General features: G+C 49.1%; 5 protein-coding genes across 17 annotated transcripts in view; 2 read left to right on the top strand and 3 right to left on the bottom strand.

The window, feature by feature from the left end:
• Nucleotides 1–3,074, bottom strand: part of LOC137427789 (angiopoietin-4-like) — a 47,530-nt gene extending 44,456 nt beyond the window's left edge. Inside the window, exons 1-2 of one of the 3 annotated variants that reach the window (XM_078777751.1) lie at nt 2,915–3,074; nt 914–1,103 (exon numbers count right to left, since the gene is read on the bottom strand). Coding sequence is in view for 1 of the 3 variants with exons in the window: in XM_068117530.2 (XP_067973631.1) it covers nt 2,915–2,924 (10 nt within the window). In the remaining 2 variants the exon portion in view is untranslated. Of the gene's footprint in view, nt 1–913; nt 1,171–2,914 lie in introns of those variants that run through there. The other 2 variants (XM_068117530.2, XM_068117531.2) reach the window with 2 other exon arrangements.
• A 13,460-nt stretch (nt 3,075–16,534) lies between these two features.
• AAR2 (AAR2 splicing factor) lies at nt 16,535–24,404 on the top strand. Of its 8 annotated transcripts, none has more exons than XM_068098281.2 (8): nt 16,635–16,699; nt 17,021–17,074; nt 17,582–17,760; nt 20,902–21,129; nt 21,289–21,507; nt 21,600–21,789; nt 23,289–23,518; nt 23,749–24,404. In XM_068098281.2, exons 3-8 carry the CDS (start codon nt 17,614–17,616, stop codon nt 23,908–23,910), a joined length of 1,176 nt encoding a protein of 391 aa, XP_067954382.2. In that variant the 5' UTR covers nt 16,635–16,699; nt 17,021–17,074; nt 17,582–17,613; the 3' UTR covers nt 23,911–24,404. The 8 variants fall into 8 exon arrangements, with proteins under 8 accessions (XP_067954380.2, XP_067954382.2, XP_078633875.1 ...); XM_078777749.1 differs by having other exon boundaries at nt 16,668–16,740; XM_068098283.2 differs by having other exon boundaries at nt 16,671–16,820.
• A 1,061-nt stretch (nt 24,405–25,465) lies between these two features.
• On the bottom strand, nt 25,466–26,987 carry RPS20 (ribosomal protein S20). Its single transcript, XM_068098288.2, has 4 exons — nt 26,825–26,987; nt 26,144–26,243; nt 25,963–26,036; nt 25,466–25,769 (listed from the first exon to the last, which is right to left on the bottom strand). Exons 1-4 carry the CDS (start codon nt 26,825–26,827, stop codon nt 25,587–25,589), a joined length of 360 nt encoding a protein of 119 aa, XP_067954389.1. The 5' UTR covers nt 26,828–26,987; the 3' UTR covers nt 25,466–25,586.
• ATP6V1H (ATPase H+ transporting V1 subunit H) lies at nt 26,888–104,670 on the top strand. 4 transcript variants are annotated; one of them, XM_078777757.1, is made up of 15 exons: nt 26,888–26,988; nt 49,700–49,833; nt 78,671–78,777; nt 81,361–81,460; nt 83,240–83,329; nt 83,591–83,704; nt 90,376–90,480; nt 91,059–91,106; nt 91,629–91,726; nt 91,873–92,065; nt 92,224–92,402; nt 92,523–92,648; nt 93,790–93,891; nt 100,393–100,506; nt 103,419–104,670. In XM_078777757.1, the coding sequence occupies exons 3-15, from the start codon at nt 78,677–78,679 to the stop codon at nt 103,474–103,476; spliced, it is 1,428 nt and encodes a 475-aa protein (XP_078633883.1). In that variant the 5' UTR covers nt 26,888–26,988; nt 49,700–49,833; nt 78,671–78,676; the 3' UTR covers nt 103,477–104,670. The 4 variants fall into 4 exon arrangements, with proteins under 4 accessions (XP_078633883.1, XP_078633882.1, XP_078633884.1 ...); XM_078777756.1 differs by lacking the exon at nt 26,888–26,988 and adding an exon at nt 48,917–49,119; XM_078777758.1 differs by lacking the exon at nt 26,888–26,988 and adding an exon at nt 48,921–49,450.
• Nucleotides 34,632–48,948, bottom strand: LOC137412939 (regulator of G-protein signaling 17-like). The gene is made up of 5 exons (XM_068098286.2): nt 48,819–48,948; nt 48,389–48,531; nt 48,021–48,107; nt 35,215–35,446; nt 34,632–35,001 (listed from the first exon to the last, which is right to left on the bottom strand). The coding sequence occupies exons 1-5, from the start codon at nt 48,870–48,872 to the stop codon at nt 34,780–34,782; spliced, it is 738 nt and encodes a 245-aa protein (XP_067954387.1). The 5' UTR covers nt 48,873–48,948; the 3' UTR covers nt 34,632–34,779.
• Nucleotides 104,671–133,333: the final 28,663 nt, after the last annotated feature.

Genomic DNA, 133,333 nt, shown 5'->3' with positions numbered 1-133,333 from the left:
CACATATAAACATGGAGGCAATACCCCTGGTGCTCACCTGGTAGAATAAACAGTATAATGTACCGACTAAAGGTATTTTAAACCAATTCCAATGGTTTCTAGAAGACAGGGCAGCATGTAGAATCATATTAAAATAATCATAAGACTTTAAACAAACAAAGAAAAAAATACCTATTTTGGGGGGCAACCCCCCCACCCCCAACCCCATATACCTCCTAAGACCCCAATATTTATAATGCCGTGAACAAACATTAGTACATTACAGGTGATTAAGGTTGTGGTGAAGTTTCATCGAAATTGCGTGGGTAGTTTCTGAAAAGAAAGCAAATACTTATTTTGGGGGGCAACTCCCCATAGACCCCCAAAGGGGCAGATTTTTTTAAAATGCCATGAACAAACTGTGGTACATCATGGGTGGTGAAGGTTGTGATGAAGTTTCATCAAAATAGTGTGTGTAGTTTCTGAAAAGAAAGCAAATACCTATTTTGGGGGGTCAAACCTGGACCCACTTTGACCCCCGGTAGACCCCTTCACTTAGACCCCGTTTTTTTTTAATGCCGTGAACAAACTTTAGTCACAACACGACAAATATTATTTGTGCCAAATTTGGTCATAATCCCATCAGCGGTTTCGGTGAACTTCGCTGAACTTCGTCCCAGGTGAGCCAATAATCATAAATAATTAAATAAATAATATTATCTTGAATGTTCCTCGGACTGTTGTGAGTATCCCGTTGGTAGAATATTTCGAACACCACATACATACTTATCATAGATAGGACAATATGTGTGTACGTGTACGTACATATGGTGTGTGTTTTCAAGGTGTGTATAAATGTGTAATGGTTACACAACAGTGAGGGATCTCTGCAAAGCAGAACCAGGTGTTGAAGAGGAAGAAGAACCTTACCAACCTTTGACTTGAAATTAGAGGTTTTATAGTTCGGCCAATGGTGGATCCTCTGTAGATGAGGTGCTCCTTTACTCTCTCCGGTCCCGCCAAACACCCCTCAACTCCAAACACGTGACTTCGCTCCGACCAACCCAGTCCCGACTCGAATTGTTATTCTCTGCTCCAAACTGCAGGGTCTTGTCCACTTGGATCTACCCAAGGTATCAAGGTATTTATTTATCAAGTGACCCGGTCTCATCGGGTCTTCTCTCACGACTCAACTTCACTTTTTCTATCGTCTCGTTTTGTCCTTCTCCACGAACGCCCAACTCGGACTTCCTCCCTGTGGACCATGTGGCCACCCATCCCCACATGTGTCCTTTTGCCCCTGGGAACCGTTCTTATCACTTCGGGCCAGCGTCGCCACATTCGTCACTCGCGTTAATTAAATAAACGTAAACCGAATAAACTCGCAAAGATTATTTATTTATTTAATTGGAATATATTTATTATTTATTTATTACTTGGCAATTTTTTATTTTTTTTTGCAAGTATGTTGATCATTCCGGTTTGTGTGTTTGTGTGTCTGTGTGTATGTCTGTCCGCTCACATACTTGGCAAAAAAAGAAACGCAACCCTACCCTAACCCTAAACCTAATCGTAACCCTAACCCTAACCCTAACAACTAAACACTCAGGTTGGGTTAGGGTTAGGGTTAGGGTTAGGTTTAGGGTTAGGGTTGTTAGGGTTGTTAGGGTTAGGGTTGTTAGGGTTAGGGTTGTTAGGGTTAGGGTTGTTAGGGTTAGGGTTAGGGTTGTTAGGGTTAGGGTTGTTAGGGTTAGGGTTGTTAGGGTTATGGTTGTTAGGGTTAGGGTTGTTAGGGTTACGGTTAGGGTTACGATTAGGTTTAGGGTTAGGGTTGTTAGGGTTAGGGTTAGGATTAGGTTTAGGGTTAGGGTTGTTAGGGTTATGGTTGTTAGGGTTAGGGTTGTTAGGGTTAGGGTTAGGGTTGTTAGGGTTAGGGTTAGGATTAGGTTTAGGGTTAGGGTTGTTAGGGTTAAGGTTGTTAGGGTTGTTAGGGTTAGGGTTGTTAAGGTTAGGGCTGTTAGGGTTAGGGTCGTGTCGGGTTTGATATAAAAACTTTCGTTTCTTTTTTTGCCAATTATACTTGCCTGCAGGTTGTAGTTTTTAACCGATTTTCACGAAACTTCACCAAACGGTAGAGTTCGTTGTCCGACAAATTCCTATATATTTTTGAGGTCAAAAGGTCAACAAAGGCCAAAGGTCAACCACTTTTTTCAAATTTCTAAAATCCTCAATTTTCATCCAATTGACTTGAAATTTGAATAGGATTTACATATCAGCTAACTGAATTCAACCACCAACTATTTTGGAAATCAACATAGGCCAAAGGCCCACCACTCTTTTTCAAATTTCTAAAATCCTCAATTTTCATCCGATTGACTTGAAATTTGAATAGGATTTTCAAATCAGCAAAGTGAATTCAACCACCAGCTATTTTTGAGATCAGCATAGTCCAAGAGGTCAACATAGGCCAAAGGTCAACCACTTTTTTCAAATTTCTAAAATCCTCAATTTTTATCCGATTGACTTGAAATCTGAATATGATTTGCATATCGATTTACTGAAACCAACCACCAACTATTTTTGAAGTCAACATAGGCCAAATTTCTAAAATTGTCAATTTTCAATAGATCAACTTAAACTTTGAAGGCGATTTGCATATCAGGTCACTGAATTCAACCACTAATTATTTTTGAGGTCAAAAGGATGCTCTACTGAGTACCTTTCTACTTTGTTCTGTTTGCCATGTGTCGCTCTGAGTGATTTTTCATATATTTATTTATTTATTTATTTATTTATTGCTCAAGTACGTTTCCTGAGGTTCTTGAGCCAAAGTTGCATTGTCTGAATTTCCAATGTGTTTTCTTCATTCCTTAATCCATGCACATCCTCCCACATCCCACCCGTCATACATGAACGCGTCTCATTCTTTTCCCACCTTTTCTCATCTTTCTGATCGTCTCCCGTGTCCTCCATTTGTTCCCACCGACATGTTTTCTGCGCTCTCCATTTTCACTTGCTCGATCTCCCTCCCAGATAGCTAGGCCTCTGGTCTAATCACGTCGCACCCAGTGTAGGGTTGAACCCTGCCTGTTCCTGGGCAGATAACCACACCAAGGTCATGCAAGGTCATTCAAAGTTCAGCTTCATGAGGCAGGAAGAGATAATGACAATGGAAATGGCTTTAATTACAACTCTATAAACAGTATAAACTAGAACGTAACTCGGTAGAGCACCTACCTCCACCAGACTGAAGAGTTTGTTTATACATACATACATATATACATATGGTCGAGGCTCATGAAAGAGCGAGGATAATGAACGGATCGGGACGTAACAGACAAAACCAGGAAACAAAACATGCCAAACATGAGGAAAAAGGAACAGGAGAGGCGCACACAAAAGGAGTAGTAGATATAGGGAGAGGGAGAGAGAGGGGGAGAAAGAGAGGGGAGAGAGAGAGAGAGGGGGAGAGATAGAGAGGTAGAGGGAGAGAAAGAGAGAGAGAGATAAGAGATATAAAGGGAGAGAGCGGAGAGGGAGAGAGAGAGAGTGGGACGGAGAGAGAGAGGAGGGAGAGAGAGAGGGGTGAGAGAGAGAGGGGTGAGAGGAGGAGGGAGAGGAGTGAGAGAGGGAGGGAGAGAGAGAGGGGAGGAGGAGAGAGAGGGGAGAGAGAGAGGAGGAGAGAGGGGGAGAGAGAGATAGGGGGAGTGAGAGAGGGAGGGAGAGAGATAGGGGGGGAGAGAGAGAGAGAGATAGGGGGGGAGAGAGAGAGAGATCGATAGAGAGAGAGAGAGAGAGAGAGAGAGAGGGAGAGAGAGAGAGAGAGAGAGAGAGAGAGAGAGAGACAGAGAGAGAGAGAGAGATAGAGAGACAAGAAGTGAGAGGGGAGGAAGAGTTAGGGTGAGAGAGGGGAGTGAGAGTAAGAGAGAGGAGGTGAGAGGGGAGGGAGAGGGGAGGGAGAGACAGAGAGGGGTGAGAGGGAGATAGAAAGGTAAAGGGAGAGAGAGAGGGAGAGTGGGAGGATGAGAGGAGGAGGGAGAGGAGTGAGAGAGGGAGGGAGAGAGCTAGGGGAGGGGGAGAGAGAGGAGAGGGAGAGGAGGGGAGAGGGGAGAGATAGAGAGAGAGGGAGAGAGTAAGAGAGAAAGTCTCTCACTCCCCTCTCTCTCTCTCCATTTTCCTCCCAGAGAGAAAGATGGAGGACAACACCAACAGCCGAGTTGAAGGCAAAGATAGAGGGAGACTTGGAAAATACAATGAGTGTAGGGAGGAATGGGGCGCAGGAGAGGATGCATGGAGTGTACAAGATGGATGCAGAAGGAAACTGCAAGGAAGGAAAACTGGAAGGAGGAGAGATTCGGGTAGGCTTAACGAGGTTTGAGAAAAATAATGGTTTTGGATGTGGGATGACCTGAGATGGTTGTGAACAGCTGTCTTGAAGACCTGGAGAGAAGAAATGAGATTGAAGATGACGTGGAAGTTGATTGCACCGGCAGGGAAAAGATTAACGAATGAGTGGATGTGAGCAGGGATCCTGGATATAGGTAGTTTCACCAGAACGGTGTTGATGGTAGACCGTGTATGTCCTGGAGAAACTTGGGGGACAAAGCACTGAAAGAGCACAGAGTTTAAGACCAGAAGGGAGGATGTAGAATAGAGAGACTACCAACCTGCCTGTCATGCAAAAAAACAGGCCTCGACACTCAGCTATCTGCTTATTCACGTCTTACATAGAGACGCAGTCCTCTATTACCTTTCTTTTGTCGTCTATATTGTTGGATGACCATGGAGATAGGCTACAACATTATATGTCCATCTCAAGTTGTTAATTTGTTAGTTATATATCAAATATTACATAGGTCATGAGGAAGTAGCGAGTACAGGTGGTGGTGAGGGGTAGTGAGTGCAGGCGGTGGTGAGGAGGTAGCAAGTGCAGGCATTGGTGAGGAGGTAGCGAGTGCAGGCATTGGTGAGGGTGTAGTGATTACAGGCAGTGGTGAGGGTGTAGTGAGTGCAGGCAGTGGTGAGGGTGCAGTGAGTGCAGGCAGTGGTGAGAGGATAGTGACTGCAAGCAGTGGTGAGGGGTTAGTGAGTGCAGGCAGTGGTGAGGAGGGTAGTGAGTGCAGGCAGTGGTGAGGGGGTAGTGAGTGCAGGCAGTGGTCAGGGGGTAGTGAGTGCAGGCAGTGGTGAGAGGGTATTGAGTGCAGGCAGTGGTGAGGGGGTCACGAGTACAGGCCATGGTGAGGGGGTAGGGAGGGGTAGTCCTGTATCACTTAAACCATGGATGGGGCTATCTAAGTACAAATATTAATGAGATAACTGACTCAAGAACATACGTGCTTTGATGTGTGCTTACCCGGGGGGCCAGTTCCCAGTACCGTCACAATATGTTTAAGATAATGAAAGGTGTAGATAAATTAAGACAATAACAATTATTCAGCAGAATTGAGAGTGACAGGACCAGGTGAGAAACCGTTAAGGAATGTGCCAAAATTAACGAGCATCATTGAGTACAACAAAAATAATTAAGACATGCCTTGCGTTGAAAACACTATCTACTCTCACAAACTAATTCAAGTATATTGTTGCGGATATGGGATTTGCATCCATCCATATCCGCTTGTAAATATTCCCCTATTTCCTCAATACTTCCCAACTATCCCCAATCCCCCATTTCCTAGTCCCATTTTCTGTAAACAACACTCTGTAGACCCGACCTCCCCCTATTTCCCCCATTAAATGTCGTGCCCAGGTTCACCGCATCTCATGTAAGACAACTATAGGACATCTTGCTAGTTATTCTTAGTCTATGTCAGTTAAGGACTCGTTTCCATTAATTCTGACCCTTCGTTGCACCAGAATGTGATTGTATGGCACCGTTAGGAAGTTTAGGACCTCCCAATACCTCCCTGCAGCTCTTCCTCACGGTTCAGCAACAACAACAACAACAACAACAGCAACGGCAGCGGCGGGCGCGGGAAGTGCGCGTCCTCACTCCGGCTTGGTTGGTAGGGGGTGTTGGGAGGGCATCAGGCCTTCCCAACGAGCCGCCATCGAACATGTGCTCGACGGGGTTACCAAATAGGGGCTCCCTGTCAGCTCCTCGTCAAGGGCGGAGCCCGGTAACCCCCGCACCCAATGGAAGCGGCAGACCGGCCCCAGTGGGGCGGAGCCAACCAGCCGAGGGCGTGTCACTCCCCGCTGAGCATGCGCAGGGAGAGGGAGGTGACGTCAGATGCGCGCTGAGCTTGGAGCAAGCAAGACCACCTCCGAGCGCTGTGAGGCCTCCCCGCATCTTCTGGACTGGACCGTGCTTTATCCTGTCCCCGAGCCAAGGTGCACCTTGTGCCATCGAACTACCTGTCCCTCCCTGCCATCAATCCCTGTGTAAGTCAGCCTTGTTCCGTTTGTCTGTGGTCTGTCCGGGAATAGATAAGATTGTATTTAAGTGCCCATCTCTTCTGTGTCTTTTACCTCACTCTGCCGTGTAATCTACCCCCTTTTCTCCACCACTGTAATTATACCCTCCTCCGGAGGTCTTGAGAACTGTACCCCTTGCGTCGTTTCCTCTTTCCCAGTCGTCGTGTCCTTTCCATCATTGATTTGGCATAGCGCGATTTGGTCAACGTCTGGGTGGAATCGGGGTCTAGTCGGGGCATAACTGTTCGGTCGCGGCAATACCACCGCTCGGTAAATAACATCTAAACCGCGTCCGTAACAATTGGTGTCAGGAGTTGGGATTCGAACCTGGGACTAAATTTATTTAGCCCAAATTTTGGACACCAATTGTGTTATTACAGTAACAATTGGTGTCTGGGAGTGAGATACGGACCCGAAGCGCGCTTAACGCGCTCAAAATTACAAGTCACCGAAATTTGATTTTGTTTTACAAAAAACCCGAATTTTGAAAGTCGCGCTATGGGAGATCAAGACGGCTGGGTTCCGGTAGAGGAGAGTGAGGCAGGGTCGATCCAGGACCAAATTGAGGGACATGAGGAGAGCGAAGCAGTGAGGGCGGCAGGTTCGCAAAATGGCGTCCTCGCGCACGAGGTTACGGGCGCGCAAAATGGCGCCTCGCAGATGGCTACGGCGACCGCGCCCGCGACCGTAGCAGCGCCGCTGGTGGATTTGAACCTTTTTTTTATACAAATGAAGGCCCTTATGGCCCAGAATAGCGAACGGTTAGAACAAAGGATGGGGTCCAATAGCGAGAAATTGAGGGAGGACATGGGGGCCAATAGCCAACGGTTAGAACAAAGGATGGGGGCCAATAGCCAACGGTTAGAACAAAGGATGGGGTCCAATCGCGAGAAATTGAGGGAGGACAGGAGTGTACACCTGTGGTGAGTGTTACGGAGGAAGTAACGAAAGAGTGTGCGCAAGAGTGTGCGCAAGAAAGGTGTGTAATGGACGGGTGTATGAGGAAAGAGTGCGCTGTCGAGAGTAAGGGTGAGTGCGCTGTCAAGAATGGAGGTGAAAGTAGTGAGAGTGACACGGAGCGTGAGTTGGTTGTGACAGGTGAGCGAGGATGTACACCTGGAATGGAAGTGTGCACACCTGGAATGGTAGAGCGTGTGTGGGAATGCACACTTGAGTTGGTCGTGAGGCACGTGGTTGGGTGTGAGAGTGAGAGCACACCTGTGATTGTCACAGAGGAGGTGACCGAGGAGGGGGCGCGAAGAGGTGTGTTGGTGAGGTGTGCGAGCGACGAATGTGTGCCAAGGTGTTCGGTGGTCAGGTGTGTGACCAAGTCTGTGAGCGGAATGAGTGTACCTGGGTGTGTAAGAGAAGGTACGACCAAGAGCAGGGAGACGGCTGGATGTATGAGCAAGAAAGGGGTAGCGTATGCGTGTAAGCATGCAGGTGAGGCATCGACGGTAACCGGGTTAGCGGTTAGAGCGACTTTTAGCCGAATCGGGCCCTCGGTGCGCGCCGGGCAGCTTCGCGTGCCGCGAGAACCAGCGGGGATCCGAGCCACGGCGGGTTCGAAAGGACCGCCGTACGCGATCCACGCTGGGCCTCGCTTGGAACGGCCGCGTCCGTGCTCCACTAGGCGGAACGGGCAGCCCGATCGGAAGGGTCGTCATGGCGACCACTTTTTGTTGAGGCATTCCGGCAGGTCGAGATCGGGCCATGGGATGGCTCCGTGGCGAGATGGTGCGTGGGACCTCGGCCCGGGTAAACCTCCTTCCCTGCACCGAATGCGGGACGTATCCAGCCGCTGGCACCAAACAACCCGCATTCATGGCTTGGCTGTACGAAGCCGAGCTTTAGAAGTGAATTGGCGCACCGAGAGGCATTAGTAAGTAGACTGTAATGACGAGGATAGTGTTTTGGCCCCGAAATTAGAAAAACAAAATTTGAGGATTGGCAGTAATGATTGGCAGATGATGGGTAGTGATTGGCAAATTTTTGATTTGTTGAAATTTGATGTGCACAATTGGTAGTGGGAGATGCCCCATGTGATGGGATGGCCAATCCACCATCCCTCACAGAGTGGGGCAAAGGAGCACTAGCTTATGGGGTGTATGGCAGTGAAAACTAGCCCGGGTGGGTTAGGATATCGTGTGTAAGGACCTAGAAGATGACATTAGGTAACGTTAAGGTTAGTTAGTGACAATGACACCTGTAGTGGGGACGCAGGTAGATTAGTGTGGATGATAATGACGTGGTATGTGCTTAGTTTAAAGGGAAGACGGGGAGCACTAAGTTAGCAGGGTAACAGGTAGTTCAGATGATGCAGTGTGAATGGAAGTGCTGGTGAGCAGCTTCAAATGAGGCATCGGTGAGGCAATGCTCTGAGGTGTGTGCGAGTGTACAAGTGATGAATGAGAGAGCATTGCGGATGAGTGTCATGGTGAGTAGTGAGTGTTGTGGATCAGCGCGAATGCGCTTGGGGGAGAGAAGGGTGCAGGCGGCACCAAGTATGAGAGCACAGGTGTGCAAGTACAGGTGTGTGGAATATATGGAGCAGAGAATGAGTGGTGTGGAGAGAGTTGGAGTAAGTGGTACGGAGTGGTGTGCGTGGTGCGAAGGTGTGGATGGGGGAAGAGTGGACCCCCATCACGGATACCCGGGGCGGGTAGTGTAAGTGTTAGGTAGAGGGTATAGGTAAATTGTGGTTGGATATTGGCATCTGTGGTGCGGGTGGAAGAATGATGATTGAATGGGTGCATTGGTGTTGTGGAAATGGCTGGGCGTGTAGCCTGTTGGTGTGTGTGGTTGGTTTGGGCACTCCACCACTGTGAGGATGTCGGCCAGGTGAGGCCGCAGGTGGGCCCTGGGAGCCGGTAGTAGTTGTTGTGGATGGGGCCCGAGGATCCGGAGGACGGACCTGGGTAGCCCAGTGCCAGAGGGCACCGAGGGGTGACAGAGCCAGGAGGGGCCTTCCCCAGTTAGTTAGGTTAGGGTGAGGAGCTAGGTAAGCTCGGGTGGCAACTGCAGTGGTGGAGGTGTGCAGGTGGGTAGACCTGCTGGGAGAGCTACACGTCGCAGCCCAGGAATTGTGCAAGGGCACCGGGGGATGGGTCGGGGGAGTGAGACCCCAAATTGAGAAGCACCACAGTTTGGTCAATGGGAATTGGTTTTTAGAACCCATAGTGTAAGTTGGCCAATGGATTGGCAGGGAAAGACCCCGGGTAATGTAAAGTTGTTAAAGTCATTTAGGAAATAGTTAGGATTGATGAACCTGTCGCACCATACGCAGCCACTTACCTGAGGTGATGATGATGACTCCACACCTGTGTTTTCTTTGTTTTGTGTTGCAGGAAATGAGAATTGCTGTTTGGATTTGTGAGACGCATCACGACGTGGATAAGACATTGGGGTGATTCCATCTCTCCCTCCTTAGGAGGGACTGATGATGAATTGGTGATGGCAGATTTTGATGTTGAGTTGGAGATGGCAGATTTTGATGAGAGTTGGAAATGGCAAATTTGATTGGTTAGGAGGGAGAGAAGACGAATTTGGTTTATGGGAGGAACGGGGAAGACAGTAGGGACGTTTGTTGATGTGTAAAGTAGATGTTTATGGGTAGTGTTGTGTTTTGTGGATACAGTAAGGGGTAATGGAGGGGCAATGTAGGTTACCTGGTGGGGGGGGGGGGGGCGTACGGTAGGAACGTACCTGTCTCACCTGGTTCCCATGTGCCCCCAGTGTGCATTACCTTGTATTGCGTGCACTTTTGCGCCCTTACCACCTTACTCACTTGTCTTCTTTTGTCTCCCACCTCCGAGGATCTGGCTTTGGGGCAGAGAGAGAGGAGAGAGAGGTGCTGGCTCTGCAGTTGTGGGCCTGTACTTCCGCTGCTTGCTGCCTGGATCGATACACCATATGGACCGCAATTTTTGTGGCCGCCCACAATGGACCGCAGTTCTTTTGCGGTCAAGCACCACCCGTGGATGGACCTCTGGGTCAACGTGGCACCTATGCCATACAGGTGAACCACTTTTAGTTGGCCCCCCTGACGGCCACAATTCAGAAATGGACACGGTTGGCACCTTTCTTTATTTCTAAAGAAGCCAGAAGGTCAAGTGCACTCCACGAAGGCAAGACCAGCGGCAGAACATTGGCCGGCTGTGACACCACCGGTGACCATGGACACTTAATTGTGCATTTTTATGAACACTTTATTGGTGCACCGGATGGTGCTGACTGTGCGTAATGGGGTGGTGCTTTTGGTGCTTGGACGGGGTGCTCTGCACATTATTAAAGGCCGTAGGGCCACAGGGCACTCGTGGGTTGGTGTATCGATGCTGGCATGCGTGCTCTCCCTATGCATAACATCTGCATGTGTTCCTCAAAGAACAGGTCCTGGATCGTAGTGTAAATATCAGTGTTGTATAAATAATGCTCCCTACCGGCTGTATGTTTAGTTTGAGGATGCTTTCCGTGATTCGGTTATCCTGTGGGTGTGTTTCTGTTAGGAGAAGGGTGCAACGTCGCAGGGGGACATATTTACTCATTTGTGAACATCTGTAAAACTGTCGCACTCAGGGTTGAGTTAATAGTAGAGGGAACTACATCTGAGTGCCACACTAAAGTAGGTAAAAATTTATCGGGTCGGGTCGCCCCGAGGTAGAGAAGGGTGCAATGTTGCGGATATGGGATTTGCATCCATCCATATCCGCTTGTAAATATTCCCCTATTTCCTCAATACTTCCCAACTATCCCCAATCCCCCATTCCCTAGTCCCATTTTCTGTAAACAACACTCTGTAGACCCGACCTCCCCCTATTTCCCCCATTAAATGTCGTGCCCAGGTTCACCGCATCTCATGTAAGACAACTATAGGACATCTTGCTAGTTATTCTTAGTCTATGTCAGTTAAGGACTCGTTTCCATTAATTCTGACCCTTCGTTGCACCAGAATGTGATTGTATGGCACCGTTAGGAAGTTTAGGACCTCCCAATACCTCCCCGCAGCTCTTCCTCATGGTTCAGCAACAACAACAACAACAACAACAGCAACGGCAGCGGCGGGCACGGGTAGTGCGCGTCCTCACTCCGGCTTGGTTGGTAGGGGGTGTTGGGAGGGCATCAGGCCTTCCCAACGAGCCGCCATCGAACATGTGCTCGACGGGGTTACCAAATAGGGGCTCCCTGTCAGCTCCTCGTCAAGGGCGGAGCCCGGTAACCCCCGCACCCACTGGAAGCGGCGGACCGGCCCCAGTGGGGCGGAGCCAACCAGCCGAGGGCGTGTCACTCCCCGCTGAGCATGCGCAGGGAGAGGGAGGTGACGTCAGATGCGCGCTGAGCTTGGAGCAAGCAAGACCACCTCCGAGCGCTGTGAGGCCTCCCCGCATCTTCTGGACTGGACCGTGCTTTATCCTGTCCCCGAGCCAAGGTGCACCTTGTGCCATCGAACTACCTGTCCCTCCCTGCCATCAATCCCTGTGTAAGTCAGCCTTGTTCCGTTTGTCTGTGGTCTGTCCGGGAATAGATAAGATTGTATTTAAGTGCCCATCTCTTCTGTGTCTTTTACCTCACTCTGCCGTGTAATCTACCCCCATTTCTCCACCACTGTAATTATACCCTCCTCCGGAGGTCTTGAGAACTGTACCCCTTGCGTCATTTCCTCTTTCCCAGTCGTCGTGTCCTTTCCATCATTGATTTGGCATAGCGCGATTTGGTCAACGTCTGGGTGGAATCGGGGTCTAGTCGGGGAATAACTGTTCGGTCGCGGCAATACCACCGCTCGGTAAATAACATCTAAACCGTGTCCGTAACAATATAATGAAAGTTCTAATATTTTAAAAAGAGAGCGGGAAATCTCTATAGCATTGCGGATCACATAAAGGTTCCTTCAACCACCGCTGTTATGTCTGTCCACGTGGCATATATAGAGACTTGTGAAATAATGCCATAAAAGCTGGCTATTCCTTATCAAATGATGCTTGTAATCCATGGCAATACAGTCACAAGCGGTGCAGTTGACTTTTTGTCAGAGCGGACGTCGTTTTGGAAATTTAAATGATGAATGTTAAGGACAATGTCAAGGTGATAAAATAAACGTGTTATTAGTCCCCTACCGGTGTACACCGGAGGGGACTATAGGTTTGCACGCCGTCCCTCCGTCCGTCAGTCCGTCCGTCAGTCTGTCACGCAAAGAACAGTTTTCCGGACTTTTTTTCTAAACGCTTAATGATAATGATTTCAAACTTGGCACATCGTTTCCGCATGATAAGTTTCAGATCAAGTTCGAACTTCACGACGTTTCGATCATTTTTGACAAAGTTATGGCACTTTGAACTTTGGGAATTCTGATAATTCTGATGATCCTTAACTCAGTGCCATTTTAAGTTTTAATTTACTTTAAAAAAGATTTTCTCTGCAATAATAGGACCGATTGAGATCAAATTTTCAACATAGGAGGGACTCGGTCTGTAGAATATTGTAATGGTAATTATGACGTCACAGGTCACGTGGTTCGGGCGCCATATTGTTTTTCGTGAAAACACGAAAACCCCTTTTTCTCTGCAACGGCTGAACAGATCGAGGCCAAACTTTGCAGGCGGAATCGCATACCCATGACGAACAAAAACGTCAGCGAGAATAACGTCATGCGTCACATGGTTTCAGAGTTATGACGTTTTAAAGCATGAACCTTTAAAACCGAGCCCCTCCCTCATTTATGATCCAATCGAGGGGAAACTTCACAGATCTGTTCCGCATGTCAGTCTACTAAAATGTCCTTTTGAAATTTGCGATAGCTCACGTGGTTTGGCAGATATCGTTAATTAAACGAAAATATTTTAAAAATGGATATCTCTTGAATCGCTTTATTGATCGACGTGAAACTTCATACTATAGTAGAAGTCATGAAGAGTAACAAGTGTGCAAAATTTCAAGATGATTGGATGTACGATCTGGAAGCTAGAAGTTGTTATTGCGTGAAGAAGAAGAGGCGTCAAGTGTGTGGATTTAATTATTTATCACATGTACAGACTGAAAGCATCGTTGGACACGACCTGTCGCGGTAATTTTAACCTCAAATAAAATTCTAATTTAAGATTTGTCAATAGCTGAGGTATATTAACAAACAAATAAAACAGATTTGGTCAAATTCTGACTTTTTTAACTCGATCGCATTTGACAGAGTTGTGACAAGCTGAGGAAGAAGAAACCTCGCATTGGCTTCTCCAATGTGCCATAAAAAAATGGATATCTCTTGAATCGCTAGTACCTCAGACCGTGAGTTGGTAATAATTTATATAATTCACACAGTGCAATACGTGCAGGCCACTTCACGGAGCGACCTTGCGGGCTTATCAACGAGGCGAGGCGTGACACACGTGTCTCAGCATACCTCAGATCAAGTTTGAAAACCAGCATCAACCGTGCATAAATTTGCATATTCGATCATTTTTGACAAAGTTATGGCACTTTGAACTTTGGTAGGGGACATGTATTGCAGCGCAATACTCAGAATGCTTGTTCTTCAACCGTTTCGATGGAATGCTTGCTTGAGTGCTGAAGCCACTTGGCTTCCATGGTGATCCGGAGGCTTGGTACTCCCGGGAGTTAGGATCCCAGGAGTCATTTTACCTTCCAAACTCCCAAACATCCTAGGAGTTAGAAAGGCAAAATAAATTAGTTGATTAAAAGCAACGGGGCAAACACGATGTCCGAGAGGTATGCACACTCACTCAAAGCCATCAAGCCAGGGTTTGAATGCCGACCCTCTCACTCTCCTCCTCTCCCTCCAGACCCCAACTGAAATCCCTCTCTCTCCCTCTCTCCCCACCTCTTTCCCTTATTCTATGTGTCCCCACTACTCTCTTCCTCACTCTTTCTCTCTCCCCAACCCAACCCCTCTCTGTCTGTCCCCCACACCTCTCTCTTCCCTCTCTCCTCATTTACCCTTCCTTCCTCACCATTCTCCTCTCCTCCTCTTTCCCTCCCTTCACAACCGCCTCCCTCCCTTCTCTCCTTCCCTCCTCTCCCGCCTCTTCTCCCTCCTCCCTCTCCCTCCCCTGCATCCACTCTCTTTCTGCTCCTCCTCCTCCACTCTCCCCTCCTCTCTGTTCCCCTCCTCTTCATATTCTTGTCACGAAGTGACACTGCATTGCCCGGATATCTTTACTAGTGTATATAAAAACAAAAAAAAACAAGTACAGATACATTCAAAGTACACCGCCCCCATGCCAAATACATAAATATCCTCCAGCGCAGTATTGCCGGGGCACCTCGGGCGCTCGGCGATACCGCATTGCAGTACACAGAGACGGCATTGGGAAGGAGAGATGTACAATAATTAATTGATTAATTGAGTAATTAAAATCAATAAACAATGATTGTAAAATAATTTCTCAATCAATTGGCTTATAGCATTCCTAAACCACCAGTGCTTCATCCGAAGCTGTATCTTTTTGGAACATTAATTAAATGAGTCATTAATCGGAAAAATTAGATAATTAATTTATTAATCAATAAATAATTAATCGATTAATTGATTAATCAATACATCAAAAATATTCTTTATAGCCACATCACTTGGTCACTGTCGTGTCCAAATATCGGCTTCCTCGCTCAAATGGTGCCTCGGATATTGCCCAGATGAGAAAGAAAATAAACAAGCATTCTGAGTATTGCGCTGCAATACATGTTCCCGACCGGCAGTCTGTCGTCAGGAAAACTGTTGGAGAAATTACCAAAGTTCAAAGTGCCATATCTTTGTCAAAAATGATCGAAACGTCGTGAAGTTCGAACTTGATCTGTAACTTATCATGAGGAAACCGTGTACCAAGTTTGAAATCATTAGCATTAAGAGTTTAGAAAAAAAGTCCGGAAAACTGTTCTTTGCGTGACGGACTGACAGACGGACAGACTGACAGACGGAGGGACGGAGTGCAAACCTATAGTCCCCTCCGGTGGACACAGGTAGGGGACTAATAAATGACTAATAATGAAAATAAATAAATAATAATCATAAAAAACATTAAATAATTAATCAATTGGCCAATGGAATACATAAACCACCACCATTTCATCCGAATCTGTAACTTAATTTTTTAAAAATTAATTAGGTCATTAATCAAAAAATTAAATAATGAATCGATTAATTGATGAATCAATAAAGCAAAAATAGCCTTTGCAGCCAAATCACTTGGTCATTGGCATGTCCAAATATCAGCTTCCTAACTCAAAAGGTGCCTGAGATAATGCCCAGAAGAGAAAGGAAATATATAAGTACTTAATTTATCGATAATAATTAAGTAACTAATCAATTAATTGATTAATCAAAACACAAAAACTACTGTTTTTGAAAAGGCACTTGCTCACTATTGTGCCCAGATTTCAGCTTCCTAGCTCAAATGATGGCTTAGATATCACCCGGACAAACAAGAAAACAAACAAACAATAAAACAAGAAAACAAGAAAGCAAACAAACAATAAAACAAGAAAACAAGAAAGCAAACAAACAATAAAACAAGAAAACAAGAAAGCAAACAAACAAACAACCAAAGTAAAAACTGAGTACTCCCTTTCAGCGTGCGTCATTGCCGAGCCCCCTTCGGTGCCCGGCAATGACGTCATGCAGCACCTGGAGATGGCATAGGGAAAGAGCGGTGTACAAAATTTTAAAAACGAATAAAAATTCCTACGTTCAACACGTATATCAGTCACGGATAATTCCTTCCAAGGGATTTTGTAGGCTACTGTACACACCGACACACAATAGCCTCCTCTTTTTTCTTTTTTTTGAACATATACAGTTGGATTGGGATATTCTCTTCCCCCACAACCTCAATGCAAGGTGCTCCTGGCTGCTGCAGATGCATTTGTGGGTGATGACGTCACTTCTCACGCAGGACCCATTTTCTATTCAAGGATGCTTGAAGGTCACGTGGGATTAACAGCGGACGGAGGGCAACTCGGAGGGAAAATTTAATTTGGGAAGCGTCGTAACGGTAACGTATTTTTATCCTCAAGTGATCGCTGCTTAATTGAGTTATTTTAAAGTTCAAACACAAGCACCGGTAATGATCTTTCTTTTCCCCCGTCGAAATGGGTGTAAATTATGATCACGTGATTGATTAAGTTTATTAAATTAATTGATTAACATCGGGCTTTGATGTCGCAGACTGCATTTCGCGCGGTGTATGAGTGAAGCGCGTTGGTGGCAAGGCTAATGACGTCTCGGATATTTTTTTTTCACTTCCCAGTTCTGCGACAGGAAGCTGATGCTCCTCGCTGTGTTGATGTTGTATTAACACGATTGGTAAATGCAAATTGATTTTTTGGGTTGATACCCAACCCAAGGTATTGTAGAACCATTCATTGTTCCTGAGCCTGACCGACATTGTGCCTTCTCCGTCGCGTGCTTTGTTGGGATGTACTGTGTGAGCGTTCGTTGTGCTGTTTGCAACCCCAATATTATCCCGGCACTCGGCAGGTTGTACAAGTATATATGTAAACGTTTTGCCGAAAGGGTTTAATCAATTATTGTCTGACATGCTCTAATAACTAATTTAATATGAAAGACAGCAAAGCATATTCATGGCCAATTACATGAATATGTGTGTGTATGTATCGTATGTAGGCCTATGCAGAATATACTCCGAGAGGATTTGACCGCGGAAACTGAAACTTTCAGGTATTCATTAGGGCACCCTGAAGTTGTGCATGTACAAGTTTCTTTTGATTCCATCAGGTTTTGAAAAAAAATAAATTCAGAGCGATCGACGCAGCGGTCTGTTGCTTATACGCCGCCTAAATAAAGGGATGTTTTTCTTTTAGAAGAGCATGCTACATGCTGATTTCATAAATTAGTTACTCCGATTGCTATACTCAATTGGAAGATGAATCATCATTCCCACCAAAGCAATTTCATGACAGGAAATACATTAGGCCGTTTGCCATTGCCTCCCTAGCAGTGGCCAGGACAGTAATGTGAAAAGTGGCCGTGGTACCAGCTTGCAGATTGTCTTCAGATGTATTTGAAGTGGCAACCCCTGGGGTACCAGGCAGTGTTCTCATCAATAAGTCACCCTTGTTGTCGTGTGCATTGTCTGTCTACGTTATTTTAGCAACCAATTGTTGACATGCGTTTAAGGATAATTTTTAAATTGACCGTTTTTATCCTTGTACATTATTTTTACAGATATCTGTTGCTGCTGAGAAGAGCTGATAAACATGATTTCAAGAAGGTCAAGTCTTTCAGAAGCGGAAGCAGAAATGGATCCCGCTTTGGCGAGGCGGCTGTTCGAGGAGGGAGCATTTCTCGTAATCTTTGGCATGCCGCAACATACAGAATTTGGGATTGACAACAACATCTGGCAGGTTAATAAATATTGCCTTTTCTATCATCTGCATCTTGAGGCTGGCTTTCCAGCGTGTTTTACAGGCAGGACATTCATCAATGTGTGTGCCATTCCTCAGATGGACGTTAAACGGGCGTCCCGTCTGCCAGCATTCGTTGGTGGATGTCAAAGATCCCACGGTGTCCTTCATGTGGAGTAGCTAAGCTATCGCCGACATCCTCAACAAATTCCAAATTTCTGCTCTGACTTCCTGTGTTGGAGTGGCGACCTGGCCAGGATTGTACGTTGTAACCATTGTCATAGAAACTGCTTCGGCAGCACCGACACTCTGTATAGAACATGGTTCATGATCTTTTCTGATCTGACTTGGGGTGAAGCGGGACCCTCTTTGTAATGGAGAAGAACAACTAATGACCACATTAAGGCCTCTACTAGAATTGCCAACCAATGGTTGTTTGTCCGTACTCTATCCTTTGAAAATGCTTAGTGTCATGCAAGGAAGCAACATATACAATTTTCATGCCTCTGCCAACAAAGTCACGGAGGCATTATATTTTTGGGTTGTCAAATGGGCTGTCCGTCCGTTTGTCCGTGATAGGTTTTCGTTACTGTGATAACTTGAGAATGGCTGAAGGGATTTAAATCAAACTTGGATTAAGTACATACCATGATGTAAAGATGAAATGATTAGAGTTTGGGGTCAAGAGGTCAAAGGTCAGAGATCATGTGTTTAAAAAAAATAAATCCTGTTACTGCGATAACTTGTGAACCAGCAATGGGATTTTGACCAAAGTTGGTACAAGTATGTATCATGATGCAAAGATGAACTGATTTAATTTATGGGGTCAAGAGGTCAAAGGTCAGTGTCTGTAATAGGTTTTTGTTACTGCGACAACTTGATAACGGCGGAAGGGAACCAAGTCAAACTTGGTACAAGTATGTATAATGACATAAATATAAACAGATTAGATGATGGGGTCAAGTAGTCAAAGGTCAGAGGTCCCGTTAGGTAAAAATTCTGTTACTGCTCTAACTTGTGAACCAGTGATGCGATTTTGACCAAACTTGGAATATGTATATATTATGATGCAAAGACGAACTGATTAGATTTTGGTGTCAAAGGTCAGAGGCCATGTCAGGTAAAAATGATGTGATACTTGAGAACAGCTAAAAGGATTTAGATCAAACTTGGTACAAGTATTATAATGACGTAATAATGTGGGTGGAGGCATATCGGTCAACGTCGTTATGGTGACGAGTGCCGTTCTAGTTCATCTTTGGCATGAACCAGCTGCGGTTGGGTTCGAACTGCCGACCTTCCATACTCAGAGTAGATGCTTTAACCACTACACCACTGAGGCTTGTATAGTATTTGGGATTTAAAACTGGGATCCCAGGATCATGAGCCATACAATTGGATTTTTTGAGTTTGCCTCAGATGACATGCATGATCAAGTCATGAAGTTGGCATGTATTTTCAACGTGTCAATGGAAAATGCGAATCTCTGCCTGTGAAGCACCAGGATGACAGTTTATGGTGATGTTGGGAGTCAAACGCAGGTTTAACTGCTCGAATGAGAGCACGCTACCTCAATGCTATCACCTTGGTGAATAATGACAATGAAAAGGTGTTGCCTGTTTATTCATTTTATTATTATCAACTTTGTACGAGCGAGAGTTGAGTGAATTTAAAGTACTAGCAACGGTACCCACCCTATGGGCGGGGCTTCAATTGGGAGGCCCAAATGAAAAGGCTAAATATCAGAAATTGAAGGCTTTTTTTCTTTTAAACGATTTATATAAACATCCGTTAAATCTCGATCGGTGCAGCCGTTTCTGCGGCACCCAGGAAAATAACGTCACGCGGGAGCAAGTATCAGCAGGATGTGGTAGTGTGGGAGTCCACGTTTCTGATCATCCTTCATGCCGAAGTAGCCCACCACTTCTCCAAGCATTCCGCTCTTCAGATCCGCCATGACAGATTTAAGCTTGATACTGAAGATAAGCCCTGGTGTTGGGCTAGCGGCTAGGGTGCCGGCTTAGGATCCTAGGATCCTGGGTTCGAATCCCGGTCGATCGCTGAATTAACGCCAGGGGGGTTGACTCAGCCTGTCATCCTTCCGAGGTCAGCTAATTGAGTACCAGTTCGCTGGTAATTCCCTGCTTGACGTTAAAGGCGGCAAAAAGGGTTGGCGTCAGGAAAGGCATCCGGCCGTAAAACATTGCTTCAAAAAGGGGACCAAAAAACAACAACAACCACGGTGCCCGAAAAAGGCCAACCCCCGCTTTGCGGGGAAAAATGGCCTCTAAAGATGGTTATTTTTTTTATTACTGAAGACACGTGCAGTTAGTCCTCCCGATGTCGTATGTACTCCCGATACGTGTTTCCTTCATTGTAAAAACTACCAAATCAACAGTTAAAAGGATTTTGAGCCGATGGGTGTTACGGCCTTGGCAAGATCGATGGAGACAGTGATCTGTTAGCGTATACACCACCCAAATAGCTATGTGGAGTTCTCTCATGTAGAGGTTAAACGTCCTTTGAACTTTGGCCGAGGTCATTATTGACTTTTAATGATGTTTGTATACGAGTGATGTTTAATGATGTTTATATTGGTTTTGGGTCGTCCTTTCCGCATATCTCGTGGGATTGTGAGTTGGAGAGATAGCCGTGATGGCGGGGAGGGGGATGGAATTCTCTCAAGCAGGGATTCAACCCGTGTCCTTATAAAAGGTCTTTGTCTGATGTCACCGTGTCCGATCGGTGCAGCCGTTTGTGCGGCACCCGGGAAAACAACATCGTCACAATGAAAACATCGTCACAATGAACGTTATGCGAACGCGAATGTTATGCGGGAGTCCAAACCTGAGAATGCTGGAGACCAAAGCTGAAATTGGAAAAACGAAATAGCCTCTTTTACCCCTGGGGATCCCAGAATTACCCACCCAAAATATCGTTGTGATCGGTTCAGCAGTTTTTACGGTACCTTCGAACGGACGGACAGACAGACAGACGGACGGACATTTGGCGAATTACAGTAAGATTTTTGTTGTTGTCTGATCAATAATAAATATTTTGTTCAGCGCAAGAGATGGATTTATAATCTGAAGCTGGTTGAAATTTAATTCTGCATATTCGTCGCATTTCCTCTTTGCACAGGTTGGGCCGCGGTTTCGTGGAGTGAAACTGATCCCTCCAGGCCTACACTTCGTGCATTACAGCGCTGTGTGTGCCGGGCCACCTCGACGCATCGCTCCTCGTCTCGGCTTTTTCCATAACTTTGCCAGGCGAGAGGTCCTCGTGCGCAAATGGGACCGCACTCTCGAAGAGCTTTCCGAGCAGCCGGTGCCCACGGAGGAAATAGAGAGTATTCGAGCCAAAATAAAGGTAGGCGTGGTGAGACAGATAGCAGATGGCTTCACAACTATTTTACTGGCGTGAATAAAATTTCCTAAAATGACAAATGGAGATGGTGCTGGTTTCGTAATAGATTACGATGAATATGTTGCATTACAAAGTTATGTGGTTTTTGTTTTTCTCAAATAGGATTTGGACTGCATGCTTGGAGCTTACCCGTACAATAATCTTCGCCAATGGTTGGCGCTTGTGAGTCATGTGACTCCCAAATTGGCATCTGACCTGCAGCCAGCGGATGGACGTGTGTCGGCGAGTCCCATACTTCTGCCAGACGTTCCAGGACGTACACAAACCGACAGGATGTCACTCACGCCGAACTTCAACCAACCACTTTGTACCAGCCTGCAGGTCCAACTCCTATATGTTATGGTCATGAAGTTAAAAGTGACGTCACCATGCTGCCGTTGCCGTGATTGCATCCATGTCGGTGTTGTTGACAGGAGGGTGAGGCGAGACTCCCCGCCATGCATCCGGTACCAGGCACCGAACTTCGCTTTTCGCTCGTCCCAACTCGCTGCTTCCCATCTGGTGCTTCACCTGCTGAGGTCACGCGCCATAGCCTAGATCGCAGTTTTGCTCTCGACTCCCTCATCGAATCGAAGTACCGAGGGGACGAACATGCTGTGCTGGGTAAGACTCCACATTTGTTATCTATGCGGCTCACATTGGAGTTTGTACATGTATTGCATGCATGGCAGGGACATTAGGAGACATCTGTGTACTTTTACATGAACTATAAGGATACTCAAAAACATCAGTGTCGGTATTTTTTGGTCATTTTAATTACTTTTTTTTGTTGGTTTTGATTTCAAACAAAAATTTAAACGATAAACACCGACAACAAATATCAGTGCCAACATACACCATGAAAATGGTACCATTTTCATGGTATAAGTGGTTGGGGAAGAATTGGACTGCAGTGTCATCCACTGGACGGGGAACGTGCCTTCCACAGCTTCAGCGACTGTGTGTTCTCGTTTCCCTCTTCCCCACGGGTGTAGTTTTGTTGTAGCTGTTGGCTAAATACTAGCTCATCTGTCTTGATGTTTGCCGTTGGCTAATACTACCTCATCCGCCTTCCGTCAAGGCCACCCTATCGGCTACCTGAGTTCCCACAAACTGGTCCAATTCGGATGGGTGTTTTTTAGGAGACACCATTTCCTTGCTGGATGGCCATTGGCTCCCAAAGGGAGGTCATCCTGCTCGCGTTGCCTGCTACACGGGTACTTTCACCCGTATGATGGCTTTTTATTTTATTTATATATTGTTTATTTAAATATTTAATTATTTAATTTATTTATTGCCTTATATATTTATTTCCTTTTCTATTTATTTCCTTGTTTATTTATTTTCTTTTTTATTTATTTAAATATTTTATTTATTTATTGCCTTATTCCTTGTTTATTTATTTTCTTTTTTATTTATTTAAATATTTTATTTATTTATTGCCTTATGTATTTATTTCCTTGTTTATTTATTTTCTTTTTTATTTATTTATTATTTATTTAAATATTTTATTTATTTATTGCCTTATGTATTTATTTCCCTGTTTATTTATTTTCTTTTTTATTTATTTATTATTTATTTAAATATTTTATTTATTTATTGCCTTATGTATTTATTTCCTTGTTTATTTATTTTATTTTTTATTTATTTTTTATTTATTTAAATATTTTATTTATTTATTGCCTTATGTATTTCCGTATTTCCTTGTTTATTTATTTTCTTTTTTATTTATTTATTATTTATTTAAATATTTTATTTATTTATTGCCTTATGTATTTATTTCCTTGTTTATTTATTTTCTTTTTTATTTAAATATTTTATTTATTTATTGCCTTATGTATTTATTTCCTTGTTTATTTATTTTCTTTTTTATTTATTTATTATTTATTTAAATATTTTATTTATTTATTGCCTTATGTATTTATTTCCTTGTTTATTTATTTATTATTTATTTAAATATTTTATTTATTTATTGCCTTGTGTATTTATTTCCTTTTTTCTTTAGTTTTATTTATTTATTTATTTATTTTTTAAACTCCATGTCCCATAAAATTGATTTTTATTTTTCCAATTATTTTATCCCCCCATAAACTGCAATTTTCCATTCGGTTTCCTCACTCTAGGTGAGCTTCAGTTTGCCTTTGTGTGCTTTTGGTTGTGCCACGTGCTGGAGGCTTTCGCTCACTGGAAGGCCCTCCTGGAATTGCTGGCCTCGAGTGTGTTGGCCGCGACGAAGCGGCCGCGCCTCTACTCGGACCTCGTGCCTGTGCTCTATGCTCAGCTGCAACACGTCCCAGAAGACATGTTTGTTGATATAGTCGCATCGGAGAACTTTCTGACACGCACGCTGCACGTAAGTGCCTGATTGCGTGACTCCCGTGGTGTTTTGCGCAACTTGAGATGCAAACCCCCGAATCTCCACAAGGTGGAGCTGTAATGGAATTTTTGTTCGCTGTGTGTTTGAATAATATCCAAGATGACTGGCAAAAAAGTCCAATCAGACCAACATCTCTCGTTTCCTTTGTCATGATATCCTGGTCACGTGTGTGCAAATCCAATTTTTTTGTTTTGATTCTCTCCCAGGAGCTTTTTGAGACGTTGTCCAATTCACCCGTGGAGCCGACGTTGCGTCAGCGAGCTTTGCGTTTCAAGGAACACTTGTCACGCACCTACGGCTGGGACTTTGATTCCGAGCCGGATGACTGTGCTCCCGTGTTGGTTGAGCTATCTGGCACGCACGTCTGATCTCCCATGGTATGGTCCCCTCAAACTCTAGCTGGAATGGGGCAAATGGGCCTGGTTTTGAAGGCTTCCACCCAATACCTGTGCTTCGAGGACAAAACCAAACCAAACAAAAGTTTAGTTTTCTGTCATGCTCAGCAGATGCTTGATCCAAAATCAAAAGGGGTAAAAATGGTGGAACAAATGCGAAGATAATCTTGTATATCAAGGACAGATATACTTGAAACTTCTTCCTCTTTTTTAATCTATATTCTGTATAAAAGATTTTAAAAACTTACAAACTTCTTGTTTTTGTAAGATGAACATTGAGGATAGTCTCCCCTCCCCTCCACAGATCTCCAGGTGTCCCTGTTCTCTACTGTTGTTATGCTTCCCTCTCTCCCCCTCTTGTCTCCTGCTCGCTTTATTATACGTTTTTTGTTTATGTCCTTGTTTTATGTGTTGCTCTTACACGAGCCTCAACATTTGTATACTAAATAAATAAATACTGCCCTCTTCTTGTGGAATCTTTCACGAGTTGGCTGACCACATCTGTGACGGAAGATGACTGGAATTTGTTCCAGGGTGCAGGCGATAGCTCACCTACTTTTCACAAAGGTCAGTGGTATCTAATATCCCCAACTAATGCTGGCAAACGGTATGCCCAGTTTAACGTCCATCCGAGGGCCGGTGCGCACGTTGATATCCTGCCCTGCCTGCTTCTTTCATAGGAAGGACAAAGCTCTGCAGTGTTGCATCATTGGCTGAGGGTCCGGCTAGGTTGCTGATGCAACGCACTCTGTAGGTTAGAGCAGGAATTTGTTTCAGGATGCCGGTGATAACTCACCTACTCTTCACAAAAGAGACCACGGGATCTTTAACAACTAATGCCAGTAGATGATACTCCCAGTTTAACGTCCGTCCGAGGGACGGCACACACATTGTCTTGCCATACCTGCTGCAAGAGACCAGCGTGACAGTTTTGTAGTAGAGTCGAGATTTGAACTCGTGCTACTGTTTACAGGTGTGTGTGCGCGTACCTCTCAGCCATCCTGCCAGCGAAATATGAGGATGAGTTTATAGCTGGGTTGAGATTTAAACCCAAGCAAGATGGCTGAGGGGATTATGCATACTTGTAGGTTGGTCTGCCAGCCCATAATCTATCTACATTATAAAAGGAGCTGTGTCTGTTTGTCGTGTTATAACTTGAGAACGGATTACAATAAATCCAACTACGGTGGATTCTGGTAATTCCCGGGAATATTTGTGATCCAAAGAAATTCTTTTTTTGGGGACACGTGTCAAAACTGCAAACACGTGACATTGGTTATCCCTGCACAGAGAGCAGGATCTCCCAAGAATCCTTTTTTTTTTTTTTTCCCCCATAGATTAGCCCACAGATTTATTTATTTTTCCCCATAGATTAGCCATCCCACCAAAGATTGGTATTTCTGTCACCAAAGCGACGGGTCTTATATTGTAGTAATATATAAAGTAGAACAACACGTGGTGGAGCATATATCTGCACAAGGCTGAAGTTGTTTTTTTCCATTTAAGGTCAAGCAAATCGATGCATTCAAAAGGTCAAAGTTCAAATTTATTCATCAAGGTTACAAGATGGCATCACTGACCACAGCCCCGGTCACGAGGGGTTAAATCCACTCTTATAGAAACAAGAGCCAAACGAACCACCTAAGCGACTATGCGTCGGCGATGGTCACTTCGACCTCGACTCCAGGCTCGATGCTAATGGACGTTATCTGTTTTACAATCTCCGAGGAGCTGTGTAGATCGATGAGGCGTTTGTGGATGCGCATCTGGAAGCGGTCCCACGTTTTCGACCCTTCACCGCACGGTGTTTTGCGTGTGGTGATGCGCAGCACCTGCACAGGACAGGGAGAATAACAAAATAAATACCGTTGCGATTTCATTGGAGACCCTTCTGTCGTTTCCACTTTTCCTTGTGGTTGGTGACTTTCCAGAAGCCAATGGGACGCAAGTAAAGTCTTCGGTTCAAACACTATGAAAGTGGAAACAGCATTTTGACCGCCCCACGTGCGTGTATAATCCGCATACCTTGGTGGGCATGCGAACAGGTCCCTTGACTTTCAAGTTCTTGTCCTTGGCTCCACGGACCAAATCAGCACACACTACAACAGTAAAGCACACAATTAGGGTTTGACCCAAGAAGCATACGACTTTGCCATTTCCTGACATACGCAAGAGAATCTTCCGTGACGAGCCCTTTCATTCAAACCTTTCTCCAGAGATTTCACATTGCGACTGGTTAACGTGATACGGATGCGGTGGATCTGGACCTCAGACTCCACGGGAGCTTTTCCTGGGTCTTTGAACGCCTGGGTGGAAGAGATTGCTTCTAAGAACATTGAAAAGTACAGCAACACACTGTGGTTTACAATAACGTGTTCACAACTACTAAACGGCTATAAATAGGCTATTACATTTACAGAAACTGTAATTTCATCCAGTTTATTTAAAATGTTGACTCCGCATGCAAACTTTTTTGTACGGACAAACGTCGAATAAACGAAGACAATATATATGAAAATCACAAATTAATAATTATTATTGCGAATGTTTCAAAATATTGCTGCACAGTGAAATACAAGAAAAAATAATTTGTAGTGCTAAACGGCCATGGTGACGAAGTTGGCAGCAGACGCCACACCAGGCCTTTCCTATGGCGGACTGTGAAATATTCCAAAAAATTCAACTTCGAAGCTTAGTGAACATAGATTAGTCATTAGTTAGAAGCATTGACGGTTATATTGAAAAGGAAAGATCGAAAATGCTTTGTACCAGAGTCTTCAGATAGAATGGCCTCATGTTTCGGCACCAACGTGAGTAAAACGTGCTGATAAATGCACTTTAAAATCATAATCTCCACACCGGTACACGACCATTCCACAGTACTTACCATAACTGTGAACTGGCCGACTTGTGCGGTTAAAAAGTTGCCGATTAAACTCCTTTCAACCAGACAGCGGTGAGCCAGCCACACTCGCTATCCTCACCAGGCCGCTGAAAAGAAGGAAAGAGGGAATGACGTCATCGTACGTCACCTCAACCCACCCAAGATTGGTAAGGCTGTGCAAAATTACCCTAATGATAAAAAGCAATGTAATGTTTTTACATATTATTTGGTAGTTATTGGGTAATGCTGTATATATTTAATTTATATCATTATTTAAAAAAAAAAATCAGGATGTACGCCCGGTAACGTGTGACGTCATTACGTACAAATGGCGCGTTTACGTTATTTGTCAGGAGGAAATTCTGGTGTGGTTCTTATTTCCCTATTCTATGACTGGAGCAATCTTGGACCACGTCGAACAGACGTATTGTAGTAAAAATAACAAATCGAAGTGATTCGTTGTCTCGTACCTATGGCTACAATTATCAAAACAGGTAAAAAGCCATCTGGCCCATATTGAACTCTGTGTTGAACACAATAATTGCTTGTTGGTTAATATCCAAGCCCAGGTTCACCAACCTGACCCCCATCGCACCAAAGTAATAATGTTAGTACACGAATGCATGATGTTTCACTACCAATGAAACATCCGCCTGTTACACCGCTCTAGTGTAACAAGGGGGTTGGATCAATTTGCTGATTTTGCTCCCGCCAGTATGTCAGTCAATCGGGGATGTTGGTACACACACAAACAATCTCCGATATTTGACGTGCTTACCTGTTTAACAAAACATGCCGTGGTGTCATTCCTTCTCTGTCATTCATTCTTACCTTGGTTGGTTATTTTTGGGGATTCCATTCTACCTAGGTATGTTGTTTAATTTAAAAAAAAAAATTCCCTGACTTTTATTGGTTGGTCTAGTCTGTTTATATGTCAATCGCCTACAGATCGCATATTTACTCCGACCTTCATGAAACGTAACCACCGAGAAGAGGTAGTCACGAGCTTGAAGCCTGTTGTTGAGGTAAATAGGTCAATAAGTCAAAAGCTCACGATCATATAAATCGTCAATTTCCATATAATAAATATATATAATAAATCCATTTTACTGTTCTCCAACCTATAGTTTTGTCTTCAAAACTCAATGTTTCGGCCACCTGGCGTGCACTGGGCCTCCGCAAGCCTTTATCAAGATTAATTCCCTTGTTTACCTCCTCCCAGATATACCTGTGGGAAGGGGGTTGGCCTATTCTGTCAACCAATCACAAATTGAGAGCTTGTGCTGCAAGTGTTCAGATGGGCCTTGGTCACTTCGATCTGCTCCACAAGTCTACTGGGAGAAAATGTTTGGGCCAAGTCTTTCACAAACAGGCTGGCCAAGCTTGACGTTCAAGTGAAGGTGGCAGGAATTCGTAGTTTCATCCAGGATGCCGGCAATAACTCACCTATCCTTTGGAAACGCATTGTAAATCTTTAACGACCACCAACTAATGCCACGAGATGATGTAATTCCCTAAAACGAGCTTGTCTGGACACTCAATGTATAAACGCTTTGATGCTGTCTCAGATGATCTCATTGGTCATCATGGATTGGACAGGTTGGATGATATAATGCAACAGGCCTATGATACAGAAACTCAAAGTTTTGTGCACACCATTTTTTTGTTTGTTTGTTTTTTTTGTTTACAAGATCGAGGCTCGTGTAAGAGCTAACATTAATCACAAAGAACCATAAATGGACACATAAAACATGTAATAAAAGGTGTGGGAGTAAATATGGGGAGAGAGAGGGAAGCACACAAGTACAACAGTAGAGAACAGGGACATCGGGAGATCTGTGGGAGGGAGAGGGCAGGGGAAGGGGAGGGGGTGGGAGAGGTATGAAACAACTTATTTTGGCTGACTAGCTGACCTTCATGGCTCACCTTCAGGCCGTTTCGGACAAATTAGCCCAGGTTTCTTCATAAAGCAGTATCCTTTTCGTAATAATAATGATCATAGTAATAACATAAATAAAAATGATACAGTAAATATAATTGTAACACTGCAATCCCTTTGGCGTGACTGCAAAGTTACTGGATTGAAGCGCTGTATGGTTCACTGATGACTCAAAACATATGGAATAAACCAGTGTATCAGTGCAATCTCTTTACTTCTATGGTAACACATCTATGGTAACATTAATACACTTCTTTGTGAGCTCTGTTTATCATACATATGACATCAAGGCGGTACACGAATTCTTGCCATGTTTGCGTTCACCAGTTCACAGGCAGCTGTGATCCGAGAACGAAGATCCTGCAGGTTTGCTACCTTGGGTTATAGACATCTTTGACAAATCCACACAGAAAAAAATTGAGGGGGGTTATGTCTGGTGATCGTGGGGTCCCAGGCTGTTGGTCAGTCTCAGCCAATTCAGCGACCTGGAAATTTTTCATTCAGGACAGCTCAAATGACTAAGGCCCATTGAGGGGGAGCCCTGTCATGTTGAAAAATGATATCGGGTTGCAGGTTTTCAATCTGTGGGAAGGTGAATCCTTCCAACATGCTCATGTAAATTGTTGAGGTCACTGTATCCTCTGCAAAGAAAACGGACCCACCAAGCGGTCATGGAGAAGGCCACACTACACATTGACCTTTGGACTGTCACGTATGTGTTCAGTGACCACGTGGGGGATTTCAAAGCCCCAGATCCTCCGATTGTGCCAGTTGACCTTCCCTGATACATGAAAGCAAGCTTCATCTCTGAACACGACCTTTTTCAGGTAATCTTCATCATCCTCTATGCGACTGTGCATTTCCAAAGCAAACACCTTGCGTTTAGGTCCATCATTTCATTTGAGTTCCTGTATAATCTGCACCTTATGGGTATAAAGCTTCAGTGTTTTATGCAAAATCCTGTGTGCAGTGGTGGTTGGTAGTCCCAGTTCTCTGGATGCGCGTTGGATTGATTTCCTGGGACCTCATTTAAATGATCCATGTACTCGTTCAACGTCTGCTGCACTTGTGCTTGGTCGACCGGTATTTTTCCTGTTTCTGACAACTTCCAGTCTCCTTAAACCTCTTGTACCACTCTTTGATACTCGTCTGCGACGGCGGATTCCTTTCATACCTTATACGGAAATTACGCCGAACTTATGTGCCTGATCTCGTCTTGATGAACCATTCGACACACTAAGCTTTCTCCTGTGGTCACCATTTTATTTTACATGAAACCATCAGACCTAAAAATAAAGAAAACTTTGAGTTTCTGTGTCATATAAAACAAAGGGTGTTGTATCAGTTGTGGTACTAAATATATGAACAACCGAAGTTGTTCAGGTCTTTTTGGAACATCCTGCAGTGCAGCAGTGTTTCACTTCTGTCTTTTTTTGACTTTCTATTTTAATCATCATCTTATTCGCTGATGTTAGAAGCTCTTCAACCACATTGAGCTGTTCCAGGTATTCCACCCTTGCCTTTTTTGGTGTCCTCAAATGGGAATTATTTGTGTATGTATGTTTGTGTGTATGTATGTATCTTCGGGGGAAGGGCAAGGTTAATGCGGGCAAGGGGGTTAACAAGGGGAGATGCAGGAAATAGGGCAAAATGGAGAAGATTGTATGGGGACCGCAAGGCTAGCCCCCGCTCTCGCAGGGAAAATGGCCTTAAAATGCCTGTTGTTGTTGTTGTATGTATGTATCTTCAACATCATGTACCAGACCTTATGCAATAATATCTGCATGGAGGATCATCATTGGAAATAATAATAAATAAAAAACAGTCCACAATCCATCCGACAAAACTTATTTTAATTATATTAAGAAGTACAGTCATAACAATGGATTGTTTTATTTTGGCAGATATGGGATTCATAGATATTCGCTTACAGATGCATTATGAGATTAGGTTAACTTGGAAGAGATTATGGTTTATTATGAACTCTCAGGATTGCATGCAGTTAGAGGCACAGCTAGAAAAGCCAGGAGAAAGTCAAAAATTCAGCCACCTCACTTCCCCAGCCCCCAGGGGAAGAGGGAGGGGATTCAGCGTATAAATTGTGAGCACAGAACGGTTTTTGAAACACGCCAGCCAATCTTCTGGAAGTTGAGCGGATAGAAGACAATTTGGTGACGTGAGTTAGAAACCGGATAAAACTGCCGTTCGTCTCCGACGAGGCTTTTGAGCCGTCATCGTCCGTGATAAAAGGGCAGTGTTGTCAAAAATCTGCTCGACCAGTCAGTCATTTTGAAGTCTGCGAGGTGGATGCTCCTGTCCCGTGGGAGCTGTTGTCGCTTTAAGAGTGAAGCATCCATTGAAACGCTCAGTTGCATCTCGGGGAGTAAAAACAAAAATCTTTGCGACAAAGAAAACGCCGTTGTGGTTTAGTTTATCTGTATAAATCGTTTGATGGAACTGTACTTTAAAAAGAAGGTACAAAGGCTATAGATTCACTATAGCAGCCCTTTTGGCACTCTCAAAATGGCAACGACAGCTTCTCATGATTCAAAGTTCGGCGAAAACACATGATCCGTCAAATTATAACTGGATTCGCGATTGTTAACGACGGCCGTTCCTTCCTTGCCCGATAAATATGGTGAGTACTGACGAAGCATCGACATGCTTGTATAATATCATAAATACTTATAGAGCCCCCTTCCCTTGCACGCACACAGTATAAAACTCGGATAGCTAACAGATGACAAGTAATAAAATTATTGCAGTGTAATAAATTGCTCAGGCTGTGCTCGACAAAGAAAACTCGTCGAAAAGAAAGAAGTAGTTTAGCCTCTCGCAACCGAGCTGCACGTCCCGCCATGCCAAAGGGTTCGGAATTCTGAAGGGATATGGCAGCACTGTGCACCTGGGTGCTTTGTCTTCTTCTTCTGCGAGTTTAAACTGTCCTCCATTCAACAGAGGTACCAAAAATTAAATAACAACAAAGGTGCATCACCTAAAAATAAATTTCACCTTTGCACAAAAATTGCAAAACTTAATCAGCACCTTAAACTTAATTTTTCAAAAAGGAATCGGCCTCCCGAGGAAAACGCCACCACGTCCGGCACGTCCTACATCAACGAGCTTCTTGGGGCTTGGGGAAGATGAATGAACTTGGTATGAACTTGGGGGAGGGCGGATGAATTAATGAATAAATAAATGACGGATGTGTTTCAGAAAGCGGGAATGTTTCATTCCACCGGATCACGAATTCAACTGCCTTCTGACGCAGTCGAAATCTTACTTGAAGAGTCTTGTAAACAATTTAACAGCATCATTGGAATAAATACTTGACATGCAATAATTGGTAAATATCGTACAATAATTGGCAGCTGCAAAGTAATAAGGGCCAAATTACCTGGCCTTATATGGCCTCTCGTTTCCACGACCCTTCCTGAACAGAGTCATTGCTTGTGGGGACTGGAGAATTGGGTGGGTGGGTAGTGATGTCACAAAGGTTCGATATCCAAATGAAAATCGCTTTATGGGGTGAAAATGCGACGCCAAGAAGTTTGCGTGAAATACATGAGCAATAAATAAATAAATAAACCTCCCTTTTTTTTTCTTTTTTTTTTTCTCCATAGAGCACACAACCTCTCGACAAAGCGCATCTCTCCGACCGCACTCCTCTAAATAAATCAATAAATCAAGGAGTTATGCATAGAAATGTCCTTTGGGAGATTAAAAAACAACAAAAAAGGCTGCGACTCATCCGGCACTTCCATGCATATATTGCTCGACAAGATCAAGCGAGGTCCCAAGTTTTAACATGGTGCGTGAGTTAGACCAATCTGCAATACTGGTCGGTGGCGTACCTCTTGGAGTGCGACAGATTCACGGGGGGGGGGGGGGGGGGAGGGGGGGAATGCGCCATATTGAAAGGTCGTTCTTATCTGTAACCTATGCAATATATTTTCATTTATGCCTAAAGGTGGGCATACAGCGTTCAACCTTTACCCAATTTATTGTATGGAAGCAAGTTGGCTGCCATACTGCATCCCATGAGTCGTGTACCCACGTTGTGGTCATGCAAAAATAATTTATAAAAACCTGATATGTTGTATTTAACCATGACATGTCTGCAAATTTGGGCCAATGGGTAAGCACCATCAATGCTATTAGTGGAAGGGTAAAAGTATAGAACAAAATGACCTACAGCGCCGCAAGAACGTACCCCGCACATTATGTTGACCACCGTGAGCCCACCTTCAAAGGGTTTGTCAAAATGATCTTGTTTTATCGTAGATGCAGATTCAGCTATGCGGTGATCCCTCTCGGTGCTTCGACAAAAACGCCTTGGCCACTCGGGCGAAAGGCCACTTTCATCCTGCTCGAAGTGGACAAAGCGCTCGCACGAGCTCGGTTAGCACACGTCAAGCTTACGGGCTTGGTCTCGCCAAGTCAAATTTCCGCTCGGTCGCTTTAACAGAGATATGCGAGATGAGTTAAGGCGACGAACCATTCATCGGGTTAGGGCTTAAACCGAGTAAGGCCACGTTCACATCCACGTTCCGAGTTTGACGTTCCTGCTGCGATAAAATCCAGTCGCTCCGAAAGATAAACAACTCCCATTAACTCGTCAAATATACTTAATAAACGACACTAACGAAGCCAGATAATTCGTATAACTCCCACGGCTTATGTACAAGCTCTAACAATCAACAGATGTATTTATACAAAGGACCATTGAAATTGTTCGTTTTTTAAACCGTTAAAAAATCTGCTTGAGCAACAACAAACAAACAAACGTTGGGAATGAAACACTCCGATAAAGCACGATTGTAAATGGTCAAAAATTAAACCATTATATGAACTATACTGTAAGTATCAAGCCAGCTTGTCATGGTTCAATGAACCAAAGGTCAATAATCATGTAAAGCTAGACTTAAGATGATAAATAAAACAAGTGATCCAGTGCGCGTTACCTCGAGCACCTTCCCTCCAGTCTTTTGAGAGTGCTGCCCGTCATGACCTCATACATTCCCACAATACCCAGCCCTGCTCTCTGACCCTCTCCCCCTTTTCTGGCACTCGTTCCCCTCTCATCCTCCGTCAGTCTGTGAATGTGCTGCCCTTCTCTTCCTCACACGAGTTTTAAAAACTTTGCTTGGAATCACAACTTGCATGGCGACTTGGCGGAGTGTCTCCATTTTCCCGCGAGTTCCCTTACCAGGACCGATCAAAATCAAATTGCCGATTCGAAGAGTGCGAGTATGCAGACCACCCATCTGTTGATCGAAGCTAAAACTCACCGAATGCTGGTTAACGCTTTCATGGCACATGGGTGAATAAGTTAACCCTTTAATTGAACGATCGACCAATACTCCTCGATAATCGTTCAGCACACACGTCCCTTTTTTCCTTGATATAATGTAGGTCCAGGCTCCATGATGAACTTTCACCTGATGTTAATTACGTTTATTTATTTATTTGCTCCGACATTCCCATTGAGCCTGAGAAAGAAAATCAGTTAGCCCTGTGTCAGGTTAAAGTTTGGTCTCCGAGTCATCCTCATACCAAAAGGACTCGACTTTTGGTCACATCAAGTAAAACTGAAAGATGGTTCTTGAGACACAAAAAAAGTATCTCTAAGTGACAGAAATGAAGGGTGCTAGGTATCTTTCAAGTTCAAATCAAGAAGTCGAAAGAACTTTGTCGGCGGGGTGCGTTGAATCAAGGAGGGAAGAGATACGATATCGACTATGCCTTGGTATTCTCCCTCTCCGCCATGTCAGTTCCTCACCTCCTCATCCTCATCGATCTTTCTGCAGATTATGTTCTCTCTCCTCGTTTCCTATCTTCACCACTCGATTTCGCAGCTTTAGCAGGGCGTATAAAGGCCACGGCAGCACTGCTGGCAGCAAGAGCTTCCTCTGAAGTCACCAAAAATAGTATGTTAGAGTCGAGAAGAGAAACTATGCAAAGCGCAGAAAAAACACGGCAGTGCGAGATCGAGTCACGGCTAGTTGGTCAAACGTCACTACGAGGCCAGGGACGTGGGAGATAGTGCGGAGGCGGTAGGCACCGCAGAGGCCGAGGCCGAGGAAACGCATTGACGGTACATCGGCGAAGCGAGGAAACGAGGGAAGGAATCTCTGTGCATGAGCGTGTAAATCTGCAGTTGAGCTTCATGATACATATGAGCAGATGGGTTCGCCATCGCAGCATGGATGCTCTCCCGCACGCGCGAGTCCAAGCTTACCTGGATGCAAGACACGGGTAATGGAGGGAGAGAAAAGCAATGGCAATAAAAAGGAAGGTGGGACCGGGGGAAGAGAAGATGTTGAAAATCCAAAAGGAGGATTGAGGGGAAGAGGGTTTTAAAGGGGAAAAAAAAAACTATCAACATTAGCAGAGTAAAATGCAGCGCACCTTTGCTTTAGCTACCCTTTCTACATCCAAAAGTCCTTCCTACCTCTCGAGGTGATAGGATGGAAATAAAATCCTCGTAGATGAGACGTGCTTTTTCTTGGACCGTACTTGGCTCACTTTCTCCCTGTAGCTCCTCACAGGCAAGCCAAAAGAGCAGGTTTTCCTCGCTAAACTCTGAACGGAGGTAGCGCTGAAAAAGGGCACGACCAGTAGGAGAAAAAATCATCCGGTCGAACGAATGGGCCCAGGAGAGAACATCCTCAGAAGGAGGTAGTCTGAGGGAGTAGTGTTAGGGAGCAGGAGGGGACAGAGGGAGTGGAAACCTGAGAAAGGGGGTGAAAGAAGATGAAGGTAAGAAAAAGTAAGAGGCAAAAAAAAGAGAGGGTTAGCGAGGGAAGGCAATGAGAATGGAAAAATAAAATAAAAGAGAGCTCAATAGATGGAAAAGAAAATATGAATGTGGGAACGAGGGATGAAGGATGGGGCTGGTGGTTGATGAGTGAGTGGGTGATGGTTGATGAGGAGTGCGTGGATGGTACAGTCGTGGCCAAAAATATTGGCACCCTCGCGCTTTTTTCAAATAATGCACCATTTCTTCCAGAAAATTGTTGAAATAAAAAAATATTTTGGTATCCACATTTGTATTTCTTTGGTTTGCAGTGGAGCAAAACAAAAAAAGCTGAAAAATTTACTAAATCTTAGCTTATTCCACACAGAAATCCTAAAATGGCCCGTACAATATTTTTGGCACCTTTTAAAAGTTGTTAGAAATAATTAGATTTCAAGCAGGTGATTCTCCTTTACTTTGGAATTGAACTCACCTGTGGTGAGTTGTAGGTGCCTGCAATATAGAAATCACTCATTCAACCAGTTTGAATGGAGAAAAGGAGTCATTCTGCTGTTTTGTGTCACTGTGTGTACCGCAAAGAGCATGGAGAAAAGAAAGAAAACCAGAGAATTGTCTGAGGAGGTCAGACACAAGATTGTAGCCAAGCATGGACAATCTCAAGGCTACAAGTCCATCTCCAGAGACCTTGATGTTCCTGTATCCACCATATGCAATGTTATCAGGAAGTTTAAGGCCCATGGCACTGTAGCCAACCTCCATGGATGTGGCCGCAAGAGAAAACTTGATCGAAGATTGCAGCGAAGGATTGTTTGAATGGTGGAGAAAGCACCTCGATCAACTGCCAAACAGATTCAAGCTGACCTTCAGACACAAGGTACGACAGTTTTAACTCGCACCATCTGTCGCCAACTCAATGAAAGAGGGTTCTATGGTAGGAGACCCAGGAGGACCCCACTGCTGAGAAAGAGATATAAGAAAGCCCGACTGGAGTTTTCCAAAACACACATGAACAAGCCAAAATCCTTCTGGGAGAATGTCCTGTGAATAGATGAGACCAAATTAGAACTTTTTTTATTGAAGCACATCATCTCTATGTTTACAGAAAACAAGATGAAGCCTTCAAAGAAAAGAACACCTTTCCTACAATCAAACATGGAGGAGGTTAAGTGGTGTTTTGGGGTAGCTGTGCTGCCTCTGGCACTGGGTGCGTTGAATGTGTGCATGGCACCATGAAATCAGGAGATTACCAAGGCATTTTGAAGCGCAATGTTCAACCCAGTGTCAGAAAGCTGGGTCTCTGTCGAAGGTCATGGGTCTTGCAGCAGGACAATGACCCCAAACACACTTCAAAAAGCACCCAGGAATGGTTCAAGACAAAACACTGGACTGTTCTGAAGTTGCCAGTAATGAGTCCAGATCTACATCCCATTGGACACCTGTGGGGAGATCTGAAAACAGCAGTTGGGAGAAGGCACCCCTCAAATCTGGGAGAACTGGAGCAGTTTGCACAACAAGAGTGGGCCAAACTGTCAGTAGAGAGATGCAGGAAGCTCATTCATGGCTATAGGAAGCTCTTGACTGCAGTTATTTTGTCCAAAGGCTGTGATACCAAATATTAAGTCTGGGGTGTCAATACTTTTGTCAATGCCATTTCTTTTTCTTTTCTGATTTAAAAGGACATATTAAGTTCTGAATGAAAAAAGGTTCTGTCATATTAACAGTGAAATAAAGAATTGAGGAAACTAAATACTTTTGTCAATTTCAACTTATTTTTAGAGAAAATTGAGTTATTTGAAAAAAGTGCAAGGGTGCCAATATGTTTTGCCACGACTGTAGAAGAAGCTTATAAATGTGGTTTGAGCAGAGAGAAAACAAAATAAATATGAAATAAGAAAAAGAGATGAAACAACAATAGAAAATGCAACAGTGCTTGGAAGGAACAATAAGTAAACAAGAAGATATCATTGCAGGGCATGATACTTGTAAAATCCACCCCTCCCCAAAATAAAAAGTTGCCATGGATACATCAAATTGTTCATTTCATCAAGAATAAAATTGAAATTTTAATCAAAACTCAGTCAATCGGATTGAAATTGATGATATTTAAGATTAAAATTGATAGTTTGACCTTGAGTTGACCTTTGATCTTTTGACCTTAAAATAGTTGCTTTCCCAATTCAGTGAGGTACTATGCAATTGATGTTTGATTTTCAAGTTAATTGGATGAAAATTTATGATTTGGGGGGTTTGACCTTGAGTTGACTTTGACCTTTTGACCTCAAAAATAGTTGGTTTCCCAATTTAGTGACTCAATATGCAAATGCTGTTCAATTTTCAAGTCAACCGGATGAAAAATGACAATTTTAGAAATTCAACCTCAAGATGACCTTTGACCTCAAAATCAACAGGCTTCTCAATTGTGACGACCTCTACAACTTGGTGAAGTTTCATGACGATTGGCTTAGAATTGTGACCTGTAGGCGAGTGACAAACAAACACAATAAATATGTCGTGCGTAGCACGATACTTGCGAAATCCCTAAAACAAGTTGTTGGCCTATGATGACCTCAAAAACAATTGGTGGTTGAATTCAGTGATGTGGTATGCAAATCCTCTTAAAATTTCAAGTCAATCAGATGAAAATTGACGATTTTAGAAATTTGGCCTATGTTGACCTTTTGGCCTATGTTGACCTCAAAAATTCCTTAGGGTTGAATTCTGTGTCCAGATATGCAAATCATCTTCAAATTTCAAGTTCATTAAATGAAAATTGAGGATTTCAGAAATTTGGCCTCTGTTGACCTTTTGGCCTATGTTTACCTTTTGGCCTATGTTGACCTTTTGGCCTATGTTGACCTCCAAAATACTTGGTGGTTAAATTCAGTGACAAGATATGCAAATCCTCTTAAAATTTCAAGTCAATCAGATGAAAATTGAGGATTTTAGAAATTTGACAAAGTTGGTGACCTTTTGCCTATGTTGACCTGTTGACCTTTTGACCACAAAAACAATACACTTCTTGCTTATGACCAACTCTACTATTTGGTGAGGTTTCGTGAAGATCGGTTGAAAATTGTGACCTGTAGGTGACTGACATACAGACAAACAAACATACAGACAAACAGACAGACGGACAGAATAACGTATTAAGACCAACCAATATACGTGAAAAATCTTAGATTTTTGCAAGTAACAAACAGACAGAATAACAACTCAACTGACCAATATACTTGAAATTTTTTCGATTTTGCAAGTAATAAATAGAAGATAAAAGCAAAGGAAATTTAAATATTTACAACAAAAGCAGCAGCAACAACCAATCTGTGTTGGTGTCTCAGGTTGAGACGATGGATCTGATCCTTGCCTTTGTGCTCGTCACAAATTATTTATGAACGATTTTGTTAAACTTTGTGTTCATGTTCTGAGCACTTTGTCATTATGGTAAACCTGCAATTTGATGTACGAGCAACGGTACCTGCCCTATGGGCGGGGCTTCAATTTGGAGGCCCAAATGAAAAGGCAAAATATCAGAAATTGACGGCTTTTTAATTTTAAACGATTTATATGAACATCCGTTAAATCATATCACACGCAAATCATCAAAATCTAAACAGTATTTGTAAAATTTCAATAAAAGCCAAATCACTGTTCATATCGGTAAATATTATTCCATCGTGTTTGGAAAAACTGGAAAATTGGAAAAACAATTGGAAAAACAATATAGCCTATTTTACTCCAGGGGGTCCCAGGATTACCCACCCAAAATTTCATTGCGATAGGTTCAGCCGTTTTTGCGGTACCCGGGAACAGATGGACAGACAGACAGACAGACATTTGGTGAATTATAGTAGAATAATTGATCACCTATCATTTAATATTTTACAATGTTCGATGAGGCTGGGCTGGAGGATACACTTCTAGAGGTACGTACACTCACCTGGGGTTGAATCCCGACCCAGTTATAAACTGCCATACTGGCGTTTCACATGCAGCATTCCTTCCCTCGAATGGACGTTAAACTGGGTGTCCGGTATGCCACGACTGGTTATTGGTGGACGTTAAAGATCCCACGGTGTCTTTCATGAGGAGTGGGAGAGTTATCCGTGGCACCCTGAACAAATTACAAATCCCTGCCACCTTCAATGAATGTCAGGCCTGGCCTGCCAGTTCCAGAAAGACTTGGATCACAACCATTCTCATCACACCCTCCTCCATCCCCCTCTCCTCTTCTTCTTCCCCCTCCTCATCATCTTTCCCCACCCCCTACTCCTTCCCTTCCCCAACCCTCCTCCTCCTCCTCCTCTTATTCCCGATTCCACAAAGTATGAATAATTGGGGCCAAAAAAGAAGAGGTATGTTAACGAAGAGGAGGTTAATGTTAACAAAGTAAAGTGACATCTGACAAGTTTAATGCTGAAGATAGATTTTCAGGCCTGTGGAGGGATCATGAGTGTTTGATTAACTTCGAGCTGCTTCCGGGTACGGAACCCTCTTGTGTTAACAAGCAACTTATAGTGGGGAGCTTTTTCGAAGGTTTGTGGGGTGAGAGTATAAATGTTATTGAAGGGTAAGGAAGAGAAGAGGAGAAGGAGAAGAGGAGGAAGAGAAGAGGAGTAAGAGGAAGCGAGTCACCTTTGATAGATACAGTTCTATGCTGATGTATCAAGTATTGAGAAAAAAAACACCTTTAGAGGCCATTTTTCCCCGCAGAGCGAGGGTTGGCCTTTTTTGGGCACCGTGGTCCCCTTTTTGAAGCAATGTTTTACGGCCGGATGCCCTTCTTGCCGCCAACCCTGTTAGTCACCTCTTGCGACACACACAGGGAATTACCAGTAAACTGGTACTCAATTTGCCAACCTCGGACGGATAAAATAGGCTAAGCCTGGTGTGGGCTTAGCGGTTTGGGTGCTGGCTTGGGATCCTAGGATCCTGGGTTTGAATCCCGGTCGATCGCTGAATAAATTCCAGGGGGGTTGACTCAGCCTGTCATCCTTCTGAGGTCGGCAAATTGAGCACCAGTTCACTGGTAATTCCCTGTGTGTCGCAAGAGGCGACCAACAGGGTTGGTGGTAGGAAGGGCATCCGGCCATAAAACATCGCTTCAAAAAGGGGACCACGGTGCCCAAAAAAGGCCAACCCCTGCTCTGCAGGGAAAAATGGCCTCTAAAGGTGGTTGGAAGGATGACAGGCTGAGTCAACCAGTTCACTGGTAATTCCCTGTGTGTCGCAAGAGGCGACCAACAGGGTTGGTGGCAGGAAGGGCATCCGGCCATAAAACATCGCTTCAAAAAGGGGACCACGGTGCCCAAAAAAGGTCAACCCCTGCTCTGCAGGGAAAAATGGCCTCGAAAGGTGGTTGGAAGGATGACAGGCTGAGTCAACCCCCCTGGTGTTAATTCAGCAATCACCGGGATTAGAACCCAGGATCCTAGGATCCCAAGCTGGCACCCTAACCGCTAAGCCACCAAGATCCTAGGATCCCAAGCTGGCACCCTAACCGCTAAGCCACCACCAGGTTAAGTATTGAGAGGTGCAGTGGTTATATTTTCTCTTAATAAAAATCAAGTTTGGACCACACTCGGGTGACTCCTGGCTGATTGGGACAGAGCGAGATTAAGAAAAGTTGGTTGCTGCTTCGTTTTTTGTGAATTGTGACCCTTCACTCACTACAACCATTTCTTTGCTGACCCACAATCAAATTTTTTAAAGAAATAAACAAACAAGAAGACGTCATGCAGAGCATGATACTTGCAAAATCCACCCCTCCCAAAAATAAAATTGGCCATGGATGCATCAAATTTCCCATTTCATTGAGATGAAAATTGAAAATCTTAATCAAAGCTTGGGTCAATCTGCTTACAATTGGTCATTTTTCAGATGAAAATTGATGATTTCAGAAGTTTAACCTTGAGTTGACCTTTTTACCTTAAAAAATAATTGGTTTCCCAATTCAGTGATAGTGGGGCGGCTTAGCCCAAATATTCAAAAGAATTGTGCATTTTGTGATACAAGCACCAAATTTGGCACAAATGTACATTAATATGTTGCGAACATTTTCAGATATTGGGCCACTTGAAATTCCGTAATTTTTTTTTTCAAATTTTTTCAAATTTCGTAATTTCAAATTTTTCGGGTGACACCGTCACAATTTCGGTCTTCGAGGCCGGCGGATAGGCAAAGTGTGACCGGAAGGGACGAGGTTCTCCTGACCACGTGGCCCTCGATCTGGGAAGCGAGAGGCGTTCCATTAGTGGACGCGCCCCTCACGCCCGACTTTTGGGCGGCCCCGGCAGGCCGTTTGTTTTGACGTTCCGTGACAGGCCCCGCACCCCCACCTCCGGGCCGACCGGAAGCTTGTGCTGAGTACATCATACCTGAACAACTCAGTGAGGCAGAACACAGCAGTGCACACCAGGGTGACCCCTTCAGTGCATAAACCAATTAACCTGTCCACTGCAGGGCATATAGAAATGAAGTTATTTTCTGCATATAATAATAATATAAGTTCAGTTCTATATAACAATTTCTGTTATCACCACTACCACTACAACTACCACTACTACAAGTTTTGTCTGGAATTTTGTGGACTAACAGACAAACAGACATACAGACAAGCTGGGATCAAAACATTACCTCCTTCCACCATTGAGTGTAGAGGTAAACATCATGGAAATTATATCATGCCCTAGATTTAATTCATGCTTACCCGTGTATTTGCTTCACTGGTTCATAAGGTCTTTTGCATACATGTAATTCAGACTCTCGTCTTCATTGCTGACCACACAATGTTCGCAACATATTAATGTACATTTGTGCCAAATTTGGTGCTTGTATCACGAAATGCACAATTCTTTTGAATATTTGGGCTAAGCCGCCCCACTATATCGGCCGGCCTCGAAGACCGAAATTGTGACGGTGTCACCCGAAAAATTTGAAATTACGAAATTTGAAAAAATTTGAAAAAAAAAATTACGGAATTTCAAGTGGCCCAATATCTGAAAATGTTCGCAACATATTAATGTACATTTGTGCCAAATTTGGTGCTTGTATCACAAAATGCACAACAGGTTTGCTATGCTGCTACACTATGAGTCATTGTGCAATTGCTATTTAATTTTCAAGTCAATCGGATGAAAAGTGATGATTTTTCAGATGAAAATTGATGATTTTAGAAGTTTGACCTTGAGTTGACCTATGACCTTTTGACCTCAAAAATAGTTGCTTTCCCTATTTAGTGAGGTACTATGCAACGAGGAACTATGCAAATGCTGTTCAATTTTTAAGTCAATAGGATGAAAAATGGCAATTTTAGACATTTGACCTCAAGATGACTTTTGACCTTTGACCTCAAAATCAATCGGCTTCTTCCTTATGAACAACTCTAACTTAGGTGAAGTTTCGTGAAGATCGGTTTAAAATTGTGACCTGTAGGCGATTGACAGACAGACAAACAGAACAACGCACAAGACCAACCAATATACTTGAAAAATCTTCGATACAATCAATTTGCAATTTTGTTTTAAACTTCGATTTGTACAGACACCTGTGGAACCTAATTATAGCTAAAACAAACAAGAGTTAAACGATTGTCAAAATTTAGGGCTGCAGCGAAATCATTTCTCTCTCTCAAATGAATTGTCTACCCACCGCCATTTAGTGTGTGTGCCAATGCAAGAGCCTGCATTTATTTACTCCATATACGTATCGTCAGCGACCCTGGTTTCCTCTGGGACCTCAACTCTCATTATGTATGTTCATAAATCTCATTACTAATGGGGTTCATAAATCGAAGTGCATTAAGTTTTATCAATACCAACCTCACTGTGCAACTTGGACATCGTGAAAAGCCCATTATCTTACTGCTACACGAGAGCATGTGAAGACGAATATCAAAAGAGACTTTGGTTATGAACAGAAACACAAGAAGATGGAAGATTAAAAATACAGAATTTTTACCTCCGCCACCAAAGGTGGATGGAGGTTATGTTTTCACCCCTGTCTGTTTGTCTGTCTGTCTGTCTGTGAACAAGATGTTAAAAAAAGATGTGGACGGATTCGGACGAAATTTGGCAGAAATGTAGCGTATGTGACAAGGACGAAATGATTAGATTTTGGTGAAGATCCGGATTCGGATCCGGCTAATATAATTTTTTAAAATGATTCTTCATCATTGGGAGATCGGGCCAAAAACGATACATCGCAGGATATCTCAAAAAGTTTTGGACGGATTTTGACTAAACTTGGTGGACCGGTTGGGTGTCTGACAAGGACGGTTCCATTCGATTTTGGTGAAGATCTGAATATGGATTCGGATATGAGAATTATTTAATATTTAAGTGATTCTTCACCATTGAGAGATCGGGCGAAAAGCGATAAGTAACATGATATTAAAAAAAGTTATGGATGACTTATGACAAAACTAGGTGTATGAGTCTGGGTAGGCAAGAAGAACAAGCTGATTAGATTTTGGTTCAGGTCCAAATCCAGATCCGGCCTATCATTGGTATACAAAACAACCTGTTCAGCCTGGCAGAGGTATGAGCTCTACTGAGTGCCGCTCTAGTTTTCTTTTTTGAAACAATTCTGTTTTCTCTGTGCCTATGCACCTGTCCAATGATGTTGCTTTCTCTAACTAGAACAGCGCTCAGTACAGCACATAACTCCGCCAGGCCGGATCTGCTGACCTGAACCAAAATCTAATAGGCTTGTTCTTGTCGTCTAACCAACTCATCCACCAAGTTTTGTCATAATCCATCTACAACGTTTTAAGATATCGTGTTATATTTCGTTTTTGGCCCGATCTCTCAATGGTGAAGAATCACTTAAATATTATATAATTCTCGTATCAGAATCCATATTGAGATCTTCACCAAAATCGAATTGATTAGTTCTTGTCACACACCCAACTGGTCCACCAAGTTTCGTCCAAATCCATCCACAACCTTTTGAGATATCCTGTGCACAGACAGACAGACAACCAAACAGACAGAGGTGAAAGCATAATATCAGTCCACCTTAGGTGGCGGAGGTCATCAGGCGCTTTCACTCTCGATTTTGCTAAGTGGGAAGTGGTGCTACAGACGTGTGGATGTACGTGCAAACTTTGCAGTTGATCTGATTATTTTAAATGACAGAAAATGCTTTGCGACGTTCAGCTGACCGTTTCATTGTGATGTCATTCCACATCCGGTAAGCTGGCTGTCCGCCATTATGGAGGAAGGAGAAGGGCTGGAGGCAAGACCGAATTAGTCAAACACAAAATCATTTGAAACCGTTTTAGAAGTCATCAGCAAGCATCAACAATACACCAATGATCATTTTTGTACGTTATTTTGGAAGTTTTCGCGTCTCCTCCAAAATGGCGGTCTACCAGCCAACGCCCTGGATGTACGTGACGCCACGGAACACTATCAATATTGTAAGGGTTTCTTGGGCAACGGTTTTTCTGGGTCGTTTGTCGTTGCCTTCCCAGCAATGAGCCAGGGCAGGAATTTGTTATGCGTTCAGGGTGCACGTGATAACTCACCAACTCTTCAAAAAGGAAACAGTGGGATCATTAACATCTATCGATAACTATTGTCGGCGGACGGGTCCTCTGGATTAACGTCCATCCGATGGATGACAAACATTGATGTCTCATCCTGTATGCAAAACAGCAGGATGACAAGTTATAGCTGGGTCAGGATTCAAACCCAGCACAGCGCAAAGGTGACTTCACATACCTGCAGACTATCCTTCCAGCCCAGAGAAATCATCAGCAGAGGTAAAAGGGATATTGAAGAACCTCCAAACTCAGTGTTTTGCTGGGAAAAGGAAAAACATTTGAAAAGCAATCGGGGACTGCAGCAGAAGATTTTCCAAGAACCCAGTGGAAGTATTTCAAACTCTTGGATTTTCTCAAACGAGCAACCCAGGAGAGCGATTCAGCCGCTTCCTGGTCCACACGGGATTTGCTACATGGACATGTTTTCAAAATCATTCCAATTACTATGGCAGCTGCCAAAGTGTTTCGAGTGCAAACAGACCATTAAAATTACTCAAAATAATTGTCGATTTTCATGTGTGCATGCTTGGCACACTTTCTTTTGTATGCAAAGTAGAGGCTCATGGAAGAGCTAGAACACTGAATGGATCGGGACACAACAGAACAAAAATAACAGTGGAAAGAGGGGGAGCTCCAACATGGTTGAAGGATAAAACAAAGGGAAAAGTAGACAAACAATGGGTGTTGGGTACAATGAGGGATAGTGGAGGATGTACGGGGTGGACAAGATGGATACGGAAGCAAACTCTCAGGAAGGAAAAGCCCAGAAGGAGTAGGATGGGGGTGGGGGGAACAAAATATTGTGGGCTGGGGGGGGGGGGAGCTGCGAGTGGGGGTGGAGTGAGGGGGTAGCGGAGAGGGGCGGGATGAGGGGTCGGGAAGAGGGGGAGGGAGAGAGGGGCGGGAAGTGGGAGGAGAGTGGGGCAGGCTGAGAAGGAGGGAAAGAGGAGGCAGCATGAGAAGGAGGGCGAGAGGAGTGGGATGAGGATGGCGAGACGAGTGGAGGGTGAGGGGCGTGACGAGGGGAGGACGATATTTGGTGGGGGATGAGAGGGGCAGGCGAGGAGAAGACGAGAGGGGCGGTATGAGGGGGAGGGTGAGAAGGGCAGGATGAGGAGTAAGCATTGAAGGGGTGGGGTGGAAGCTTTGAGGGTAGGGAGAGTGGGAGCTTGGAGAGGGGACATGAAGGAGTGGGGTTGGAAGGACGCTGGCTTATAGGAGATGAGGAGGGGAGGAGGGGGAGGAGCGTGTACCGACACCGAGGGGATGACACCGGAAAATAATGTGAAGGGGATTTGATTATTGTGTGCAGACAACCGCTGCCAGTTAGACATCCCAAGATTCCAAAATAAAACATTCTGAGATAAAGATCATGGTTTGGGTTGAAGAACGTTTTGTTTTGTTTCCAGAACGAAATAGGAGGAATGTATCATGATGAAGAAGTAGAACATGTGGGGTACTCATGCCGGAGAAAAAGGAAAGTGAAACATTTTAATCGTTTATAAAAGCTTTAAAATAAGAACGAAGAAGCATTTTGTTGAATGAGGATTCAGTTTGAAGATGCTGTACTGTATTGAGAAATGAGAGGTACAGGAAGTACAAGTAGATGACAGAATATGTGTTTAGGAGTGAAAAGGAGTTTTTTGGTTGTTTGAAATTTTTTTGAAGCGAGGGTAACATTAAAAAGGGAGAACAATTTTTTTGGAGGGGGGCGAGTAACGGGACAAGGAATAACCTTAAAATCAAGACGGGTTTTCTCCTGGCTATCCGAGGAATCGGCCTGGGGTGGACAAAAACGAATTTGACAACACAAGGCAATGAGGTACAATTTAACACGGAAAAATGAACGAAAACACAAACAGCAACACGGACTGAAATATAACAGAAAAGCACGACGGATCCGGTTCGGAAAACCTAAGCCGAACCGAAAGCCACTTAGGCCCCTGTCACACCTTGACGATTTAGCCAGCGTATGCCGACGTATCAAAATTGAGTGCTGGTGTGAGTCATACGCTGGCATACGTCGACAAATTTTGTGCATGCACAAAATTTGTCGACGAGCTCGGCGTACTACGACGTATGCCAGCGTGCTTCAGCGTACTCTTAACGTATACAAAACTTACCCATAACGTATTCGACGTGTGCCAGCGTATTCGCCAAATTTTTCATACGTCGGCATACGCTGGCTAAAACGTCAAGGTGTGACAGCGGCTTTAGCAACAGCAATCCGTTTTGTTATTTTTCTTTTTGTTGTTGCTAACTGGACTTGAAAATTAAAATTGCTTGTGCATCTCTGACCTCAGAAGCCATCCATGGTCTTCCAGAGGAATACAGAATAGCCCCTCTATAAACCTTTGGTGCGATTACGAGTTAACGACTGTAAGCTCGATAGCGTTTTGGTTTTTGGGCCTGGGCCCCATCAAAAACATATCCCCATATATTCTGATTGTTGATCTCCGCCGAAACCATTCGTCCAGGCCCTCTCCGCCACTGTTCGCCTTCCTCCTTCCCATTGGGTGTATGTCGGGTCGCATCGGGTTTGTGGTGTATGTGCATTGGTGTCGTGATGGCTGATGGGTGTGCTTTACAGCCATTATTGGCCTCCTCCTCCATCAAGACTTCCTTGAATTTACCTCACGTACCACCTTGACTTGCAGCCACCTACATTACAGCGGGAACCGAGAGATTACAGGTGTTAGCCACGAGCGGCGCAAAGGCAAATCCCCTCAATTATATCAATGTTCATAAATTACTCTGCCTTTTCTTTTTGAAACAAAGGTCCAGGTGAAACTAGAACACGCTAGTAAATTAGTTAAATAAATAAATAAATACACTAACTAGCTTTACTAAGGCGACTACATGCAGCAGGTATTTTAACAACCGTCTCCTGCTCACCCGATAATAAACCCCCTTGTGGACAATCCCATCTTTATCGTTTGAATCGTCGTATACTTACTGCCCGTGCCTCGATGGTGAAACGAGGGCCAGGTCGGTCATGGACGGACGAGCGTGCGAGTCTTGCTGTCTTACTCGGACATTGAGACTGCCGTGAAAGAGGAAAAGGATAAATAAATTAACAGTTTTCAGGTCGTCTGAAACACCCCCATGCCACCCCCACACATGTGACACAACAATGTTGGAGTGGTGGCTCCAACTACGAGGGAAACTCCCTGCTGCATGACTCCATGGGGTTGAGCCAGATTACACAGCAAGTTGTAATAATCTATGGGGTACAAGTTCTGGTCGGGGTAGGTGGGGACATCCCTCAGATGTGGGGACGGATCGTCTAAGATGTGGGTACGTGAGATTGGGGCAGGTGAGCACCAGCAAAAGCAACAGGAGTCGCGAGGAGGTGCAGCCGATGGTTGTGCTTGAGCTGGAGAAGCCGGAGGGGTCATGGATGGTGCGAGTCGACGTCCTCCACCCTCGACTCCTCGCGACATCGACACACGATCTGAGCGCACGGGCTGCGGAGGGGCGAGAGCATGCAAGGGAGGAGGTCCGGCGGCACAACCTCGAACGTCCAATTCCTTCAAATTTATGGACACGAGGGATGGGGGATACCGAGGGGTGGGAGGGGACGAGGCAGAGACAATTGACAAAGGGAAACGAGGGGGGAAGACAGAGGCAAGCGGGCGGAAAGATCCGGACGGATGTGCACGGGTATTGGGAGGGAGAGCTGGACGTGGACAGGCACAGGGGGTGACGGACGGACACGATGCTGGATGCGGACAGGGAAGCTTTAAATTCTGACCTTGCGTCCGGAACGCGAGGGGTTAACGAGGCTGGGAGTTCGGGGATACCCCATGGAGGGGAGGGGCCGGCGCTTGAGGAGGAGGAAGAGAGGGAGGGGGAGATAGGAGGTGGGTAAGAGGAATAGAGTGGGGAAGCGCGACGGAAGTGAGCGAGGAACAATCGGACGGGGGTACAGAGGTCCTGAAAGGAACAGCTCCCAGCGCACCGCGAACGCACGCGTCCCGTTTCACGCGGCCGGATGTGACGTCATATCCGAAGTGCTAACCCAGCCAGACTGCTGAGCAGGAGAGCAGCTTCCGGTAGGATGGGCACGTGGAGAGGAAAAGCGAAAAAAAAAAATGAGGAGGGCGGGGCTTTATGATGAAGAAGAAGAATCTTATACGAAGAGTAATGGATCTGAGGGAAGAAAATGTTGAGAGGACTGAAGATATCGAGAAGGATGATTTAGAAAAAGAAAATGAAACCAATGGCAATGAGGTAGTTTCGATGAATCTCACCTCAAACTCAAAGCATAATTTTCTTCCTGACGTTGCAATAACGTAAATATAAACCTTCGCGTCTTTAATTGATCCTTCTGACATCATTGTCAAAGCCCTGTGGTGTGTTCCATCACCAATCAGCTTGCAATCGGTGAGCAGGAATCGATAACGCGATTTCCTATACATGTTTCGAACTAAGGCTTCTTCTTCTATTCGCCTCTTTTTTTCTCATTTGAGTATGGAAATTTAAAGTGGAATATATAGATCGTCTTAGATCTGAGAAACGGCGGAAAATCTATAAGGTAGTTTCCCAGGCAATTATCGCGAGACCTTGGAAAGGAAGCGTCTTGCTCGTCTGGTCACGATTGGGTTCTCCCGCATTTATTTATTTCCCACACAGACCTCAGGGCTGGTTCATTGTACGTGAGATCATCCAAGCACAGTTCCTGGATTTCCATTTGATTCCCTCTTCAGTTTCCCGGAGTTGGTCGTTGAGCTTTTCCAGCATTCCAGGCTTCCAGCTGACCGTGCTCCGTGAGTTCTTCTTCTTCTTCATCATATAATAGTATTTATTTACTTTTGTAACCTTGTCGCTCCCCTCTGTAGTAGAAAAAGCCTTTTCGTCGTCTGTCACTTCACGTGATATTCGTAATCTGCTGATGTTTTGACGTTAGTCACATAGACATGGTCTTGATGACCCGTTGAATGATGACTGACAGCTCTCAATCCTGACTTGCTTGCATTAGTCCATTTGATGACCACCTGTAAGTGTAACCAATGACGATCACAGTTTTCTCTTTTAATCCTGAAATAGAATGGGTGGGGGGTGGGGGGGGGGGGGGGGGGTTTGGGGAAATGAAACTTTTGGGGGAATGGAGAGAGACTTCTTGCTCCAACTGGCAAGTTATGTAATCATGTCCACATATCTTGTAGGTGGAGGACCTATGGAGGACCTTTAGGTCATATAAACCCTTGTTGTTGCCCATCATATGTCTCTCACCCATGAAAACAGCAGTGGCCCACATTCCCACGTACAAACCACGACTGTTTTGCACCTGGAAAGGTAAATACGAATACGAAAGTTTATTTGCTAGTTTATAACGGGCATGAGGCCTACTTTCTGGACTGCCTGATCATCTCACCTGTACTCCCACCAGGGCCTGATTGAAAGGCAAAACCAACACTAGCACGATGAGAGTCCGGCTGGACGAACGGCCTGTCCCGATGTTTAGGAGAATCTCTGGTTTGAAAGACCTGATGGCATTGTTGGGATGCCTGATGGCATCCAAGACAGGGATTCAGTTCTGAATCTGACTCGCTGGTTGTATCGTTAAGAAGGCGGGGTTATGCCACTGTGGCAGTACCCTTGCATATACGGGATGGAACTTGTAGCATGTTCAGGGTGCCGGTGAAAACTTGCCAAGTCTTTGTGAAAGACACTGTGGCCACCCCCCATCTCTCCCCAGACTATTGTTCATGGTTGCTGCCCATCCCACGCACAAGTATCCCGCAACATTGTTTAATTCCAAGCTCGTGGTCTGCAATAATAATAATAATAATAATAATAATAATAATAATAATAATAATAAAAATAAAGGAGTCTTATATAGCCCCATCAAGCAGAGTAAACGACCCTCATGGCGCTTTACATTATCATGCGAACGCACACACACCGCACACACACACACAAACATACACACACACAGACACACCTTCACTCTTGCCCTATTCCTCTCCCTCCCCATTCAAAACCCACAGATGTGTACTCCCCTTCCTCCTCCCCTCACTCCCCGCACATGTACACAGACATACTCTTGATCTCTGTCCCACCTCAAACCAAAGGGAAAACAGGACTTAGACTTTGAAGGACTTGTGAAACAGATAGGTTTTGAGGGAGGTTTTAAAGGCAGGAAGAGAGTCAACATGTCGAACAGAGGAGGGCAAGTCATTCCAGAGCAGAGGTGCAGCAAAGGAAAAGGATTTCTCACCAAACGACTTGGTGCTGGTGCGCGGCGGCTCTAAGGTCATAGAGTCGTCGCTTGAACGAAGCCGTCGCCGAGGTTCATAGAGAGTGAGCAAATCGGAGAGATAGTGAGGTCCCGTTCCACACAATGATTTATAACATAGTGTGCAAATTTTGCATTGCACACGAGCAGAGACAGGCAGCCAGTGTAAAGATTCAAGAAGCGGAGTAACATGGTCAGACTTCTTCGCCTTACAGACAAGACGAGCGGCAGAGTTTTGAACCTTTTATAACTTATCCAAGAGAAACTGAGGGCAGCCAGCATACAAAGAATTACAATAGTCTAGCCTTGAGAGGACAAGGGCACAGACCAGAGTTAGAGCAGCTTGAGGAGTAAGAAAGTGGCGAATGGATGCGATCTTTCGCAGCTGAAAGTATGCTGATTTGCAAGTTTGAAGTACTTGCTTGGAAAATGTCATGTTACAGTCGAAAACCACACCAAGGTTCTTGGCCGACGAAACAAAGTTTACATCGGTTTCACCAACATGAATAGTGGTAGGAAGTGAACATTGTAGAGGACATCTGTGCAATCTTACAATCATCGACTCTGTTTTAGCATCGTTCAGCTGAAGTTTGTTTTGGGTCATCCACGCCTTCACGTCGGCAATACAGCCTTCTAACACTTCAACAGTGGGCACGATTTGTTGAATCGTGCTTCCTTTGTACAGCTGATTGTCGTCCGCAAAGGCGTGGTGATCAACTGAATGTCTGGCAACAAGATCAAATAGAGGCTGAGTGTACAAAAGAAAGAGGATAGGTCCCAGGACTGAGCCCTGGGGAACGCCAAAGGAAAGCGGAGAAGGGGCTGATTTTTGGCCATTGACAACAACTGTTTGCACTCTATCAGTAAGATAGGACATCAGCCAAGAAAGGGGAGTACCAGTTATACCAAATGTGATTTCAAGACGACGAATTAAGACACTATAGTCAATCGTGTCAAAGGCGGCAGACAAGTCCAAAAGAGCAAGAACGGAAACCTTACCACAGTCGAGAGGTCAGAAGATCATTGGTTATTCTTAGGAGAGCGGTCTTGGTGCTATGGCCTGGTCTATATGCTGACTGGCGAGAATTGAAAAGATTATTTGAAACTAGATGGTCATTCATCTGTGATAGCACAATTCTTTCTGTGATCTTTGACAGGAAAGACAGGTTGGAGATAGGACGGTAATTTTTCATGTCGTTAAGGTCAAGGGTGGGCTTTTTAAGAAGTGGTTTAACAAGAGCTTGCTTAAAGAGAAGCGGAAATGAACCCGTAGTCAGAGAATCATTGATAACTGCAGTAATAAATGGGAGGAGGGTGTCCAAACACTCGATAAACAAATCGGTGGGAAGGGGGTCGAGATCACATGTTTTTGTGTTTGACTTGAGGATTGTACATTTGACAATTTCCTCAGTAACAGGAGTAAACGAACTAAGAGGTCGTCTGTGAAAGCAGTGTTCAGCATCATCGAAGGAAAGGAGTGACTGCTTGTCAAGATTGTTTCTTATTGACTGAATTTTATTGTGAAAGAAATGCAGGAAGCGTTGGAGTAGTTCGTTTTGAGGAAACACAGTGGGAAGAACGGATTTATTTTTGGTGGCAAACAGGCAGTTGGTAATGCTGAACAGTTGCTTGCAGGAGGAGCTCCTAGTAATCCGATCAGAAATATATGACGTTTTTGCTTTCAGAATGATTTTTATGACAAGTCTTTTAGCTATGTTATACAACTGTTTATGGACTGTGAGGCCAGTCTTCAGCCACTGTCTCTCGGCACGTCGTCGTTCCTTTTTGGCAGCCCTGACTTCGTCGCTGACTGCGTTGAACCACGGAGTACTCCTGCGTCTGGGAATGGCGCGCTGTGTCGCTGGAGCATGACAGGCCAACGCTGTGCGGAGGCAACAGTCGAGGTCTTCTGCAGTGACGTAGGAATGGCCAGAGAGACGGGTGTGAAGGTCCTCTTTAAAGGTGGAACGGTCGATGGCACGAATGTTGCGGGCAGTGATGAAGGTGGGCTGAAGACGAGGAACAGCAATACTCAGGTGGCTGGTGACACAGAAGTGGTCCGAGGTGATAGCACAGGTCACTGACGTGGACTGCACCAACTAATCATCGCATCTGTGCACTAACCAATCCAGGATGTGTCCTTTAACGTGTGTAGGTTGGGAGACAGACTGAGACAGACTAAAAGTAGAAAGGAGGTCAATGATCTTTGAAGTGAGATGATGTTGTGGTTGGTCGTAGTGGACGTTGAAATCTCCAAGAATCGAGACAAAACCAGGAAGAGTATTGCAGTGGTCGAGCAGATTAGGAAGCTGGGTCACGAACATAGTCAGTAAGCTTGTTTTTCCGGTTAGGTGGAGGTCGGTAGAGGCAGAAGAAATGAAGAGTGTTTTCTGACAGAGTGAAGGTGACATGGGCTAGCTCGTAGGATGAATGGTCGAACGAAAAAGTCGTGGTGAAGGAGACAAAGGGAGAGAAGTTGTCTCTGTAAATAACAGCCACGCCCCCACCCCTGGAGGAGCGAGGAAATGACTGCAGGGTGTATCCAGGTGGGGTGATATCAGCACACCTCGCTTCGTCACCACTGGGTCGGAGCCAAGTTTCGGTCAGAAAAAGCACGTCGATATCATTATCTTGAATAAAAGAGGTAATTTCGGTTCGCTTGTCAGGACTACTTAGACTGAGCGTTGAATAAGGCGAGATACAGGTCAGAACGGTGTTGTTTTGGTGCTGTGTATGTTCTACAGGGATAGATGAGGTTATTGAAGTTGATAGGGGGACACTTTTTCGCAGGAATTATTCAAATGTGGGCCGGGCCGTCGCTGGTCGCGAAGAGAAATCACAATCGGTATTTTTCTCTGCTTTCTCCTCCCGCCTCGCTTTGTGCGTTTTCTCGGGAGACCAACGCCGATTTCAAGTTCTCTGAGGCCTGACACGAGTCCAGGAGTCAATCGAGTGGTGTTGTTTAAAGACAAAAGTTTTTTCCGAGTGTAGCGAATAGGCCTCGGGATAGAGGAGTTAGAGCGGATAGTCAAGTTCGGTACATGCAGCGGTGTGTGCAGAGGTGGGGCGTGCGATGGGACGGGCGATGGGACGTGTGATGGGACGAGCGGTGGGGCGAGACGGGGAAAAGGACTGTCTTGTTGAGAGGCGCACACCGGGGCCGCGTGAGGCTCAATGAAAAAACATGGCGGGTACTTACAGTTCGAAATTTTCAACTTGGTGGCGAGTAAAAACCAAAGTACTGCAAATCTCCTGGGCAGACACGCCGCCATAAGCCAGGAAACGAAACAGGGATCCATCACAATCATTCACACAAAGCACAACACGACAGCACACGCTAAATCCAACAGAATCAATCAAATACACAGGACGACCGACTCAGCTCAGCCTGCTAGGCGAATGACCCGGAAGTAAATCCTTTTTTCTTTTTTTTTTGGTAGGATGTCCTTTTTTTTTTTTCCTTAAAAAATCCATTTTTCTTGCCAATGGCTAATTAGGACTTGCCGGCACACTTGAGGAATGCCCCCTTGTTATCTAGAAGAAGACCAACAAATTGTTGGATGGAGAATCTTGCCTGGTCCGCTCCATGCTTCCTCTCCTGCACCCCATTCCTCCCCACACCCATTGGTTGCCTAACTATCCCTCTATCTTGGCCTTCAACTCTGCTGTTGGTGTTTCCCCCCTTTCTCTGCTGTTCCTTTTGTCCTGTTACGTCCTGATCCGTTCAGTGTATGAGTACAATCTCTTCCACGAGCCTCAACTGTATATTGTTACCGATCGCGATTTAGATGTTATGATGGGCCGAGCGGATGGTCCAACCGCGACCGTTACACTCGTTACAGGATCCCCAATTGGCCCGATTCCACCCGACGTTGACCAGATCGCACCACAGATATTCAATCGGGAAACCTCTAAAGCGACCGAAAGAGAATGAAAAGAGAAGAAGACAGAGTACGGAGGAAGAACAGATTTATTATACACACACAAGCAAAAAGAAAGAGCGACCAAAATTATTTACAGCAATGGATGGAAGAAGCAGTCACACAGTGCATCGTTAGCTTATCCTATTCAATTTACTTAACCCCAGGACAACGAGTAGGACAGACGACGTTCACACTTACACGGGGGATATTGCAGGCAGGTAGGGCTTGAGGTGGATTGCTGGAGAGGGAGGCAGGGTCGGAGGCAGCAGCTCTCAATTCCTCGCGTTTTTGGCGGGAAAACCCTCCGTCGCGTATCCGCTGCCGATGCTGTAGACGTCACGCGCTGGCTCGGGCACACCTGCTCCTCTCCTTCTGGTGGAGCCGTCTCCCTCCTTTCAGCGCGTCTCTCCAAAGCTGGTTTCCTCTCCGAGTACCTCTCCTCTTTGGCTTGGAGCGTCTCGCATCTCACCGCTCACAGCTCAGCTCACATATGTCACCTCTTCGCTCATCTCCCAGGTCATCTGGTGAAGCAGTCCCTTTCAGTCCCTTTTATTACTCCGGGCGGAATCAAGCCGCCGGCTGCGAGGGCACGCCTACCGGGTCGCTAACCGCGGTCCTGGTTGGCCAAGTGGGGTTGGCTCACTCCTCCCCTCTATGACGAGGTGGAGACACGCCTTTCTTCTCCGAGATTAGCACATGGGCAATGGCGGCTTGCGGGATTGAACACCACTCGCACCGCTTTTGAAAGGAACTTTGGAGAGCGGAGATGATTGGGGAAATTGAAAGGGCCTACGCTTATTTCGTTTGGTACAATGCAGAGTCAATCTAGTGGGAAACACATATTTAACCTACATAGAATAAGGAAATAAACTATTTAAAAAGATATATCGTGGCCTGCGTGTAAGTTTCATGGAATTAACTAGGAGGACGGCTGCGACCATTATTTACATTACGAGGGTGTTACACATAACAAAACCACACTTTTTACATTCGTTACACTTCCTCCAAAATTGTTACACCTCTCAAAAACCGTTACACTTCTCAAATTCGTTACACTTCTCAAAACCGTTACACTGCACCCTCCTTTCTTCAGGCCCGTACTCGGGCCTACAAAACTTTAACTTAGTGTGACACGTAGGTGTAGTTCCCTCTACTTTTAACCTGACCCTGAGTGTGACAATCTTAAAACACAAATAAATATGTCCCCCTGCTGCATTGCACCCTGTCTAACAGATTTGCGCCCACAGGATAACCAAATTACGGAATTGGTCTCAAACTATACATTTACGGTGGGGAGCATTATTTACAGTAACGTTATTTCTTATTTACAACGCAACCCAGGACCTGTTTTTTTTTTTCTTTTTAGGGAACAAGAAAAAGAAATTCCTGTTGGGAGGGAGGAGACAGCACGCATTGCATCGATGCACCAGTACCAATACCACCAAAGCACCCAAAAGCACCAAAAGCACCACAAAGCACCAAAAGCACCACAACGCACCAAAAGCACCACTCGGTGCACAGTCACCACGGTTTATAATACACACAATGAAACAACTGGTGGTGGTCTTCTCTTTCTCTGCTGGGCCGATGTTCTTCCCGACGTCTTCTGGCTTCATGCGACCTACTTGGAAATAATAAAAAGCACAACTTGTGTTCGTTTTTATTTAGGGCCTCAGGGGCCAACTAAGGGTGGTCCACCTGTTTGGCATAGGTGCCACCTTACCGAGGTCCGCAAGCAAGATTCCCTGGCCACTATGGCCGGTCTCCAACAGAGGTGCCCTGCCCCAGAACCTGGGGTCCATCAAGTGGTACTTGGCCGCAGAACAGCGGTCCATAAAGTGGTACATCAACGCAATGCATGCTGGTTCTGGGAATCTCGTGCGCACAATGGCCACCTCACGCACGCTCCCCTCGGCACCCAATGGCGCACAGGTCATGTGGGAGACAAAAGAGACAATTGAGCGAGGGGTAAGGTCACAAGGGTACACGTCAATAAGGCAATGCAAGGCGAAATGCGTACGGAGGGCGAAGTGAGAAAGCTCGTCCCTACCGTACGTCACCCCCCTGTCACCTACACTACCCTTGCCCTTACCCCATATTTACAAAATCTACCCATTTACAAATTCGTCACTACTGTCACGTCTTCCCCATATTTCTCCTATACCAAATTCGTCTCCACAATCCCTCGACTTCAAAATTTGCCATCACCAAATTCATCATCAATCCTCATAAGGAGGAAGAGATGGATTTACGCACAATGTCACACCCACGTCATGATGCGTCTCACAATCCAAAACATTTGCATCAAAAATAATTAAACATGGCATGGTGCGGAGTACCTGTCACCTCAGGTGAGTGGATGCAGATGGTGCGAGGAGATCCTTCTTCCTAACTATCCTCTAAATGACTTTAACACACTTTACACTACCCGGGGTCTTTCCCTGCCAATCCATTGGCCAACTTACACTATGGGTTCTAAAAACCAATTCCCATTGACCAAACTGTGGTGCTTCTCAATTTGGGGTCTCACTCCCCCGATTCATCTCCCGGTGCCCTCGCACAATTTCTGGGCTGCGACGTGTAGCTCTCCCAGCAGGTCTACCCACCTGCACACCTCCACCACTGCAGTTGCCACCCGAGCTTACCTAGCTCCTCACCCTAACCTAACTAACTGGGGAAAGCCCCTCCTGGCTCTGTCACCCCACTCGGTGCCCTCTGGCACTGGGCTACCCGGGTCCGTCCTCCGGATCCTCGGGCCCCATCCACAACAACTACTACCGGCTCCCAGAGCCCACCTGCGGCATCACCTGGCCGACATCCTCACAGTGGTGGAGTGCCCAAACCAACTACACACACTAACAGGCTACACGCCCAGCCATTTCCACAACACTAATGCACCCATCCAAATACCATTCTGTCACCCGCACCACAGATGCCAATATCCAACCACAATTTACCTATACCCTCTACCTAACACTTACACTACCCGCCCCGGGTATCCGTGATGGGGGTCCACTCTTCCCCCATTCACACCTTCGCACCATCCACTCCACTCCACAATTTCCACCATACTCACTCCACGACCATCCATTCCAATACTCCATTTATTCCACACTACCATTTATTCCACACAGCCACATACACCTGTTGTTGCACACCTGTGCAATCACCTGGTGCCACCTGCACCCTCCTCCTCTTCCTGGACCATTGGGTCAGCACAATACACAATCACCTTCACTCACTCATACACTGCTCCACACACCTGTTCAGTTGCACACCTGTGCAATCACACCTGTTCAATCACACCTGTTCAATCCTCACACACGGCATCATCTCAGCTAACTACTCCCCTCTGAAACTTGCGCTTCCCAGTCGTCCCTTTAAACTATTGTGCTCCCACGTCATTATCATCCACTCTAATCTACCTGCGTCCCCACTACAGGTATCAGTCACTATCTAACCTTAACGTCACCTAATGTCATCTTCGCTAGATCCCTACACACGATATATCCTAACCCACCCGGGCTAGTTTTCACTGCCATACACCCCATAAACTATAGCGCATTTGCCCCCACCACTCTGAGGGATGATGGATTTGCCAACCCACCACATCGGGGAGGTCCCACTATCAATTTGGCACACCAAATTTCAGCCAATTCAAAAAATTTCCATTTACTGCCAATTCTACCCATCATCTGCCAATCATTACTGCCAATCATCAAATTTTGCCTTTTTCTAATTTCGGGGCCAAAACACTATCCTCATCACCCGTCTACTTATTAGATCCTCTCGGTGCGCCAATTCCCTTCTAAACCTCGGCTTCGTACAGCCGAGCAATGAATACGGGTTGTTTTGTGCCAGCGGCTGGATACGTCCCGCATTCGTGGCAGGGACGGGGGCTTACCCGGGCCGAGATCCCACGCACCACCTCGGCGTGGAGCCATCCAATGTCCCGATCTCGACCTGCCGGCACGTCTCAATAGAAAGTGGTCGCCATGACGACCCTTCCTATCGGGCTGCCCGCTCCGCCTAGTGGAGCCCGGACACGGCCGTTCCAAGCGAGGCACAGCGTGGATCGCGTACGGCGGTTCCTTCGAAACCGCCGTGGTTCGGATCCCCGCTGGTCCTCGCGGCACGCGAAGCTGCCCGACGCGCACCGAGGGCCCGATTCGGCTATAAGTCGTTCTAACCTCTAACCCGGTTACCGTCGATGCTTCACCTGCATGCTTACATGCATACGCTACCCCTTTCTTGCTCATACCTCCTGCTGTTCCCATGCTCCTCGTACCTTTCCTTACACACCTCGGTACACTCATTCCACTCACAGCCTTGGTCATACACCTGACCACCGAACACTTTGGCACACATTCGTCGCTCGCACACCTCACCAACACACCTCTTCGCGCCCCTTCCTCGGTCACCTCCTCTGTGACAATCACAGGTGTGCTCTTACTCGCACACCCAACCACGTGCCTCACGACCAACTCAAGTGTGCATTCCCACACACGCTCTACCATTCCAGGTGTGCATCCTTCCATTCCAGGTGTCCATCCTCGCTCACCTGTCACAACCAACTCACGCTCCGTGTCGCTCTCACTACTCTCACCTCCACTCTCGGTCGCGCACTCACCCTTACTCTCGACAGCACACTCTTTCCTCATGCACCTGTCCGTTACACACCTTTCTCGCGCATCCTCTCACGCACACTCTTTCGTTACATCCTCTGTAACACTTACCACACCGCGCTTCCATGTGCTCCCTCGCACACGCGCTACGACCGACTCACTCTTGACAGCACACTCACTGGTCGGCGCGCACTTTTTCCTCACACACCCCATGGTCGGACATTCTCGCACACCTCTTTTTTCGCACACCAGACCTGTCACACACTTCACCAACGGCCTTTCACGAACACCCGGATCCAAACCAATCCCCAAGCCGACTGAAGCTTTCCTCACATCATATACATTGCCACTCACCTCCGTACCTCGTCTCCGCACCTCCTTTGCCACCTGCAAACTCTTTATTTGGTTAGTGAGCATCACATTATGAGTTGAGCACCGACCTTGCACATATTCCATCACCTCCTCCTGGATTTCTCTTTTAGTTTCTGTCCGTCCCTTCTTAATTTCACTCACCTCTTCTTCCACTTCCTCTAATTTTCGCTTCACCTCTTTTATTCCCCGGTGCGTCTCCTCAAGTTCATCCTCTAAGGCTACCGTGACCGTCTCTATGTGCATCCTCACCTCTCGGTCCTTTGTCTCCATTACTTCTGTCACCTCGTCCACCCTCATTGTCAGTTCCTCACGTACCATCTGACATTGCCTCTGTGTCGCTATCAAGTCATTTTTAATTTCTTTTTGTGTCGCCTTTAACCCTCCTAGTACCGCAGTGTTCTTTTGAACCTGCTCCACTAGTTCTTTTTGTCCCTCCGTCAGCTGTTCCACCTCCTCCGTCAGATCTTCTATTCCCCCCTGTAACCTAGCCGTATTATTTCTCACCTCTTTCTCCATACGCTTCTCACCTCGCTTTACCTCCTCGCGTAGCCCCGAAACCTCCTCACTCACACCTCGTCGTATCTCCTCTTTCATCTCCTCCATCTCCTTTGTAGATGCCACCCTCATCTGTCCCAATTCATCCCTCTGAGCATCCAATTTGGTTTCTACCCCGATTTTTACCTCCTCTATCTGCTCTCCCATTTGTTTAATTTCTCGGGCGGATTGCTCCCCTATCTCCCGCAATTTGCCTTCCATCCTGTTTTCTAGCCCCTCTAACCCCTTTCTCATCCCTTCCATTTGATTCTCTTGAGCGGCCATTCTGTTTTCTACCCCCGTTAACCCATTCTTTACCTCTTTTATCCCATTGTCTAACGCCTCACCGGTACCCCTTACTTCGTCCCTCATTACCCCCATCATTCTGCTTTCCATTTTCTCACTATCAGCCCTCCTTCTGTCTTCCAATCGCTCACTATCAGCCCTTGCTTCGTCCCTCATTGCCCCCATTTGCCCCATAATGGCCCCCATCATTCTGCTTTCCATTTCCCCACTATCGTTTTTTTCCTGCATTTCCACCATGAATTGGGTCATGAAGGCTTGCATTTGGGCCGCGCTCATTGGTTCCGCGGCCGTGGCCCCCTCAACCACGTGCGCGAGAGTGCCATTTTGTGCCTGATACCTCGTGCGCGAGGACGCCATTTTGTGCGTCTGATACCTCCTCAACCGCCTCCTCATTGCTCTCCTCCTCCCTTTCTTCCCCTAAGTCCTGGGTTACCCCTAACCCGTCTATCTCCCCCACCGACATCCGATCGCCTTGATTGTCCATGGCGCGATCTCAAAATTCGGGTTTTATAAAACAACAAAATTTCGGCAGCTCGTAATTTTGACCAAATTTTTTTCTAGACGTTTTAAAAATTTGGTTCGGGCCTCGAATCCCACTCCCAGACACCAATTGTTACCGATCGCGGTTTAGATGTTATGATGGGCCGAGCGGATGGTCCAACCACGACCGTTACAGGATCCCCAATTGGCCCGATTCCACCCGACGTTGACCAGATCGCACCACAGATATTCAATCGGGAAACCTCTAAAGCGACCGAAAGAGAATGAAAAGAGAAGAAGACAGAGTACGGAGGAAGAACAGATTTATTATACACACACAAGCAAAAAGAAAGAGCGACCAAAATTATTTACAGCAATGGATGGAAGAAGCAGTCACACAGTGCATCGTTAGCTTATCCTATTCAATTTACTTAACCCCAGGACAACGAGTAGGACAGACGACGTTCACACTTACACGGGGGATATTGCAGGCAGATAGGGCTTGAGGTGGATTGCTGGAGAGGGAGGCAGGGTCGGAGGCAGCAGCTCTCAATTCCTCGCGTTTTTGGCGGGAAAACCCTCCGTCGCGTATCCGCTGCCGATGCTGTAGACGTCACGCGCTGGCTCGGGCACACCTGCTCCTCTCCTTCTGGTGGAGCCGTCTCCCTCCTTTCAGCGCGTCTCTCCAAAGCTGGTTTCCTCTCCGAGTACCTCTCCTCTTTGGCTTGGAGCGTCTCGCATCTCACCACTCACAGCTCAGCTCACATATGTCACCTCTTCGCTCATCTCCCAGGTCATCTGGTGAAGCAGTCCCTTTCAGTCCCTTTTATTACTCCGGGCGGAATCAAGCCGCCGGCTGCGAGGGCACGCCTACCGGGTCGCTAACTGCGGTCCTGGTTGGCCAAGTGGGGTTGGCTCACTCCTCCCCTCTATGACGAGGTGGAGACACGCCTTTCTTCTCCGAGATTAGCACATGGGCAATGGCGGCTTGCGGGATTGAACACCACTCGCACCGCTTTTGAAAGGAACTTTGGAGAGCGGAGATGATTGGGGAAATTGAAAGGGCCTACGCTTATTTCGTTTGGTACAATGCAGAGTAAATCTAGTGGGAAACACATATTTAACCTACATAGAATAAGGAAATAAACTATTTAAAAAGATATATCGTGGCCTGCGTGTAAGTTTCATGGAATTAACTAGGAGGACGGCTGCGACCATTATTTACATTACGAGGGTGTTACACATAACAAAACCACACTTTTTACATTCGTTACACTTCCTCCAAAATTGTTACACCTCTCAAAAACCGTTACACTTCTCAAATTCGTTACATTTCTCAAAACCGTTACAATATGTATATGTATATGTATATATATACAGACTTGGCATTTAATATGGAATATTTTTTTTCTTGACTTGGGTTTACTTTCTTAACTCAGTATATCAATCTGGTGAGTAACTTTTACACTTTGGTGATTTATTTGTTTAAAGAACCATGTCACTGATTGTCTGTCGCAGCAAGAAGTCAACAACAGGATTATATCACAGGTGGCGTGGCAAAATGTACGGACAGCTGCATTTGACGATTGGCTTCCCAGTCGGGTATACAAGGGTTGTTGCGTTCTGTATTAGTGGAAAACAACTGCTGCACGTCTCCAAAGGTTATTGCCGCTTCCTCTGGAGATGGTCCGTCAACTCGACAATGCTGTTTGTCATGGAGTGGTGGCTTTACGAAATTACGGCATGAAAGAGCGTGCTTTTGCTCGGCAGTATGGCATCACTCAAGGTCAGGTGTCAAAGATCCTGAAACGAAATGCTCAGAGGGGTGTCCCTACTCCAATACCGAGGCCAGGATGTCCCCGCAGAACCACAAGGAGGGATAATCGCCAGCTGCACTGGTTAGTCCGCAATGGCCGTACCAAGTCAGCTAATCGGCTTAGGGCTGAGTGGCAGCAACTGACAAATGTGCCTGTATCCAGAAGGCTAGTCAACCAACGACTGGTTCAAGCAGGCTATCGTGCCAGGCGACCCCTGAGAAAGCCACGCCTGACCAGACAACACCGCCAGCGCCGATTGCAGTGGGCCAGAGAGCACCGTCAATGGCAGCCAGGACACTGGAATCACGTGATCTTCAGTGACGAGTCTAGATTTCTGGTCTATCGTCAAGATGGCTGCGTCCGAGTGCGCAGACAAGTGCATGAAGCCTACAACAAAGATTGTATAGTGCCAAGAGTCCAAGCTGGAGGTGGTGGGGTGACCGTTTGGGCTGCTTTTCATGCAGGGGGAAAAACTGACCTGGTTGTTCTGAATGGAAACCTGAACCAGTTCAAGTACAGGGCCATTCTGGAAGAAACATTGCTTCCATTTGCTCGTGCAGCCTTTCGAGGAAACTTTGTCTTCCAAGATGACAATGCACGGCCTCATCGTCCTCGCATGATCCAACACTTTCTTCTTGACCGTGGTGTAGAGCATATATGGAGTGGCCTGCCATGTCCCCGGATATGAATCCGATAGAGAACTTGTGGGCAGAATTAACGCATCAAATCGACCACTTGGACCAGCAGCCGACCGCTGTGCGTGAATTGCAGCAGGCTATTGTCACTGCATGGCAAGCGATTCCTGTCCAATCCTTGGCAAATCTCGTGAACAGCATGCCTCAACGTGTACGTGCTCTCCTGAATGCTCGTGGGGGTTACACGAAGTACTGAACTGTAATTTTACTGTCCGTAATCCCAGTCGTAATTTAACTTTTGTTTTTGTTAAAAAAATTTTTTGGCTAATGTGCAAAATAAAGAGATACTTCTGGAAAACGTACAGAAGTTTAACACAGTACTGTCCATGAATTGAGTTTGATATCAGTTTACATCACTTTCAAGGATCAATTTATTTGTTTCGAAATGTCAAATGTGGTTTTTGTTTCTTTTAAAGGTCACATTAACAAAATCTAGAATAATTTCAACATAATTCCAATGAACTTTTGGTTCTAAGACATCTTGAAAAGTACGTTCACCCCCACAAAAAAATATTCCATATTAAATGCCAAGTCTGTATATATGTCTAGCACTGCCATGACGCATATTTATAGGATGACCACTGTATTTGGAGGCAGCTTGTGGCCACATTTCCTCCCAATAATATTGATCACTTATGATATTTTCGGATCTTGTTGAATCACATGAGCAGTGATTAATTGATGCTCTAAGTTGATGATGATGATGATGCATTGTCACATGCTTTCTAGTTGTTGCTTTGATGATTTTTATGATGATTATGATAATAATAGTACTTCTTACTGAGTGATCATCTTTACTCATCCCACAGTGTTCCTTTTGTGTGGTGCAGGAGAAAAACCGCACAAGTGTGGTGTGTGCGGTAAAGCATTCAGCCAGAGCTCTAACCTGATCACTGCACATCGGATTTTTATGTGGAAAAATAAAAAATATTTTTTCACATAAAACGGCTTTTTTGCGTGCAAAAAAATTATTTTGCTATTTTCGGAGAAAAAAAGAATTTCGCCCTTTTTCGGGAAAAATAAAATAAAATGCCCTTTTTGGTCGAAAATGTCTGGCAACGCTAAAAAAAATTAGGGAATTTTTCGAAATTTTAAACTGCGATCGAAATTTTTAACTGCGATCGATCTCAAAAACAAAACGTTGCGTCCACTTGCGTGCGTTGCGTCCCCAGCGTGTACAGCAGTGAGGCGGTGTACTACAGTGAGAGAGTGTACACAAAGTGTGAACAAGTCTCCTATCAAGATGAGTGCTGCTCTTCGTGACAAGTGGCTGAAGGAATTCAACGCTGGCGGCGATGGGGCCACCTTCAAGTACGTGTCGAGTGACACGGCTTTCTGTCAAGCTTGTGAAAAGACTTTCCGGGCGAAGCAGAAGTCTGAGCTGGTCCAACATGTCCGAGAAGACCGCCACAAGAGCAACTTGGCCTTGAAGAAGAAGAGGACGGTCACGCAAGCCACCATGGAGGACTTTGGTGGCGGAAAGAGGCACAATTGCGACGTCGTGGCTCAGGAGCTGTGCCAGGCCATGCTGGCCGCTGGCATCCCATGGTCGAAATTGGAAAACCCTGCCCTCCGGTCGTTCCTGGAGAAGCACATCACTCTCCAGATCCCCGATGAAAGCTGGATTTGAAAGCACTACCTCGACAAGTGCTACGACGAGGCCTTGGCGGGGATCCGTGCCGACCTCGGACAGCAGCCCATCTGGCTGTCCGTCGACGAGACGACCGATTCGGCAGGTCGATATGTGGCCAACATCATCGCGGGACGCTTGTCCAAGGAGGGGTACTTTCGTCCCCACGTCGTCCAGTGCATGTTTCTGGAGAAGACCAACTCCGGGGAGATCGTGCGTGCAGTCAATGACACGCTGCGCTATCTTTGGCCTGATTTCAAGCCGGAGTGCCTCAAGGTCCTCGTCAGCGACGCCACGGCCTATATGATCAAGGCCGGCCATGCCCTGAAGGAACTCTTCCCGGACTTGCTGCATGTGACTTGTGTTGCCCACGCGCTCCACCGTGTCTGCGAGACAGTCCGAGAAATGTTCAAGGACGTCAACGACCTGATTGCCACGACGAAGAAGGTGTTCGTCAAAGCCCCGTAGCGTGTTGTCTTTTGGAAGGAGCAGCAGCCCAATCTTTCTCTCCCCCCGGAGCCCATTCTGACTCGGTGGGGGACGTGGATCGACGCGGCGGTGTTTTACGCCGAGCACTTCGAGGCCGTCAAGGACATTGTGGACCAGCTGAACGATGACGACGCGATGGCAATCCGGAGTGCCAAGGACCTGTTCGGAAAGGCGGACATCAAGCTCAGTTTGGTCTTCTTAAATGCCCACGTGTCGTTCATCCCGAAGATCCTTAAGCAGCTGGAGGAGGCCGGCATGGAGCTGGCCAAGGCCTTCCAGCTCCTTGATCAGGCCAAGGAGGAGCTCGAAAAGATCCGAGGCTGCCGTAAGGAGATCCTGCTCACCAAGTTCAGGGTGGTGCTGCAGCGCAATCCCGACATTGGTGTGCTGAGGACAGTGGCTTTGATCCTGGATGGAGATCAGCACGGATCTGAGGTTGGTGTGCCGGCTGGAGTCAAGCTTGCTGACATCCCCCTCTTGAGGTACTGCTCCATCGTCAGCGTCGACGTGGAAAGGTCCTTCTCCGTCTACAGAAACGTCCTCACTGACCGCCGACACCGCCTCACCAAGGAGAACATTACCAAGATAATGATTTCAAACACCTACTTTAACCGTTCCTAAAAGGGTCTTGTCAATTTCTTCTAGTCCTCTACTTATCAAACAATGCGGTTGCAATAAAGGTACCTGAACGTCATTTTTTACCTGTTTACTAGCCCAGAGTGCTTAATGTTGTGCAGGAAAAAGCTTACCATTTTTTGTTCTTTTTTTGACTGATTTCTGAAAAACTTGGTAATAATAAAAAATGAATAAAACGGGGGAAAAAAATATTTCGGGATTTTTTCACATAAAAAAAAAAAAATTCCGCTTTTCAAAACATAAAAGGCCTATTTTCTTAACATAAAAATCCGTAGTCTACTGATCACACACAGTTTACCAAACTTTTTTGGGGCGTTTAGAGTTTAGACCGAACCTTCAAACCTTTTTTGGATCACCAAGTATGAATGTCATAGATGGTGACACGCAGCTGCTTATTGCTATTATATATACCAGTGCGTGCCCGTATGTGCGGAGAGGTAAGTACGTGGACATACGTACGTTGACGTACGTACCAAAAATAAGGCCTCACTGTCCGGAAGTTCGCATATCGCAGTTACGATTAATCGCAAATTAGTTTTAATGGCCGATTCTTCAATTAGCGCCAACATATTGTTGCGGATATGAGGATTGTATTTTTTTATTGTGTTGTATTGTGGTAAATTGTTGTGTAACATTGCTTGATTCTGGCCCCTCCTGCCTCCAGTGTTGTGTAAAGGTCAAAGGGCGTCCCGGTAGTTAATTCCATAAAGCATACATTGAAGGACACTATAAAACCCTTGTTCAGTAGTTTATTTCCTTATTATGTGTATCAGGGTAAGGCCTTGTCTTCCATTAAAATGACACTCCATTGCACCAAGTGAAATAGATAGATTCCCTTCATTCCCATTCCCAAAACCTCCATTTCCCCTTTCGTCATGGCCAAGCCAGTTTGTTACAGCTGTGGGTTGTTTTCGCCCCAAAGCCGCCATTGGCCACGAGGCAGGGTCGGGGAAGAAAGGCGTGCCCGCCCGTCGTCATCAAGGGCGGAGCCAGAGGGTCGCGCGACCAACCAGGGCCGAGGTGAGCACACCGATGGGCGTGTCCGAAAAGCCGGCGGCTTAATCGCCGGAGGCGCAATAAAGGCGCGCGCGCAAGAAGTTGCGAAGAGCTGAGTTGTGTGGTTTTGGTCAGAGTTGGTCGTCAGTGGTGGTCAGTGGTTGCGTTGAGTGGTTGCGTTGAGTTGTCGGTTGTGAAGAGTGGTTGGACCAGGAAAGAGAGAGGGGAGAACCCGTCACGCCAGACCCCCCACCAGCGCGTCGGCTCCACCAAGCAGCTCCGACCCGTGATCCCGCGCACACGACAGGATCGGTGGCATCAGCGGCCGTCGAGGTCCAGCCCGACGTCCCGTGCGGGATCAAGCCCCAGCCAGCTCCGTGCCGTCCTCCCCCTCCAGCGACACACCTCCTTCCAGCCAATCCACTCTGCAATTCCCCATTCGTGTAGGTGAGTTTGTTCTGTTTGTTCTGTCCAGGGAATAAGTTAAGCTTGTATAGTTAAGCTAGTAATTTTCACTGTGTCACCTGCGTTTTCAATGTTCCCTGTACATAACCGTGACTGCTCCTTTTGCTTGTGTGTGTAAATAATAAATCCCGTTACTCTTCTGTACGTCTTCTTCTTCCTCTTTACATTCGGTCGCTTTAGAGTTTTCCATATTGAATATCTGAGGCGCGATACGGCCAACGTTTGGGTTAATCGGGGGTAACTGTTAGGACGCGGGGCCTCCGCTCGGCAAACATAACACCCTTAACCGCGGACCGTAACAATATTTTGCCATTTTGCAATTTCATCGCAAGGAAAAGCACAAAGAGAAGAGAACAACAAACACACACACGGTTCCTTCGCTATAGCTTGACCGTACGTGCAAAAAAAATAATTAAAACTTTCATCGTTCCTTCGGTCTTCGCTCTCGTCCTTCGCTGTTCCTTCGTTCACGTGCGTGGCCGTACGTGCAAACAAAAAACGTAAGTGTTTGCTAAATAAATGGCCATAACTTGGTAACCACTTGTCCGATATCAAACCGCGAGGCAGAAACAACAAACACACGTGGTTCCTTCGCTGTAGCTTGACCGTACGTGCAAAGAAAAATTAAAACTTTCATCGTTCCTTCGGTCTTCGCTCTCGTCCTTCGCCGTTCCTTCGCTCTCGTCCTTCGCTGTTCCTTCGTTCACGTACAAAACGTATGTGTTTGCTAAATAAATGGCCATAACTTGGTAACCACTTGTCCGATTAATAGCAAACCTTGAAAAGGCACATCCTCAGGTCCCCAGCAATATACCTGGCAAGTTTCACTTAGATCGGACCAGTGGTTGTCAAGAAACGGCGGTCACAGACATACACACAGACAGACACACAGACAGACAGAGATTGCTTGCGTTATAGAGAGATATAATATATATATATATATATATATATATATATTGTTACGGACCGCGGATTAGGATGTTATTTACCGGCGGTGGTATTACCGCGGCCGAACAGTTGCGCCCCTTTTTTTCCCTTACACTCACCCGATTCACCCAGACGTTGGCCAAATCGCGCTATGCTAAATCAATGATGGAAAGGACACGACGACTGGGATAGATGAAACGACGCAAGGGGTACAGTTCTCAAGACCGGAGGAGGAGGGTATAATTACAGTGGTGGAGAAAAGGGGGTAGATTACAAGGCAGAGTGAGGTAAAGACACAGAAGAGATGGGCACTTAAATACCGTCTTATCTTATCCCAGACAGATCACGGACAAACGGACAAGGTAGACTTACACAGGGATTGATGGCAGGAAGGGACAGGTAGGTCGATAGCACAAGGTGCACCTTGGCTCGGGGACAGGATAAAGCACTGTCCAAAAGATGCAGGGAGGTGTCACAGCGCTCGGAGGGGACGTCTTGCTTGCTCCAAGCTCAGCGCGCATCTCACGTCACCTCCCTCTCACTGCGCATGCTCAGCGGGGAGTGACATGCCCTCAGCTGGTTGGTTCCGCCCCACTGGGGCCGGTCCGCCGCTTCCATTGGTTGCGGGGGTTACCGGGCTCCGCCCTTGACGAGGAGCTGACAGGGAGCCCCTGTTTGGTAACCCCGTCGAGCACATGTTCGATGGCGGCTCGTTGGGAAGGCCTGGTGCCCTCCCATCACCCCTACCAACCAAGCCGGAGTGAGGACGCGCACTCCCTTCGCTCGTTGTTGTTGTTGTTGTTGTTGTTGTTGTTGCTGAACTGTGAGGAAGAGCTGCGGGGAGGTATTGGGAGGTCCTAAACTTCCTAACGGTGCCATACAATCACATTCTGGTGCAACGAAGGGTCAGAATTAATGGAAACGAATCCATAACTGACATAGACTAAGAATAACTAGCAAGATGTCCTATAGTTGTCTTACATGAGATGCGGTGAACCTGGGTGCGACATTTAATGGGGGAAATAGGGGGAGGTCGGGTCTACAGAGTGTTGTTTACAGAAAATGGGACTAGGGAATGGGGGATTGGGGAGAGTTGGGAAGTATTGAGGAAATAGGGGAATATTTACAAGCGGATATGGATGGATGCAAATCCCATATCCGCAACAATATATATATATATATATATATATATATATATATATATATATATATATATATATATATTGTTGCGGATATGAGGATTGTATTTTTTTTATTGTGTGCTTTATTATTACTAGGGCATGCCCGTACTATATATATATCTAAAATTATATCCCCCCCCTCTATTTACATGAAATGGTTTGGTCCATTCGCAAAGCCAAAGCGAACGGCTTGCGAGTACGGTGACAATCCCCCCCCCTCTATTTACATGAAATGGTTTGGTCCAAAGCGAACGGCTTGCGGAGTTTGGTAAAGAAATCGCCATAGCTCGGTAACTACTTCTCCGATTAATATGAAACCTTGAAAAGGCACATCCTCGGGTCCCCAGCAATATACCTGGCAAGTTTCAAGTATATCGGACCCGTGGTTGTCGAGAAACAGCGGTCACAGACAAACGACAAACACACAGACAAACACACAGACATACAGAGATTACTGGAATTATAGATAGACTAGGACGTGCCCGTACGTGGGTGCCCGTACGTGCGTGCAAAAAAACATGCGTGCAAACAACAACAACAAAAAAAAACTTTGAAACCACGTGGCAGTAACGACCACAGAACCCCCCCCCCCTCTATTTACATGAAATGGTTTGGTCCATTCGCAACGACCACAGAACCCCCCCCCCCCTCTATTTACATGAAATGGTTTGGTCCATTCGCAAAGCCAAAGCGAACGGCGAACGGCTAAATCGCCATAGCTCGGTAACTACGTGTCCGATTAATATGAAACCTTGAAAAGGCACATCCTCGGGTCCCCAGCAATATACCTGGCAAGTTTCAAGTATATCGGACCCGTGGTTGTCGAGAAACAGCGGTCACAGACACACAGACATACACACAGACATACAGAGATTACTGGAATTATAGATAGACTAGGGCATGCCCGTACGTGGGTGCAATGCCCGTACGTGGGTACGTGGGTACGTGGGTGCGAATACGGTGACAATCCCCCCCCCTCTATTTACATGAAATGGTTTGGTCCATGAAATGGTTTGGTCCATTCGCAAAGCCAAAGCGAACGGCTTGCGAGTACGGTGACAATCTCCCCCCTCTATTTACATGAAATGGTTTGGTCCAAAGCGAACTGCTTGCGAGTACGGTGACAATCCCCCCCTCTATTTACATGAAATGGTTTGGTCCAAAGCGAACGGCTTGCGGAGTTTGGTAAAGAAATCGCCATAGCTCGGTAACTACTTGTCCGATTAATATGAAACCTTGAAAAGGCACATCCTCGGGTCCCCAGCAATATACCTGGCAAGTTTCAAGTATATCGGACCCGTGGTTGTCGAGAAACAGCGGTCACAGACAAACACACAAACACACAGACACACAGAGATTACTGGAATTATAGATAGATTATTGCTTTATTATGAGCCCTCCTGCCTCCAGTGTTGTGTAAAGGTCAAAGGGCGTCCCGGTGGTTAATTCCATAAAGCATACATTGAAGGACACTATAATATCCCTGTTCAGTAGTTTATTTCCTTATTCTGTGTATTAGATTAAGGCTTTGTCGTCCATTAAAATGACACTCCATTGCACCAAGTGAAAAAGATAGATTCCCTTCAATTCCCATTCCCAAAACCTCCATTTCCCCTTTCGTCATGGCCAAGCCAGTTTGTTACAGCTGCGGGTTGTTTTCGCCCCAAAGCCGCCATTGAACATGTGCTCGGGTTGGGGAAGAAAGGCGTGCCCGCCCGTCGTCATCAAGGGCGGAGCCAGAGGGTCGCGCGACCAACCATGGCCGAGGTGAGCACACTGATGGGCGTGTCCTGAAGGCCGGCGGCTTAATCGCCGGAGGTGCTATAAAAGCGCGCGCACAAGGACGTTGTAGTGAGTGGAGTAGTTGCTGAGTTGTGTAAAAAGATCATCCAGAGAGAACCAACTGTAAGAGAACCAACTGCGAGAGTACATTGAGATCACCCAAGGAAGCTTTGTACACAGCAACGGCTGATCAAGTGGGCCGATGTTTGTTCCTGAGCTGGTGCCTTTCCGAGCAGAGTCCGAGACTGGCATGTGAGCAAAAGAACATAGAGAACATTAAGGAGGTCATCATCCAGGGAAGCACAAAGCCTGTTGTAGTCCTGGCAAAACACGCGACGTCCACAGCAGTAGCAGCAGCGGCGGCCACAGCAGCAACAACACTCAACAGCCGCTTGGGGCCTGGACGGCGGTTTTGAGCAGGGCCGCGAAGGAACGGCGGCTGCTAAACGTGCCGATCGTGCTGCAGGACCCCTCGGACCTTCCTTTCCCTCCAGCCATCCACCTCCTGCCTTTCCATCCTCTTGTGTACGTGACTTTGTTTTGTTTGTTCTGTCCTGGGTATTTAATTAAGCTTGTATAAGGAATTTGCACTGTGTCTCTAAAATCTTCTGTATATTATTTTCTTATCTTTCCTTCTCCTTGGTTTTTTTGAGCCTGTAAATAGTAAATAAATTATATTCGTATTTCCAACCTTTTTGTCTTCTTCTTCTTCACATCCGTGTCGCCTTCGTCTTTTCCCTATTGAATATCTGTGGCGCGATCTGGCCAACGTTCAGGAATCGGGTTAGTTGGGGTAACTGTACGGCCGCGGTGCCATCCGCTCGGCAAACACAACATCTTATCCGCGGTCCGTAACAATATATATATATATATATATATATATATATATATACATACATACACACACACACACACACACACACACACACACACACACACACACACACACACACACACACACACACACACACACACACACACACACACCCTTCCCTTTGAAATTCTTTGTTTTGATGTGCTACCCATTTTTATTTGCATTGAATTGATAAATAACTGTTTAATGCTGCAGACCCATCAGTTGAACGGCGGTTAGTAATTGTAACAGTTTCTTAACCGTTCGTCAATTGCTTATAAACTACCGATTATATTTGGCACACACAAATATCAGCTTGGTCCGGAAGAAGTGCTAAATACAAGGAGTCCTCTTCCTCCATAGCGCCCACTCCGCTGCTGTCGTTCAGTTTACGTATGTTGTGCCTGCCCTTGTGTCAATCTTCAGGTGGGCAAAGGGTCTCGTTTTCACACAATGTACAACTACGCACCACTTATATTTTATATCATGTGTCACAAAGTAGGCCAAAATATACCTTTCAACAACATATTGAATGCAAATCCCATGTCAGAGGAAGATGTTTCTCAATATCTTGACAATCATATTCTATTTTTTTCTGATGGGTAAATGCCTTTCAACCCACGTGCGAACTGGTGTCGCTTCATGGGTGTGTCGATCTTGAGAGATAAAGAAGATACAACTCGGCATTTACAGACTTGCAAGGTCAAAGTACAAAGGGTGGATGGAACACAACTTGATGAGTGTTCAGGGGATTGATAATTCTTCGTAAAGTGTGCCAATTTTGTACAATATACATTGTGTAGAACAAAAGCAATTTACATTTCCAAGAAACGTGCTTTATATTACATGTTGGCCAGTGTACGTCCACCTTGAGATGACTTGGTCTATAAAAGTGAACCAACTGGCTTCAGAAACCTAACTTTGTGAGAAAATGGATGATATGCTGCTGACGACTTGCTTCATAGCTCAGGAGATTTTACATTATGGAGCAAACAGGTTTTTATTTTCCCATGAAAGGTTGAGAAGGTTGCATAACCATGTACTTATTTTTGAGAGGAAATAGATAAATATCTATTTCTCTAAATCTAGTTATCAATTGTACACCGCTCCTTTCCTATTCCATCTCCAGATGCTGCATGATGTCATCACTGTGCATCGTGCATCACCGTGCCTGGAAGTGACGCACGCCGAAAAGGAGTACTCAGTTTTCACTCCGGTTTCTTTCTTTCTTTCTTGTTTGTTTGTTTGTCTGGGCGATATCTCAGCCATCCTTTGAGTGAGGAAGCTGATATTTGGACATGACAAATGACCAAGTAATTTGGCTGTAAATGGTATTTTTATGCCTCCACCGACGAATTCGCCGGAGGTATTGTGTTTTCAGGTTGTCCGTCCAGCTGTCCGTTCGTCCGTCCGTGATAGGTTTTCGTTATTGCGATAACTTGAGAACGGCTAAAGGGATATTAGTCAAATTTGGTGCAGGTATGTATAATGAGGTAAAGATGAAGTGATTAGATTTTGGGGTCACGAGGTCAAAGGTCAGAGGTCATGTTAGGTAAAAATACTGTTACCGCGATAACTTGTGAACCAGTGACGGGATTCTGAACAAATTTGGTACACTTATGTAGAATGATGTAAAGATGAACTTATTAGATTTTGGGGTCAAATGTCAAAGGTCAAATCTGTAATAGGTCTATAACTTGAGAACTGCTGAAGTGATCTAATTCATACTTGGTACAAGTGTGTATAATATTGTAAAGATTAAGTGATTAGATTTTGGGGTCAAAGGTCAAAGTCTGTAATAGGTCTATAACTTTAGAATGGCTGAAGTGATCAAATTCAAATTTGGTACGGGTATGTATAATGATGTAAAGATTAAATGATTAGAATTTAGGGTCAAATGTCAAAGGTCAAATCTGTAATAGGTATATAACTTGAGAACGGCTGAAGTGATCTAATTCAAACTTGGTACAGGTATGTATAAAATTGTTGTGGTTAAGATATATCATGGCGATTTCCCAAGGCCATTTCTAATAACAAAAGTAACTGGAACGGCACTCGTTAGAGAGCAAACCTCCACCAGGCTGAACAGTTTATGTTTTGTATCCCACTGATAGACCGGATCTGGATTTGGACCTGAACCAAAATCGAATCGGCTTGTTCTTGTCACTTAACCAACTCGTCCCCCAAGTTTATTCATAACTCGTCCATAACCTTTTAAAATATGTTATATATCGCTTTTCGCCTGATCTCTCAATGGTGAAGAATCACTTAAAAATTAAACAATTCTCGTATCCGAATCTATGTTCAGATCTTCACCGAAATTGAATCGATGCATCCTTGTCAAACATCCAACCTCTCCACCAAGTTTCGTCCACAACTTTTTGAGATATCGTGCTACGTATCGTTTTTGGCCCTATCTCCCAATGATGAAGAATCACTTGAAAAATTCTACAAGCTGGATCTTCACCAAATCGAATAATTTTGTCCTTGTCACATACACTACCGCTCTGCCAAATTTCGTCCGAATCAGTCCACAATTTTTTGAGATATCTTGTTCACAGACAGACAAACAAACAAACAGACAGACTAGGGTGAAAACATAACCTCCATCTACCTTTGGTGGTGGAGGTAACTATAGTGCAGCAGATAAACACAAAAATTGTGCATTTTATGAGAAAAGCATGAAATTTTTAACATAGTTAGTGCATACCATACCATAAGGTTTATTTTCAGATGTGGAGGGAAGTCAGATTTGACCTCTGAAAACCGTGAGACGTCAAATCCAAAATGGCCGCCAGTCCACCGAGTCTAATGTTCAAACGCGCTTAATTTTGGAACCAAATAGTGTAGAAAAACATTATAGGTGTCATTTCCAACTAAATTGGGGATGCCCAGAGGTGAATGATGCTTTCAATGAACTCCTAGGCATGCCAAGTGAGGTCAGTGAAGGCTCAATGTTACTGCTAGAACGATTTGTGGTGCTGATGTACGATAGAACCAGTGAGAGCACGGAAGTGAATGATGCCAGGAAACAGCTCTTCACACAGAAGTGTAGAACTCTAGAGAACATTCCTCCAACCCAGGCAACACTCAAGCAGCACATCAAGTGCACTTGCTACCAGGCCAACTGTTGTAACCAGGCATTGGTCATGGATCCAGAGATGCCAGACCCACCTGACTGGGGCTGGACAAAGGAGACAACTGGGTGGCAGCCTCTTTGGACCACTCTTCCTGAAGCATCAAAATCGTGCCATGAATTTGATCGACTGTGGCTGCAAGAAAGGGTGCACTGGACGCTGCAAGTGTGCCAAAGCTGCACTCAAGTGCACTGCAATGTGCTTCTGTTCTGGAGACTGTTAGATTTAGATGATTACCAATTTTCATCATTGCACTTGATTTAATGTAAGCTTTGGTGGACATACTTGGTTAACTACAGTTATTTTTTCAGAGGTTATTGCATCATTTCTTGCAGTGTAAACACGTTTTTTTCATCATTTCTGGTCTTTGGGTGTTCTGTACCTATCCCTGTAACTGAAAAAATAAAGTTTTAAAAGTTCAAATGAACTTTTTCCAATAGCAGTTCCAACTGCAGTATCATAAAAATAGATATTTAATGTAATTTGACCTTGACCGTGACCTAAATGCATGTCCTTGAGTTCTGGCGATCTCAAAAGTATCACCAAATGAATGGGCATCCCCAATTTAGTTGGAAATGACACCTATAAGCGCGTTTGAACATTAGACCCGGTGGACTGGCGGTCATTTTGGATTTGACCTCTCACGGTCCTCAGAGGTCAAATCTGACTTCCCTCCACATCTGAAAATAAACCTTATGGTATATACTAACTATGCTAGAAATTTCATGCTTTTCTCAAAAAATGCACAATTTGTTAAAATATGAGAGCTTATCTGCTGTACTACTAGTACAGATGCATTCAAAGTACACCACTCAAATGCCACATAAATAAATAAATATCCTCCAGCCCGGCATTGCCGGGGTGCCATCAGCACCCGGCGATACCGCCATGCAGCACACATAGATGGTATTGGGAGGGATAGGTGTACAATAATTGATTGATCAACAAATAATGATCATAAAATATTTTCTTGATCAATTGGTTAATAGCATACCTAAACCACAAGTGCTTAATCCGAAGCTGTAACTTTTTGAAAATTAGTTAAATAAGTCATGAATCGAAGAAAAAAAAAAAAATTGATTAATCAATAAATAATTGATTTATTGATTAATCAATAAATCAAAAATATCCTTTACAGCCACATCACTTTGGCACTGCTGTATCCAAATATCAGCTTCCGAGCTCAAAAGGTGGCTGAGATATTGCCCAGATGAGAAAGAAAATAAATAAATAATTAATAATGAAAATAAATAAATGATAATCATGGAATAATTAATCAATTGGCTAGTAGAATATCTAAACCACCACCACTTCATCCGAATCTGTAACTTCAATTATTTAAAATTAATTAAGTCATTAATCGAATAATTAAATAATTAATTGATTAATCAATAAATCGAAAATAGCCATTACAGCCAAATCACTTTTCCTATTCCATCTGATATTTATATACAATGCCGTGCTGGAGGATATTTATTTACTTGGCATGGGAGTGGTGTACTTTGAATGTATCTGTACTAGTTACCTCCGCTGCCAGAGGTGGATGGAGGTTATGTTTTCACCCCTGTCTCTGTCTGTGATGTCTGGGATATCTCAAAAAGTTGTGGATGGATTCGGACCAAATCACAGTCATTGTCATGTCCAAATATCAGCTTCCGAGCCCAAAAGGTGCCTGAGATAATGCCCAGAAGACAAAGGAAATAAATAAGTACTTAATTAATTGATAACAATTAAGTAACTAATCAATTAATTGATTAATCAAAAAACAAAAAATACCGTATTTGCCAAAGTACTTGCTCACTATTGTGCTGAATTTTTAGCTTCCTAGCTCAAAGGATGGCTGAGATATCGCCCGGAATAACAAACAAACAAGACGGAAACTGGAGTGAAAACTGAGTACTCCCTTTCAACTGAGTACTCCCTTTTATTTGATGCATAACGTTATTCATAACATTCGTTAGCATTTTGATATGGCCAGAAGGGGAATTTGGAGACAATGTGACGCACTTCCGCATGGGCGATGTATCAGCTAAACAGTCGCTGGTTCACAGACGTATCGGTAGTACTACAAGCTATAACCAGTTATCCAATTCCATGAAGTGGTGGCCGACTTCTGGTGATACACATGATCAGATGTCTCCAAAAATCCCTACCCTCCACTGCTTTCCACAGCCCTGGCAGAGACCACTTCAGGGTTGTAGGCGAGAAGGGGAATTTCTGGCATAATAATAATAATATTAATATGGGGGCTTGCAGGATGGCCTAGACCTATGCACACTCTCCTCTGAGCTGTCTAGCCTGGGTTTGAATCCCAATCCAACTGACATCCTGGTGTTTCACAGGCAGGGTGATTCATCTATGTGTGCCGGCCCTCGGATGGATGTTAAACCGCCATCCCGTCTGCCATCATTAGTTGGTGGACTTTAAAGAGTGGATGTTTCTAGTAGATGAAAATTGAGTGTTGTGATTTGCTGTTGTCATTCTAAAAGTATTTGTTTTTGTATTTTGTCCACGCAGTTTGTCATGGAGAAACCAGGCCAACCAGAGGTGGTTCCCACCAACATCGTGGCTGCCAAGGCGGCTGAGGTTCGCCAGACTTCTGTAAACTGGCAGTCCTACTTCCAGTACGTATTTGCTCCTATACATGTGCGAGTTTACAATTTTCTCCTACGAGAGGTAACGATTGATCGCTGCACCCAAGCCATGCTGGAGTAATGATTCCCTGCGAAGTGTAGAGCCGTTATTTTGGGGTTATGTTGTGGTTTGAAAGCCAATACATTTTAAAGCTGATTTGGGGCATGTTGTGTTGAACATTTAGACCAATGGTAAGTTCCTGGTGTATCTTTTGGAGAATCATCATGACGGTCGTCCTTTGTCCAAGAAAGCCGTTCACGTGTGACGTGTGAACAACCTGCGAACCGGAATTTATTTTTAGTGCTGGAGCTGCTGAACCAGAGAACAACCACACTCTGAGATAGTAAGCAATGGAACCTAGAATGTGTAATTTGTTTCAGGGTGCCGGCGATCTTTAACGTCCACAAACACCCAGTGCTGGCAGATGTCTTCCTGTTTAACGTCCATCTGAGGGACGGAATGGCGCACACATTGATACTTTGTCCTACCTGTGAAACACCAGGATGACAGGTTATAGCTGGATCGGGATTCAAACCCAGGCTAGATGGGTCATAGATGAGTGCTCTAACCTCTAGGTTATCCTGCCAGCTCTCTCGGAGAATACAGATATTGATCCTCGACTTCGGTCTGTCGTATTCGTTGGTTAACACGGTAATCATAACCCGATAATCCCAGGGAAAAAAACAAGATACAGTATATGCAACACCATTCTCTCTCGACTTTCATGCAAATGGTGAGAAAACGTCGTTCCATCTCAGTTGCCAATCATCCTGCCTCATCACCTGGGTCTCCCGTTGAGGATATTGAGCCTGTGCCTGAGAGGGGCTTATTTGCATTGGTGCAATCACCTGAACTCGGACTTGATCCCATGCAGGAGAGCTCTTATCAAGATGGAGAAGTTCGCATACGAAAAACGCTGCCCCAAGGCAGCTCACAAACATGCTGCCCTCGGAACAATAAACATCATAGTCAAATACCATCCTTTAATTTATACATATTGTTACGGGCCTGTCGTCCGGTCACGAGTGGCTTCTCTTGGACCCGCTTCCTGACCTATGACCCTGAAGCCACAAGCCACAGAAAACTCTGCTACCAGACGAGTTGCTGAGTCTGAGAAGGCTAAGTCTGGCAAGGTTCACGCTCCACGACTCGCACCACTTTACCATTGATTTAGCTCCTCCCAGATAGGTAACCATGCTGTCGGCCTCCCACCTTTGTCTATTAATTAAGTACGGCTGAGCAAAACCATAGCCGGGCTGCCGGCTAGATTAGCACAGCGAATAAGTGGGGTACCACCTCCCCTCTATTTATTACACGCTATGTCTAACAAATGAAGGAAAGAGCCAATCAGGCAGTCTTGAAAGAAGCTTACCAAACAATACAGGAAACATTTTTTTTTACAGCAAAGCAATTACGAAGCAAATATTTACGGGACATACAGTGTCGCACAAGAGCAGTCTTACCCCTTATACCCCTTATACCCGTTATACAACCGGCCTTAAACGAAATACAGAGAGGCACCACATTCATCCGGGGAAAGTAGATGGAAAGGGGACAAAGAAAGATGTCGCGTCGTATTAGCGACCCCTTTCTCACCCGTATGTGAGCAGGCCAAGCCCCCGTAGGGCTAAATGGCGTGTCTATGTAGATGAGCGAGAAGTGGAGGTGTGGTGTCGTGCGGTATTATGTGGTCCTTAGCTCTGAAAAGAACTGTTGGGGGTCACGGGTCATTGCGTTGATGCTCCACAACAGTTGAGCCCTGAGGTGTATGCGCTGGAAGATGCAGGGTTATATGGTGCGTGTGTGACAGACGTGTGAGAAATCAGTTCTACCAGTTCTACCAGAAATCAGTTTTTTAGCACCCTTTCCGCCTCGCAGTCTGGAGAGTGCCATGCGTTGCAACTTTCGCGTCACCAGAGCGTGAGGAACGCTCATGCCGCCTGCCACGTTAAGGAGCGCCACCCTTTGCGCCATTGTTTTCCTGTCAGGTGTGTCCATCCCGCCAAGCTCTTTATGAAGAGCGCTCTATTCCACCTGCTCGCATTCCACTGGGTGGCATTGGAAAGCACTCACTTAGCGCCTTGTGAACCGCTAGCAGCGCTAGTATGGCTTCCTTGCGTTCAGCTGGATAGTGTTTGGTTGTTCCTCTGGTGTTCGCCCTTGGACTGGACGCAAGCTCCCTCAGGATTGGACTCGCCATGCCCCGGACTGCTGCAGATCTGCACACACTCTCTCTGGTGTGAGAACTCCTCCGCTATCACTCTGTGCCGGGTTTTTATTGTCATCTGCACGGTGTCACCGATGACGGCCGCTTTTGGCAACCAACCTGATCGGCGAGGAGGAGCTGCAATCCAGTCGCTGTGATTGGTTACCGCGTTTCTGGAAGCGCTTCTGTTGATCTGATTCTGGAGCGGCGAACGACCATGACCATTAGTACAGTGCTGGAATGGTGATTATTTGGCCGAAATAATGGTGTGACATGGTTTGATGATGTGTGTTTGAGAATGAAGCATGAAAATGAGGGTTTGAGTCCGGGTATTTGTTGTTGTTGTTGTTTTTTTTGTTTTTTTTAGGAGCCAGATGATCTCTCATGAGGACATGGCGTTCATCAAGAGGTTCCAGATTTCTTCTCACGAGCAGAGACATGCACTGCTTGATAAGGAAGGATTTATGGTACGGCATCTCGGCATCTGGGGTTAACGACGCAGTGAAACCATTGTTTCGTGATTATTATTGTTGTGTTGGAACGTTGCGGTGATATCCAGTGCTGTGGATCGTTCATAGCAGCTCTGGGAATTACCTTGTTACCTCCAGGAAAAGGAAAATGCAATTATAACATGAATTGTTTTTGTTGTACACGTTATATACACTGTATACTCCATCGTTCTCATGGATGATAATTAAATAATTCAAGCGAGTTAGTCTTTCATCTCAAATTGACCACGACCAGCACTATTCCCACTGCCCTCTGCACTTTTATTGCCGAAGTCGTTCATGCACCTGCTGACCAGGCCTGACGTTCGACTGAAGGTGATTAGAGCAGCAATTTATAATTTGTTTGGAGTGCCGGTGATAACTGGCACAGGAATCTGGAAAGATGCCATGGGATGTATAACATCTACCAATGACCGGTGCGAGCAGATGGGTCCTCCGACTCGATGTCCATACTGTGATTGGTTACACACGGACAGCACATACATTGAGGAATTGCCTGGCATGTGGAACACCAGGACGGCAGTTTATAGATGCGTCGAGATTGGCAGCCAGGCTTGACAGCTTGGATGTGAGTGTGCGTTCCTATAGCCTATCCTACCAGCCCACTTCCATCTCAAATGATGACATTATAAATGTATATGCAATATTTTTATTGAGACAAGAAAAATATAGGAAGATTTGGAAAAATAATGTCAATGGATAAAAATGAAACGAGGGGAGGACACATTGGTCAGCAATATGAATACAGCTGGAAACTCTCAATCATAGAAGTGGAAGGAAAAACTTAACTCGGGACAAGGTGGGCTTGGGGAGGGAGGGTTAATGGAGGCTTGGATGGCGGATAACCTGAGATGGTGGTGTACAGCTGTCTTGAAGTCCTGGAGGTTGAAGAGACCGAGGAAGTTGGTTCCATTGGTGGGAGAAAAGGGGAGCAAATGAGTGAAGGTGAGCAGTGAGTCTGGAATTTTGGAGTTTCAACAGGAGGGGTTACGAGCAGACTGTGCACACCTTGCAGAACCCTGGGGTGAAGGAGGGGATCGGAGTACGGAAAGGGCAGAGCTGGGTGCAAGACCGGTAAGGAGGGCGATAGAAGGTGGAGAAACAACCGAATAGTCTGCGATGTAAAAGTGCTTGGCCCAGAGACTCGGCTTCATCGCGGACGATACCACTGATTTTGAAGGTCTTGATTTCCATGGTTGTTGTTTCGACCACATCAAACGATCATAAATCCTTGACAACCCCCATAAGTAAGCTTGCTTTGTCACTAAACATGAACTGAAATATTACGGAACAAAGAACTGATGAGATGCCGTATTCAGCAGTTAAAACTAATTGTGAGTTTTATTGGCACTGAGGCTCACGGAGGGGCTGTTACATGTATGTTGCGGCTTGAGTCAACAGTGGAGTTCACTTCAGAAAAACACAGCCAGGTGATGTTCGGGAAGGTTATGGAACTTTGGGTACTGGGAATGCCATCTCGTGATGGCGACCCGTCCACGATTGGTCACAATCCTGGACGGGTCGCAACTCCGCCGCAGGATACTCAAATGGCTCATTCTCCCCTTGTCTCCCTTGATTGACATGGCGGGGGGGAGGGGGGGGTAAGGGGGGAGTGGTTGGAAGGCGGAGGGTGGTGGGAGGGGGGGGGGGGGGGGGGGGAGAAAACCTTTTCTCATTGAAGAACGTAAAGTGACCAGAAAGACTATAATTCATGATGAATGTTTTTCTCCATTTCAGTGTGCGAAGACTTTCCTCAACTTGATGACGCACATTTCTCGAGAGCAGACTGTGCAGTTCGTCCTCACCTTGGTTGATGATATCCTGCAGGTGAGACGCGACCGAAACCACATCTTCCTCCACCTGCTTTTTCCAATTCACTCGAGTAACTCCTTACATCCATCAGGAATGTTGTGGAGGAGGTTTTGGAGACGAGCTGTGCAATGATGGAATCTTGTTTTGTTGTGAAACAACAACCAACGATGGTGGTGGAAAAGGCAGAAATTGAACTGCTTGAAGGATTAGGAAGAGGAGATTCCTCACACTGGCAGGGAATATGTCATAATGAAAAGTTCCAATTCTCTTTTGCAGGAAAACCATTCTCGAGTGCAGATCTTTTTCGATCACGCTCGACGCACAAAGACGTCGCCATGGTCTCACTTCCTCCCAATGCTCAACCGGCAAGACCCTTTCACCGTGCATCAGGTTCTTTGCTTTATTACATGCTTGATGATGATATGATACATGCCCGATTGGCAGAGATTAGGCAAGCACACTCAAACTGGTATACAGGTGGGAAAGTGAAATTAAAATATTAAGATTACTCTAGCTCTATTTGTTAAACTACTCGGTGTCACAGGTTAAAATGTGATTACTTGCATCGTATTTGAATAATGTAGGAATTGATCAATGCAAAGTGAACGATGCCATTGGGCTGACTTGGTTCGTTTCAAATGATCAGAGTACTTGTTGGTATTTATTGTAAAATCAAACCCGAGCCACAAAGCGAGTCGAATAAGTGGGAACGAGTCACACACACACACACACACACACACACACACACACACACACACACACACACACACACACACACACACACACACACACACACACTGTTGCGGTTTTGAGAGTGTACATATAACATCATTAAAGGTTTGCCCCCATAGTTAGTCCACAAGCAACACGTAGGCCCATTAGAATTAGTTATGACATAGTATGTGTAAGAGTAGGCCATTTCCCTAGTGACATCTGCGTTGTGTAAAATAAATAAGATCGGCCCCTTTCATTTTGCCTCCACTCTCCAAATCAACCTCGTTTGTTACGCTTTGGCTGCCAGCAGCGTTAGCTGCCTTTTGCTCGCTCCAACTAGTCGGGTGGTCACGAGGTAGGCCTGAGAGAGGGAGGAGCGCAGCGTCGAGGGTGAAGCGGTGGAGACAGCAGCGGTAAGGGCCACCAGCCAATCAGGGCTCGGGTGACAGGGCGTGGTAAGGGCGTGCCTATAAAAGCCCACGCACAAAGCCCTTGAGGAGGACTTCTGCGGCAGAGGCGCTTTGTAGAGGACTTACGCAACAGCACTCGTATGAAGAGGACTGATGCGAGAATTGATGAGGACTGGTTGGAGCGGAGAGCTGTGAGGACTTCTGCGCGAGAGCAGTGTGTAAAGGTCTGGAAGGAAGTGCGCCTTGCATATGAACTTGTATTGGGAGCGCATACGAATTTGTATTGGGAGCGCCTATAGCGCCGGTCCAGTTATTACGTACGCGACCGTGGCCGCAAGTAACCGCCCAGCCAGCCTTACCTTTCACCCCGTAATTGTCCGATCTGCGCCAACGACCCGCGGGGAGCTTCTGCCGCCCTGACCATCTTCTTCGCGGTGCGAGTCGGGGGCCGGAGAACGAGCTGTTGGACACCATCCCTGACCATCAACCTGACCATCTGCAATCCCCGTGTGAGTGTGTCTGAGTGTGAAACGGGCCCGTTGTCCTGGGATAAGTATAAGACTGTATAAGGCTGCACTGTGTTCTTCTTCTTCTCATTGTACATAGTGTAATAAACCAACTGTTATTCCTTGTTTCTTCCTGATTTGACCGTATCGGTGATTTCCGCCATGGGGTAAGCGTGGCACGATTAGGAACCGCTCGGATCGGGTTTAGCCATTGATAACGGCTCGGGTCACGGTTCGCTATCGCTCGGCGTTTCCACCAATAACCGTGATTCGGGCGGGGATTATTTCCTTGCTTCCTAGGTGGCGTTGGTACTTAGGTAATAGGAATTCGGCGTACAACCCTATTTAACACCGTCTGGAAGGAACGTCATAGCCCCGGATCCCGTCGGCTAGTCAACGACAAGGGGACTAATCCCCCCTTGGTAAAGGGGAGAAGGCCGACGAGGAGATCCGCAACAATATATATATACTAGCCGAAAGCGTTGCCCGGGTTCTTTTTGAATGAATTTACTACTATAATTCAGCTTTTACTCGCGGCCGTAGAAGATTGACTACTATAATTCAGCTTTTACTCGCGGCCGTAGAAGATTGACTACTATAATTCAGCTTTTACTCGCGGCCGTAGAAGATTGACTACTATAATTCAGCTCAGCTTTTAATTGCGAAATGGGCCTGGCCCGGCCGAGGTAGCCTCGTCCGGCCTCGCCACCTAGCCTATAACCTTCCCCAGGCCCGTCCCGACATTTTTTATTTCAGAGGTTTCCTCCTATCTTTCACCGTTCAGGAGATTAGTGCGTGCAGACAAACAAACCAAAACTTTCTTTTATATATATATATATATATATATATATATATATATATATATATATATATATATATATATATATATATATATATATATATATATATATATATATAGAATAGAAGATATAAAAACTTAAACTTGGGCTAAGGCTTGTACTAGAGCTGACACACACACATACGCAAGGACATACTGACGAAACAAACACTTAACACAGGCACTGAGCTTGGGGGAAGTGCCGTCACTTTGTCACTTCCCGGGATACTCTGGGTACCAGCGATGTCGTAGCAATGGCGCCGCTTTTCTCAATGTACTCAGCGGGGCATTTCCTCAAGAGGGGCATTTCATTTGTCTAGACTCTAGAAACTAGATCATCATCCAAATCCGAATGGACTTTTTGGGAGCGCACTCAAATGACTCATTGCGGCCATTTTGTTACTTAAACGTGTCCCTAACCATTTATTGAACTTGCATGGTCCGATTTTGTTCAAACTTGGCACAAGTACAGCACATGTCGGCATACACGTGCACATCACTTTATTTTGCGATTGATCAAAGATGGCCGACTGGTAGATTGGTGGACATTTTAGTTGTAAAAAAAACAAAAAAAACAATATTGATCACGTCCTCAAGCATTTCTCAGACATGCATTGACCGATCGTGTTTAAATTTGGCACAAAGAAAATGAATGATAATGATGAGTTACATATGCACGTCATTTTTTTCGAGATCAGATCCAAGATGGTGAACTGGTGGCCATTTTGTTACTTAAACGTGTCCCCATCCATTTCTCGGACATGTATGGACTGATTTTCTTCAAACTTGGCACAAAGACACTACATGAGCATACAGTACATATGCAGATTTTGTTTGGCCATTTGACCAAAGATGGCCAACTGATGGCCTTTAACTCCATACAGCAAAATTACTAAAACCACGGTGGGGGCTATGACATTCTTTTTTTTTTTGTTACCGTAATTTATGGACACTCATGTAATTATTATTGCAAAATTTGCAAAATATTATTTTGTCTTGAGAATGAACTGCACGAGGTTATTCCCTTGTTACCTCCGCCACCTAAGGTGGATGGAGGTTATGTTTTCACCCCTGTCTGTCTGTCTGTTTGTCTGTGAACAAGATATCTCAAAAAGTTGTGGACGTATTCGGATGAAATTTGGTGGAGAGGTAACTTGTGTGACAACGATGAAATGATTAGATTTCAGTGAAGATCGGGATCCGGCTAGTAGAATTTTAAAAGTAATTCTTCACCATTGGGAGATTGGGCCAAAACGATGTATAGCAGGATATCTCAAAAAGTTATGGACGGATTTTGACGAACCTCGGTGGACCGGTTGGGTGTCTGACAAGGACTATTCGATTCAATTTCGGTGAAGATCTGAATATGGATTCGGATATGAGAATTATTTAAATGATTCTTCACCATTGGGAGATGGGGCTAAAACCGATATACAGCACGGCATCTCAAAAAGTTGTTCATGGATTTACACGAAACTTGGTGGACGAGTTGGTCAGGTGATGAGAACAAACCAATTAGATTTTGGTTCAGGTCCGAATACAGATCCGGCCTATCGGTGAGATACAAAACATAAACTGCTCAGCCTGGCGGAGGTATGTGCTCTACCGAGTGACGTTATAGTTGATCAATTTGATTGGTTGATTGATGTTGTATCAGAGGGCAGGCATGTGATGGGGCATATTTTGATTCATACCTGCGTTCATTCTTCCTCCAGTTGTCCTTCTACCCTGCTGTTGGTGTGTCTCCCCTCCTTCCTCCACCCTTTCCACTATGTTGTTCTTCTGTGTTCTGTTCTCTATTTTAGCTCTTCCATGAACAAGAGTCTAGACTTTGTATACAACTATAATCTCTCACTCTCCCATTCTCCCACTCTCTCACACTCACTCTCTCACTCTCTCACTCTCCCACTCTCCCACTCTCTCACTCTCCTACTCTCTCACTCTCCCGCTGTCCCGCTCTCCCACTCTCCCACTCTCAACTCTCCCACTCTCAACTCTCCCACTGTCTCACTCTCCCGCTCTCAACTCTCCCACTGTCTCACTCTCTCACTCTCTCACTCTCCCACTCTCCCACTCTCTCGCTGTCCCGCTCTCCCACTCTCCCACTCTCAACTCTCCCACTCTCAACACTCCCACTCTCACTCTCTCACTCTCTCTCTCACTCTCTCACTCTCTCACTCTCCCACTCTCTCACTCTCCCGTTCTCCCACTCTCCCGTTCTCCCACTCTCTCACTCTCCCACTCTCTCACTCTCCCACTCTCCCACTCTCCCACTCTCTCACTCTCCCACTCTCCCACTCTCTCACTCTCCCACTCTCCACTCTCAACTCTCCCACTCTCAACTCTCCCACTCTCAACTCTCCCACTCCCACTCTTACTCTCTCTCTCACTCTCTCTCACTCTCACTCTCCCACTCTCTCACTCTCCTGTACTCCCACTCTCTCACTCTCCCACTCTCTCACTCTCCCACTCTCTCACTCTCCCACTCTCCCACTCTCCCACTCTCCCACTCTCTCACTCTCCCACTCTCCCACTCTCTCACTCTCCCACTCTCCCACTCTCTGCCTCTCCCACTCTCTGCCTCTCCCACTCTCTGCCTCTCCCACTCTCTGCCTCTCCCACTCTCTGCCTCTCCCACTCTCCCACTTTCCCACTCTCCCACTCTCAACTCTCCCACTCTCAACTCTCCCACTCCCACTCTCACTCTCTCTCTCACTCTCTCTCACTCTCACTCTCCCACTCTCTCACTCTCCTGTACTCCCACTCTCTCACTCTCCCACTCTCACTCTCCCACTCTCTCACTCTCCCACTCTCCCACTCTCCCTCTCTCCCACTCTCCCTCTCTCCCTCTCTCCCACTCTCACTCTCTGACTCTCCCACTCTCCCACTCTCTCACTCTCCCACTCTCCCACTCTCTGGCTCTCTCCCACTCTCTCCCTCTCTCCCACTCTCACTGTCTGACTCTCCCACTCTCTCACTCTCCCACTCTCTCACTCTCCCACTCTCTGCCTCTCCCACTCTCCCACTCTCCCACTCTCCCACTCTCCTCTCCCACTCTCTGCCTCTCTCCCACTCTCCCACTCTCTGCCTCTCCCACTCTCTGCCTCTCCCACTCTCTGCCTCTCCCACTCTTTGCCTCTCCCACTCTCCCACTTTCCCACTCTCCCACTCTCTCTCCCACTCTCCCTCTCTCCCACTCTCCCAATCTCTGCCTCTCCCACTCTCTGCCTCTCCCACTTTCCCACTCTCCCACTCTCCCACTCTCTCACTCTCTCACTCTCTCACTCTCTCACTCTCTCACTCTCTCTCTCTCCCACTCTCCCACTCTCTGCCCTCTCTCCCACTCTCTGCCTCTCACTCTCCCACTCTCACTCTCTCACTCTGCCACTCTCTGCCTCTCCCACTTTCCACTCTCCCACTCTCCCTCTCTCCCTCTCTCCCACTCTCACTTTCTGACTCTCCCACTCTCTCCCTCTCTCACTCTCCCACTCTCCCACTCTCCCAATCTCCCACTCTCTCACTCTCCCACTCTTTGCCTCTCCCACTCTCTGCCTCTCCCACTCTCCACTCTCCCTCTCTCACTCTCCCACTCTCTGCCTCTCTCCCTCTCTCACTCTCCCACTCTCTGCCTCTCTCCCACTCTCTGCCTCTCTCCCACTCTCCACTCTCTCACTCTCCCACTCTCACTCTCCCACTCTCTCACTCTCCCACTCTCCCTCTCTCCCTCTCTCCCTCTCTCCCTCTCTCCCTCTCTCCCTCTCTCCCTCTCTCACTGTCTGACTCTCCCAACTCTCTCACTGTCTCACTCTCCCACTCTCTCACTCTCTCACTCTCTCTCTCCCACTCTCCCACTCTCTGCCTCTCTCCCACTCTCTGCCTCTCTCACTCTCCCACTCTCCCACTCTCTCACTCTCTCACTCTGCCACTCTCTGCCTCTCCCACTTTCCCACTCTCCCACTTTCCCTCTCTCCCACTCTCACTCTCTCACTCTCCCACTCTCCCTCTCTCCCTGTCTCCCACTCTCACTGTCTGACTCTCCCACTCTCTGACTCTCCCACTCTCTGACTCTCCCACTCTCTGCCTCTCCCACTCTCCCTCTCTCACTCTCCACTCTCTGCCTCTCTCCCACTCTCTGCCTCTCTCCCACTCTCCCTCTCTCCCTCTCCCACTCTCCCACTCTCACTCTCTCACTCTCTCACTCTCTCACTCATATCGTTACTCGCATCTCGATAGCTCGTATGTATTAAAAAAGGCTGCTAAACGCCGGAGCAACTGATCACATTTGTGGTGCTCCTTCTGCTAACAAAGCCAATGAGTGACGGACATAGCGGAAGTCTTTTAACAACAAAGATGAAATAAAATGCCCATTTATAGCTTATTTGTATGCACTGTTGCACCGAATGAATTTGCCATAAACGGTTTCATTATAAACGTACCAATTCATTTCCATAAAATGAGGGAAATGATATAATCGACAATGCACGCAACATTCCGTTTAAATGAGGATTGTTTATTTTTTTTCGACACTGCTATAACTCACCATGTAAAACTTCAAACCCAGTTAACTAACCGTGTGTGGTTGCTAATATCCAGGCTGCAAGGATCATTTCAAAGCTGGCAGCTTGGGGCAAAGAGCTGATGGAGGGAAGTGATCTCAACTATTATTTCAACTGGATCAAAACCCAGCTGAGCTCGCAGGTACAAATTGCTTGGTTGATTGATTGGTTGATCGATCGATTGGTTAAATGCCCCCATGTATAACATCAAGTGGTTCGTTCTCTACCGCGGACGTTCTCATCGATTGCTTCTTCTTCGTTTGTACGCAGTACAAGGCTGCAGGGTAGAGCATGGCTCTGCCGCTGATGTAATGCCCTCTGCCGGTTACGGCAGGAATTTGTAACTTGGTCATTGTGCCGGCGATAGCTCGCCTACTCTTCGCGAAGGACACCATGGGATGTTCAACGTCTACCGACGAATGCTGACGCCCATTTAACGTCGAGGGATGGCACACACATTGATGAATCATCCAGCTATGACGTGCTCTGATGGGAATACCAATCCCGATGGGACGGCCCAATGACGGTGTAGAACGCTCAGGACGTCCCGGACCAATCATGATGTGCATTGCTGGAAAAAAAATAATCCCAGACATAGAGACAATGCAAAGCACTAATCGTAAACTGATAAATAGATGCTGAACCTGGCAAGAGACAATTATTTGAGATACATTTCTGCCTTTGTCTTTGCCCTCCCACCTACGCCCGTCTTCCTGATAGAAGTTGAAGTCTGGAGCGAACGATTCTGGACACATGTCTCCCAGTGAGGTGCGTGGTTATGGCTTCATTTTAACCTTGCATGGAATTTTTTATTTGTCCAACGATGTAAAGAGACTGACACTTTTTGAAATGAGCACCCATTGGTCAGACAGCTGCTGGACCACACCCACATCTGTCGCTTGACTCCACCCACTATGTCACCGAAACAAAACTATATGGCCGCCATCTTGGTTTTCTTGTGGACGTAACACATTCGGCCTGTAGGCCTCCACTGATGTTTCACTGCCTGCGTTTGTTGCGTCAAATTTCCATTGGCCTTGTTTGGTTTAAGTGTAATTCACGATAACGGACCCCAAAAGGTCGAATAGTAAGGTTTAATCATGCCCATCAAAACGCAAGGTGGATTTTTTTTCCCGGTTTGTGGCCACAGTGTGGTCATTCTTATTTATTTATTTCCAAATCTGTCCAGTGAAAATACAAACAAGAAATGGACAAATTGATTTGAGATTTCAGTGGGTAAGGAATGTAGTGAGGATTGCTGCTGCTGTTGTTGTTTCTTGCATCTCTTAGAGCTGCCAGTACGTGCAGTGTGTGGCCGGTTGCCTGCAGCTGGTACTGCGCGTTAGCGAGTTCCGCTACGCCTGGGCGCAGGTGGATGGTGTTAGTTGGTAAGGAGGAAGCAAAGATTGGGAGACTGAGCAAAGCATATTGTTGGATCGAGGGGTGGAAGTGGGTTTTGGGAGTGAGGGAGAGGGGGATTTGGAGTGTGGGAGATTGTGATGGTGAAAGTCATATTTATTTCTGTTCCCGGCAGCATTATGTCTGTGCTGAGCAGTAAGTGCGGCTTCCAGCTGCAGTACCAACTGTGCTTCTGCCTGTGGCTGCTTGCGTTCTGCCCGGAGCTGTGCCACATCCTGCGAACCGCGCCCGCCGTGCCAGTACTCGCGGACATCCTTCAGGAGTCTGTCAAGGAAAAGGTCACCCGCATCATCCTCGCTACATTCAGGGTCCGTGAAGTCCTAAAATTTGGTTCATCCATTATCCCGAAGTTGTAGATGTCGTTAAATTTAGTTTCCTTATGTTTAACTGATTCTCTTTCTTTGTCTCCACCTTAAGTACGTCGAGGGGTCAGTGGTTGTAGCGGATTTCTGACCTGCGTTTACAGAACCTTTTGGAGAGAACGGAGGAGCGTGAGGCTCGTCAGGACCTTGCCCTTGCCATGCTGCAGGGAAAGGTGCTGAAGCAACTTGAGAACCTGCAGCAAGCCAAGGCTGATGACGAGGACCTGCTGAATGACGTTGACTTTCTCATCAAGTGCCTCGGGGAGAGCGTCCAGGATATGAGGTGCGTTCGGATTTATTTGCGTTTGCTCCTTCCTCTTCTACCCTTCGTTGAGAGAGAGTTTCGTTTTCCAATGGCAATTTTGAATGCCTATGGGCCGCGTTTACTACGTCCGCCCTGCAGCTCGTTTGACGAGTACGCATCGGAGCTACGCTCTGGACGTCTCGAGTGGAGTCCTGTACACAAGTCCGAGAAGTTCTGGCGGGAAAATGCAACTCGTCTCAACGAGAGCAACTATGAACTCCTCAAGTACAGTTTCATATTTTTGTATATTCATGGTTTAACTCGGCATAGAAGGTGGATACGAATCTAGGGGTGTTGTTAGCTCACCTGGAACGTAGTTATTGGGATCTTATGGGATGGCGTGTCGTCGGTCCATCAGTCCGTAAACACTTGCAACTTCTTCTCCGAAACTGCTGATGGGATTGTGACCAAACTTGGCTAAAATGATACTTTGTATGATGCAACTCAAGTTTGTTTACGGCATTTTAAAAAATCGAGGTCTAAGGGGGTCTACCGGGGGTCAAAGTGGGTCCAGGTTTAACGCCCCAAAATAGGTATTTCCTTTCTTCTCAGAAACTACACACACTATTCCGAAGAAACTTCACCACAACCTTCATCACCCATGATGTACCAAAGTTTGTTACACGGCATTACAAAAAATCGAGATCCAAGGAAGTCCGTGGGGGGGGGGGGGGGGGGGAGGTTTGAGCCCCCCAATGTAGGTATTTGCTCTTTTCTCCGAAAGTACACATACAATTTCAATGAAACTTGATCACAACTTTCTTCACCCGTAATACATCAATGGGTGTTCACAGCATTAAAAAAAATCTGTTTTTAAGGGGGTTTGTCGGGGGGGCGGTGGGGGGGGGGTTGACCCCATAAAATAGGTATTTGCTTTCTTCTCAGAAACTACACACACAATCTTGATGAAATTTGATCACAACCTTCACCACCCATGATGTACCAATGTTGTTCATGGCATTCAAAAATTGGGGTCTAATGGGGTCTACGGGGGGGGGGGGGGGGGGGGGGGGAGGTTGCCCCCAGAATAGGTATTTTTTTTGTTTGTTTAAATTCTTATTATTACGTTGGTATGATTGTACATGCTGCCCTGTCTCCCAGCAACCATTGAAATTGGTTTAAAATACCGTGCTACTGTTTAAAATACCTTTCGTCGGTGTGGAATACTGCTTTATTCTACCAGGTGAGTGCCAAGGGGTATTGTCCCTAGTTTTTTTTTAAAGTTTCGCTTGAGAAACAGTATACATAAGCTTGCTTTGAGTCGGTGGTAGGGTACGTTCATCAGTTCTGTATACGAATTGAAATATTTTGCTGCACACTCTCAGCGTGAGTGTACATGTGAGTAATGGACTCTTCTTCTAAATAGAATCCTGACGCATCTCCTGGAGCGCTCGCAAGAACCTCAGGTGCTCGCCGTGGCAGCCCACGATATTGGGGAGTATGTGCGGCACTACCCTCGTGGCAAAAGGTTTGCCTCCTTCCTTCCTTGTGGATTCTTGTGTCGTGGTTAAATTGCGGATAGTAAATGGTCTGCACGGTGCCCTTTGTGACGTACTTTTGTGTGTCTAATCAAAGTTGTGGGCAGAGGCTGAAATCGAAGCTCATTCTCAGCCATACAGAGCACCTCATTTCCTTTGGAATGTTTTTTGAAAATCTTCGCTTTTCCAAAGTCGTGTTTTCATGGTTTTCTAACCCTGCACGGCCTGCTTAAATTCCATACACTTTACAAAGATGTCTAAGGCCTTCCGAGACGGAGCATCTATACGTTCCCTATTTCGTGGCCGTGCAAGCTTCACGGCCAACCCACCCAGTGCCTCTCGGCCTGCAGGGTGGCTAAAGGGAATGTCATCATATCCCCAAAATCTCATTGAATATTGCCAATAGGCAGGCTTTAGGGGTTGCGGAGCAGTGAAATGGTGTAAGTGCCTTCCCCGTGTTGATGATGTGCATTGTTAAAAACAGCTTTCTCCTTTAGCGTTGCCATTTCCGGCATGGAACACTTCACCCACAATTGATAATACTGTTCTAAAAAGACTTGGGGGTTAATTATTCATCAGTCATATCTTAACGAGTGTCAGCCCCAATTAGCATCGACCAGAATTGGAGGTCCAGTTAGATTCCCTGTCACTCTCGGCCTTGTCTTTCGCTTTTTCCCATCTCCCATCCATGCGTAACTTAAATCAACCTGTTGTCTTTTCCTCGCACCTCTACGTACAAATGGCTATGCCACATGTCAAGCTTCGAAGACTGGTGTCACAAACATTGCATAGCCACATGCGCTACCTCACACTTGACAGCACATGTGCAAGACCCACGCAGGAGTGGGCCAGAGGGCTATATAAAAAGGCAGCGACGATGGAGCCTCGCGGTCACTTGCAGCCCAGGAGCCCCAAAAAGCAGACGCCCAGCCATCGGACACTCGGTCAGGGATCCCGAGAGAGTGACTCGCTCAGCTGGGAATATCGAGCCAAACAGCTGAGACCCCCAGCAAGCAAGCGCACAGCCATTGGCATAACACGTACAGCCTGGGATAGCAGTGAACCTCACATCCAGCTGTACAGTACAGCAACGGAGAGCCAATGTTGAGACTGGACCGGGAGAGGGGTCCGATGCCATGCGTGCACCATGAATCTCTGCACTCCAGGAAAGACACACATGCACACACACACATGCACACACACAACTATACACACTGTCAGCTCTACTGTTTTCCTTGTGTTCCCGACCGAGTCTGCCCGTGCTAAGGATAGCCATGGAAACTGTTACCGTCCAGTTAAGCATGGCGTTCTGTCTTCATTACTTTTAATTGAATTTTCACCTCCGGTGTCCCCATCCACATTATTTATTACCTCCGCCAACAAAGGTGGATGGAGGGTATATGTTTTTACCCCTATCTGTCTGTTTGTGAACAAGATATCGCAAAAAGTTGTGGACGGATCCGTACCAAATTTGTTGGAGAGGTTGGGTGTGTGACAAGGACGAAATGATTCGATTTTGGTGAAGATCCGGATTCGGCTAGTATAATTTTTTTAAGTGATTCTTCACCTTTGGGAGATAGGGCCAAACACTATATAGCAGGATATCTCAAAAAAGAGATATTCCTTTGCCATCCACCGTTTGCCCTTCACGTGACTCGTGGTGGTCCCTCTCGGCTCTCCCCCCGTTGGTATTTTTGTGCACATAAGATTGTTCACGGTTCTGTTTAAATATTATTTAAATATGTATAACCTTTCCCCTTCAGTGTTTTACTCAGTGGTATTTTACAACACGCTGTTTTCTTCCTATTTAAAAGGCTTTTCTCAATTTCCTCTCCAACTCATTCCACCTCAAAAAAAAGAAATTCAATATCTTATACGTCTCCCTCACTACATGGTCTAAATTCACATTCATTCCATCCCTCCTCCATCATTCTGAACCGGATTGCTAACTTGAAAATCACAACAAACCCAATTTGTTTTCAATGTTCGTCTTTCATTAATCATCCACTTTCTAAACTCCCCTCTTGCCCCTCCCATCCAAATCCCTCCCCTTGCACCTACACTCCTAAACTCCCCCCTTGCCCCGCCACTCTTAAACTCCCCCCCTACCCCTCCACTCCTGAACTCCCCCCTTGCCCTTCCACTCCTGAACTCCCCCCTTGCCCTTCCCCTCCTAAACTCCCCCCTCACTCCTCCCCTTCAAAACTCCCCCCCAACCCCTCCCATTCAAATCTCCCCCCATACCATTCCTCTCCAATTCTCCCTCCTCTCCCCTCCTCCTCAAAGCTGCCTCCTCCCCACTTCGTCTCCCTTCTATCTCATACCTCCACCCCCCCCAACCTTCTTCTTTCCTCTGCCCCCCCTCAAACAACCCCTCACTGTGCCTCATCCCTTCACCTTCAAACCTTTCATCCTCCTCATCCTTCCCTTTCTTGGAACTCTTCTGCAATCGCTGACACACTAACAACTGCTCTCCCTACCTCCCCCTCTCAATCTCTCATCCTTCATCTTACCCTACTCCTCCCCTCCCCTGTCCTGTACCCGATGCTCCCCCTCTCTCTTCATTAACGGTATGGACCTCAAACATCCGGGGCCTTCGCTCAAACCTGACTGATCTCTCCATACAGGTTGCTTCTGACAATCCAGACTTGATCTGCTTAACAGAGACTTTCCTCCTTCAAGATGTCTCTGATTCCTTAATATCTCTTCCTGGTTACTCCCTCCTCCGGTATGATAGACCTGAGCCTCGGCCTGGTGGTGGGGTGGCTATCTTTATCAAAAACTCTCTTCCTCACTCTCCTTGCACTGCCCTCTCTCCTCCTCACCCCCAGGAGTACCTCTGGCTACGGCTTCATCTCCGCTCCCACCTTTTGTTCATATGTGTTCTGTACCGTCCCCCAAACAGTGATGACTCCATCTACATTTCACTGTCTGACAACATGGACCAACTTCTATCCACTCATCCCAACTCTCTCTTCCTCATATGTGGTGACTTCAATTGTCATCATGCCACCTGGTTGGGTGTGGGTTCCTCTCTCACCAGTCATGGCACCTCAGCAAAGGACTTCTGTGACTCACTGGGATTGACACAATCTGTCAATTTCCCGACCCGGATCTCAGCCAATGGAGTATCTTCTCTTCTAGACTTGGTTATGACCAACTTCCCTGCTAATGTCTGCTGCTCTTCTTCTGCTCCAATCGGTTCTTCTGATCATGTGCTTGTCAAAGTGGACATCTCTCTGGCCATTCTCAGAGAGCCTCCTCAGCGTCGACGAGTCTGGCATTTCACTCAGGCCGACTCGGACGGTCTTCAAGCAGCCATCAATCGTCTGGATTGGTCTCCCATCTCCACTGCCTCTGACATCAATTCTTCCTGGGAATTCTTCCAAAGCAAACTGATCTCTCTCATGCACAGATTTATCCCATCTCGCCTTCAGTTGTCTTACCCTTCCTCCCGTCCATGGTACACTGAATCTTGTGGTGAGGCAGTTGCCCTGAAACAACTTGCCTTTGCCTCTTGGAAGGCTAATCCAACTGAAGGAAATCTCAGTTCCTTCCACCAAGCTCGGAACAAGTGTGTGTCTACCCTCAGGAGTGCCAGGAAGCACTATCTCTCCTCACTCAAGAATGAACTCTCAAACCTGTCTCCTTCCTCCAAATCCTGGTGGCGTCTGGTCAAATCCGTTTCTGGTGTTTGTTCCCCCTCCATCCCCTCCCTTACCTCAAATGGCCACACAGTTGACATCGCACGTGACAAAGCCGAATGCCTCAACTCTGTGTTTGCCTCAAAATCCTTAGTCCCAAACCCATCTCTCTCTGTTCCCACCTTTCCCAGTCGAACCAAACTGCTCCTGGACTCTGTGACCTTCTCTCCTGACAAGGTGGAGGAGTTTTTGTCAAACCTCGACTCTGATTCTGCAACTGGACCAGATGGCATCAGCCCACGGGTCCTAAAATCCTGCTCTGCCGCTCTATCTCACCCTCTCTCTGTTCTTTTCACCCTATCTTTTGCTCAAGGTCATCTGCCAGCATCCTGGAAATCAGCCAACATTACCGCTTTACACAAAAAAGGTGCAAAAACAGATCCTTGCAACTACAGACCAATCAGCCTGCTCCCAATTATCAGCAAAGTCATGGAATCCATCATTGCTTCGGATATGAAATCTTTCCTCTTCTCCAATGGCTTGATCTCTGATCATCAATTTGGTTTCAGACCAGGTCACTCTACTCTGGACATGCTGCTTCTGCTGTCTCAACAATGGATGGAGGTCCTCAATGCCAAACAGGAAATCAGAGCTGTCTCCCTTGACATATCATGTGCCTTCGATACGGTCTGGCACCCAGCTCTGCTCACCAAACTCTCCTCCTATGGTATCCATGGAAATCTCCATGCATGGCTTGCGGACTTCCTCTCTGGTCGTAGTCAACGTGTGGCCCTGAATGGATTTCTCTCATCTCCCCTTCCCGTTCAGGCTGGAGTTCCCCAAGGCAGTGTGCTGGGCCCTGTGCTTTTTCTGGTCTTTATCAATGATCTCTCCGACTCTCTGGAAAATCCTCTGTATCTCTTTGCTGATGACTCCACTCTCTGCCGCTCCATTCCTCTTCCCTCAGATCGGCAGTCTGCAGCCTCCTCACTCTCTGAAGACCTGGACAAAATCACAGACTGGTCAAACATGTGGAACATGTCTTTCAATCCTGACAAATCTCACACTCTTACTATGTCTCTCCGAAAAGATCGACTGGACAACCCTCCCATCTACTTTCTCAACAATCCTCTCCAAGAAGTTCTGTCGCTCAAGCTTTTGGGTCTCACCATCTGCCATGATCTTTCTTGGGAAAACCACATTTCCAAGCTGGCCTCCAAAGCCAGTCGCTGACTGGGCATCCTCCGTCGTGCGAAGTCCTTCCTAGGCACACCTGAGCTCCTCACCACATACAAGGCTTTCATCCGCAGTTCAATGGAATACTGTTCTCCCCTATGGGCTGGTGCTCCTGCCTCACACCTGGCTCGGCTTCACGCTGTTGAATCCAAAGCTTTCAGAATCATTGGAATCTCCCGCGATGAAGCTATCTCTGAGGGCCTTTCACTCACTCACCGCAGGCAGGTAGGTGGTCTTTCTGTCTTCTACCGACTCCTCTCCGGCCTTGCTCCCCCAGCTCTCTCTGTGCTCTGTCCCCCAAATATTCCTACAGGTCGCACAAGATCTGCCAGCCACCCTCTGATGGTTAAACTGCCGAAATCTCGGCTCTCTGCTCACCTTCACTCTTTCATTCCTCTTTTCTCCCGCCTCTGGAACAAACTCCCACACTCACTTCAATCACACTCCTCCCTCCAGGTCTTCAAAACAGCTGTTCACCACCATCTCTTATCTTCCCCCATCCAAAACCTTGATCTTTTCTACCCCCACTAATTCACCCCAGATCCACCTTGTTTGAAATTCCAACTTCTTTCCTGGAAGTCTTGGCAGTGTCCATATGTTTTATACCTCTCCCCACCCCCCCCCCCCCCCCTTCCCATGCCTTCCCCCCAAAGCCCTCTCCCTCCCACAGTTCTCTCGATGTCTCCATGTCTCTCGGTCCCTGCTCTCAAATGTTGTGTTTGTGTCCTTCCCCCTCTCTCCCCATCTTGTCTACCGCTCCCGATGTTATTTGTTTTGTGTGTCTGTTTGTCTTTCTGTGTGATTAATGTTCGCTCTTTCACGAGCCTCGATCTTGTATACAAAAAAAAATAAAAAAATAAAAATAAATAAATAATAATAATAATAAGTGTGGACGACTTGTGAAAAAACTAGGTGGATGAGTTAGTTGGGCGACAAGAATAGGCTGATTAAACTTGGTTCACGTCCGGACCCAGATCCGACCTATCGGTGGGATACAAAACATAAACTGTTCAGCCTGGCGGAGGTATGCGCTCTACCGAGTGCCGTTCTTGTTAAACTTGTGTTGCTTTGAAAACGAGTTGCTCTGTATTTTGAGCCACGATTTATTCCTCCGGTGGAAGTAAATTCCTCCCCATCCCTTCCCCGTTAAACACTGACATAGTCGTGCGGTTCTATTGGGAAAACATAAACTGTGCATGCTCAGTTTGTGTTTTGGGAGTTTATTGTCTGGCGGTCTCACGTAGACCGTTAGGGAGATCGATTTCCATTACAATACTTTCCTTTCAACTCCTTTAACCTTCTTTAACTCCCTTTCAGCAAGATGATCTCCCGAGAGTGCAGTGATAATCGATAAGTGAGTACGGTAAACCCTTGTCCAACACGGGGGTTAGGTTTCAGGGAAAACGGTGTTGCGCAAGCTTCAGACCTTATGGGATAAAGGGGGAATGGTGGAACGTGATCCTTGTGGGATAAACATGGCACAACATTCAGAAAAATATGTTTTAGGTTTTTTTTAGTTTGTTTGTTTGTTTTTCCAGTACAGTAATTCGCCGATTTACGTTGTCTATTTGTGTCGTGTTAACGTTGTTAACACATTTTGTTTCGATGCAGGGTGATTGAACAGCTGGGCGGCAAACAGCTCGTCATGGGCCACATGCACCATGAAGACCAGGGCGTGCGCTATAATGCATTGCTTGCTGTGCAGAAGCTCATGGTACACAACTGGTGAGCTCTTGTAAAATCCCTTAGCTTGGATTAAGGAGAACATTGCTTCTCCCAACAAAGTGGTCCCCCGGCCCTCTTACCGAAACGAAGACTATTTGCTGTATCTTCAAAGATGCTGTTGGAATGTTTCTTTTATTTACTTGCTGTTTTATTTTCAAAGTGTGTCACAAATTATGTGATGCTGTCCAAATTCAAGTGCAGTAGCTCTGCCGGACCGCAAAATCGCCCCATATGTGATGCAGATGTAATAGAAACAAAAAATGGGAATATTAGGTTTCAGCTTCATCCACCCCCTCCCTGTATACAGTATTTTAACAAGACCCAAATAGCGTTGGTAACGCCAGTCGCCCCGGGTCACATTGGTAACGCCAGTCGCCCCAGGTCGTGTTGGTAACGCCAGTCTCCCAGTCCTGAATCGCATTGGTAGTCGGCCCGGGTCGCATGGGTAACGCCAGTCGGCCCGGGTCGCGTCGGTAACGCCAGTCGGCCCGGGTCGCGTCGGTAACGCCAGTCGGCCCGGGTCGCGTCGGTAACGCCAGTCGGCCCGGGTCGCGTCGGTAACGCCAGTCGGCCCGGGTCGCGTCGGTAACGCCAGTCGGCCCGGGTCGCGTCGGTAACGCCAGTCGGCCCGGGTCGCGTCGGTAACGCCAGTCGGCCCGGGTCGCGTCGGTATCGCCAGTCGGCCCGGGTCGCGTCGGTATCGCCAGTCGGCCCGGGTCGCGTCGGTAACGGCAGTCGCCACGAGTCGCGTCGGTAACGGCAGTCGCCCCGAGTCGCGTCGGTAACGGCAGTCGCCCCGAGTCGCGTCGGTAACGGCAGTCGCCCCGAGTCGCGTCGGTAACGGCAGTCACCCCGAGTCGCGTCAGTAACGGCAGTCGCCCCGACTCGCGTCGGTAACGCCAGTCGCCCCGAGTCGCGTTGGTAACGCCAGTCGCCCCGGGTTGTCGGCAAAGCCAGTCGCCCCAAGTCGCGTTGGTAACGCCAGTCGCCCTGGGTTGTCGGCAGCACCAGTCGCCCCGAGTCGCGTTGGTAACGGCATTCGCCCCGGGTCGCGTTGGTAACGGCATTCGCCCCGGGTCGCGTTGGTAACGGCATTCGCCCCGGGTCACGTTGGTAACCGCAGTCGCCCCGGGTCGCGTCGATAACGGCAGTCGCCCCGGGTCGCGTTGGAAACGGCAGTCGCCCCGGGTCGCATTGGTAACGGCAGTCGCCCCCGGGTCGCGTCGGTAACGGCAGTCATCCCGAGTCGCGTCGGTAAAGGCAGTCACCCCGAGTCGCGTCAGTAACGGCAGTCGCCCCGACTCGCGTCGGTAACGCCAGTCGCCCCGAGTCGCGTTGGTAACGCCAGTCGCCCCGGGTTGTCGGCAAAGCCAGTTGCCCCAAGTCGCGTTGGTAACGCCAGTCGCCCTGGGTGGTCGGCAGCACCAGTCGCCCCGAGTCGCGTTGGTAACGGCATTCGCCCCGGGTCGCGTTGGTAACGGCATTCGCCCCGGGTCGCGTTGGTAACAGCAGTCGCCCCGGGTCGCGTCGATAACGGCAGTCGCCCCGGGTCGCGTTGGTAACGGCAGTCGCCCCGGGTCGCATTGGTAACGGCAGTCGCCCCGGGTCGCGTTGGTAACGGCAGTCGCCCCGGGTCGCGTTGGTAACGGCAGTCGCCCCGGGTCGCATTGGTAACGGCAGTCGCCCCCGGGTCGCGTTGGTAACGGCAGTCGCCCCGAGTCGCGTTGGTAACGGCAGTCGCGTTGGTAACGGCAGTCGCTCCGAGTCGCGTTTGTAATGCCAGTCGCCCCGAGTCGCGTTGGTAACGCCAGTCACCCCGAGTCGCGTTGGTAACGCCAGTCGTCCCGAGTCGCGTTGGTAACGCCAGTCGCCCCGAGTCGCGTTGGTAACGCCAGTCGCCCCGAGTCGCGTTGGTAACGCCAGTCGCCCCGAGTCGCGTTGGTAACGCCAGTCGCCCCGAGTCGCGTTGGTAACGCCAGTCGCCCCGAGTCGCGTTGGTAACGCCAGTCACCCCGAGTCGCGTTGGTAACGCCAGTCGCCCCGAGTCGCGTTGGTAACGCCAGTCGCCCCGAGTCGCGTTGGTAACGCCAGTCGCCCCGAGTCGCGTTGGTAACGCCAGTCGCCCCGAGTCGCGTTGGTAACGCCAGTCGCCCTGGGTTGTCGGCAACGCCAGTCGCCCCGAGTCGCGTTGGTAACGCCAGTCGCCCCGGGTTGTCGGCAACGCCAGTCGCCCCGGGTTGTCGGCAACGCCAGTCGCCCCGGGTTGTCGGCAACGCCAGTCGCCCCGGGTTGTCGGCAACGCCAGTCGCCCCGGGTTGTCGGCAACGCCAGTCGCCCCGGGTTGTCGGCAACGCCAGTCGCCCCGGGTTGTCGGCAACGCCAGTCGCCCCGGGTTGTCGGCAACGCCAGTCGCCCCGGGTTGTCGGCAACGCCAGTCGCCCCGGGTTGTCGGCAACGCCAGTCGCCCCGAGTCGCGTTGGTAACGCCAGTCGCCCTGGGTTGTTGGCAACGCCAGTCGCCCAGAGTCGCGTTGGCAACGCCAGTCGCCCCGAGTTGTCGGCAACGCCAGTCGCCCCGAGTCGCGTTGGTAACGCCAGTCGCCCCGGGTTGTCGGCAACGCCAGTCGCCCATGGGCTGCGTTGGGAACACCAGTTGTCCAGAATATGTGCGCATTATTAAACGGGTTATGGTCACTGGAATTTGCAAGGTTAACGCTACACCTTGATAAAGATTGATACACTTACATTGATAAAGACATGGATAACATCATTATGGCATCTAACACTACTACACCTTGCACCCTCAACCGAGTCTGCTCCAATGACCTCAGGTAAATTGTTGGATCAGTATGACCTCTCATGGGTCTTTGGTGCGAATGTGATCTCGGGCATAGTTTTTCGCATGTTTTGCAGGGAGTACTTGGGCAAGCAGTTGCAGTCGGGGGAAAGTGCTGGCACAACACGGAGCTAGTAGCTACTTCCCTCCTACCTACCTGTCCTCGACTACTCCTACGGTGTCACGAACAGCTCTTCCAATGTGCGACCAAAACAAAAAAGCCGAATCGCAGTGATTATCATCTGCTATTTCGCATCTTGTTGTGGGTGCTGTCGTGCGTTGTCCTGTTTCTTTGGAATCACGAGAGATTCGTTTCTTTATCTGTGAAATTGGAGCTTTTGCAATCTTGCTTTAATTATTTTTTGCAGCAGCAGATTACCGTCACTGTGACGTCGTATCAAGAATACCCGAACCCTTGACAAGTCGGATTGTCTCAGACGCCATATATTTTGAGAAGGGATTCATTCATTCATTCATTCATTGCAGCACCTTGCTGATGCTTTGCGTCGTTGCTGGGGGTGCACCTGTGCCATTGATGCAGTGCCCCCTGTAGGTTAGAGCAGGAATTTGTATCTTGTTCCAGGGTGCCGGTGATGACTCGCCATCTCTTGTCGAAAAACTCGGTGGGGTCATCAACGTCCGCCTACAAGATCGTCGTTAGACTCCCGATCAGTGAGATTCAAACATTTGGTTCAGAACTTCCGGTGACCTCGATTGGGATTGGGATTGGGATAGACAGGTTCGCTTCTCTGCGGATTGATGTAATTTATGAAAGGGTGATCGTCTAATCGAAGAGCAATTCATGATTGTGATCAAATGTGCACGTACTGAGTAATTAAACCTTCCCCTTTAATTGAAAGTATTTGTTCTTGGACCAAACCGGCTGAAGAAGCCGTTTCGATGCACAGATTTGTTTGTGTCCAGAATGTTTATGATAAATCCATTGCTTGTCGTTCATGCGAATACCTGTATTTGAATACATTGTGTCTGTGCTATCTGCCATGGCAGTTTTTCCTTCTTGCCCTTTTGTGCATTTCATTTAGATATTACCTCACACACGCGAAGCGAAAAGCGGGGTTACGCAATTGGGTCACTTCTGTCTGTCCGTCCTTCCATCTACAAACGTCGGTTTATGATCGCGGAATAACTTAATTTAAATTGAATGTTATATTTTGAACGTGAAGCTGAAAACAAATCTGTGGTTTACTAGTACGTTGGCCCTGAATTTGTCCCGATCGCTCATGTGCAGAGAGGAGTCAGATAATTGTTCTCCTGTCTGTCTGTCTGTCTTGCAGTCAAATAAAATAAAAAATCATTCCAAACAGGAAACTCACTTTTTATTATGTCTCCGCCCCCGAAGGTGCCCGGAGGCATTATGTTTTTGGGTTGTCCGTCCGTACGGCCTAAACCTAGTTTTTCTCAGCAACCACATGTCCGATTGAGACGAAACTTTGAGGGTAGGATTGACACCCGTGTAGAATGTTTATACGGCGTAGCTCATAGGGCAAAGCCATCTAGAACATTGTTTGCCCGTCCGTATGTATGTAGGCATGTCGCCTCAAACGTATACCAATCGGAGCTGAGGATCTAGTCACATGACAGGGTGATGTGATTACGTCTGATGTCATTACGGCGGTACGGTGGCTGACTCTCCACACTCCGGCATTTTGATTCCAATTTCGTTCAGGCCGAACATATCGTCGAACCTGACATATATCACAATCGCCGTGCTCTACCTTTACGTTTTTCATTCAGTGTGAAACACAAACAAACCGATTGTTAAAATGACCATCAAATATCAAAAGCATCGGCGTTACGTCTCTTCCAACAATACGGTACGTATAGATAGGCCTTAGGCTTCATGCCTCGCCTTCGGACAAATTAGGTTTTTTATATTAGGTTTCGGACCCAGATTTCTTAATACAGTAGTGTATCATTTCAGTAGTATCGTTTTTGTAATAGTAATAATATAGCAAATATGACCATACCACTTTAATCCCAATGTCGTGAATGGAAAGTTAATGGATTGAAGCGGTGTATGGTTCATGCATCAATGATAAGCGGTGTACGGTACCAACAACCACGGAAGTAAGGAATTCGCCTCGGTTTTTTGATAGCATGTTATTAACCAAATCCTTGTGAGGTATATAGATTACAGTAGATCTTCCCTTAGTTCTGTAAGTAAAACCTACCTCACGGATGTCGGAATTCCTCCAAATGTCTTTGTTTAATGTTATAAACAAAATTAGCGACTGTTTAAAAAGCTAACCATATGTGTTTGTGGTTTATAATATTTTACTAGCCCGGCTACGCCGCTGTTAGACTTTCGGTCTTGTTTTATGATAATTGTGATATCACATCGCGTGGTATGGCAGCCATCTTGTATTAAACTCAAATAATTTAAAACATATTTCTCAGAAACTGCTGATTGAAAAAAATTTAAACTTTGTTGGGAGTACATTGTCAAGTACTCCCAATGGGGGGGAAAAAGTATGATAATGATGACATCATCGGTAAAGTGGTATACCAGCCAAAAATGTTTTAATTGAATGCCTTTTCCTAAAAATCTGAAATTGCATGCATGTGATCTATGACCCATTTGTATTGAAATAGTAAATTTATGACATCATAGCTCACATGGTTTGGCAGCAATATTGGATCTAACCTAAAACTTTAAAAAACAACTTCTCCCAAACCACCAAAACAATCAACTCAAATCTTTACGCGCGTCATCGACTCTGCATGTCAATTAAAGGTTGATCACGAAAACGTCATCGGTCACATGGTGTGGCAAGCATATTGGATTGAAGGAAAATATTAAATAATTATATCTCAGAAACCGCTTACTGTATTGATGCAAAACCTTGCAAATGTCATCTAACACCATTGCTGCATATAGTTTGAAAATTATGACATCGTAGGTCACGTGGTTTGGAAGCCCTCTTGGAAAGAAAAACTAACCTTATCCGATCAACACGAAACTTCACACATGTGATCCCCTACCCATACATATGCAGAGTGTACATTTTCTATGTCATATTTCACGTGGTTCGGCAGCCATATTAGCTTGAATGCCGATATTTTTAAAAATCCCTCCTGTGAAACCGCTTCACCGATTGATATGAACCCTGTCCTGTCTGGTTAAAAACAAAAACAAAAAAGTGCCGCTGATGCAGTGTCCCTTTTACCTGCAAGCTGGTACTCATTTTGCTGACCTCGGACAGATGGCAGGCTGAGTCAACTTAACTGGTGATATTTCAACTCAAAACTCCAATATGCTAAGGCAGCCACCTCAACCGTTAACTTATATCGGGCTTAACAGTCCACTAATTACATACCTACAACAGGGCTGGCAGAAGGTCTCCTGGTGTAATACAGGGAATGAATGCTACATGTGAAACACCAGGATGGTGGTTTATAGCTAAGTCAGGATTCAAACCCAGGCTTGACAGCTCAGTGGTGACTGTGCTACCCCCCAAAGCTATCCTGGCAGTCCAGGGGTTTGTTCCATTGGCAAGCTGCTTGCTATCGCCTGCCAAGTCAACCACTTCAAAAGCAGTTTGCCAAGCAAGCGACCGAGAGGTGCTTGGTAAGCGGTAAGCAAGCTGCTTGCTAATGGTACGTGCAAGTGCCCCAGGAGAGATACTCCTCTAGTCTTGGGGGAGTTCAATGCATCGACTGGCACTGACAGGGATGGTTATGAGGCATGTGTTGGTCCCCATGGATCTGGGACTGTGAACCAGAATAGCACTAAGTTCCTCATGGTTTCAGCACCCACAGCCTCATCGCTGGACTTGGTATTCCAATGCTGGTGGTGTGGTGAAGGAGATTGACCATGTGCTCATTCATGGTCGATTGCGGATGTTCCGGAACTGCAGGGTCTACCGGAGTGCTCAGTTCCTCAACATTGACCATAGGCTTGTTGTAGCAACTCTGAAGTCGCAGCTCAAATCTAAGAGAATGCTATCATCCCAGCCTAGGCTGGTTGTGGGCAAGCTCAAGGAGGAGAGGGTAGCTGAGGAGTTTGCGAGTAGGTTAAGTGGGGTTTGGGGGCGTCTGGATGCTTTGGGGGACCCTGAGGAGTTGTGGAGTGCCTTCAAGACCACCATCCTTGATGTTGCCAGTGGCTGTCTTGGAACCCACCATCAGGTGAAGAAGAACTTTGTCTTTCAGGAGACGCTTGATATCATCAACCTGAGTCGCAGGGCCAGGCTCGATGGCAGAGTGGAATTGTTCTGGGAGCTGAGGCGTAAAACTGTACGCTCGCTGAGGGTGTACAAGGAGGCCTATGTGCGAGGAATCTGTGAAAGGGTAGAGCATCAATTGTGGACATATGATTGTCATCCTGCTTGCAGAGGAATCCGTGCATTGCGTTCCTCTAAGCCTGTCCCTAGGTGTACTGCAGTTAGAGCAGAGGGTGGTGGCCTTTTGGCAGAGGGGTCTGAAGTAAAGGCCCGCTGGGCCCGTTACTTTGAGCGGCTGTACCAGGCTGACCCACCGGCTGTTGAGTTGGATGTCAGGGGTGTTGCTTTCCCAAATGCTGACCTCCCAATTAACTGTGAACCGCCTTCACTTGTGGAAATGCAGGCAGCGGTGAACCGGTTAAAGGGCAAAGCTCCTGGGATTTGTGGCATCCATGCTGAGATTCTCAAGGCTGGTGAAAATGCTGTACCTGAGTTGTTGCATGCAGTTCTGTGCTCTGTTTGGAGCACAGGCATAATCCCAACTGACTGGAAGAGGGGCCTTGTTGTCCCCCTCTGGAAAGGGAAGGGTGATCACCAGGACTGCAACAACTACCGAGGGGTGACGCTACTCTCGGTGCCGGGCAAAGTCTTTGCTTGGATCATTCTTGAGAGGGTTAGCCGCCATCTGCTCGAGCACCAGTGACCAGAGCAGTCGGGCGTTACACCAAAGAGGTCAACGATTGACCGTATCCTTGCGCTTTGGGTCCTCACCGAATGCAAGCGAGAGTTTCGTCAGGGGCTGCTTGCAGCTACAGTGCTTTCATGTCTTTCATGTGTCTTTCACTGAGGAGAGACTTCCGTCTGACCACTCTGCTTATAAAGCCCAGATCGGTGGAGTGTTGCAGTGATGGTTGTCCTTCTGGAAGTTTCTCCCATCTCCACACAGGATCTCTGGAGCTCAGCCAGAGTGACTATTGGGTTCTTGGTCACCTCTCTTACAAAGGCCCTTCTCCCCTGATTGCTCAGTTTGGCCGGGCGGCCAGCTCTAGGAAGAGTCCTGGTTGTTCCAAACTTCTTCCATTTAAGAATTATGGAGGCCACTGTGCTCTTGGGAACCTTCAATGCAGCAGATTTTTTTTTTTGTAGGCTTCCCCATATCTGTGCCTCGACACAATCCTGCCTCTGAGCTCTACAGGCAGTTCCTTCGACCTCATGGCTTGGTTTTTGCTCTGATATGCATTGTCAGCTGTGAGACCTTATATAGACAGGTGTGTGCCTTTCCAAATCATGGCCAATCAATTGAATTTACCACAGGTGGACTCCAATCAAGGTGTAGCAACATCTCAAAGATGACGAAGAGAAATGGGAGGTACCTGAGCTAAATTTCAAGTGTCAGCAACGGGTCTGAATACTTATGTAAATGTGATATTTCAGATTTTTCTTTTTAATGAATTTGCAAAACTTTCTAAAATCCTGTTTTCTCTTTGTCATTATGGGGTATTGAGTGTAGATTGATGAGGGAAAAAATGAATTTAAACGATTTCAGCATAAGGCTGCAACATAACAAAATGTGAAAAAAGTGAAGGGGTCTGAATACTTTCTGAATGCATTGTATGTTTATCTCTGCAAAGCGTTCAATTCGGTGAATCGGGATGCCCTCTGAAGGATTCTTGGTCTATGTTGGGTGCCACCAACAATGATCAATCTGATCTCTGAACTATACTCTGGTACTGAGAGTGCTGTGAGGTGTGGTGGCTCCATCTCTGACTTATTTCTAGTTGTTACTGGAGTTCGGCAGGGGTGTGTACTCGCTGCCACACTCTTCAGCGCTTGTATGGACTGGATTCTGGGGAGGATGTTGGAAAGGTCAGGCTGCGGTGCATCGTTTGGGAGTGTCAAGATCTATGACCTTGATTTCGCAGATGATGAAGTCATCTTTGCGGAGACGCTGGATATTCTTACGGGGGCCCTCCAGGCACTGAATGAGGTGGTGCCGCTGGGATTACGGATTTCCTGGGTCAAAACCAAGATCCAGGCTTTCAATGACATATTGGATGCTGCTGTCTTGTCTGTTCCAGTTTGTGGTGAAGATGTTGAGGTCACGAAGAGATTCACTTACCTTGGCAGTGTTATTCATGTCTGCCAGGGTGTGGCGCTGTCGGTATCTATGCAGGAGGACGAAAGTCAGAATCTTTAAGTCCTTGGTGCTTCCAGTCTTGCTCTACGGATGCGAGACTTGGACCCTCACCAAGGGCCAGAGAATGAGACTTAACTCCTTTGGAACCAAGTCTCTTCGGAGAATCCTTGGCTATCGCTGGTCGGACTTTGTGTCCAACGAGCGGTTGTTGAGAGACTCAGATGAGATTTGTTTCCTGTATGGTCCGTGAGCGTCAGTTGCGGCTGTATGGACATGTGGCTCGTTTTCTGGATGCTGATCCTGCTCCCCAGATGCTCTCAGCAAGAGAGGAGGAGGAGGACAACGGGCCGACGACCTGCCTCGTGGTTGCAGCAGGTTGATCGGCATCTCAAGGAGAAAGGGATGGGTCAGGCATCGGCCTAGGGGATGTCCAGACGGAGGCCCCTGGAGTACCTTCTTAAAGTGGATGCAGCGACGCGCTGCTCTGGTGCATCCTCCCGTACCTGACCTCACACGCACCCAAACCTGGCCGCCGTAGTCCGATTCAAAAAGATTGGTGGCTATATAGTATATCTTCAAATCTGCTGTCGTAGAGTACGATATTAAAACCTACAACTTCATACTTTTTGTTGTTAATTGTACTTTTCATCAGAAAGTTTTAACGACGACAAACATGCAAACCCCTTCCACCCTCTCCCCAATCGGCCAATGTGCACAGTGGTGACATTGTTTCCATGGAGACCGCCATGTTTTTAAGCGGTGCCGAGCGCCCCGTTCCATTGGACGCTTGGCGAGCTGTTAGGTTGCTAAGGGAACAAGCACGTGTGTGGACTGTGGAGTCGAACGATCCTTGTAGATCTGCAAACGCATCGTTGCAATGACGCCACAGCTCTGAAATGATGAGATTGTTGTGATTTACGGTTAACCTGTCCACTACTACTTTAACGGGCCCAATGTGGAGTCGACTGAAGAACGTTTTTGGCCGAGGTCTTTCACGAACGAGCTGGCCAGGCCTGACGTTCGATTGAGTGTGTCTGGTCAGAATTTATAATTGTTGAGGATGCTGGCGATAGCCGATAACTCACTGACGTTTCGCGAAAAGACGACGTGGGATCTATAACGTCCACCGACAGACAGTAAGTGCTTGGAGACGGGACTTCCGGCCGTCTTATAACGTTGATCCCACGGAGATCGCGCTGCTGACGTGGAGAGGGTTGACAAGTTTACAACTGGGATTCGAACCCACGCTCGACAGCTCAAATCACATACAGCTACTCAAAGCGATCCTGTCAGTCTTTAACCCGCCATCTTGAATCCTTCACCAAGGCAACACCGAGTGGAAATCATGAAGTGGTTCGAGGAAGAGCTCCGAATGAGCTTCTTTTTGACTCGTGTTGTTGGGTAATTTTAAAGTGTGACGCTTTATTCATTTAAATGACTAAATACTGTACATAATAAACATTGAGGTGTATATAACTCGCCAGTCGATAAAGGGACAAAAATTCCGGAAATTCCATGTCCACTCCCCACCCAACGCCGTCCACCCCCCCTCCCACCCAACGCCATCCGCCCCCACCCCCCCTCCCACCCAACGCCATCCGCCCCCACCCCACGCCGTCCCCCCTAATCCCACGCCAGCCCCCCTAATCCCACGCCGTCCGCCCCTAACTCCACGCCGTCCCCCCTAACTCCACGCCGTCCCCCCTAACTCCACGCCGTCCCCGGTAACCCGACGCCGTCCCCCCTAACCCCACGCCGTCCCCCCTAACCCCACGCCGTCCCCCTAACCCCACGCCGCCCCCCTAACCCCACACCGTCCCCCTAACCCCACGCCGTCCCCCTAACCCCACGCCGTCCCCCTAACCCCACGCCGTCCCCCTAACCCCACGCCGTCCCCCGAACCCCACGCCGTCCCCCTAACCCCACGCCGTCCCCCTAACCCCACGCCGTCCCCCGAACCCCACGCCGTCCCCCGAACCCCACGCCGTCCCCCGAACCCCACGCCGTCCCCCTAACCCCACGCCGTCCCCCTAACCCCACGCCGTCCCCCTAACCCCAAGCCGTCCCCCCGGACCCCACGCCGTCCCCCTAACCCCACGCCGTCCCCCGAACCCCACGCCGTCCCCCTAACCCCACGCCGTCCCCCCAAACCCCACGCCGTCCCCCCAAACCCCACGCCGTCCCCCCAAACCCCATGACGTCCCCCCTAACCCCACTGTGTCCCCCTAACCCCACGCCGCCCCCCTAACCCCACTGTGTCCCCCCTGACCCCACGCCGGCCACCACCCACCCCACGCCGGCCACTTCCCTAATGAATCTTCGTTTGGATTGTTCACGCCATCCCCCCTACCCCACGCCGTCCCCCCTAACCCCACGCCGTCTCCCCTAACCCCACGCCGTCCGCCCCTACCCCACGCTGGCCACCCTACCCCACGCCGCCCCCCTGATCCCACGCCGTCCCCCTGATCCCACGCCGTCCCCCTGATCCCACGCCGTCCCCCTGACCCCACGCCGTCCCCCTGACCCCACGCCGTCCCCCTGACCTTACGCCGTACCCCTGACCCCATGACGTACCCCTGACCCCACGCCGTCCCCCCTAACCCCACGCTGTCCCCCCTAACCCCACGCAGTCCCCCCTAACCCCACGCCGTCCCCCCTAACCCCATGCCGCTCCCCTACCCCCATGCCGTCCCCCTAACCCCACGCCGTCCCCCTAACCCCACGCCGCCCCCCAACTCCACGCCGTCCCCCCTAACCTCACGCCGTCCCCCCTAACACCACTGTGTCCCCCCTAACCCCACGCCGTCCCCCTAACCCCACGCTGGCCACCACCCACCCCACGCCGGCCACTTCCCTAATGAATCTTCGTTTGGATTGTTCACGCCGTCCCCCCTAACCCACGCCATCCCCCCTAACCCCACGCCGTCTCCCCAAACCCCACGCCGTCTCCCCTAACCCCACGCCGTCCGCCCCTACCCCACGCCGGCCACCCTACCCCACGCCGTCCCCCTGATCCCACGCCGTCCCCCTAATCCCACGCCGTCTCCCCTAACCCCACGCCGCCTGCCCCTACCCCACGCCGTCCCCCCTAATACCACGGCGTCCCCCCTAATCCCACGCTGTCCCCCTGATCCCACGCCGTCCCCCCTATCCCACGCCGCCCCCCTGATCCCACGCCGCCCCCCTGATCCCACGCCGTCCCCCTGATCCCACGCCGTCCCCCTGATCCCACGCCGTCCCCCTGATCCCACGCCGTCCCCCTGATCCCACGCCGTCCCCCTGATCCCACGCCGTCCCCCTGATCCCACGCCGTCCCCCTAATCCCACGCCGTCTCCCTAACCCCATGCCATCCCCCTAACCCCACGCCGTCCCCCCCTAACCCCACGCCGTCCCCCTAACCCCACGCCACCCCCCTAACCCCATGCCGTCCCCCTAACTTCACGCCGTCCCCCCTAACCCCACGCCGTCCCCCTAACCCCACGCTGCCCCCTAACCCCACGCTGTCCCCCTAACCCCACGCCGTCCCCCCTAACCCCATGCCGTCCCCCCTAACACCACGCCGGCCACCACCCACCCCACGCCGGCCACTTCCCTAATGAATCTTCGTTTGGATTGTTCACGCCGTCCCCCCTACCCCACGCCGTCCCCCCTAACCCCACGCCGTCTCCCCTAACCCCACGCTGGCCACCCTACCCCACGCCGTCCCCCTGATCCCACGCCGTCCCCCTGATCCCACGCCGTCCCCCTGATCCCACGCCGTCCCCCTGACCCCACGCTGTCCCCCTGACCCCACGCCGTCCCCCTGACCTTACGCCGTACCCCTGACCCCATGACGTACCCCTGACCCCACGCCGTCCCCCCTAACCCCACGCCGTCCCCCCTGACCCCACGCCGTCCCCCCTAACCCCACGCCGTCCCCCCTAACCCCATGCCGCTCCCCTACCCCCATGCCGCCCCCCTAACCCCACGCCGTCCCCCTAACCCCACGCCGCCCCCCCAACTCCATGCCGTCCCCCCTAACCTCACGCCGTCCCCCCTAACACCACTGTGTCCCCCCTAACCCCACGCCGTCCCCCTAACCCCACGCTGGCCACCACCCACCCCACGCCGGCCACTTCCCTAATGAATCTTCGTTTGGATTGTTCACGCCGTCCCCCCTAACCCACGCCATCCCCCCTAACCCCACGCCGTCCCCCCAAACCCCACGCCGTCTCCCCTAACCCCACGCCGTCCACCCCTACCCCACGCCGGCCACCCTACCCCACGCCGTCCCCCTGATCCCACGCCGTCCCCCTAATCCCACGCCGTCTCCCCTAACCCCACGCCGCCTGCCCCTACCCCACGCTGTCCCCCCTAATACCACGGCGTCCCCCCTAACCCCACGCTGTCCCCCTGATCCCACGCTGTCCCCCTGATCCCACGCCGTCCCCCCTACCCCACGCCGTCCCCCTGATCCCACGCCGTCCCCCTGATCCCACGCCGTCCCCCTGATCCCACGCCGTCCCCCTGATCCCACGCCGTCCCCCTGATCCCACGCCGTCCCCCTGATCCCACGCCGTCCCCCTGATCCCACGCCGTCCCCCTAATCCCACGCCGTCTCCCTAACCCCATGCCGTCCCCCTAACCCCACGCCATCCCCCTAACCCCACGCCGTCCCCCCCCTAACCCCACGCCGTCCCCCTAACCCCACGCCATCCCCCTAACCCCACGCCGTCCCCCTAACTTCACGCCGTCCCCCCTAACCCCACGCCGTCCCCCTAACCCCACGCTGCCCCCTAACCCCACGCTGTCCCCCTAACCCCACGCCGTCCCCCTAACCCCATGCCGTCCCCCCTAACACCACGCCGGCCACCACCCACCCCACGCCGGCCACTTCCCTAATGAATCTTCGTTTGGATTGTTCACGCCGTCCCCCCTACCCCACGCCGTCCCCCCTAACCCCACGCCGTCTCCCCTAACCCCACGCTGTCCACCCTACCCCACGCCATCCCCCTGATCCCACGCTGTCCCCCTGATCCCACGCTGTCCCCCTGATCCCACGCTGTCCCCCTGATCCCACGCTGTCCCCCTGATCCCACGCCGTCCCCCTGATCCCACGCCGTCCCCCTGACCCCACGCCGTCCCCCTGACCCCACGCCGTACCCCTGACCCCACGCCGTACCCCTGACCCCACGCCGTACCCCTGACTCCACGCCGTACCCCTAACAACACGCCGTCCCCCTAACCCCACGCCGTCCCCCCCCAACTCCATGCCATCCCCACTAACCCCACGCCGTCCCCCTAACCCCACGCCGTCCCCTCAACCCCACGCCGTCCCCTCAACCCCACACCGTTCCCCTAACCCCACGCAGTCCCCCTAACCCCACGCCGTCCCCCTAACCCCACGCCGTCCCCCTAACCCCACGCCGTCCCCCTAACCCCACGCCGTCCCCCTAACCCCACGCCGTCCCCCTAACCCCACGCCGTCCTCCCTAACCCCATGCCGCCCCTTAACCCCACGCCGTCCCCTTAACCCCACGCTGTCCCCCTAACCCCACGCCGTCCGCCCAACCTCACGCCGTCCCCCTAACCCCACGCCGTCCCCCTAACCCCACGCCGTCCCCATAACCCCACACCGTCCCCCTAACCCCACGCCGTCCCCCTAACCCCACGCCGTCCCCCTAACCCCACGCCGTCCCCCTAACCCCACGCTGTCCCCCTAACCCCATTCCGTCCCCCTAACCCCATGCCGCCCCTTAACCCCTCGCCGCCCCTTAACCCCACGCTGTCCCCTTAACCCCACGCCGTCCCCCTAACCCCACGCCGTCCCCCCTAACCCCACGCCGTCCCCCCTAACCCCACGCCGTCCCCCCAACCCCACGCCGGCCCCCAAACCCCACGCCGTCCCCTTAACCCCACGCCGTCCCCTTAACCCCACGCCGTCCCCTTAACCCCACACCGTCCCCCTAACCCCACGCCGTCCCCCTAACCCCACGCCGTCCCACATAACCCCACGCCGCCCCCTAACCCCACGCCGCCCCCCAACCCCACGCCGTCCCCCTAACCCCACGCCGCCCCCTAACCCCACGCCGTCCCCCTAACCCCACGCCGTCCCCCTAACCCCACGCCGTCCCCCCTAACCCCTCGCCGTCCCCCCTAACCCCACGCCGCCCCCTACCCCACGCTGCCCCCTACCCCACACCGTCCCCCTGATCCCACGCCGTCCCCCTAAGCCCACGCCGTCTCCCCTAACCCCACGCCGCCTGCCCCTACCCCACGCCACCCGCCCCTACCCCACGCCGTCCCCCCTAATACCACGCCGTCCCCCCTAACCCCACGCTGTCCCCCCTACCCCACGCTGTCCCCCCTACCCCACGCCGTCCCCCCTACCCCACGCCATCCCCCTGATCCCACGCCGTCCCCCTGATCCCACGCCGTCCCCCTGATCCCACGCCGTCCCCCTGATCCCACGCCGTCCCCCTAATCCCATGCCGTCTCCCTAACCCCATGCCGTCCCCCTAACCCCACGCCGTCCCCCTAACCCCACGCCGTCCCCCTAACCCCACGCCGTCCCCCTAACCCCACGCCGTCCCCCCCTAACCCCACGCCGTCCCCTAACCCCACGCCATCCCCCTAACGCCACGCCGTCCCCCTAACTCCACGCCGTCCCCCCTAACCCCACTCCGTCCCCCTAACCCCACGCCGTCCCCCCAAACCCCACGCCGTCCCCCCTAACCCCACGCCGTCCCCCCTAACCCCACGCCGTCCCCCCTAACCCCATGCCGTCCCCCCTAACACCACGCCGGCCACCACCCACCCCACGCCGGCCACTTCCCTAATGAATCTTCGTTTGGATTGTTCACGCCGTCCCCCCTACCCCACGCCGTCCCCCCTAACCCCACGCCGTCTCCCCTAACCCCACGCTGGCCACCCTACCCCACGCCGTCCCCCTGATCCCACGCCGTCCCCCTGATCCCACGCCGTCCCCCTGATCCCACGCCGTCCCCCTGACCCCACGCCGTCCCCCTGACCCCACGCCGTCCCCCTGACCTTACGCCGTACCCCTGACCCCATGACGTACCCCTGACCCCACGCCGTCCCCCCTGACCCCACGCCGTCCCCCCTGACCCCATGCCGTCCCCCCTAACCCCACGCCGTCCCCCCTAACCCCATGCCGCTCCCCTACCCCCATGCCGCCCCCCTAACCCCACGCCGTCCCCCTAACCCCACGCCGCCCCCCCAACTCCATGCCGTCCCCCCTAACCTCACGCCGTCCCCCCTAACACCACTGTGTCCCCCCTAACCCCACGCCGTCCCCCTAACCCCACGCTGGCCACCACCCACCCCACGCCGGCCACTTCCCTAATGAATCTTCGTTTGGATTGTTCACGCCGTCCCCCCTAACCCACGCCATCCCCCCTAACCCCACGCCGTCCCCCCAAACCCCACGCCGTCTCCCCTAACCCCACGCCGTCCACCCCTACCCCACGCCGGCCACCCTATCCCACGCCGTCCCCCTGATCCCACGCCGTCCCCCTAATCCCACGCCGTCTCCCCTAACCCCACGCCGCCTGCCCCTACCCCACGCCGTCCCCCCTAATACCACGGCGTCCCCCCTAACCCCACGCTGTCCCCCTGATCCCACGCTGTCCCCCTGATCCCACGCCGTCCCCCCTACCCCACGCCGTCCCCCTGATCCCACGCCGTCCCCCTGATCCCACGCCGTCCCCCTGATCCCACGCCGTCCCCCTGATCCCACGCCGTCCCCCTGATCCCACGCCGTCCCCCTGATCCCACGCCGTCCCCCTAATCCCACGCCGTCTCCCTAACCCCATGCCGTCCCCCTAACCCCACGCCATCCCCCTAACCCCACGCCGTCCCCCCCTAACCCCACGCCGTCCCCCTAACCCCACGCCATCCCCCTAACCCCACGCCGTCCCCCTAACTTCACGCCGTCCCCCCTAACCCCACTCCGTCCCCCTAACCCCACGCTGCCCCCTAACCCCACGCTGTCCCCCTAACCCCACGCCGTCCCCCTAACCCCATGCCGTCCCCCCTAACACCACGCCGGCCACCACCCACCCCACGCCGGCCACTTCCCTAATGAATCTTCGTTTGGATTGTTCACGCCGTCCCCCCTACCCCACGCCGTCCCCCCTAACCCCACGCCGTCTCCCCTAACCCCACGCCGTCCACCCTACCCCACGCCGTCCCCCTGATCCCACGCTGTCCCCCTGATCCCACGCTGTCCCCCTGATCCCACGCTGTCCCCCTGATCCCACGCCGTCCCCCTGATCCCACGCCGTCCCCCTGATCCCACGCCGTCCCCCTGACCCCACGCCGTCCCCCTGACCCCACGCCGTCCCCCTGACCCCACGCCGTACCCCTGACCCCACGCCGTACCCCTGACCCCACGCCGTACCCCTGACCCCACGCCGTACCCCTAACAACACGCCGTACCCCTAACAACACGCCGTCCCCCTAACCCCACGCCGTCCCCCCCCAACTCCATGCCATCCCCACTAACCCCACGCCGTCCCCCTAACCCCACGCCGTCCCCTCAACCCCACGCCGTCCCCTCAACCCCACGCCGTTCCCCTAACCCCACGCAGTCCCCCTAACCCCACGCCGTCCCCCTAACCCCACGCCGTCCCCCTAACCCCACGCCGTCCCCCTAACCCCACGCCGTCCCCCTAACCCCACGCCGTCCCCCTAACCCCACGCCGTCCTCCCTAACCCCACGCCGCCCCTTAACCCCACGCCGTCCCCTTAACCCCACGCCGTCCCCCTAACCCCACGCCGTCCGCCCAACCTCACGCCGTCCCCCTAACCCCACGCCGTCCCCCTAACCCCACGCCGTCCCCCTAACCCCACGCCGTCCCCCTAACCCCACGCTGTCCCCATAACCCCACGCCGTCCCCCTAACCCCACGCCGTCCCCCTAACCCCACGCCGTCCCCCTAACCCCACGCCGTCCCCCTAACCCCACGCCGTCCCCCTAACCCCATTCCGTCCCCCTAACCCCATGCCGCCCCTTAACCCCTCGCCGCCCCTTAACCCCACGCTGTCCCCTTAACCCCACGCCGTCCCCCTAACCCCACGCCGTCCCCCCTAACCCCACGCCGTCCCCCCTAACCCCACGCCGTCCCCCCAACCCCACGCCGGCCCCCAAACCCCATGCCGTCCCCTTAACCCCACGCCGTCCCCTTAACCCCACACCGTCCCCCTAACCCCACGCCGTCCCCCTAACCCCACGCCGTCCCACATAACCCCACGCCGCCCCCTAACCCCACGCCGCCCCCCAACCCCACGCCGTCCCCCTAACCCCACGCCGCCCCCTAACCCCACGCCGTCCCCCTAACCCCACGCCGTCCCCCCTAACCCCTCGCCGTCCCCCCTAACCCCACGCCGCCCCCTACCCCACGCTGCCCCCTACCCCACACCGTCCCCCTGATCCCACGCCGTCCCCCTAAGCCCACGCCGTCTCCCCTAACCCCACGCCGCCTGCCCCTACCCCACGCCACCCGCCCCTACCCCACGCCGTCCCCCCTAATACCACGCCGTCCCCCCTAACCCCACGCTGTCCCCCCTACCCCACGCCGTCCCCCCTACCCCACGCCATCCCCCTGATCCCACGCCGTCCCCCTGATCCCACGCCGTCCCCCTGATCCCACGCCGTCCCCCTGATCCCACGCCGTCCCCCTGATCCCACGCCGTCCCCCTGATCCCACGCCGTCCCCCTAATCCCATGCCGTCTCCCTAACCCCATGCCGTCCCCCTAACCCCACGCCGTCCCCCTAACCCCACGCCGTCCCCCTAACCCCACGCCGTCCCCCCCTAACCCCACGCCGTCCCCTAACCCCACGCCATCCCCCTAACCCCACGCCGTCCCCCTAACTCCACGCCGTCCCCCCTAACCCCACTCCGTCCCCCTAACCCCACGCCGTCCCCCCAAACCCCACGCCGTCCCCCCTAACCCCACGCCGTCCCCCCTAACCCCACGCCATCCCCCCTAACCCCACGCCCCCCCCCTACTCCACGCCGCCCCCCTACCCCATGCCGCCCTCTACCCCACGCTGCCCCCTAACCCCACGCTGTCCCCCTAACCCCATGCCATCCCCCCATAACCCCATGCCGTCCCCCCTAACACCACGCCGGCCACCACCCACCCCACGCCGGCCACTTCCCTAATAAATCTTCGTTTGGATTGTTCACGCCGTCCCCCCTACCGCACGCCGTCCCCCCTAACCCCACGCCGTCCCCCCTAACCCCACGCCGTCTCCCCTAACCCCACGCCGGCCACCCTACCCCACGCCGTCCCCCTGATCCCACGCCGTCCCCCTGATCCCACGCCGTCCCCCTGATCCCACGCCGTCCCCCTGACCCCACGCCGTCCCCCTGACCCCACGCCGTACCCCTGACCCCACGCCGTACCCCTGACCCCACGCCGTACCCCTGACCCCACGCCGTACCCCTGACCCCACGCCGTACCCCTGACCCCACGCCGTACCCCTGACCCCACGCCGTACCCCTGACCCCACGCCGTCCCCCCTGACCCCACGCCGTCCCCCCTAACCCCACGCCGTCCCCCCTAACCCCATGCCGCTCCCCTACCCCCATGCCGCCCCCCTAACCCCACGCCGTCCCCCTAACCCCACGCCGCCCCCCCCAACTCCATGCCGTCCCCCCTAACCTCACGCCGTCCCCCCTAACACCACTGTGTCCCCCCTAACCCCACGCCGTCCCCCTAACCCCACGCTGGCCACCACCCACCCCACGCCGGCCACTTCCCTAATGAATCTTCGTTTGGATTGTTCACGCCGTCCCCCCTAACCCACGCCATCCCCCCTAACCCCACGCCGTCCCCCCAAACCCCACGCCGTCTCCCCTAACCCCACGCCGTCCACCCCTACCCCACGCCGGCCACCCTACCCCACGCCGTCCCCCTGATCCCACGCCGTCCCCCTAATCCCACGCCGTCTCCCCTAACCCCACGCCGCCTGCCCCTACCCCACGCCGTCCCCCCTAATACCACGGCGTCCCCCCTAACCCCACGCTGTCCCCCTGATCCCACGCTGTCCCCCTGATCCCACGCCGTCCCCCCTACCCCACGCCGTCCCCCTGATCCCACGCCGTCCCCCTGATCCCACGCCGTCCCCCTGATCCCACGCCGTCCCCCTGATCCCACGCCGTCCCCCTGATCCCACGCCGTCCCCCTGATCCCACGCCGTCCCCCTGATCCCACGCCGTCCCCCTGATCCCACGCCGTCCCCCTAATCCCACGCCGTCTCCCTAACCCCATGCCGTCCCCCTAACCCCACGCCATCCCCCTAACCCCACGCCGTCCCCCCCTAACCCCACGCCGTCCCCCTAACCCCACGCCATCCCCCTAACCCCACGCCGTCCCCCTAACTTCACGCCGTCCCCCCTAACCCCACGCCGTCCCCCTAACCCCACGCTGCCCCCTAACCCCACGCTGTCCCCCTAACCCCACGCCGTCCCCCTAACCCCATGCCGTCCCCCCTAACACCACGCCGGCCACCACCCACCCCACGCCGGCCACTTCCCTAATGAATCTTCGTTTGGATTGTTCACGCCGTCCCCCCTACCCCACGCCGTCCCCCCCTAACCCCACGCCGTCTCCCCTAACCCCACGCCGTCCACCCTACCCCACACCGTCCCCCTGATCCCACGCTGTCCCCCTGATCCCACGCTGTCCCCCTGATCCCACGCTGTCCCCCTGATCCCACGCTGTCCCCCTGATCCCACGCCGTCCCCCTGATCCCACGCCGTCCCCTGACCCCACGCCGTCCCCCTGACCCCACGCCGTCCCCCTGACCCCACGCCGTACCCCTGACCCCACGCCGTACCCCTGACCCCACGCCGTACCCCTAACAACACGCCGTCCCCCTAACCCCACGCCGTCCCCCCCCAACTCCATGCCGTCCCCACTAACCCCACGCCGTCCCCTTAACCCCACGCCGTCCCCTCAACCCCACGCCGTCCCCTCAACCCCACGCCGTTCCCCTAACCCCACGCAGTCCCCCTAACCCCACGCCGTCCCCCTAACCCCACGCCGTCCCCCTAACCCCACGCCGTCCCCCTAACCCCACGCCCTCCCCCCTTAACCCCACGCCGTCCTCCCTCACCCCACGCCGCCCCTTAACCCCACGCCGTCCCCTTAACCCCACGCCGTCCCCCTAACCCCACGCCGTCCGCCCAACCTCACGCCGTCCCCCTAACCCCACGCCGTCCCCCTAACCCCACGCCGTCCCCCTAACCCCACGCCGTCCCCCTAACCCCACGCCGTCCCCATAACCCCACGCCGTCCCCCTAACCCCACGCCGTCCCCCTAACCCCACGCCGTCCCCCTAACCCCACGCCGTCCCCCTAACCCCACGCCGTCCCCCTAACCCCACGCCGTCCCCCTAACCCCACTCCGTCCCCCTAACCCCATGCCGCCCCTTAACCCCTCGCCGCCCCTTAACCCCACGCTGTCCCCTTAACCCCACGCCGTCCCCCTAACCCCACGCCGTCCCCCCTAACCCCACGCCGTCCCCCCTAACCCCACGCCGTCCCCCCAACCCCACGCCGGCCCCCAAACCCCACGCCGTCCCCTTAACCCCACGCCGTCCCCTTAACCCCACGCCGTCCCCTTAACCCCACACCGTCCCCCTAACCCCACGCCGTCCCCCTAACCCCACGCCGTCCCACATAACCCCACGCCGCCCCCTAACCCCACGCCGCCCCCCAACCCCACGCCGTCCCCCTAACCCCACGCCGCCCCCTAACCCCACGCCGTCCCCCTAACCCCACGCCGTCCCCCTAACCCCACGCCGTCCCCCCTAACCCCTCGCCGTCCCCCCTAACCCCACGCCGCCCCCTACCCCACGCTGCCCCCTACCCCACACCGTCCCCCTGATCCCACGCCGTCCCCCTAAGCCCACGCCGTCTCCCCTAACCCCACGCCGCCTGCCCCTACCCCACGCCACCCGCCCCTACCCCACGTCGTCCCCCCTAATACCACGCCGTCCCCCCTAACCCCACGCTGTCCCCCCTACCCCACGCCGTCCCCCCTACCCCACGCCGTCCCCCTGATCCCACGCCGTCCCCCTGATCCCACGCCGTCCCCCTGATCCCACGCCGTCCCCCTGATCCCACGCCGTCCCCCTAATCCCATGCCGTCTCCCTAACCCCATGCCGTCCCCCTAACCCCACGCCGTCCCCCTAACCCCACGCCGTCCCCCTAACCCCACGCCGTCCCCCCCTAACCCCACGCCGTCCCCTAACCCCACGCCATCCCCCTAACCCCACGCCGTCCCCCTAACTCCACGCCGTCCCCCCTAACCCCACTCCGTCCCCCTAACCCCACTCCGTCCCCCTAAACCCCACGCCGTCCCCCCTAACCCCACGCCGTCCCCCCTAACCCCACGCCATCCCCCCTAACCCCACGCCGTCCCCCCTACTCCACGCCGCCCCCCTACCCCATGCCGCCCCCTACCCCACGCTGCCCCCTAACCCCACGCTGTCCCCCTAACCCCATGCCATCCCCCCATAACCCCATGCCGTCCCCCCTAACACCACGCCGGCCACCACCCACCCCACGCCGGCCACTTCCCTAATAAATCTTCGTTTGGATTGTTCACGCCGTCCCCCCTACCCCACGCTGTCCCCCCTAACCCCACGCCGTCCCCCCTAACCCCACGCCGTCTCCCCTAACCCCACGCCGGCCACCCTACCCCACGCCGTCCCCCTGATCCCACGCCGTCCCCCTGATCCCACGCCGTCCCCCTGATCCCACGCCGTCCCCCTGACCCCACGCCGTCCCCCTGACCCCACGCCGTACCCCTGACCCCACGCCGTACCCCTGACCCCACGCCGTACCCCTGACCCCACGCCGTACCCCTGACCCCACGCCGTACCCCTGACCCCACGCCATACCCCTAACCCCACGCCGCCCCCCTACCCCACGCCGTCCCCCTAACCCACGCCGTCCCCCTAACCCACGCCGTCCCCTTAACCCCACGCCGTCCCCCTAACCCCACGCCGTCCCCCTAACCCCACGCCGTCCCCCTAACCCCACGCCGTCCCCCTAACCCCACGCCGTCCCCCCAACCCCACGCCGTCCCCCCATCCCCACGCCGTCCCCCAACCCCACGCCGTCCCCCAACCCCACGCCGCCCCCCAACCCCACGCCGCGCCCCAACCCCACGCCGTCCCCCTAACCCCACGCCGTCCCCCTAACCCCACGCCGTCCCCCTAACCCCACGCCGTCCCCCTAACCCCACGCCGTCCCCCTAACCCCACGCCGTCCCCCCAACCCCACGCCGTCCCCCCAACCCCACGCCGTCCCCCCAACCCCACGCCGTCCCCCCAACCCCACGCCGTCCCCCTAACCCCACGCCGTCCCCCTAACCCCACGCCGTCCCCCTAACCCCACGCCGCCCCCTAACCCCACGCCGCCCCTTAACCCCACGCCGTCCCCCTAACCCCACGCCGTCCCCCTAACCCCACGCCGTCCCCCTGAACCCCACGCCGTCCCCCTAACCCCACGCCGTCCCCCCAACCCCACGCCGTCCCCCCAACCCCACGCCGTCCCCTCAACACCACGCCGTCCCCCCAACCCCACGCCGTCCCCCCAACCCCACGCCGTCCCCCTAACCCCACGCCGTCCCCCTAACCCCACGCCGCCCCTTAACCCCACGCCGCCCCTTAACCCCACGCCGCCCCCCTAACCCCACGCCGTCCCCCTAACCCCACGCCGGCCCACATAACCCCACGCCGCCCCCCTAACCCCACGCCCCCCTAACCCCACGCCGTCCCCCTAACCCCACGCCGTCCCCCTAACCCCACGCCGTCCCCCCTAACCCCTCGCCGTCCCCCCTAACCCCACGCTGCCCCCTACCCCACCCTGCCCCCTACCCACGCCGGCCCCCCTAACCCCACGCCGGCCCCCCTAACCCCACGCCGTCCCCCCTAACCCCACGCCGTCCTCCCTAACTCCACGCCGTCCCCCCCTAACTCCACGCCGTCCCCCCCTAACTCCACGCCGGCCCCCCTAACCCCACGCCGTCCCCCCTAACCCCACGCCGTCCCCCCCTCATCTATTTATTACGTATGCAGATCGGGCGGGGATTTTGAAAAGTAAAAGATAAATGAATGAATCTTCCAACTTGGCGCTTTTTCTTTGACACATCGACCAAGGTGGGTTCAGTGGTCACCTGTTGGTGAGGAGTGAGGACCCTACACGAGCATCCCAGAGGTTGTGGGTTCAAAATTCAAATCCATTTCAAGGCAACAAACACTATTACTGTTCGTGTTAAACCTTTGGATTGTTCAGGAATTCAAGTTTGCTTCAGGGGAACTGCCACGTCCAATTGGATGATACACAATGACGTCATTTAGGTGGGCGGGGCTTCGCGCACATCTTCACTGCAGGATTGTAGTTTTCCAATCATAAGGAGATTAGTTCTTCTTCTTCTTTCGAATGCAGCACAAGGCTACTGGGTAGTTTAGCGGTTGCCGAAGACGATAAGAAGAGGCCATTTTGTTGGGTACAAAAGGTAGTTTATTGTACAGAAATCTCCAGCAACTGCTCGCGAACGGAAGTCGTAACGGCTTATATAAAACAAGCACCCTCTTCGGAGGGCGTGGCTCCAACAGCCGCGCGTGCGTCACGACGACGCAACCAAAAGCCCGTGTGCGTGGGTTAGTCCAAACCCATCGTAATGGTAACCGTCACATGCGGATAAGTTAACCGCGACAAGTGACTAAGGTAACCGCGACATGTGCATAAGGTAACCACTACATGCGCCCCCCCCCCAGAAGGCACGCCAAGGGCGTGTACGTAGTTCGCGGGTGGAACAGAGCCGGGCCGCGGGTGGAACAGAGCCGGGCCGCGGGTGGAACAGAGCCGGGCCGCGGGTGCTGAGCAGCGGTAGCCGTTGTAGTTGCAGCAGTAGGAATTGCGGAGGTGACGAGCAGCGGTGCTCGGCCTGTGTGCGCGAAGGCGACGAAGTCGCCGTGCCCGGCCTGTGTGCGCGGAGGCGACGAGCAGCAGTACTCGGCCTGTGTGCGCGAAGGCGACGAAGTAGCCGTGCCGCCAACGCCCCGTAACGGCGTTGCTTCGGAGGGTCCCGGAGCTGGTTCGCCCCTCCAGTCGTAGAGGAGGAACCGAGCGCGATGCGCGAACTACATGGCCGCTCGCCGTTGCTAAAACTCCGGCATTTCGAGTTTAGGTCTTGTGGAAGAAATTGCGGTCGCAATCCTGCCGTGTTCATGTGGCCCCCGAATACGTTCGGGGGCAACGGGGTCACCAGTTTAGCGGTTGCCGAAGACGATAAGAAGAGGCCATTTCGTTGGGTACAAAAGGTTGTTTATTGTACAGAAATCTCCAGCAACTGCTCGCGAACGGAAGTCGTAACGGCTTATATAAAACAAGCACCCTCTTCGGAGGGCGTGGCTCCAACAGCCGCGCGTGCGTCACGACGACACAACCAAACGCCCGTGTGCGTGGGTTATACCAAACCCATCGTAATGGTAACCGTCACATGCGGATAAGTTAACCGCGACAAGTGAATAAGGTAACCGCGACATGTGCATAAGGTAACCACTACAGTAGCATCATTAGCTGTCATTTCGTATGGAGCCTGTGGCTGCTGGTTGCATCATTTTCTGGAAGCTCAGCTGTGCTGCTGATGCAGTGCTCCTGTTACACCAAAAAAGCACCAAGATGGAAGTTTTAGATGGTTCGAGATTCGAACCCAGGCCCCATCCTACGAGCCCATTGGAATATTGCTGTTCTGTCTCCCAAAGCTTGGAAATTGGGAGCACAGGAAGAAACAAGCATTTCTAAATGGTGGTGTCGTACTCCAAGGGCTATAAGAGACTCTATGGGACCATTAAAGATTGGGGGCACTAATTGTGGATTTATTACGATAAGTTACACATGTAGGGGACATGTATTGCAAAGCAATTCTCCCTCTTGGTTTCGTCTGCTGTTGTAATTTACAATATATATTCAGATTTTATTCCTATTTTCTCCTTTGTGCAGTTTGCCATGGAGAGGCCAGGTCAGCACAAGGTGCTTCCCACAACCACCTTTGAGGACAAGGTGGATGAGGTTCGCCAGACCTCTGCACACTGGGAGACATACTTCAGGTATACGTGTTCGATTATTGTCTTTCTCGTGAAGACGAATCTTGTAGGAGGGCAACAGATGGACGGTGATGACATCGTGAGTGGCATGAAAGTATTACTTCCTTTATCACTGGCAAGAGTGAGTACCTGAGCTCAGGAAATCTCACAGCAGATGTATGCTAACCACGTACACTTCCCCAGATTAGGTGGTTGGGCAGGGAAAGCGGTGCAAGTGGTTTAGGCCGGATAGACACAACACTTCCACGTGTGAATGAAAGTGTAAACAGCTTCTCAGGTGCAAAAGATGAAGAGTCCAGGAGCAGTTGGGTATGACAGTAGTCAGGTTCACTATGTTTTTTCGTTCAAAATTTTGGTAGATTAGCAAAACGATACATTTCTGGAATACTCAGAGCATGAGGAATCCAAAAATTAATGTTTGCATTTGCGTAAACACCTTTGCGAAAATGACACTCAGGACAGTGATGAAGATCTGTAAAAGCATATTCCTGAACGGTATAGACCTCGTAGATCCTGTGTATAGGACTTATAGTTCAATCTGATACTACCTATAACTTCCTATAACAACCTATAACTTCAAAGGACTTGCAATATCATGTATTATGTAATACAGTTATATCACAAATATAAAGACAATGGTTTTCAATTACCTTTGTTTGTTGCTTTTCTATAATCCTGAGCACTATTTTGAGGCCTTTATTGGATTCCTTGACCCAGAAAACATAGGATTAGCATATTTAATTAAGTTTCCAGGTTGACTAGAAGCCGAGATCGCGCAAAATATGTATTTTATGGCGGCCATTTTCAAAATCCAAAATGGCGGCCATGCAGGTGTCTGTGCAAATGCCAACATTGATTTTCGGATTCTCCATGCTCTGAAGATTCCAAAAATGTACAGGTTTGCTAATCCCAAAATTTTGAAAGAAATTATATTTGTTAACATAGTGAACCTAGAGTCCCTGTATAAAGAGAGTTGCGCCATGCGCTGACCCGAGATTTCTGGTCACGTGATTTCGTGGCGCCATTTTGTGTCTAACTTCACCGTGCGTGAACGTCAGCTTGGTACGGGAATGTTGTTTATTGCCAAACAAAATGACTGGTTGTTCTGCTTTTGGTTGTTCAAACCAATCTGGGAAATATAAGATGTATAGATTTCCAAGTGATAAAGTCAGAAGACAAATTTGGGAAGCGAAAGTCAGACGAAAGAGCTGCAAAGCGATCGACTCCTCGAGACTCTGCCAGGTAGGCCCACACCGCTTGATGATCGATGTTCAAAAGCAATTCTATTTGCTCGATTTTTTTTTGGTTGTCTGTCCGTTGAAAACCCTTTTAAAGGGAAGTGATTTGTGTTTGTTTATAATCTTCAAGGAGCTGACCAAAAATGCATTTCCGTGGGAAGAACCCTGCTCAATTTTTTTCGGGTAGTCCTAGCGGACCGCATATTGTCATTGATTGATGAAATGTCCCGGTACAGTGACATTGCCTGGTCTGCGGTTGGGTAGTCTGCGGGCAATGTCACTGTACTTTTTCAGAGGGAATTAATTTTGATTTTATAGGGGTGGGAAACCCATGGTCCGTTTTGTTTTCAGTTGTCTGTCCGTCCATTCAAGGAGTGAACGTAGTGGGATGAAGTGTTGGTCTGGTCAGAGTGTTGTATTACGGGCAGAGTTTTCTTACGGTCTGAATGTATGAAGCATGTTCTGTACTGAATGTATGAATCATGTTCTGTACTGAATGTATGAACCAAGTTTTGTTCTGAATGTTTACTGTGTTGGCCTCATCGTGTTCCTGGTGAAATTAAACAAGTTATGGTGAATACGACGTCGTATCTGTGCTTTTCCATATCTGTTCGACTAGACGAACCGTGCACACTGCAGGTATTTTAAAAAGTTTTTTCTCTGTTTAATTACGGCTTGGCGCAGTCGAAAATTAAGTGTTAATTAAGTCGCCAGCTATGAAACATATTAATCGATCCGGCAATATCCATCAGAGTTCTGGGCAAGGGTGTAGTAATAAATGAACGTTTCAATCTTACTAGATGCCGATGACGTTTTCCTTATGTCAGAGACAGAAGCTGACTTGCAGCTTGTTAAATCATTACAATGGAAATTGAATATAAATGTCGATAAAACTAAAGTTGTACACTATAGAAATATGGCAATACCACGTACAGAATTTGTTTTAAGTGTGTTAGACTATATGTCGGCTGGAAGTCCTACACCGGAATTGCTCTCGGCACCCTTTAAAAAATATTGGATATGCCCACACTCCTTTCTAAAAGTTATTAAAATTCAGAGAACGACAGCATTGGTTTGTCTTACTTATAATGTTAGCTCTTATATGCAGTGTTGGCTTGTAATATGCATTGCCATACCACTTTTAATATCACCACACAGCTCTTTTTCACGGCAATAGCTGAGTTTTTGACAAAACAAATATCACCTGTTTGTAATAACTAGGGCATGCCCGTACTATATCTATATCTAAAATTATATCCCCCCCTCTATTTACATGAAATGGTTTGGTCCATGAAATGTTTTGGTTCATTCGCAACGCCAAAGCGAACGGCGAACGGCTTGCGAGTACAGTGACAATCCCCCCCCCCCCCCCTCTATTTACATGAAATGGTTTTTATTAGTTTTAAAACATAGTTTAACGCCAACATAGCGCCAACATAGTTTGCAAACGTGAAATAAATGAATACGCTCTCAAATGTGCCATCCGAGGCAGAGTGTGTCCGCCACGTTCGGCACACGCGATAGCTCGCTGCTCTCTGATTGGTTGAATCGTTTTTTGGACATAGCTCGGTAAGTAATTGTCCGATTAATATGAAACCTTGAAAAGGCACATCCTCGGGTCCCCAGCAATATACCTGGCAAGTTTCAAGTATATCGGACCCGTGGTTGTCGAGAAACAGCGGTCACAGACAAACGTACAAACGTACAAACACACAGAGATTACTGGAATTATAGATAGATAAGACTAAATATGTGCAGTAAATTTTTTTTTAGCAGGTTTAGAATATATCACCCCATATCGCGAATGTACATGTATATCTAATCCGACACACTTAGACACAAAATGGCGTCCAAATTTGAGTTGACACAACTCTATATACAGGGACTCTAAGTGAACCTGACTATCTTCATCACTGTCCTGAGTGTCATTTTCGCAAAGGTGTCTACGCAAATGTAAACATTCATTTTTGGATTCCTCATGCTCTGAATATTCCAAAAATGTAGTTTTGCTAATCTACCAAAATTTTGAACGAAATTATATTTGTTAACATAGTGAACCTGACTACAGGGAAGGATGGGTATCGAGAGTCGGGGGTTGTGGACGCAAGATTTTGAAGCAAACACAGAATTGAGGCATTCGACCTTCTAACGAGCTGAGTCGGCTATGGTGCCATTTGAAGAGAGAAAAAGGATGGAAGGTGAGCATAAACATGAGATAGGACTCATCAAGGTGCAACCAGGTTTAAAAGAAGACAAATTTGAAAGTTCAAACTTTTGGACAGATGTTGTTGGACAGATGTTGTTTTCAAGCTTGTTGTGGAAAACCAATCAGGTCCACACAACTTTAGTCCAACGGGTTGGTTTAATTGCATTTAGATCATAACATCATCCTGTAAAGTAGGAAATACAATAAGTATACTATGTGACATCACATGGGGACCAATCATAACATTCAATGCAAGCAAGCTGGATATTCTATGCAGGCGTACCGTTAGCGAGTCTACCAGATGTAACGTATCACAGGAGAAGTCTCGGAGCACCGTCCGCAGCAGCGGGTCTTATAGTCACGCCCCTAGCGGTGTCAACGAGCAGCGAGCATCACTCCGGGTTCAGTACGAATACGATTTCACTACATTCTCCCCCCGTCAGAATAATATGGCAGTGCGGCTAGAAGCGAGTGAGCGTCAGCACGAACAGGGTGGAACATCAGTCGACCCAACCGTATCGGGCCGGGCGGCAAATTTCTCTGCCAGCACGCGTCCGAAATTCCCCGGGTACGGCATCACGTATCCCTGTGTCCCCGGCGTCGGAGGCGCCAACAGGGTCGGGTGACGAAGGGGGTAACTCCAAGTCGTCGGGCCCAGGTAGTCTCGGCGAGGGGAGGGTCGGTAGACTTTCGGCAATGGGAGCGTCGGGAGAGGCCATAGTCTCATAGATGGGTTCGATCGGTTCGTCCGATTCCCTACTTAGGTCGGCGACCCCGCAAGGGGCAAGGTGACGGACGGAGACAGTAGTCTCACGGCCATCAGTCGTCATCACACGAGCATGCTCAGGATTAGCCTGGAGAATCTGCACTTTGTCCACTAGGGGGTCGTACTTGCTCGCGCGAACCGCCCGTTTAAGGTAGGCCGGCCCGGGCCCAGCGAGCCAACTGGGCAAAGACCGTATACACCCCGAGCTCCTGGGGTGGTGGAAAAGTCGCTCGTGGGGAGTTTGGTTGGTTGCCGTACTCAGGAGAGCCCTGATCGAGTTCAACGCCGCAGGTAGCGACCAAGCCCATTTATCGAGGCCCCGGCCGAGGGTCCGGAGGTTGAGCATGACGGCCCTCCAGATAATCCCGTTGAAGCGTTCGATCTGCCCATTATCCTGGGGTCTGTACGGCGTGGTGTAACTAGAAGCAATGTTATTTTGGAGCAGATAGCCGCGCACCTCCTGAGACAAGAAGACCGCACCCCGGTCGGTATGGACATAGGCCGGGTAACCGAACATTGAGAACAAGTTCTGTAAGCATCGCATCACCGTGGCAGCAGTCATGTCCGCGCACGTATAAGCAAAGGGGAATCGCGAGTACTCATCAACGATAGTGAGCAGATAGCGAGAGCCGCTCGACACCGGCAATGGGCCCTTGAAATCCATCGCCAAGCGTTCCCACGGGCGTGTAGCCTTCACCAGAGTCCCCATGGGAGGGTTATAGAAACGCGGTTTGATTTCCGCGCAGATAGCGCAGTCGCGACAGATACGGCGGATATCGCCAATCGAGTATGGGAGATTCCCACACCGCACAAAATGAGCGAAACGCGTTACGCCGGGATGGCCCGCAGTGGCATGCAGCACCCGTAGGCCCTCCACAGAGGTAATACCCGCACATGTAGCCGGTCGTGATAAGGCATCGGCGGCCTGGTTATCCTTCCCCGGGCGATATTTGATGGTGTAACAGAAGTCGGCGAGTTCGATACGCCAGCGAGTGATTTTCTCATTCTTAATGCGCTGGGCGTGTAAGGTGTCGTACATGAACGCAACGCTTTGCTGGTCCGTGATGATTTGGAAGCTCCGCCCGAGTAAGTACGGGCGCCATCGCCGAATAGACTCGACGATCGCATACGCTTCCTTTTCAACGGACGAGTGTCTCCGCTCAGCGGTGGTAAGAGTCCGCGAAAAGAAAGCCACGGGATGCCCCCCTTGGGAGAGGGTCGCCGCGATGGCCTGATCCGAGGCGTCACTTTCGAGGACGAACGAGCCGCTCTCGTCGATTGGCGCCACGGCGGCTCGGGCGATGTCGGCCTTAAGGCCTTCAAAGGCCGCCAATGCGGCCGGACTCAGGGGGAAGGTGTCGCAGGCCACGAGGGGGCGAAGTTTCGCGGAGAAACTTTGCACCCATTTGGAGTAATGGGCGAACAGCCCAAGGGCGCGCTTCAGGGACGCCCGATCACAGGGAGGGGCCATGTCGAGCAAAGGTCGCAGACGCTCCTTATCCGGAGCGACAGAGCCATGGGTCACGGTGTACCCCAGAAGATCTATCATGCGTAGGGAGTATTGGCACTTATCCTCGTTCATAGTTAAGTGATACCGCTGCGCGACCTCAAGGAAGCGCTTCAGATTAGCATCATGGTGCCCTTGGTCATATCCACAAACCGTAAGATTATCGAGGTAGACGAAAACATCGGTTAAGTGCTCCTGCGCAACGAGGTCATCCATGGACCTCTGGAAACAAGAGACCCCGTTCGTTACCCCGAAAGGCAATCGCGTAAATTGGTACAACCGCTGCCCCGACTCAAATGCGGTATAGATACGATCCGCCCTAGAGATAGGGATCTGGTGGTACGCACTACGGAGATCGAGAGTGCTATAGACCGAATACTGGGACACCTGTTGCACTAGCGCGTCCATCCCCGGAAGGGGGTAGGCATCCAGCTGTGTAAAGCGGTTAATCGTTTGGGAATAGTCGATTACCATGCGTCTGCGATGGGCCTCGCTGCGCACCACCAAGACCTGGGCGCGCCACGGCGACCTACTAGGTTCTATGATGTCGTCTTTCAAGAGCTGAGCCGTTTCGTCCGCAATGAATTGCATGTCTGCGCGAGAGTAGCGCCGTGATTTCACCGCGACAGGGGTGCAGTCGGAGGTTAGATTGGGGAACAGCGAAAGCGGCTGGACGTCCATTTGCGCTAGGGCACACACCGCAAGCGCGTCGTCCGCCCCCACAACAAGCGTGTCAGGCCCACCAAACTCCATTACCAGACGTCCATGCAGCTTAGGAAAATCGTGTCCTAACAGAATATCAGCACATAATGCGGGTA

The sequence above is a fragment of the Myxine glutinosa genome, chromosome 5 (genome assembly GCF_964187855.1).
Source record: "Myxine glutinosa chromosome 5, kmMyxGlut1.1, whole genome shotgun sequence".
NCBI classification, from domain to species: Eukaryota; Metazoa; Chordata; class Myxini; order Myxiniformes; family Myxinidae; genus Myxine; species Myxine glutinosa.
This window is presented reverse-complemented; position numbering and strand designations above follow the sequence as displayed.

What these genes read in the sequence shown, in the direction of transcription:
- LOC137412939 (XM_068098286.2), bottom strand. Translation starts at nt 48,872, where the DNA reads ATGGGGTATCCCCGAACTCCCAGCCTCGTTAACCCCTCGCGTTCCGGA. An exon ending in GACTCCTGTTGCTTTTGCTG is followed by an intron (nt 48,108 to 48,388) that starts GTGCTCACCTGC and finishes CTTTCACGGCAG; the next exon opens with TCTCAATGTCCGAGTAAGAC. An exon ending in TCACCATCGAGGCACGGGCA is followed by an intron (nt 35,447 to 48,020) that starts GTAAGTATACGA and finishes CTACTCCCTCAG; the next exon opens with ACTACCTCCTTCTGAGGATG.
- ATP6V1H (XM_078777757.1), top strand. Translation starts at nt 78,677, where the DNA reads ATGGAGAAACCAGGCCAACCAGAGGTGGTTCCCACCAACATCGTGGCT. An exon ending in AAACCCAGCTGAGCTCGCAG is followed by an intron (nt 90,481 to 91,058) that starts GTACAAATTGCT and finishes TCTTCCTGATAG; the next exon opens with AAGTTGAAGTCTGGAGCGAA. An exon ending in AAGCTCATGGTACACAACTG is followed by an intron (nt 100,507 to 103,418) that starts GTGAGCTCTTGT and finishes CATGTTTTGCAG; the next exon opens with GGAGTACTTGGGCAAGCAGT.
- AAR2 (XM_068098279.2), top strand. Translation starts at nt 17,614, where the DNA reads ATGATTTCAAGAAGGTCAAGTCTTTCAGAAGCGGAAGCAGAAATGGAT. An exon ending in GTATTCGAGCCAAAATAAAG is followed by an intron (nt 21,130 to 21,288) that starts GTAGGCGTGGTG and finishes TTTCTCAAATAG; the next exon opens with GATTTGGACTGCATGCTTGG. An exon ending in GGACGAACATGCTGTGCTGG is followed by an intron (nt 21,790 to 23,288) that starts GTAAGACTCCAC and finishes TCCTCACTCTAG; the next exon opens with GTGAGCTTCAGTTTGCCTTT.
- RPS20 (XM_068098288.2), bottom strand. An exon ending in TGTGAAATCTCTGGAGAAAG is followed by an intron (nt 26,037 to 26,143) that starts GTTTGAATGAAA and finishes TTACTGTTGTAG; the next exon opens with TGTGTGCTGATTTGGTCCGT. An exon ending in CTGTTCGCATGCCCACCAAG is followed by an intron (nt 25,770 to 25,962) that starts GTATGCGGATTA and finishes TGTCCTGTGCAG; the next exon opens with GTGCTGCGCATCACCACACG.